This window comes from Staurois parvus, unplaced genomic scaffold, assembly GCF_062004578.1.
Source record: "Staurois parvus isolate SC_StPar_1 unplaced genomic scaffold, SC_StPar_1.0 ptg000469l, whole genome shotgun sequence".
NCBI classification, from domain to species: domain Eukaryota; kingdom Metazoa; phylum Chordata; class Amphibia; order Anura; family Ranidae; genus Staurois; species Staurois parvus.
The window spans coordinates 764138-899828 of NW_028318265.1; the positions used below are offsets into that span (position 1 = coordinate 764138).

Consider the following 135691-nt stretch of genomic DNA (forward strand, 5'->3'; position numbering starts at 1 on the left):
GACAGAAAAGAAATGTTCGGTCATAATAAGATTATATATTATATTATTATGATAATAAATTCACTGACCCTGAATTACCTGCCCATTACAACTAAGCAATGCCCGCTGAGCCATGCCCAGTTCTCACCACTAACCCCAACCCAGGAGGAATATTATTGGAGGGCCAATAATGATAATGGAAAAATCACATCTCACCTGGAGGACAGGTTTATCTGATGCTTTATTTTCTAACTCAAAAGAAAGCCAACAAATAGTGTAAAACCGCTTATGTGATTTAAATTGAATTTGTAATTATCAGTCAGTCAGTTTAGTTCCACAGTCTAATGCAATTCTTTGAAAAAGGTCTGAAAAATTTGAGGCCGCCGAATTTTGCATTATTTATACTGTTGCGTAAGAAAATATAGCATCCTTCCGAATTGTTTCTATATATGAATATTGAATCAAACCAAAATATATAGCAATCTTCAAAAAAAACTGCACAATTTTTCCAGTACACCCAGGCCAACAAATATACGAACTGAATGATGAATATAATGAGACAAATCCCAAAAATAAATTGGTTCAACATAACGTATATGACAAAATGAAATTCTTCAATGAACGAATGCATCCAAAATAGAACTTCACAAATACTTTCCGGCGTGCACATGTCTACTGAGCACCAGAGAATGCTGCATGCTGGGTGTAAGAGGCTGTTCATAGCACTGACAGTTCTTGCCGTGCGATAATCCTGCTTCTTCAATCTGGATGCATGGATGTCAGTTTACATTTGGAAAGGGATTTGATTGACTTTCTATAAGTGTACTGAGGGAGAAATGAAGGTGATCACCTATTAATTATTAATTTTTTATTAGAAATCTCTCAGGAGTTGTATGAGAGTCAGTTACTGTGCCAGGATGGTCATGTGACATAAAACAAAGGCTGCTTTTCCCTCCCAGCTCTGCATGTTGATCCAGAATCCTTATCTGAGTTGAGCACCAACCTGGAGACACCAAGGAGACGCAGAATAATTCCCAGTTGGAGCCTGGCCAGGACTCACCTACCTGAACGAGTGACACCACTAAAGCATTTAATGATGGTCACCCCGCACCATACTGATTTATAAAAGACACAGTATCTCACAGAAGTGAGTACACCCCTCACATTTTTGTAAATATTTTATCTTTTCATGTGACAACACTGAAGAAATGACACTTTGCTACAATGTAAAGTAGTGAGTGTACAGCTTGTATAACAGTGTAAATTTGCTGTCCCCTCAAAATAACTCAACACACAGCCATTAATGTCTAAACCGCTGGCAACAAAAGTTTGTATAATTACTGTTTAATTCTCCTGTGCTAGTAGGAAGACATCTGTATACAACATCTAGAAGGTAATATGTGCTTAAAACATACTACACTTACTGTATATGCTGTAGGGCATAATACTCTCACTGTACATAGGATATACTGTACCCAGCTCACTGTATATAGGATATACCCTGCTGACCATATATAGGATCTACTCACTTCACTGTACATGGGATACACCCTGCTCGCCACATATAGGATCTGCTCACTTCACTGCACATGGGATATACCCTGCTGACCATATATAGGATCTACTCACTTCACTGTACGTGGGATATACCCTGCTGCCATATATAGGATCTACTCACTTCACTGTACGTGGGATATACCCTGCTGCCATATATAGGATCTACTCACTGCACTGTACGTGGGATATACCCTGCTGCCATATATAGGATCTACTCACTTCACTGTATATAGGATATACCCTGCTGCCATATATAGGATCTACTCACTTCACTGTATATGGGATATACCCTGCTGCCATATATAGGATCTACTCACTTCACTGTATATGGGATACACCCTGCTCACTGTAAACAGTATACCCCACCCACTGTATATAAGATATACCCTGCTCACCATATATAGGATACCCTCTGCTTATATCCCACTCATCATATATATAACATGTTCCTCTGACTGTATAAAGGATATACTCTGTTCACTGTACATATAAGCTATACTCTGCTCACTGTATAGAGGATATTCTCTGCTCAATGAATATAAAATATACTCTGCTCACTATATACAGGACATACCTGTCTCACCACACAGAGAATATATACAGCTCAGTGCAGAAAGGTTTTCTCTGCTCACCATGTATACCCTGCTCTCTGTATAAAGGATATACCCTGCTCACTGTGTATCCTATACTTATTGTATACAGTGTTCTGACCTGGATATTGTATGACAACATTCATTAACAGGTGACATGAGTTATCAGAGAAGAACCCTGACATTTGTATCCTCCTCCCCCGATATGTGAAATAACCTCTTCAGGGGAAATATGAGATCTGATAATCAGTCATGTGCTGCTCCAGAAATAAAGTACAGACTGCCCATACAGACAGGCATGTGTGCTGGTGACTGAAAATCACTGATCTTTCCTCCCTTGGGCTGTACGTATGTATCCTGAACAGATCTGTATCCTGTACACATATGTAACCTGTACATTTACGTGTCCTCTACATGTATGTATTCTATACATGTATTAATCCTGTACACATAAGTATCCTGTACAGGTATGTATCCTGCTTATGAATGTTTCCTGTACACATGTATCCTGTACATGTATATTTCTTGTACATGTGTGTATCTTGTACACATAAGTATCCTGTACACGTATGTATTGTGTTCATGTGTGTTTCCTGTACACATATGTATCCTGTACATGTATAATTCTTGTACATGTGTGTATCTTGTACACATAAGTATCCTGTACATGTATGTATGGTGTTCATGTGTGTTTCCTGTACACGTATGTATCCTGTACATGTGTGTATCCTGCATACATAAGTATTCTGTACATGCATGTTTCCTGTTCAAGTATGTGTCCTGTACACATAATTATCATGTACACATATGTATCCTGTACACATATGTATCCTGTAAATGTATGCTTTCTGTAACTGTATGTATAACTGTACATATATGTATTATATGCATGTATGATTCCTGTACACATATGTTTCCTGTACAAGTATGTATACTGTACACATAAGTATTATGTGTATATATATGTATCCTGTTTATGTATGCGTCCTGTACATGTATGTATCCTGTACACATATGTATCCTAAACATGTATGATTTCTGTAAATGTATGTATCCTGTATGTATAAATGTACACATGTGTGTTATATGCATGTTTGATTCCTGTACACATATGTTTCCTGTACAGGTATGTATCCTATAGACATAAGTATCCTGTACATGTACAGTTTGTATCCTGTTTATGTATGTTTCCTGTACACATATGTATCCTGTACACGTATGTGTGCTGTTTATTTATGTTTCCTATATTATTATTATTATACAGGATTTATACAGCGCCAAGCGTTTGCTCAGCGCTTTACAATATAACGGGAGACAATACAGCAACAATACAGTTCAATACAAGAGGGATATAGAGCATGTATGTATGCATCTTGTAAATGTATGTATAACTGTACACATATGTATTATATGCATGTTTGATTCCTGTACACATGTTTCCTGTACAGATATGGATCATGTAGACATAAGTACCCTGTACATGTACAGTTTGTATCCTGTATGCATAAGAATCCTGTTTATGTATGTTTCTTGTTCGCGTATGTATGCTGTTTATGTATGTTTCCTGTACGTATGTATCTTGTAAATGTATGTATAACTGTACACATTTGTATCATATGCATGTTTGATTCCTGTACATGTATACTCAGAACTTTCACTTTCAAGCTGTGCATAAGGCGACTGAGGGACAATGTGAGCTCACATCAGACAGTACAGTGTTGTATGATGACAAGGGGCAGTGAGCAGTGTGACAGTGAGCTCTTTCTCTACTGATATTCACTATTGTGATTGCAGACATGGAGGAGGGCGGTGAGGGAGGGAGAATCGGGACATTATCACCATACAGAGAATTTCCTGTGTAATGTTCCGGGTGTGGAGCAGAGGGTGAGCTCCTCCGGTCAGAGTCCACCACAACCATCTGTCCCATCTCCAGAACACATGGACATATAGCAGACACTGGTATCCAGCTTGAAGTTGTATGAAGTTTGTACCCAGTGAGGAGTGGAGATGAGGAGAGGCTGCCAGCTGTGCTAACCAGGAAAATCATTAACTAGAGAAAGTGTGCCTCCACCCTGTACAGGCCAAGGCATGAGCCTGGAGTGGAGGGTGGAGGGGGAATCCTGCTCTCTGCGTCCCAATACCAGACAGCTTCCCTCACTGTGTGTTCTCTTCCTGTCAGAGAGCTGTGCGGGGTGAGGAGGAGGCGGACATGTCTCTGTGTGTATAAAGAGCCCTCATTAGGGATATCAGGAGGCAGAACTCCACCAGGATGACACACAACCAGTTCTGTCACAATCCAGAGACCCAGCCGGGAGAGGGTGACACCTGACACCGAGATCACTGCAAAGGTGACACCACACAGGTAACACTGATAATACCAGGGTGACACAACACATGCAACCCTGACACTGCTGGGGTGACACCACACACATAATGACAATACAGGGGTGACACCACACAGGTAACAATGACAATGACACTGCACTTTAACAATGATACTGTAATAATGGGATGAAACCACACAGGTGTTACCCTGGAAGTAACAATACCGGGGTACATCACAGATAACACTGATATTACCAGGGTGACACCACACAGGTAACACTGACAATACCAGGGTGACACCACACAGGTAACACTGACAATACCAGGGTGACACCACACAGGTAACACTGACAATACCAGGGTGACACCACACAGGTAACACTGACAATACCAGGGTGACACCACACAGGTAACACTGACAATACCAGGGTGACACCACACAGGTAACAATGACATTATCAGGGTGACACCACACAGGTAACACTGACAATACGAGGGTGACACCACACAGGTAACACTGACAATACCAGGGTGACACCACACAGGTAACACTGACAATACCAGGGTGACACCACACAGGTAACAATGACATTATCAGGGTGACATTGCACAAGTAAGACTTACACTACCAGGGTGACACCACACAGGTAACACTGACATTACTAGGGTGACACCACACAGGTAACACTGACAATACCAGGGTGACACCACACAGGTAACACTGACATTACTAGGGTGACACCACACAGGTAACACTGACAATACCAGGGTGACACCACACAGGTAACACTGACAATACCAGGGTGACACCACACAGGTAACAATGACATTATCAGGGTGACACCACACAGGTAACACTGACAATACCAGGGTGACACCACACAGGTAACACTGACAATACCAGGGTGACACCACACAGGTAACACTGACAATACCAGGGTGACACCACACAGGTAACAATGACATTATCAGGGTGACACCACACAGGTAACACTGACAATACGAGGGTGACACCACACAGGTAACACTGACAATACCAGGGTGACACCACACAGGTAACACTGACATTACCAGGGTGACACCACACAGGCAACTCTGATACTACCAGGGTGACACCACACAAGTAAAGCTGGCCATACACGTATAGATTTTTGTTTGAGAATTTCCATTTTAAGAATATCTGATCGTCTAATTTTTGGTGGGGTCAAATTGATGTTTGTTTTTGATAGCAGTGACGGGAAAATTTGAAAGGGCAGGAAGGAAAACTTTTCTCGATCAAGCAAATTTTGGGCTAGTGTATGTGGTTATCATTCAGAAATTACATTAATTTTAAAAATCGAATGTTAAAAGCAAAAGGCAATTTTCAAACGACATTCGTCCATTCATCAAATGTACAAAGAATTGTCATACAACTTTTATTACGAATATTCTCATCTGAAAATCTATACATTTATGGCCAGCTTAACCACTTGCCGTCCGCCTGCTGTTTATAAACGGCAGGACGGTGGCACTGCAGGGGCGGGTTGCCGTTCATAAACGGCACCCGCCATTTCTAGCTGTGCGCGCTCCCTGGGAGCGTGCAGCACCGCAATCCGGTGCCCGCTGTGTCCTCCAGACACAGTGAAACACCGATCGTCAGACGGGACCTCTGTACAAGGTCCCGATCATGTGATCACTGATTGGCCAATCAGTGATCACATGCAAAGTAGTAAGCAAGATGTCACTTGTGACATCATTGCTTACTACGTGTGAAATCTGTGAATGATCACAGAGGTCACATGGGACAAGGCTATTCACAACAGCCTTGTACCATGTGACAAGCTATGACCAATCACAGCTCACTCAGTATTTCTCAATGGCTGCAAGAATGCAGACAGAGAGAAAGAGAAATGATTGCTTTTACATCCTATATGGGTGCAAAAGCAATCACTGTAAAAAAAAAAAAATCTTAATCACCCCCCACAAGTAGTGCAGTGTCACCATGGTGACACTGTACTGCTAGGGTGACAGTATGTAAAAAATAAAAAAAAACCATAAAGAATAATATAAAAAAATAAAATAAAAATGTAAAAAGATGTTTAAAAATTATAATTTTTGGTTATAAACAAATTTGGATTATTTTTTTTTTACTAAAAATATAACGGAATACATTTTGGCCAAGATTTATGATGAAAGATTATTTATTTGCAAAATTTTATAAAAAAAACACTTTTTTCAAAATTTTTGGATATTTTCATTTACATAGCAAAAAAAAATAAAAATCCCAGAGGTGAATAAATACCACCAAAATAAAGCTTTATCTGTCTCAAAACACTGGTAAAAATTTAATATGGGTACAGTGTTGCATGACCGCACAATTGTCATTCAAAGTGTGATAGCGCTGAAAGCTGAAAATTGCCCTGGACAGGAAGGGGGTGAAAGTGTCCGGACAGAAAGTGGTTAAGACTACCAGGATGATACCACGCAGGTAACGCTGACATTACCAGGGTGACACCACACAGGCAACTCTGAAACTACCAGGGTGACACCACACAAGTAACACTGACACCACCAAGGTGACAATGCACAAGTAAAACTGGCCATACACGTATAGTTTTTTTGTTCAAGAATTTCCATTTCAAAAATATCTGTTTGATCGTCTAATCATTAGTGGGGTCAAATTGATGTTCGTTTTTGACAGCGGTGACGGGAAAATTCGAAAAGGCAGGAAGGAAAACTTTTCTCGATCAAACAAATTTCAGGAATTACATTCATTTTAAAAATCGAATGTTAAAAGCAAAAGGCAATTTTCAAATGACATTCTTCCATTCAAATGTACAAAGAGTTTTCATACAACTTTTCTTATGAATGGCAGGTTTAAGACTACCATGGTGACTCCGCACAGGTAACACTGACATTACCAGGGTGACACCACACAGGTAACTCTGGGTGACACCACACAGGTAACTCCGATACTACCAGGGTGACACCACACAATTACTACTTACACCACTTTGGTGACATTGCACAATTAACACTGACATTAGTGGGGTAACATCTCATAGGTATCACTGCACTGTCGGAGATGACGCCACACCATTATTACACCACTTGGGTGACACTGTACAGTTAACACTGACATTACTAGAGTGACACCAGACAGTTAACACTCACGCTGCTGAGGTTACATCACACAGGTAACAAAAACACTACTGGGGTGACACCACACAATTATTACTTACACCACTTTAGTGACATTGCACAATTAACACTGACATTAGTGGGGTAACATCTCATAGGTAACACTGCACTGTCGGGGATGACGCCACACCGTTATTACACCACTTGGGTGACACCGTACAGTTAACACTGACATTACTAGAGTGACACCAGTTAACACTTACGCTGCTGGGGTTACATCACACAGGTAACACAAACACTACTGGGGTGACACCACACAATTATTACTTACACCACTTTAGTGACATTGCACAGTTAACACTGACATTACTGAGGTGACATCTTAGAGGTAACATTGCACTGTGGGGATGGCACCACGCAGTTATTGCACCACTTGGGTGACACCGTAGAGTTAACACTGACATTACTGGGGTGACATCCTACAGGTAACACTGACATCACCACTCTAGGAAAAGCACATCAATATTGCTGACTCTGCACTACCCTAAGTAGCTGTCAGTGTATGGAGTGTGTACTGTCTGTGTGCTCAGTCTGTGTAGTATGTATTTGTGCAGTGTATGTATAGGGTGTATGATACTTTGTATCCATGTACCTATACAGTGTCTGTGTAACTGTGTACAGAGTATGTATGTGTGTACAGTGTGTGTCTGTGTACATTCACTGATATACAATATAGTGTCCTCAGCTCACAATAATAATCATTCTGACTCAGTGGGAGGCACTGTATTGGCATTCAGGGTATTTCCCATCTTATCAGTGCCGGGCCAGAACGCCCGCTGCCATTTACTGCTCCCTGACATTTAAGCTGGGCTTCCCTCGGAGATCCCTGGACTCCTTTCCCTGTTTGGTGTCACCGGGCCAGTAAAATAAGGAGGTGATAACAGAGTGAGATAAATTAGCAGATTGCAGCTTATTCCATCAAGTGAACCTAAAGCCAAAACTTTCTATTAATTCTAATATAGTTGGAACTGGTTAGACCTCCTCTGCCAGTTTTTGTCTGTATCTTATTGGGGAAATTTCCATTCACTTCCTGTTCCAGAAACACAACAGGAAGTGAGAGGAAAAATCTCCTTAGTACAGGAAACCCCTTTTAGAAATCTGTCACCACAACAGGTGACTCCGTTGGAAGATGCCCTTCTATTCCTGTTATAGTGAGAAAAGCTAACATTTTGGTTTTCCCATCACTTCCCGCTCTACTGACAATAGTCACCAGTACAGATGTGGAGGGCAATCTTCTCTGCAGGGACACAGACAGCAATAAAATCCTGACAGATGGCTTCACTATTTTACCTAAAACTAAAATAAAGTTTTGGCTATCAATACACTTTCAGAGAAATTCTTGCCAAGTCAGCCATTCACAGCCCAACCCCATCCCAGCGTTGTGTATACAGACTGTGTCCTCTCATCCACAGATCCTGGCTCATCCACCAAAATAAAGAACTTCAAATGAAGGATGGATCCTGGCCCCCATATTGGATTTTCAGACTATGTGACCAACTTCAGCCCCAATGGCCAAGGCTCACAATTTCCGTCTCCAGCTTACGAACAGAATTCTATGGTCCAGAACGCAGAGATGTATCCTGGTAGGCATGGACCTCCAGGCATTGGATTTGATCCTACCCTATCTCATCCTACTAGCTTACCAGCATCCTATCACATGACCAGCATTTCAGCACCACATCACATGCCCATCAGACTGAAATCCCATCACATGACTGGCGCAACTGCCGGCCATCATATGTTTGGCACACCAGCACCCCATTACTTGAACACCACTCCAGCACCCCATCAAATGGCCGACATGCCAGAACCCCATCACATGATTAGCACACCAGTGCCCCATCATATGAGTGGTACATCAGCACCCCATCTCATGACCAGTACAACGGAGCCCCATTATCACATGACCAGCACAGCGGCTCTTCCACCTGCCTATGGATTCATAACAAACAATTATATAGAAGAGCAAGAGTCGTGGTATCCAGAGGAATTGCCTCCCACCTTGGACAGCTGCGACCCCACCACAGAGCCAGAGCTACAAAATCCAGCAAGCCTTGGAGGATTCAAAATCGGTTTTGAAAATTTTGGGGATTACTCTCATGTTGATCCTGCCATCCATTATCACCAGATTGACTGTTCCAGTGGTGCCTTTCTCACACCACACATTGGCAGTCGAACGCTGGTGAGAAGTCAGACTCTGAGAGAGGATGCCTGGCAGGGTAATGAGGGTGGACGACAGATGAGAAGATCCTCTATGTATGACATCTTACCCAGAGCTCCTAATTATTACCACCAATCTCAGGTGAGATGATGAATTATTGATAGCATCTCCCATTTTTATTACATTGCTTAAATAAAAGCTACAGTGTCATCTCAGTAAATACACAATATGAGTTGCTGAGTTTCCTGGTCCCCCTATAATTCTGCACAGCCAAGCAACACACATCTTCTTCCTCTACACTTGCACACTGGAGACAATAACCAGTCCTTAGGCTTGTTTTTGTAGTTTTATTAAAGGATATTGAACTTGGATGGGGTTGAGGGATACATGGGATGCCCAAAGAACTACAAAATGCTAGGACAATCCCCTTAACAACTATGTAAGTCTATGGACAAGCAGGAAAAATCTGTCTCCTCTCTGAGAACATCCAAAAGCTCTCAGGTGTACCTGCTCAGACCCCAGATGAATCTTCCTCTTCACCCAACTGCCTGAGGGTATTCTCAGGGCAAGGGGGCCCAAAAGATGAAGATTTAGAACAGTCCCGGATGAAGACCAGTTGGGTATTGCACTTGACCGCCCTCTCCCCTTATCTGGCCCAGGGGGTGTAGGAGTGCTCACTCTGTCTTTCCGTTTGCTTGGTGGGTTTGTGGCTGCCTTCAGGCCTTATGCTGGGATGGCTCCTTCCCTGCTTCACAGGTCATCCTCCCAAGGAGATGTTGAGACAGAGGAGATCCTCCATTCCAGAATCTTGCCTGCAGGTGGGCTCTTCTCCCTGGGACCCCCTACCAGGCACCTCACTCCAGCCTTCCTCTCAGTCCATCTTCCACCTGACACTGCCCTGACTCCCCCAGGCTCTGTGATACTTAAGGGTTACCTTGGTCAACATGCCCAGCCTCCTGCTAGGGGATTGGCCAAGGTCCCTCAAGCACACAGTTCTGAGCCACCTCCCCTTCTCCAGAAAGCTCTCAGGTTTCTGGAGAGGTGGGAGGGCTCAAGAAGCTCTGACCTTGAGAACCTCTCTAGCTTGTCCTGAGGTGAACTCCTGCCTCACTCACAGGCTGACTCATCCCAGGCTGCTACTCAGCCTGTGCCTAAAAAGAAAACAAGCCAGCCTATCTGACTAACCTAAAAAACCCACTCATTTTGGATATGAGTTCGCATTTTACTTTAGTGCAACCAGCATCTTTGCTAAACAACTAGATCAATATACACTTCTCATAGAGGCTGAATTGTGTCTGTTGAATCCTTTTCAATTACAAATTTGCACTGAGAGAACAATAGGGAAATGCAGTCAGTGGGAATCAGAGCCTGAATAGATTTAGCAGCCCCATGTACATCATTACATGATATACTCAGAGACAAGCTGTGTGAACTGTTATCACACATACATTAGATCAGTGTTTCTCAACCTTTTTTCAGTCAAGACACCCTTTAAAATCAAGGACAATGTCAAGGCACCCTCTAAAATTATGAACAGTCCTGAGACACCCTTTAAAATTATGGACAGTCTTGACGCTCCCCATTCTAAAATATAAAAAAACTGTTCTAATCCTTTATATAACGCAGCAACATCCATACATAGGACACCCAACATTAGAGGTGATTTATGCTTCCAAAGCAAATACACTTTTGCACACTGGTACTGACCAGGGGAGGAATGACAACTCATGGGGCCCCTGGGCAATAGGGGATCATGGGGCCCCTGTGCCCACACTCAAAGCACACCCAAAAAAGCCTATAAAAGGTACCAGGGGCATTTCATGGGGCCCCCTACTAACCCCGGGCCCTCGGGCAGTGCCCAAGTGCTCGAATGGACAGTCCGCCCCTGGTACTGACTAGTATTCCAATGTTTCTCTTTTCCCTCAGTTTTTCTCCAGCACTGAGCTAATGTGACCCCAGCACTGATAGAGAGGGGCGGGGGAGTATCAAACAAGTATGCTGTGCAGTCAATGAGACAATGAAAACCTGTGGCATGGTGTAATCAAAAGATAGGCATGTTCCACCAGTTGGCCTGTATATAATTTCTGGGCAATTTTTAGACAATTGCCAAGGCATCCCTAAAGAAACCTCAAGGCACCCTGCTTGCATTAGACTGTTTACATTTACACAAGCCCCTAAAGTATACAGGAATTAAGTGGGGAAGGGTTAAGACACCTGCTTTGAGACCTTTTTGTTCCTCCATAAAACTTTCCCTTCACTTCCTGTCTCAGAGACACAACAAGAAGTTGAAGAAATTATTTTCAATGTGAAGGAAAGTTCCCTTTAAAGCAAACCATACATGGATTGAAATTTGGACGAATCACCAGGGATTCGAAATTTTGATCCATGAATGGGGACAGCGGATGTACAGAAGTTAATCTTCCGATCCACTTCTGTACAACCATTCTGTCTGATAAATGCCATTAGATCAGCCCCGCTGGCTATAGTCGGCAGCTCTGATCAGTGCATTCTGACAGTGGAGAAGTCTCCCCACCATCAGATCACTAGATTAGCAGGAGTGATTCCTCCATCCCCTTCGGATCAGTTTTTTTAGTTTAACCTGCTGGTGAATGAAAACAAAACTAAATCACTCAGGGGCTTCTTTAGTTGTTTCTGTAATAGGTGTCTCCAATGGAAGATTTAGCCCCCTATTTCTGTTCTAGTGAGAACTATAACATTTTGGATCTCACTTCCGATGACCGGTCTCAATAACCCCAGGACAAAAAGTGAGGATGAATCTCCACCCCCTTCACCACTCCATCCAAAATGAAAAAAAAAAGACCATGTGCTTTCAGGCATCAACAGGCATCGAAAGTGTACTGAGACTTGTAGGAAATTGTGATTGAACAGTTAGAAATGCTGATCCAATCACAGTTGATTTTCCTTGGTGAACCAGTACTGGTGGTGTCCACTGTACAATGTGTCAAGGTTGGCGATACACTGATCGAAATGCAGCTGGTTCAGCAGGGACTGGCTGAATTTCAGTCAGTGTGCAGTTGTCCCTGCATGGCAGAAGTCAGTCTTTTGAAAGATATCTGTTGAAGGGACACATTTACTTGGTATGTAGTTAAAAATGTTGCCAAAATTATTTGTGATATTTAGCCAATCGGCTGAACCCGTTGATTAGTGTATTCTGACGGCAGGTGCAGATGTCAGATTTGAATGATCCGGCAGGTTGAATTCTTCCATCCACTTTGTTTTTGTGGATGGAGAAAACTGTTAGTTCTATTTTGTTCAGCCCTGTGTATGGCCAGATTAAAACCTCAGTGGAAACCAATGTACCTACCTACAATGTACATTGTCCTACATGTCCAACTTCCTCCTAGTGTAGGTGAACACCTTAAACCAGGTGATGAATATTATCTTCTGACAACCTTAGGCCTCATTCACATGGGCATTGAAGCCTGTACAGCATGAATGATCTGATTTACTTACACGTCTGGAGCCTCCTGGATCTGCATGCAGGCAGCCTATGCTAGTGAATGAAGACTCAGAGTCTCTATAGACACAGCCAGACATCCAATTTAGACAGGTATGCGGGGCGCAAATATGCCCTTTGTCTGCTTGCGGCCACGCAGCCAGCCTTGTGTGCATATCAAACTTGCATGTGTGGTTGTGAAGTCACTGTGTCTTCGTTCACTAACATAGGCTGCCTGCACACAAATGCCTTATTTTATGCTGCACGAGCCTCAGCGCCTGTGTGAATAGAGCCTATACAAGTGAAACAATCTGAAATCATGCGTGATTAAATCTGTATTCCCCATCAGACTGCTGAGCGAATAATTTGTATCAGATTTATGTGATGACCATTATTGAGGGATTTACTGATCATTCAATTCATTTCACTTCAGATAACCGACTGGAAAATTCAAATCCTGGAAACGTCCTCCAATAGAAATACAGCATTCACTGCATTCTGTGAGACTGTAAAACTGTATGTAGATGAGAACTTCACCTATTTATATTATATTTTTTCCACAAAATCACTGTATTATCCCTCTGTGATAGTATTATTTAATTATCACTGTATGAATGTTCTATGTACAGCATTTTGGAATATGTCAGAGCTATATAAATGTATTATAATAGTGTGTGACTGTGGTGGGGCATTAGAGTATAAGCTCCTCCAGTGCATAAAATGTGACTGGCTCACTATTATTAGATATTAGATACTCTGATAATGCCATATTGTTGTTCCTTGCAGTATTGGGGACTCACACTTAGGTCACTTGTATTATTTTCCCTTTCTTAGCATAAGAAGCAAATTCAGTGCTGCAGACGCAGTTTCAAATTCTGGCAGATTGTGGAGTGTTGCCATTCCCTTCCCGGATGAGGTGGAAACTTCTGAGGTGGAAATTTCTGTCTATGTGGACAATCTCCAGATTCCCCTCCAGCTTCTTCAGAGAGGTCAGTAATCTGATGGGGATGATGTTTATAGATCATTACTAAAGAAGAAAAGATGGGCAATCCATCACATCATAAAACCTGGAAAACCTGGTCTTCAGTGATTCCCAGTGCAAGGCTCATTAACCTTCTTAGACTAGCCAAGGGCTGTGTGAGGGCTGAGGCCTCATCTTTCACAGGCTGGTGATAAGTGGAAAGGCTGTCATAGAGATCTGTGAAGGATCTGAGGATATCCTGGGCAGCTCTTTCCCTTAATTATCTATGGCTTGCTTCACATAAGGGCTCAGACCCCACACAGCTGTTCCCTGTATTCTGAAGTAATTAACCAGTGAGCTGTCAGTCATCAGAATTCTTCCCCCTTCACCAATGAATGATAGGACAATGGAATATTAATTGTGTGAATTTTCTCTTCCAGATACAGTTCGGGTAGAAGAACTCAGTTCTGATATTCTCCATACGTTGCACAAATCTGTCTCTTCTCTGTACCCGTCTCTACATGGGCCAGATTTCATTCCTCTGACTCATCATTACCTGGACCAGAATCCAGCATCTAATTTGCAACCCCCATCACAGAGCCTGTACCCATCCCTGGACTTCTCTCTGCTACAGACACAAGAGTCTCTGTCATACTCACTGGAATCCAAAATTAAAGTTGGTTTTCTTCGGATCTGCGGCCGGGATGAGTATCTGCAGAGGTAAGGTTCTGCCAATACTCACACCTTCCTCTATAAAGATACACTATATTGCCAAAAGTATTGGTACACCCCTCCAAATCATTGGATTCAGGTGTTCCAATCACTTCCATGGCCACAGGTGTATAAAATCAAGCACCTAGGCATGCAGCCTGCTTCTACAAACATTTATGAAAGAATGGGTCGCTCTCAGGAGCTCAGTGAATTCAAGTGTGGTACCGTGATAGGTTGCCACCTGTGCAATAAGTCCATCCGTGAAATTTCTTTCTACTAAATATTCCACTGTTAACTGTTAGTGGTATTATAACAAAGTGGAAGCAACTGGGAACAACATCAACTCAGCCACCAAGTGGTAGGCCACATAAAATGACAGAGTGGGGTCAGCACATGCTGAAGCTCACAGTGCACAGAAGTCACCAACTGTCTGCAGAGTCAGTAGCTAAAGACCTCCAAATTTTCATGTGGCCTTCAGAGTAGCACAACAACAGTGCATAGAGAGCTTCATGGAATGGGTTTCCATGGCTGAGCAGCTGCATCCAAGCCATACCTCACCAAGTGCAATGCAAAGCATCGGATGGAGTGGTGTAAAGCACGCTACCATTGGACTCTAGAGCAGTGGAGATGTGTTCTTTGGAGTGGCCAATCACGCTTCTCTGTCTGGCAATCCAATGTATGTGTCTAGATTTGACAGTTGCCAGGAGAACGGTACTTGCCATTGTGCCAAGTGTAAAGTTTGGTGGAGAGGGGATTATGGTGTGGGGTTGTTTTTCAGGAGTTGGGCTTGACCTTCTAGTTCCAGTAAAGGGAACTCTTAAAACATCAGCATACCAAGACATTTTGGACAATTTCATGCTCCCAACTTTGTGGGAACAGTTTGGGGATGGCCCCTTCCTGTTCCAACATGACTGCACACCAGTGCACAAAGCAAGGTCCATAAAGACATGGATGCGCGAGTTTGGGGTGGAGGAACTTGACTGGCCTGTACAAAGTCCTGACCTCTACCTGATAGAACACCTTTGGGATGAATTAAAGCGGAGACTGTGAGCCAGGCCTTCTCTTTCGACATCAGTGCCTGACCTCACAAATGCGCTTCTGGAAGAATGGTCAAACATTCCCATAGACACACTCCTAAACCTTGTGGACAGCCTTCCCAGAAGAGTTGAAGCTGTTATAGCTGCAAAGGGGGGGGGCAACTGAATATTGAACCCTACGGACTAAGACTGAGTTGCCATTAAAGTTCATGTGCGTGTAAAAGCAGGTGTCTCAATACTTTTGGCAATATAATGTAGTGTCAGCCACCAGGGTAAAGCAGATATTTTGCTTGTGTGGGTTGGATGGTTTCCCAAAGACAAAATTGTGAGCCTTTTTTCGTTCACTGGTTTGAAAGAGAAAAAAAAAACACACTGGGTTATTTACCAAGACTGGAGAATGGAAAATCTGGTTCAGCTCTGCATAGAAACCAATCAGCTTCCAGTTTTTAGTGTCAAAGCTTATTTGAACAAGCTGACATTAGAAGCTGATTGGCTACCATGCACAGCTGCACCAGATTCAGAGTGCACCAGTTTTAGTAAATCTCCTCCACAGATTCCTGCATTAACACAAGCGATGTGGATGCAGGAATCTCCCCCAGTGTGCTATTGTATTCTGACAGTAGGAACTCCCCCCCCCTGTCAAAATGCACTGATCTGCACTGCAGCCATTGGCTGCACCAGCTGATCGTATGCTGAATTTCCAAATTTCCAGCAGGACTATTTGACAGTAACCAGTCTAACAATCGGCTGAATGTGATTGTCAAGAACTGATAAAAAAAAATCAAAGAGATGTTTCTAGCACAGGCTCAGAAAGTATACTCCTAATGCCCCTATAAGGTGTTCTGTGCATCCTGGGATTAAGGCAGCCCACAGATAAGTCCGTTTTTTTCATTCATCCATCAACGGACGGGAGAATCCTCCCCGCTGAAGCGGGGAAACTTCCCTGTCGTCAGAATACACTGATCAGTGTTGCAGACTATAACATGCAGTGCCGATCAAGGGAAAATCTGACAGGGCAGTTGTACAGAAGTTGGTCGGTAGACTGCCTTCCCTTTTTGGTCAACCAGGCTGCTTGCCCAGATAAAGGCCTAGTGTGGATTTTGAGGGGGACCCCATGGCATTTTTTTGTTTCCTTATTTTTTTGGGTGTGCGCCCTCTCATAATCCGTACCAGACCTCTATTGCTAAACCATAATGGGCACATGCCCTGAAGAAAAAAAAAAAAAAACTACCAAACCCTTATCTTGATAAGGAGAAGGTGCTTTGGCCTTGCATTTAGAATCGCTCCTGGCTAATTCTCTGCTGTGTAGATAAACTTTGACCTGCTTTTTGTCGTGCTAGTGTTCAAATACCATCAAATGTAGGATAGACTGTAAAGCAGGCCATAGACGTGGGGAAAATCGGCAGTTTTGTTTTTTTCTTAAAAGTTGTAAATCGGTCATTCAAATGGCCAACGTTGCCACTAATTTAAAAAAAAAGTTGGCGGGTTTTAGTCCTGTCTACGGCCGTGAGTTAATGTAATAGCGGTGTCCCTGCATAGAGACCCGCTATTATATTTGACAGAAGAAATAGATTATGCAGAAGAAGAGAAACAACATTGTATCTATTTGCACTTGAATAGAAACATCTGTATCCGAAATGCATACAAATAGATACAATGTTGCAACTTTTTTTCTTCTCCGTCTTCTTCTGCAAAATCTATTTCATCTTCTCCTCTTTTCTTCTATTCTCTTCTTGATATTCTATTTCTTCTTCTCCTGCAAAATCTATTTCTTCTATTTCTTCTTTTTCTTCATAGTCAATTTATTGTCAAATCGGCCAGAAGAACGGCCGATTTGACTATAAATTACATCGAAAATCGGCCGATCTAACAAATCGTCCCAGGATTTTCCAGCTTGGACGATTTTCAAAATCTCTTAAAATTAAGAAAAACAGCCAACATTTTTCCCCACTAACGGTACGAATATCGGCCGATTTTTTAGTCGCCCGATAATTCGGCAAGAAAATCGGAAATCTATGGCCGCCTTAAACTTCTCAATGTCTTGGACAACTAAATTTACAAAGAATGCCAAGCTGGTGTTTATGGAAACTGGAGGAAATGATGCAGAGGAATATTTAAATTTTGTTTGTTGCATTGCAAGTGTACTTTGGACCTCCTCTATATCATCTGTGTTTCCTTCCTCCTAAAATACCATCCAATGTAAAAAACATTGGTATTCCTTCCTAGTCAGTTGACCCCCGTAATTAACTGCACCCTCTGAATGGGCATATTGTTTTTTGAAGTGTAACACTTATGTGCAAAAGGATGGATGGCTTTAGGGACTCAAATTTATCCATTTTTCCTTGAGGACAAAAGTACTGTGTTTTCATATTTGGATAGACGTTGTCAAGATAAATTATTTGATCCTGAATGTTAATTTGGTTTGTATAAAAATGATCTAGCTTTGTGTTTTTGGGTTGTGTTGAATTTCCAGTTAGGGGTGTAGGGGGAAGAGGTCCCTGGAGGGGGAAAGATACTTGCTGTCCACAAGGTTTTGGTGTCGATATTCAGTGCAAAGTTGTGCTATGTGATGTTTGTAAACCACAGGATGAGACCACCTCTCCTATTATATTAAGGTGGTATGCGACACCCTGTAACAGGCTAGATGTGCAAATATTATTATTATCTTTACTTGCCTTTGTTTAGGAGATTTCACGGCTTTAAACCTGAAATAAACAACCTTGCAAACGAGAGCTCCAATTTATATATTTATTAGTGAGAATACAGCTGTATGAGAGCACCTATGCCCTGCCTATCAGGTGCTCTGATTAAGTTGATTACAGTTCACATTTTTATAGGGTTTCCTTAGCACATGCTACACCCCTTAGGCTACGTTCACACTAGTGTTGTGTGCAGGCAGCAAAGAGGCATTTGGGAAGTGTTTTTACCGCTTCCCAAACGCCTCGGACAATTCTGCACATTGCAGCACATGGTGCTGTTCTAACGGGAGCGTTAGCGTAGCGTTGCGGCAAAACGGACGCCTCTGGTTGAGTCAGGAGGTGTTGAAGCCTCCTATTCTAGTCTATGGTGCCGCTCTGCCCGGCCGGTGTTTGCGGCGCGGTTGTGACGCGGTTGCGGGGCGTTTGCGGAGCGGTAACACCATTTAAACTTCATTATAGGCGTTTGTGGGGCGTTTTTAACTATAGGCGCTATAGGGGCATTTGGCAAGCGTTGGTAAAACAGTCAAGTGTGAACGAGCCCTTATTGCATATCAGTTCACAACACTCATGATGTATAGTGGACCATTCTGCAACACCCAATGGTGCACAGTGGACCAACACATGTCAAATGTAGCTGAATACACAAAAACAACTGAACACCATATATATTATATATGTTTTAGAATAAAAGTGCATATATCTATATACGCCTAGTACTAATAGCCATTTCTAATGCAATAGACCTTACTCTAAGGGCTCGTTCACACTTGACTGTTTTTCCAACCCTTGCCAAATGCCCCTATAGCGTTTGACAAGCCTTGGTCCGGCGTTTGCGGAGCGTTTTTAACGTGGCGATTGCTAGGCGTTTGGCAAGTGTTAAAAACACCCCACAAACGCCTATAAGCGGCACCATAGACTTGAATAGGAGGCTTCAACTCCTCCTGACGCTAACGCTCCCGCGTGAACAGCACCATGTGCTGAAATGTGCAGAATTTTCCCAGACGTTTGGGAAATGGTAAAAACGCTTCCCAAATGCCTGTCTGCTGCTTGCAAACAAGGCTAGTGTGAACGTAGCCTAAGACACTCATATATATATTAACATAATTGAACACTCTTATTACTGTTATTTCATTATAATGTATTGTTATGATGTAGGATATAGTAAGGATCACTTTTGTCCCTATACACCTTCACGTGCAATAAATCACTGTTAGTTTATGTTTTTCTGAATGTTGTGGTTAGTGCCTGTTCCAGAATGTGTCTGATGATGTTTACCACCACCACAGTTGTTTGTTTTTATTGTTTTCATTCCTCCTTCTGTTTTTGGGTAAATAGTGTCTTTGTGCACCAGTAAGGGGAAATTCCAGTTCTGATGTAACCAATAAGTTATCTGTACATTGTGAACTGTTACCTTGAACAAGGTGACTGATGATTCAAATCACAAAAATGTCCAAATGTATCTCCTCATCTGTATGCTCTTCTTTGCGAATATGCAACACAATTTTTATGAATCAGTTTCCTTTTTTCTTAACATTTTTAAAGTCCTAATTAACAGTTTCCGCATATGGATTGAACTCATTTACTAACTTAACAAAAATTTACATTTTTTTCTTATGTTTGGCTTCAATTTGCTGTGTTCTCTCATGAGGATATTCAGCTAGGAGAGATAATTTGTTTTGGTACATGCTTCCAAATTAGTCTCTCACTCTTATTTAAAAGTGTAAACTGTTAGAGAGATACGGTTAAATAGGGCTTTAAAGTGTTACTAAACCCACAACAGTAAAATCAGTCTGTATATGCAGTAAAGCATGCTTGTTATACTCACTGTGGAACCTAAGGGGTTAATCCACATTGTGTAAAAAGGCTGTTTGATCCTGTCTGCTCTGATCTTCCCCTTCTTCTACTGTCCCCAGTCCATCTGCTGATAGAACAGAACCTCGGGGGCAAGCTGGACATGCTCAGTTTGGTGTGTATTGCTTGAGAGTTTGACTTTTCTTGGGAGGGTGCATGTGATCAGCATAGGACCAATCAGCACTGTCCAGACAGAGGGTCAGGGATCCTTCAGACTCATAAGACAGTCAGAGGAGAATGAAAACTCCTACAAGCTTTAAGCAGTGCTCAGCCAAACACTGAAAGAAAGCACAAGACTGCTCTAACTGCTGATAATAAAAGGTATTTAGCAGTTTATATTTACTAAAATAATTGCATTTCCATGTTCTGTGTACTGTGGGAGATCAGATATAGTGAATGCAGGGTCCTGGGTTTAGCCATGCATGTATGGATTTCCCTTGATCAGCCCATGGGCTTGATGAGAGAAATCAATTTTTAATTTTATTAATTTAACTGTTGTGGTACTCCCATAGAAGCCACCAAATTTTGTATGTCCCTGGGTCTTTTCCCGTCTTCTGCCCCACAGCCAGGCACAGAATCACAGTCACTCTTTTGCTCAATAAACGGTCTGGGGAATGTTCTTTTTGCAGTTTTTTTTGGAGTAACTGGGATAGGGTTGAGGGAACTGAGTGGGATACACCAAAAAATAGGACTATGTACAGGTTGAGGACAGTAAACTCCTTTCTGAAAAACTGATGTCCTTGCAGTACCTGTGGACTTGACTTTGTAGTAGAAGCAGTTAAAAACAGATTTCTTTATTTACCCTAGGTTCACACCTAAGCGTTTTGCATTTTGCAGAAATGCACTACAGTCCATTTAACATGATTTCCTATTGGACATGTTCACACCCCCGCGTTTTCACCCGGTGCATTTTTTGGAAAGGGTTAGGGACTTTTTTACACACAAAAAGTTGCATTTTTGGTTTTATAGACTTCAATGAAAATACTGAAGAAAATCATGCAGTGCAGTTTTGCTGGTTTTTTCACGCGTTTTTGATGCATTCTGCATTTTAATCTGCCTAGCAACATGAAAATAAATAAATAAAACCACAAAATGCATCAAAAACGCGTCAAAAATGTATGTGCAAAAAAAACACAAAACGGACCACAAAAAGCACTGCAGAAACAAATCAAACGCAAACTGCATAGGTGTGAACCTAGCCTAAGAGCAACCAGAGTAGAGTTCCCTGACAAAGAAGTTGATAAACTAAGCTCTTCAAGACACCCGTCCTTTGATCAAACACACCGCTGACTCTCTAGAATAAGAGGGGTGGTGGCAGTCCAAAAATCTCTAAGATCTCTCAGCAGTATGTACTCACAAATGGGAAATTTGGTTGCCTTCTTCCAACAACCATGTGACACCTTTCTTCCTTGATACCAGAGAAGATCTTCAGATGACAGCCCCTCAGTCAGCTCTCTGTAGCTTCAGCATCCAGGCCCTCAGATTGCCCACCTGAGGCCTCGTGAACAGCAAGCATGTGGCAGCACTGCCCAGAGGGCAGCAAGCCCTCCAGGCTGGAATTCCCCTTAGCAAGCAAAGTCCCAGAAACCCTGTGTCTCAGAGGATTTATACAGACCCCCAGCAGCCTTCAAGGCCACCCTCCCTGGGATTCGGCAGGGCTGTATAAACATTCATACTGCTATTTGCATTGCTCCACACCAATGTTTCTGAGGATTCTACGAGTCTATGGAAAATAGAGGAAACAATTACACCAGCAGCAACTGTAACATTGACCAGACCAAACTAATCATATGCAGATGCACTGATTACAGTGAGGCAAGATACATTTACTTAGCAAACAAAAATAAAGCTCCAATCTACCTAATCTCCAAGCACCTATCTAGGAGGGTGCTACATATCTATTTTTTTATTACACGTATTTAGAGGTTCCTCAGTTATTCTAAACAGCATGGATGGATGCATCTGATTGGACAATTTTCAACCTGGCTCCTCCAACATACGCCAATTGAAAAAATTAAATTTTGTTGAGCCAGGTGGTGCCAATAGTGCCGCCTACAGCTTGAATTTTGGCCAATTCAGAAGCAACTGGCCAATATTAGAGTGGTGCATGGGTAGCTTTAATTCCAAATACAATGATTCATTACAATTTTTGGCACACATGTTGTGCATCCTTTTTAACAAAGGCACACGATGTTGTTTATGTAGCAAATGTGCACATCACAAATGCACTAAAAAAGACAGAACAACAATAGTTTATGGGGCCCAGCAATTGACTTAAATAGAGCCTTAAACCCAGGACCCTGCATTCACTATATCTTGTCTCCCACAGTACACAAAACATGGAAGTGCAATTATTTTAGTAAATATAAACTTCTAAATACCTTTTCTCATCAGATGTTAGAGTAGTATTGTGACTTCTATCAGTGCCCAGCTGAAAACTTGATAAAGCTTGTAGGAGGAATTTAGCTCTAGGAGGAACCCCTGACCTCTGTCTGGACAGTGCTGATTGGCCCTGTGCTGATCACATGCATTCTCCCAAGAAAAAAAATAACCTCTCTAGCAATACACACCAAAATGACCATGTGCAGAGTGACTCCACACAATATGTTTTATCAAGAGACAAGAGGGGGACACTGGAAGAAGGGAAGGATCAGAGAAGTCAGGTTCAATTGCACAATGCAGAGGATTAACCCCTTAGGTTCCACAGTGAGTATAACAAGCATGCTTTACTGCATATACAGACTGATTTTACTGTTGTGGGTTTAGTAACACTTTAACTCCTTCACGCTGGTGCCTCCCGGCCCTTTAAAGGGCTTCTGACGTTGGGAGATGGGGTGGGGTTTAGGGTCATGTGACTGTTGTGATTGGCTGTCCCATGATCGGAAAGGTCCCAATCGCAAGGAGAGATCAGGACCTTCACGTGGGACGCCGACACATGTGCTGGGAGTGCGCAGGGTGCGCTCTCTCAGCACGTTTGTTTACAAATGGTGCACAAATATGCGGCCGCTCAGCGTTAAGACCCATCTGCCAAGAGGCCGTATATTTGCATACGGTCAATGCGAAGAGGTTAAGCTAGGTTCCCAGGTGCTGTGTTGCAGTGCATTAGATCACACACTTATCTGCGTTAACATGCTTTGCGTTAGGCACTTGCACACACATCAGTGGCCCAGAAATCAGACCTTCACCTGTTTAACAGTGCACTCCACCAGAACACATGTTAGTGGGTTGTCACATGTTCAACTGTGGTTTAGAATGAATGGTACCACATCACACTATTGCAAGTAGCGCGCAGTTCTGCCAGTTGCAGTAACGTCTATGGTAATGTGCATTTTGCCGCTAAGCAATAATATGAACAGGGTCTTATGGATAGAACATCCCACATTGCACCTTTTTTATAGGTACTGAATAAGTGTATTCGGGAGAGATTCTTTCATGTAGGCTTAACAAATATGGCTGTGTGTCCTATACAAAACACTGAACAAAATGATCTTATGAGGTGCTGATACAAGATGTTTCATCTGCTTTGTGCTTCAAATAGAGCTCAATTTGTGGAACACTTTACACAGTGCAGTCTATACAATTGAAGGAAAGGATCTGTACATCTATGTGTCGACCTCCCTTTTTGCAGCCTGCAAAAAAGAACCTTTTTTTAGAACCTTTGTTAACTTAAAGTGCAGAAGGGACATATACAATACCCTTTGGGTTAAATTAACATGCACTTTATTTTGCTTGCAATGGTCCAGGAGTCTACATTTGTATATATATTTTTGCATGTTTACTTCCAGAATAGTTTTTAGATAAATAGCAATAAGGATTTTCTGGGGAATTCAGTAAAGCCTTAACAACACTTTTCTGGAAGTAGTTGCACCCAATTCAGGCAGGCATTTGCACCAGTTTTGGAAACATTGCAGTCGTGGACAAATTCAAGCAGTTCTTACTTCTGCCACTTTAAGAACCTACCTCTATGACTGCAACAGTTTTTAGAGAGTTACCAAAGTTTGCCAATTAGGAAACTGGCGGTAATTAAGGTCACCTTTGAGCTGGCATACAGAGAGAAGCCATGTTTGGAGAGGGGGCATGTTTGTGCTGGGAAATTCTCAAGAATGCGACAGTTTTCTGCACATGGCTATGAGGAGGTGCAATATGGGGAGGTGCTTCGGCAGTGATTACACAGTGTCTGTTTGCAGTAAACATAACTTGTATTGAAGGCAAAGTTCAATGATACAAACAGCCAGCAGGAAGGCACCCAACTGGGAACACTCACAGGTTTTAAAAGCAACATGTAATGGAGCAGATCTCAGATGTGCAGACAGTGTCTGTCTCAGAAGGCGGAATGTGAGCCTTTGGCAATCTGTGCCCAAATGGGAGGATTCCAGGAACGATGGCGTGTCCCTATCCCTTCTTTGCTCATATGGAACTTTAACCTACTGCTATTCACTTTCCCTGCAAGACGGGTGACCTGTCCCTATACTGTCCACTCAAAAAATGCATGGCAAGCTTGGGAGCTAGGGTCTTAAATAGGCTCTGCCTGATCCAAGATAGCTGCCAGGGTCACATGGGTTGGCAGCATTCAAATGGATTGCTTCCCCAGTGATCCAGGAAACAGACTTGACTTGACCTCTCCCTCTTCAATGCCCCTGTGGTTGAGCGCCACCAGCAAGTGGAGAAAATAGACTGCTCCTGCCTATTCATTTCTATCCTCAGCCCTATTCAACTGTTGGCCAGGATATACCCTATTCCAAAACTGAATGTAAACAAAGGGGTCAAGAATACCGGCGATGTCTTTGCCCAAATATGGCAATACCTCTATTTGAGAAATAACTGGAGCCACTGGTGGGCGCAGCCTGATGAGGAACTGAGAGGCTAGTTCCCCATCAGGTCCCAGTATGTTTAATTGACAGTGGATGGAAGTGGGCATATTTGAAAGCCACTGGTGGACTAAAGCCTCATTCACACCAGGAGATGCATCCATGCACTCTTTTTTTTTTTGCATGTTCCTGCATGTTACGTTTTAGGGCAGCGCATTAATTTTATTGCAAAATGAGTTTGCAGACATTCTTGCACTGAACCTGGTGTGCAGAAAGCCTGAAAAGTGGATCTGTCCATTTCTGCGTGCTGTCATTCAACAGCATTGCAGACCTGATGGTGAACTTGTCTCTGAGGCCCCATCCACCTCACATAAAAAATTATTTTGCCTGTCTGTGAGACACCCTTTATGAATACCCTCACTATATTTTAGGGCTTATTCACACCAGGGATGATGCCCAAAGCAGTCGCATTGCGAGAACTATTTGCCCTTTGTCCTATTATTTCAGTTCACACCAAAGTGCTGCAGTGCATATGAATTACATTAATTTGGGGTAAAAAAAGAAAGAAAAAGAAAAACAGGAGAGCAATTGCAGTACAGCATTGTACAGGTGAAACTCGAAAAAATTAAATATTGTGCAAAAGTTCATTTATTTCAGTAATGCAACTTAAAAGCTGAAACTAATATATGAGATAGACTCAATACATGCAAAGCAAGATAGTTCAAGCTGTGATTTGTCATAATTGTGATGATTATGGCTTACAGCTCATGAAAACCCCAAATCCACAATCTCAGAAAATTAGAATATTACATGCAATCAATAAAACAAGGATTGTACATAGAACAATATCGGACCTCTGAAAAGTATAAGCATGCATATGTACTCAGTACTTGGTTTGGGCCCCTTTTGCAGAAATTCCTGTCTCAATGCGGCGTGGCATGGAAGCTATCAGCCTGTGGCACTGCTGAGGTGTTATGGAAGACCAGGATGCTTCAATAGCGGCCTTCAGCTCTTCTGCATTGTTCGGTCTCATGTCTCTCATCTTTCTCTTGGCAATGCCCCATAGATTCTCTATGGGGTTCAGGTCAGGCGAGTTTTCTGGCCAATCAAGCACAGTAATCCCACGGTCATTGAACCAGGTTTTGGTGCTTTTGGCAATGTGGGCAGGTGCTAAGTCCTGCTGGAAAATGAAGTCATCATCCCCATAAAGCTCATCTGCGGAAGGAAGCATGAAGTGCTCCAAAATCTCCTGGTAGACGGCTGCGTTGACCCTGGACTTAATGAAGCACAGTGGACCAACACCAGCAGATGACATGGCTCCCCAAATCAACACAGACTGTGGAAACATCACACTGGACTTCAAGCATCTTGCAGTGTGTGCCTCTCCATTCTTCCTCCATACTCTGGGTCCTTGGTTTCCAAATGAGATGCAAAAGTTGCTCTCATGAGAAAAGAGGACTTTGGACCACTGAGCAACAGACCAGGTCTGTTTTTCTTTAGCCCAGATAAGACGCTTCTGATGTTGTTTGTTGTTCAGGAGCGGCTTGACAAGAGGAATACGACATTTGAAGCCCATGTCCAGGATCCTTCTGTGTGCGGTGGCTCTTGATGCACTGACTCCAGTGACTCCTCAGTCACTGGAGTCACCTCCTCAGTCACTGGAGTCAGTCACCTCAGTCACTGGAGGAGTCCAGTGACTCCTCAGTCCACTCCTTGTGAAAGTCCCCAACACTTTTGAATGGCCTTTTCCTGACAATCCTCTCCAGGCTGCGGTCATCCCTGCTGCTTGTGCACCTTTTTCTTCCACACATTTCCCTTGCACATAACTTTCTATTAATGTGCTTTGATACAGCACTTTAGGAACATCCAACTTCTTTTGCAATTACCTTTTGAGGCTTTCCCTCCTCATGGAGGGTGTCAATGATGGTTTTCTGCACAACTGTCAGGTCAGCAGTCTTTCCCATGATTGTGATTCCAACTGAACCAGACTGAGAGACCATTTAAAGGCTCAGGAACCCTTGGCAGGTGTTATGGCTTAATTAGCCGATTAGAGTGGGACACTTTGAGCCGAGAATATTGCACCTTTTCACAATATTCTCATTTTCTGAGATTGTGGATTTGGGGTTTTCATGAGCTGTAAGCCATAATCATCACAGTTATGACAAATCACAGCTTGAACTATCTTGCTTTGCATGTAATGAGTCTATCTCATATATTAGTTTCACCTTTTAAATTGCATTACTGAAATAAATGAACTTTTGCACGATATTCAAATTTTTTGAGTTTCACCTGTATGTGTTGATGTGAACAAACCCTTACTAACATTGTACTTGGGTATCTTAAAACCCTATTTAACTTTATCTGGTTTCATTTTATTTTGCAGGAGTTCTTAGTACAGGCTAGTTGATGTATAATTTACAGGGGTAATAGAAAAGGTGATTATTGCTATTGTACAGTTATATACAGCGTATATGAGTGCATTTACCACTGGCACCCAGCTCTTCTATCTCCTTCATTTAACATTCTGGGATTAGCCCAATGGAGGGGAAAGGTTCACTCCTCTGGGAGGAGAGGATTCAAAGCTATGCAGGGAAGGAATCACTACTCTGGATGGAGAGGAGCCACTGCTATGGAAGGGGATGTAAATCTCAGTAAGGGTTATTACTAAAACTGGAAAGTGCAAAATCAGGTGCATCTCTGCACAGAAACCAATCAGCTTCCAGGTTTTATTGCCAAAGCTTAATTGAGCAAGCTGAAGTTAGAAGCTGATTGGCTACCATGCACAGCTGCACCAGATTCTGAGTGCACTAGTTTTAGTAAATCTACCCCTATGTGTCCATGCACACATAGGGGTTGATTTACTAAAGGCAAATAGGCTGTGCATTGAAAGTGAAGATGCTCTAGATCTGAGGGGGACATGCAAGGAAAAAAAAAACCCAGCATTTTTGCATGCACATGATTGGATGAAAGAAATCAGCAGAGCTTTGCCGCATTTTAGAGCTTCCTCCCAGATATAAAGCAACTGCACCTGCAGGGCACTGCCTAGCTACCTTTAATAAATCCACCCCATCGGCTTTTAGAGGAAGTTAGATGCAGCAGCATTTAGAGGCAGTCAAATGTTCTCTCCTGAATGCAGAAGAATCGCATTCAGGAGAGGAAATTGTGGACCTAAAAAATGCCAAACGCGGCCAATTGCGTCTAAGCACTAGGCACATTTCGTGCTTGGGTATTTATTGATTTCAGTGGGCAGAATAAATTTAAATTCTGATCAGTGAAATAAATAAACACCCAAATGCGAAATGTGCCTCAATGCATCTAAACCCATTTGAAAAAAAACAGGTGTGTTAGGTGTGTTTTTAGCACTGATTTTCTCCTGTCAGAGCATTTACAATAAATCAGTTTGCATGGGGCCTTAATGGCTGTGTGTCATTTGTTAGTAACTTGGATGCACAGATTTCGTTATGCTCCATCACGCACCTCTAATGCCTGTCCCCCTAACACTTTGACAGAATATTTATTAGTAAATATTCCGACAGAAATGACAGACTGGATTACCTGTTCTGCCTAACATTCATTTCAGTTGAGGGATATCCAGAGAATATGTGCTATCCTGAAACGTGGCGCATCGACTGAGGGTGAAAATAATCACTATAAGAAACAGATCAATCAGGCAAGCTGGAAATTATTTATCGATTCCCCATTGTTCTGTTCTTATCGCACAGGTGTATGACAAATTATATTAAACCGATCCCCTGACAGCAGTATGGGACCTCTCCATTGGATGTCTGTATGGGTGAAATGAGATTTGATGAGCTGTATGAATCACAGACAAATTAATGTAATATCATTTGCTTGATGTGGTGAAGTGCATAACTGACATTCCCCAGCAGGTGGAGCTCCTGATCCACAAATCATTTTCTGTCTTGTGTGACTACTGAGAGTGTCAGCTCTTCCCCACCACCATCAATCAGCAATGAGATTTTCTACATCTGGATACCAGGACTGTCAAGCTGCTGCTGTAGAAATACCAGTCCCAGCATTCCCTTCACTCATGCAAACCCAGTCCTATAGGAAAAAAAGGCAGAGATACATTCTATACTACCCATGTTGTCTTCCTATAATAAACAACAAGTCCTATCATTGACTTCACCAATGAGTTTACCCCCTCCAAGGTTCTTCCTATAAAAGTCAAAGCATTCCTATCACCAGTGGTGACACCTGACCAGTCTTAGGCTTCATTAACACAGCCGTTATGTATGCATATGCACCTTTATACGTTTACATGCATCTATGCACAATATTTTATTGATCATTATGCAGGAACTCCTATAAAACAGGTGTGCAATAACATCAATAAAATATTTATAGCCATGTGAATTAAGCCATAGGAATTGGGAAAGAAATACATTTTATACCCCAAGACCACAAGTGTTAGCATTCCCTTTACTTATGGGTGACACCTGGGCAGTCTTTTAGGAAGAGGGGTAAAAAAAATATATTCTCTACCCACTTCTCTTTCTGGGTTTTTCCTATAAGAACTACAAATCTCAGCATTCCCTTCACCTTAAGTGACATCTGACCAGGAAGAGGTGCAGAAATACATTTCATTCTTCTCCTCCCCCGAGGTTCTTTTTATAGTTGGCACCCAGTACAAACAGATCTTAAAAGTGCTCATAACTGTGAATCCTCCCATGTGTTCAGACTGGGGACTTTCTGTGTGTCTTGGGGGAGGGAAGTCCCTACAGATGATGAACATTACACAACACTATAAGGATTCAACACAGGAGATGACATCGCTGTAATTTACATTTTTAGTGTTGGAATCGGTTCTGTTGTGGCAGATGTGAGTTTCATGGAAGTTTTTGGTATTTTGCAAATATAAATGTTTTTCCGTTTCAGGAAGAGTCTCTGAAGTCTTTTTTCTCCTCTTGCAGTGAATTCAGCTTGCGGAGTCATCCAAGCCTGTGGAGAATGTCCCGTATTGAGCTCCAGTTCCATTATGGGGTGCATGTCCCTTCGCCGCTCGCCCGATCTGTGAGTCCCATCATCCACAGTACAATATTGTTTGACCTATCAGAATTCACTTTACTGAAGTCAGAGCAGGGCAGAACAGATTTTGATTGGTTGTTCTGCACAGTGCTGGGAGTCATGGAATTCCTTCTTTCCCTTTCAGCTGCAGACGAATACAGATCATGAAATATTGCAGCATCTTTCAGTGGCCCATCCACTACTGAAATACAGTCTGATTGGTCAAATTGTAAAAATGGCAAAACTGAGAACATTTCTATCAAAAAGTGAAATAACCAATTACATTATTTAATGGAAAGCTCCTCCTTCAACTTCCCTCCACTGTAAACGGTGTCTGGTTTAGAGTGGAGTCAATGATCTGGAAAATGGTGATGAAATCGGTAGGTAATCTGTCGTACCCCCCCTCATTATCTTCTTATATCTTATAGATTGAGGATGATCAGAAACATCTGGAGCTCAGTGACCGACAGGATCATCACCAGTACTGGATGGATCTTAGGTGAGCAGCCAATCACAGCTGACTACGAAGCGTTGTATAAAATGTGACACTCCATTGACTCTGCCCCTCTCAGGAATTAGGCAGCCCATAGATGATTTGATTTTCTTTGTTCGATTTCCCCAGCTCTATTGTGTTCTGCCACCCTGGGGGTGGGAGAGGGGGGAGTGGGAGCAGGAAGCCTTTCTGGCCTGCAGAACAAAATTATTGCTGCTAACGACGATAGCCACAGGCAGTAATCGAATGGATTAACATGGGTTCAGTCAGCCTGCCCATACAGTTAGGTCCATATATATTTGAACAAAGGCACAATTGTAGTTTTTTCAGGTATTTACCAAAACATATTCAAGCTATAGTTATATAATGGATATGGGCTGAAATTGCACACTCTCAGGTTTAATTTCAGGGTATGTACATCCAAATTGGAGGAAGGGTTTAGGAATTATAGCTCTTAAGCATAGCCATCCCCCCTTTTTCAAGGGACCAAAAGTAATTGGACAATTGAGTCAAAATCTGTTTCATGGCCAGGTGTGGGCTACTCCTTTGTTATTTCTTCATCAATTAAGCAGGTAAAAGGTCTGGAGTTGATTCTAAGTGTGGTATTTGCATTTGGAATCTATTGCTGTGAACCTACATCATGCGTTCAAAGGAGCTGTCCATGCAAGTGAAACAGGCCATTGTAAGGCTTCAAAAACAAAACAAATCCATCAGAGAGATAGCAGCAACATTAAGAGTGGCCAAATCAACAGTTTGGTACATTCTGAGGAAAGAACGCACTGGTGAGCTCAGCAACATAAAAAGTCATGGATATCCATGGAAGACAACAGTGGTGGATGATAGCAGGATCCTCTCTATGGTAAAGTAAAACCCATTCACAACATCAAGACAAGTGGAGGACACTCTCCAGGAGGTGGGTGTATCATTGTCAAAGTCTACAATCAAGAGAAGACTTCACAAGAGCAAATAAAGGGGGTTCACCACAAGGTGCAAACCATTCATAAGCCTGAAGAATAAAAAATCCAGATTAGACTTTGACAAAAAACATCTAAAAAAGCCAGACCAGTTCTGGAAAAGCATTCTTTGGACAGATGAAACTAAGATTAATCTGTACCAGAATGACAGGAAGAAAAAAGTGTGGAGAAGGCTTGGAACAGCTCATGATCCAAAGCACACAATGTCATCTGTAAAACATGGTGGAGGCAGTGTGATGGCATGGGCATGCATGGCTTCCAGTGGCACTGCGTCATTGGTGTTTATTGATGATGTGACAGAAGACAGAAGCAGCCGGATGAATTCTGCAGTGTTTAGACATATAATGCCAGCACAGATTTAGCCAAATGCAGCAAAGGTGATTGGACAGTGCTTCACAGTACAGATGAACAATGATACAAAACACAATGCAAAAGCAACCCAGGAGCTTTTGAATGAAAAGAAGTGGAATATTCTGCAATGGCCGAGTCAATCACCTGATCTCAACCCAATTGAGCAGAACCACAAACAAAGAACAACTGAAGACAGCTGCAGTTAGAGCCTGGCAAAGCATCAGAAAGGAGGAAACCCAGTCTTTGGTAATGTCCATGGGTTCCAGACTTCAGGCAGTCATTGTCAGTAAAGGATTCTCAACAAAATATAAAAAATGAACATTTTATTTATGGTTATATCCAATTGTCCAATTACTTTTGGTCTCTTGAGAGCTGTAATTCTCTATGGTCTCTTAAAAGCTGTAATTTTTAAACCCTTACTCCAATTTGGATGTACATACCCTCAAATTAAACCTGAGAGTGTGCACTTACAGCCCATATCCATTATAGAACCATAGCTTGAATATGTTTTGGTAAATACCTGCAAAAATCTAAAATTGTGCCTGTGTCCAAATATACTGTATATGGACCTAACTGTACCTGAATCGAATCTCGGCCAGTCCCCTCTGAACCGGCCAATTTTCAATCCAGATATAGCTGGCATAAGAGTAATTATATAAATGTGACTATACACTTTGGTTTATTATAGTCTGGAGTGCAGAAAGGTTGGTCCACAGTTAATTCTATTGTCATCCTTGTCCTTATTGAACAGATTTCTGCTCACTTCTTGTTCCATTTGAGACCTCTCACCAGGTAAAAAACTCTCCCTAGCAAGCAAAAAATGGGTTGATCTCACCTTCTGTACTTCACCCAAAACAAAAACAAAGGATAGAATTTGGCTGTAACCTCCCTGGCGGTATTCCCGAGTGTAGCTCGGGGTAAAGTTTCAGTACCACAAGTGGTAACCCCAAGCCACACTCGGGAATACCATGCGGCGCTGCTCTGCGATCCCTCAATCACTTACCTTGTCCTGCGCTACCGCGATGTCTCTCCTGCAGTGTCCCTGGCAATGTAATCCGGTGGATGCTGGCATCTGTCATCTGGGTTCCGTCCCCTGCTAGCGTCAGGACGTACGTGGGGAATTTGAAAATGACAAAAAGTTACATTCACTAAAATCACTAAAATCACATAGTAAAACATTACTGTATCAAACCATTTCACATACATTTTGTCCCGAGTGCTTTGTCCTGTGCCCTGCCTGCATTTTTACTGTTCTTTCTGCCTGGAAACTGAGAAAAGTCCATGGCATCCAAAAAGCGTCCCTTTAGGTCAAAAGCGGTTTTAGACCAGCTAGAGAACAGCGATAGTAAATCAGAACCACTTGCAGAATTGAGTGATAATGATTCGTGGGGAAATTCGTCATCAGACACTGAAAACAATTTTGCAACTTTGCTCAGTGATGTGCGAACTTGGCGCTATATTTCAAATTTCAGTGTTTTTGGTTTGATTATATTATTGAATTAAATTTATTATTATTATATTATTATTTTTCATGATTATTTATTAAATTATAATTTATGATTTCGTGTTTCAAGTTTTAGCCTACCCGGGATATTTACTAGACTCTTGTTCGGACAGATTTCAGTGAGTTATTCCTAAAAATTACAGCCTACAATAAAAAAACAACATATTTCCATGCAAAATAATGGTACCGCTTTGAGTACAGAAATATGGACATAATCAGACCGCTAGGGAGGTTAATAGAAAATAAATTAGAGTGATGCTTTGTAAGAGAACCAAATGAGGATCCAGAATCCCCCTTCCACCATTCCCAAGGGAGGACTGACACACCAACAGGACATGGTTAAAGAGAACCCTGGTCTTTTCCATCGTTCTTAAGCACATATATGAATGTGATCAGCTTAATGTGAGTTCATATAAAGCTGTGTATGTATATTATGTGTACTGATATATGTGGATGGGACAGCCATATTTACATACACGGCTTTGCTTTCTGCTTAGTAGAGCTGTACAGCTGCAAGTTTACCAAACAGGGTCTGTCTGAATGAAAATAATGGAATCTCTAATGACCTGAAACAGCCACAATGCCTCTGATAGCTGGGAACTGCTTGGACTTTTCTCCAAATATTAATGTGATTTAGTGACAGTGAGCCATCATGATTTGTTGGGATTTATTAGAATAGTAATGACGAGTCCGCCTAAAAGTAAATGATACATAGCGTCCATAATTGTTTATAGTGCCCTCTGTTCTGAGTGACTCACTCTTCCCAGGTACCATTGTCAAGGTATCTAACCAAAGCAAATGTTGTTCATTGATAAGATCATATGAACGGGATGGTTGGTCGGATTTAGGATTTGTCCAAACTGGCAGCTGCCTGCGGTCTCCAAGTTCTGCTGCAACCTTTTCCCATACTGTCTCATTGAGGTTAAAGTATCTTCTTCCCTTCCAGAAAGAGACTCTGCAGTGCCATCTGCCAATATGAAGAGAGTGTGTTACAATTCCTCAATGACCAGGTGAGAACATCCCCACCAAATCCAACCCCACCCCCCAATCCCCACCAAATCACCTCCACAACCTCTCTACTACCCCACCTTCCCATCTATGATATGGTATTATTTCTGCTCATCCTTGACTGATGACCATTCTGCTCACATATTTTTCAGCATGCTGGCATTGAAGGTCTTCTGGGAGGCGTGAAAGAAATCTGTAGCCTTCTCCGCTCAGTGGAAACCAAAGAGATCAGTGACAGCGTTCAGAGTGTGCGCGCTGCCTGTTACCAGCCAAATCAGGTGTGTGCACTGTGGGGGCTGACCCAGGCATGTCAAGCAATGCAGTCCATGGATAAGAAACGTTTCCAAAGGCCTGTGCTTGTTCTCAGCATAAAGTGCCCAGCCAGGAAAAGGATAATACAATCTGATTTACCAAATCTAGTATGAGGGCCTATTTACACATGTGCATAGATACCAACTGTCCCAGATTTGCCAGGACAGTCCCACACCTTACACTGTAGTCCAGATGATGCTGTGTCCTGGGATCACGATATCACACTTATTTGAGTAACACACACAGTAAATCAATAAAGCACTCTTTACAGTGTTTAGGGTCATGAGTGGGTAGTCCCTTGATAATTAGAGAGGTACAGACACATTTGGCCATTAAGTATATCACCATAACATCTGATTCTCATTGCGATTTTCATTATGTATCCGTTCAGTCAGCATCCCTGACAAACAACTTCTAAGATAAAACCAATTACAAGATAAATCATGGATAGAGTCTATTATTTTATAAAAGTGCCACCACAGTGACTCAGTAGATATGTAGGATATACTTCTTACAGCTGCACGCTGATTGCACTTTAGTTCTCCTCTCCCACTATATCACTAATTAAAGAGGACCAGTCAGAAAAGAAATATGAGAGCTGCCATTGCCACCCTGTGTACACATGTCATCATGCACCACACACACTGTGTAAATGCATGTTTTATCACATGCATAGAATGCTCTGTGATTGGGTGATTTACATTCATCTGCCAACTAACACAGATGCTAGAAGCTGGGAGCACAGAGTGCCGTCTATGCGCTGTGAGAATGTGCTGGCTTCTATCTTCGATGCAGAATCCCAGGCATTGAATGTTGAATATTAATGGTTCCCCCGCAGGCAATTTTCCCGGGACCGGAGCCCAGGCTGAGCTGCGTTTCCCGTAGTTCATGGCCGGTTCAGACTGTTCTCCAGGCAGGGGACTCCACTGATTCTCAGCTTTTCTTGTGAAGTATTGGATCTGATCACATGATAAATTGTCTCTGGGGATCTCACATCAGACAGTACTGACAATGTGTTTTTTAGGTGGCAGATACAGCATGGGATTAGTGTGACAGTGTCCTCAGTGCCCCTGTCCTATATGACTTGGGGTCCTCCCTAATTATTCTTCATCACCAAGCGCATTACACACACTGTGACCGTATTGGTTGCACTGTAACAGTTACCCTGCTGTACAGTCCATGTGGGGATCATCTGCAATTGAAACACAATGCTAAGAGCATATTATACTGTTTGCAGCAATCTGGACTTACCAATCAGACTTCACCTTTTAACAGCACAAGATTAATGAGCTCTGAGCATCTAATTTACTAATGAGATGTCAAGGAAGTGCCTTTGAGATTATAGTGTGTACAGGGATTGACATTAAAGTGTACCTGTCAGTACCTTTAAAAGTCTGCAAGAATAAATCCCTGACACATTACAATACACAGCAACAGTATGATTTTTAGAAAATCTCCACTTTTTCTTACAAAAAAAGCCTGTCTACCTTGAGCTCCACTCATTAGTGTTTTTGTCTAGGCTACGATAATGCTATCAACCTACTGCAGTCAGACAGAAGCATTTCCTCAGTCTCCCACCAAAAATATGATGCAGTAGGAGCTAAACTGTGTCAGACATTTGTGAGCACAGCCAAAAACTGCACAGGCACCAGGATTTACATGATGGTATCATCTATGTCCAGGCAGTAGATGGTGACTCTGGATAATGGCTGAACAATGATGTCACCATCCTTCTACATAGAAACATGAAAAATATCACTAAATGTGTAGCTGTTTTGTACATGTTTTCTTTATTCCTAAAAAAAAAGTTTAGGAATATTTTTTAAGGAAGGTGATCATGAAATATTGCATGAGTATTTGTGTTTTCTCACCAATGCAGTAGGAGGTGCTCTTGGCTCCCCTTTGTGTTTTCTAGGCTCTTATTAGCTGTTCTGTTTATAATGTAGCACTCTCTAGTGTGCTACTAGAATAATGTAGGCACATCTATTGTGTATGACTCATGGTAACTGTGTGAGTCTGTGATTAAGGTCGGGTTACTGCAGGTCAAGCTGGATGGCTTAACAAGTTGGAATTCTATTGCCTCCACCAGGTCCTGGAGGACCACTGGAACCTTCCAGAAACCAGTAGGCGGTAGAGGTGGAGACGTAATTTGCATGTTTATGGGAGTCTAACCAATCCCGGTTTGGAGGCCCTGGTAGAGTGGTGGACCAGCCCATAAATATGGAATAGTCAGGCTGGCTGGGGAGTGGGGTGGAAGACAGAGTGCTGAGGAGACTGTCTGTGGCCTGGGAGGGGTCCCCTAGGTCTAGGGAAGGCTGGCCTCGGGCTGGCTCAGGAGGATCCATTCAGAAGTACAGCATGAACAGGATCAAGGCCTGGGAACAAGGAGGACAGAGTGAGTACATCAGCACCCCCAGGGATTCACAAGGGGAGAGACTGCCACATGTAGAAAGCTTTCACAGGACAGCGTAATCCTTTATCCTTGTCCTGGGAGATCTTCAGAGCAGCCAGGAGGGTTGGTAGTGTCTGCAGGCTGTGGAGCTGGGAGGAATTCTACAGGGGAGAGGAGACATCTCTGCATGTAGTTTACAAGTTCAGCGATTTTCACAGGAGGAGCTGCAAGTCACTCACCCATAAGGGGCTGTTGCTACTGATCCACAAAGACTGATGGCTTTCAAGGAAAAGAGTCCAGGATCTGTTTTTGTAAATAGGAAGGAAGTTGTCCCTGTGCATTGATTAAGTCAAGTTGGGCATCCCATAATCCCTATTACCCCATCCAAGTTATTTTCCCCTAATAAAATTACAAAAGCCAAGCTCATGGACTGTTCACTGACTGTGGATGAAAGTGTGGAAAATGTGTGTTGCCTGGCTGTGCAAAGCTTAGGGGTACCTAGAAACACAGCAGCCCTCACGAAGGTAGCGCTACTATAAAATAATGCAAAAAAAATTACACCCACAAGCTCACAATGTCCTTTCAATCAGAGCCAGGGGCCCTGAAGGTGCACACTGTTTGCTAGAGAATCTGCAGTTATCTGTGTATATAGTGTCATGGCCGCCCGTGTTGTGTTTAGATTTTATGAAAATAGAAAGGTATTGGTATAAAATAGCAGTTTAATATCTTATACACTGCAAACAAAAATGCAATGAGCAACCCCCCCCCCTGTCCCCAGGCTAGATCTAGTGATCAGCGATGTGAGGAGATCTTGGAATAATGACCTGAGCGCTGAACTGAAGAGCGGGATTGAAATGCCCCTGCAGGGTACAAACACCATAATGCTGTTAGTATCAGGTGTAATTATGAAATATGACAACACATCTGTCATAGATCTCTTATAAATCACAATGATTCTTTTCTCTCTGCAGATCTGGACTATGTCAACGCAGGTGAAGAGTAAGTGACAACAGTTCCTTTTACTGCCATTAGGACTATGTTTCCTCATCTGTGACATCTGACAGCCAAAACTGACCTATTGCTTGAACAAACGCAGAAAAGATGCTTTCATTTCACACTAGCCGCTGGCTGATGAGTGCAGCTAAGTAAATGTAAAGATTTAGGGACAGTTCACACCACAAAAACGCACTCCGGATGCATTCCAGATACGTTTTGTGCTTATAGTTCACACCACACTCTGTTTCGGTGCAGTTTTGAAGCAGTTTGCTATGTTCCAGCACAGTTCTGTGCAGAAAAAATGCAGCATGTTCTACTTTTTTTTCTGCAATGGGAACTGACTGCACTGGTGTGCAAATTGTGCATACATTTTTTATGCAGAAAAAAAGCGCACTGTGCTGCATCTAATGTGAACTAGACCTTACAGAACACAAAATTCCCTTTAAGATTACAGTGAACGATGTGTTCGAAGAGAGCAGCTGGCTGTTAATGGGAAATACTGTCATAAGGAGGCTGGCCATGCTGAGCTATCCCTTTTGCCTGGCTGTTTTGCTAGTCTGATGGATTCAATGCTTTCTGAGTCACTGACCAAAAAAAAAAAGTTGGGTGAACTTTCACTTGTTTCCAGTAGAAGCAAGGCAATCTGCATTTTCTGAAGGCCAGCAACAGCAACCCACATATTTCCTTCATGAAAGATACACTTTAGAATGATGTTTTGCACTTACGGACAGATAATGACTGTGTGGGGGAAAGAGGAGGGTAAAGCAATGCAATGCAATAAGAGAAATTGTAAAAATATAAGATTTATCAATAGAAAGAAGGGAGGAGCAGGAACTCAAACCAACCAGTCAGAATTAATCCTTAGCACCTGTTTCTAGTATAGTAAAATGTGATTGGTGCATAGCGCTAGAAAGGGATTCTCAGCCTCCAGTAACATCTCATTTGTATTATTATATTTTTTATTTATTTTATTATATTATCTCTGTTATTATATTTTCCTTCTCTGTTCTTACATTGTCTCCTACTGTAATATTCACTCTTGTTCTTTTTCCTTGGGCTGGAGAGGGGAGATCTCCTTTTATTCTGTATGTATTCCCAGATTACCCAGCTGTCATGTCTCTCCTCCAGCCCCAGCACAGGACGCAGTGACCGCAGTCTCCCTCGCCATCTCCCGTCTCATCAATATCTACAGCCGCAGTTTCTGGACAGATTTCCAGGCAGGATCCCCCGATGAGCTGAAGTGGACAGTGGGGACACAAGATCACCTGAAATTCCACCTGTATGCTGTGCACAACCTACCTGTTAACTGGGCAACCAGGTCAGAACTCCACCATTATCTGCCATCCCTCTGAGCACACTTACTGGTGGAGAGGGAATATACAGAGTCTGTGTGAATTTAATATGGTTAAGACATGGACAAAATAATCATATTTTTATTAGTTTAGTTTAGTAAATGTTAAATAACATTTTATACTGTGCATATCCAACATACAATATTGTATACTGTTTATAACAAACATACAACAACATTTATACACTGTGCATATCAAACATGCAACAACATTGTATACTGTTTATAACAAACATACAAAAACATTGTGAATATCAAACATACAACAATATGATATACTGTGGCTATCATGTGGATATACACCAATGTTGCATACTTTGCATATCAAAGATATTGCCTACTGTGCACTGTAAACTGTCCATAACAAACATAAAACAACATTGTACACTATCAAACATATAACAACACTGTGTAATGTGCATATCAAACATGCAACTTGTATACTATGTATATCAAATGTTTAACAACATTGTATGCTGTGCATGTCAAATATACATTTTATACTGTACATATCAAACAAACAAAAACATTATATAATGTGCATATCAAACATTCAACAACATTGAATACTGTGTATATTAAACATACAACACTGTGTATATCAAACATAAAAGATTATACAGCATGCATGTCAAACTTGCAACAACATTGTATACTGTGTATAAAAAATATACAACAGCATTGTATACTGTACATATCAAATATACAACATTGTATACTATGCGTATAAAATATACAACAGCATTTTATACTGTACATATCAAATATACAGTACAACAACATTGTATACTGTACCTACCAAACATACAACAACATTGTACACTGAGCATATCCAACATCCAACATTGTATATTGTGCATATCAAACATACAACAATGCTGTATACCATGCAAAATAAAATACAACACCGTACACTGTGCATATTAAACATACTGTATACATTGTATACTGTACATATCAAATATAAAGTACAACAACATTGTATACTGTACCTACCAAATATACAACAACATTGTACACTGAGCATATCCAACATCCAACATTGTATATTGTGCATATCAAACATACATCAATACCATATACCGTGCAAAAAAAAAAAAATACAACAATGTACACTGTGCACACCAAACATACTGTATACATAGTATACTGTACATATCAATGTTATTTTGTTTGATATGCACAGTATATAATGTTGTATGTTTGATATAAATATACAATGTTGTGGTATGTTTTGATATGCACAGTATACAATATTGTTTTTTGTTTGATATGCACAGTACACATTTTTTTTGTTTCATATGCACACTATACAGTATATTGTCATTAAGTTTGATATGTAAAGTATACAATGTTGTTTAGTTTGATATGCACAGTATACAATGTTGGTGTATGTTTGATGTGCATAGTGTAGTGTTGTTTCATTGAAACATAGTGGTATGAAATATTTCATAAAGTTTGCACTTGATTAATTTCATTGCTGGTTTTTTTGGCACTTGCATGATAGCAGCTGCTATTTAATACACTGTATATGGTAGTGCACATTTAATTTCATTTTGTTTTGTTAGTCAATTTATAATGAAATATTGCAGATAGATATAGTTATTATTTTCATCCAGCAGGTGTATCTTTTAAATCCATTTAACATTTACTGGGCTAATACTAACTGCTTTTCTGAAAAAAGGCTCTAGTTTACAGAACTGAATAGCTGCATAATCAGAGAGATGACTCTCCTCCCCCATCCTCCCTGAAAAAGGCCCATGGGGGACAGTCCAACAATCTCCACCTGTAAATGAAATTTAATTTCCTATAGAATTGGTGGGGTATGAGAGAGTGTGTAGATGGTGCATTGAGGTGTTACATGTAGTCACAGCGCTCCACCATTTATAATAATAATAATAATAATGCTGCAAGCTTTTCTTTTCTAGAAGTCACAATAGTCACAACATAATTTTCCAGGAAATTCCAGGAGTCTCCCATAAAACATATTAGAACTACCAGCCACGTCATCTAAATAAAGTCATTAAAAGGGTATGGAAAGTCTAGACCCTGCAGAGTGGCATAGACTGGCACAAGAAGCCACAAAATCATTTATAACTACTTCCTCCCTAATAGAGGCTAATTACAAAGTACTAATGAGACGTACATGGTCCTCTCTGGGGGTGCCCTAAGGTCTGCAGATTTTGGATCTGTACCAATAACTTTATCTATTCCCTTACAGGGACTAATTTGACTAAGTCCCTGCGACAGGCACTGCTTGAACACACTGTTGGGGAAGCCCCAAGACCCACCCAACGCCTAATAGCCTTAATTTTTACAGCAGCTTGAATAACAATTGAAAGATCCTGGAAGTCTCTTGCGATATTTTTTGACCTTTAAAGAATAAATTGTCCTGGATAATGTTAAACGAACACCTCTCTGCCATTCTGCAGCATAAGTTGCCCCGATTTGAAAAAACCTGGGACCCCTGGATCACCTACCTGACAGGAACTGCCTCGTCCAATTTAAGGCAAACCTCTTAGTGCCATGGGGAGAGTTGGTTGTTTCTTTTTCTTCTCTTCTTCCCTTATTTCTTACTTCTTTCCTCCTTTGTCCTCTTCTCTTCTTTCCATTTATTAAACCTTTTGATTGCTCAGGGAGAGAAGGGGGACCGCTGGTTGGCCGCCATGGGTCCCACTCCCCACCTGCGGGCTGTGTATGCAAACATAAAGAGCAGCTAATATGATCAACTAATGGCTGGGGAGACCCCTTGTCTTAGCTGAGAGCAATCACCGGTAATGTAGCTCCTCCTTGGAGGATACATTCTTTATTCTCAGCCACAGCCACAGCCTAAAATTACTCTATACCAGTACCTTGGTGATCAATACTGTATGTCATCAACGCCACCATCTACCGGTACTTTTCATTACTGTATTGAACGGTTTTACATTTGTATTGTTTATAACCTTAATAAAAATGATTGAAATGAAGAAAAGGGTATAAAAGCCAAACCTTTTTAGGTTTGGATTGGGAGCATTAGATCCAGATTTTTATTGCTGTCTTTGTCTGCATTGGAAATACTCACCCTCTATGACCATTATGGTGTCACCGAGAAAGAAAGTGAGGGGAAATCCAAAATCTATAATACAGTCGTCACCGGAAAAGGGAACAGCTGATCTGGTAACAGTTGTATAAGAGGGGAATTCCCATCATTTTTATAAGATTTATGCTTACTTCATGTTCTGTTGCTGGGACAGGAAAGGAAGGAAAATTTCTCTATTGGGGTGCAAAAAAAAAACTGGCAGAGGTTTTAACTCTTCACCACTCTATCCAGAATTAAAAAACAAAATACACTTTAAGGGGACCTGCAATCACCAGTAACAATGCCCCCCCTCCATACAAAATTACATTACGGATCTAATGTTCCCATTAAAGCGCTGTCAGTGCAGATTGTGCCCCAGTTCTGCCTCGGTACATCTTATATAACGGCCCCCTGGGGCCCCGTCTATGAGAACAACACTCAGAGAGCTCATTAACTATTTAAGAGAGAAATTACTAAGACAAACAGAACTCCTCCCAGAGACATGATTCGTCTCATGATGGAGATTCTTATGGAGATTTGTGTGGAGTAATAAAACCAGCACAATGTAGATATGAACCTGAACTGAATGACATTTAGTTTGCTCTGTGCATGGTGTGTTATAAACAATTGTCTTTTTATAAATATAAAGCCTTTGTTTTAACCCAGTTTCATTCTTTGTTAAATCTCAGTAAAGATGATCTCCTGCAGCTTCTTTGCAGCCACTACTTGTCTACATGCACTCCAGTGGTATATCTCAGGACGGGTTTAGTAATGTTTGATGAAAATGGCCACTTGTAGTCTTCATTGGAAGCCTGTGTGATAGGGTGGCAACACAGGAGAAAGAACATTTGGGAGACAGGGACATAGCATTGTCACCCTATAACAGGAAGTACCTGAATGAGGACCTTGATGGCAGGATTATTTTAAAGAAAGTTGTGAATTTAAAAAGGATTGAAAATGACTTGAAATTACGTTAACATGTTAAAGCTTGTGTGAGATTTTACTGATTGGATTCACGTATACTGGAACTTTGGCAAGTGTATATGAATTGCAGTGTATGTAGTTGTATGAAGTCACATAATGACATTATTGGTTGGTGTGTTGTGAGTTGCATGTTTGGAAGGAGTCACTCTTTATCATCTAACATTTGTCTTCTTTTTCCAGTCAGGATTCCATCTTCTATATCTCATGTTCAGTGACATATAGCGGGAGGAAAATCTGCCCTGAGATCAGATCTCGGAATGTGAAGGCCACACAATCACTCTTCTCTAGACTTCTATGGGATGAAGTGTAAGCTCTGTTGTCCAGTCCTTTCTTTTGCTTCACTTAGCTGCAGTATTTACTTACATTTGAATTTTGGCTGGTTTAGTAGGGACTGGCCAGATTTCGATCCATGTATGGTCACTGTGGTTGAACAGAAGTCGATCTACTGATGCCTTGTTGGAAAATTTCCAATCAATCAGCACTGCAGGCTATCTGTGTATTTTGATGGCAGGGGAGCCTCCCCACTGTCAGAATACAAAGACATAGCAGGCAGAATTCCCCCATCCACCTTGAATGTGTGGATGGGGGAATCAGGTCAGTTTTTTTGTTCAACTTCCTGGTTGAATGAAAAAAATACTGACTTATCTATGACCAGCCTTAAGCTGACCATAGTTACAATCTGATTGTACAATCTGCTTTATATCTTTGCTGTAGTGCAGGGGCCTGTCTGAACAGATGTAAGATTGATAGCTACAATTATTTTGTTTTTATAAATCTAATAGAGATTGCACAGTTGGATTGTAACATGTATGGCCAGCTTTAGGGAGCCAATCCACAATTGGAGCTGCTATACAGGAATAGATATATGGTGCCTCCCAGAAGATCTGTACAATAAATCATTACCACTCTTCTATAGTGCTATATAGGAGGATGTTGATATTTCTGTACATTGTGTGCCATTGCCCCACCTCTTCACATCACCTGCCCATCCTGAGCACCTTGCATTTTGAAATCACTTCCCTGTCCCATCTATTAATTAACAGAGCAACCATTGCCACTGAAAGCACAATGATGGATCTAGCCAATGGCAGCCGTCGGTGGTGACAGGTTGTGTTTGTGTTTTGTGTTCCAGGATGACGTTCCCGCTCCTGCTGGCAGCTCTGCCATATGAGACAATGTTGGTGCTGAGATTGTACGCGGTGACTGACGCTCGCAGCTCCTTCCTGGCCTGGTCCTGTCTGCCCCTCTACTCCACCAAGTGAGTTCTCTGTGTATACCTCTGTAAGAGTGGAGCTCTGCCTTAATCACAAACCTTGGACTTATCTGAACAGCTTCATCCCAGTGGACATCAGAGCAGCCGTTGCCGCTCGTCCATTACAGTCCATCGATCCACTTGTTTTCTCTATTTGTTTATAATTAGGATGTAAATTGGGGAGATCAATCACTCAGTGCTATCCCGTGATGTGTGTGAGCGTAGTTCCCTGACACACAGTGATTGGATGCCTGTAGGTAAGAAGACAGAGGTGACCCCGGACGGGGAGTTCTTCTGTTTAATTGGAAAGCGCTTACTGCCAGTCCAGAGATGGAGACTTAAAGAAGGACTCCACTCAGAGCACATAACATGAGTTCAGCTCCTCTTAGGCCATGAACAGTCAAGAACACAGAGAAAAATTAAAATGATTACAACTGTGTGGCAACTGCTCCCTCTTAGCATGCCATAGCTGAGCATCCCTGCTTATATGATGCACCTGGAGAGCCCCCTGTTCTGCACTGAGCAATGAAGGCTGTATTTATAATGATTGACAATTGACCAATTGGATTCATTTCAGGTGGCCAATTTTTACTCAGACTTGATCAGATTCCTGACACACATCAATCTTTGGTGATCATTTATTGATGGAGGCATTCAGTTAGTACAGTCAGTTATGTAAGATATAATTCTCTGCTGGAGTAAGGTGTGCTGTCTGTGCAGAGTGTTTGTCGGGGTGTCAGGCACTGGGCAAGATCTCAGAAAGGATACCAGAATGGATTTAGTTCTTTTAATGGTTTTTAACATTTAAAGAAGAGCTCCACTCTCATGGAAAATCTACATCCTTAGTCAGGGTGGGAGTTGGTGACCTGAGCCCAGGTATTGCTGTACATCTCTCCAGGGTGACCAGTGCTGGATGATGGCTCTCTGTTTTCCCCATCTGACCTCCATTTACTCCTCCAGACAAATGGCTCAGGGATCTCTGCTGATCAATATGATCTCTCACGCCGAACCGCCAGCCGCCATCACCCCAGGAGCCTTTGATGTCACCCTGCCCACACTTGTCACCATACAGGTCAGTAATCTGACCCACAGCGTATTATATTATATGGTATTATATTTTGTTATGTTACATTACATTACGCATATGAGGCTTGTCATTGGCTCCAGATCCCTCCTACAATGTCTGTGGGGGGAATTGGCTATTAAAATGTAAAATCAAAAGGACACAAAAAACTATCAAATACAAAGAATACTAAATAATATAAACTATTTAAATACACTCAGAAAAAAACATATCCTCACTCTGTAAATAAAGAGTTCTAAAAAATATATACATTTATTTACATTAAATTGATAATAAGATTACCATTTTTGGAGAAATCTGTAATTATGCAACAAAAACAGTTTAGCCAAAGTGACTCAACTCATCCTTAATAAGTATAGAAATTAGCAGCGAGTAGCTTTATAACTAGGTAGAGCTGTCGGAAATATTAAATTCCCGGGAAAGGAGTAGAATATCCATCTACTTTTACTCTATCAATTACCACATATGAGCCCTGCAATACACTCTATCCATCTACTATATATAAGCCATATATACATATATGTATGTATATATATATATATATATATATATATATACACCCCATAATTATCTATATCCATCTACTATACATGAGCCCCATAATATTCTCTGTCCTTCTACTAAGGACCTCATAATATTCTGAACCCATCCACTATATTTTGGTCTGTAATACTCTGTATCTATCTACCATATGGTTATCACACCCTATATTGTGTGTAATATTCCAGTACTCTGCCTCTAATATGAATAGAATATTGAAAGAAAATCTCTCTTCTGCCACTGCAGTTGAGGACTCCATAATGAGATATAATGAATTTTATCCTAGTACAGTCTCTATTATGTAATATGAACAGTATATTATAAAGACAGATAGTCTGATATATAATGTATTTTTATACCAGTACAGTCTCTGCTTTCAGTTCTTTATTATTTTTATAATAGTTCCAGTTTGTAGCACAATAACTGCAACGTATGATTTTTTGCAGGTTGATTTTCCGCAGACAGTCCACACATTTTGCAGACCCAACGCAGACAAGTCTTCCATTAGTGTCACATTTCAGGATCCAACCCATCAGATGAAATCCCTAGCACAGCGTGGTTCTGTGCTCTTGTAAGTTGCATCACTTTTGTTTAAAAAACAGCTGATATTTTGGTTTTGGGTGGAAAACCGCTAAAGGAATCACCCTATAGAGAAGTTTACAGTACCATAGCTTGTAGGTGTCATCTGTTCACAGTCAGACTCTCCAGTTATCATTATAGAGAATACATCAAGGGTGACATCATCACTTGGCTTTGCAGCCGTTGGGAGGTAGCCAGGGATATTTCTCGGAGGATCTCATGGTTGGAGAAATTGACTTGTTATGGAGTATAAGTGTAGCTAAAAAAACCTAGAAGAGTCAGGACAAGGGACATAACTTGCAGTCAGAAGGATCTGTCCCTTGTGCTGAGATCTCTTGGTAGAAAGTCCCCTCCGTCCATGCCCCCTTCCCCATCACTGCTCTATTCATAGAAGCCAGACTACGGTTTCTATGAATCAAACATGATCTTTGAATGGAGGACGGTGGATGATTGATAGGTCCGCCCTCACTATCACATTTCAGTCATAGGTGCTGTATTACGGTTTGCAGAGTTGCGGGGTTGGGTGAATGGATGGAGGAGGATTTCTACTAACAGAAGAGGAATCAAAACAAGGGACACATCCTACTGACTGTAAGTTATGTCTCTTGTGCTGATTTTTCATTTTTCTGTTTTTCATTTTAGCCACACTTAGTCTTTAAATAGCAGCCATGCAGAACTAAGATGTCAAAGTTGGGTAGTGTTGTCAATGTCTGAAGGAAATGGAAATAATGAACAGAATAGAACCTTTGTGGAAGGAAAGCCAATCAGGAAAAGTAAGGAAGAGCATCAAGTGGGAGGGGTTATCAGGAAGTGCAAAGTGCAGCCAATTCGATCCCACTGTTCTTTTATTTTAAAGTGGTGAAATTGATTGGTGAACTGATTTACAACTGGTCACATCAAATTGCTTTCCAAATGAACTTTCCGAATTCCTTTCCATCTTACTAAAGCTTGGCATAGACAAACTGAAATTCAGCCGGTCCAGCAGGAACAGGCTTCATAGTTACATAGTTAGTCTGGCTGAAAAAAGACAAAAGTCTATTCAGTTCAACCATCCTGTACCCACAATTGATCCAGAGGAAGGCAAAAGAACCCAGCACAGCATGATCCAATTTGCTCCTGCAGGGAAAAAATTCCTTCTTGATCCCTGAGAGACAGTCCGATATTCCCTGGATCAACCTTACCGATAAATGTTAGTATCCAGTTATATTCTGTGTATCTAGGAAATAATCCAGGCCTTTTTTTAAAGCAATCCACTGAGCTGGCCAGAACCAACTTTTCAGGGAGTCTATTGAAAATTTTCACAGCTCTCACTGTGAGGAAACCTTGAATTGGTTGAATTTAAATCTGTGTGTGGCCCTCCCAGTTCTAAAGAAGTCTATCGTTAGATCAAGTTCTGTTGAATGGATACGCTGGAAAACTTTTGACTATCAGCGGCTACAGCCAACCATTGATCAGTGTATTCTAAGAGCAATGGAAGCCACTACCAGAATACAGTGTCTCCGTGGGGGGGATCTCTTCATCCACTTTGCTGGTGTGGATGGAGGCATCCATTCTTTTTTTTTTTTGGCTCAGCCCGCTGGGTGAATGAAAATAAACTGTTTGTGCCCAGCTTAAGTTGCGATATTTGGCAGAGATCAGGAGGAGGTAAGGAGCACTTGGGATCCATTTTATTTACTGGTAGGGGTAATTTTCCCTCCATGTTATCCAATCATCATCATCATCAGTCTGTTGTTTTCTGTCATGTTTAGTCATCCCGAGCCTCCTTTTTCATCTCCCTCCTCTTCATTTCTTTCCTTTAGGCTCTCTGAGGCAGATAAACAATGTCTGTGGCATTACCGCCACTGTGTAAACCAGCTGCCAGGTACCCTACCTTTGCTGCTGGGCAGTGCGCCAGGTTGGGACCCCCCAACTATATCCACCGTATACCGGCTACTGCAAGACTGGAGCTTCTCCCACCCGCTGGAGGGCCTGAGCCTGTTGAGTCCCTGGTGAGAATTTCTTTCTGTGGGGTTTCTCTATTCTCACAAAAACAGTGTGTGTCAGGCAGAGTAATGGGTGCTTTAGGAAATATGTTATCTCTTATACATGTATAAAGAAGGAATCCCCTTTACATCACAATAAGTTTTTGAAGCAGTTCGCCATCAATGTCAATTTCAAATCATATCTAAAAACTTTTTTCTTTAGACAAGTTTTCATGTAATTGTCCCTTTTTTGCCCTTTAATTTATCCTGTGTCTTTCTTGTGTTTTCTTTTTAAAGAGCTTTGAGAAGCGACCTTTAAAGGCACTATATAAAATAAAGTTTATTATTATTATATAGTTCAATTTTTCATAAACAGCTTTTCAATTCCAGAGTAAGATGCAGATTCATATATAGAAACCCCCCAACCAGTATTTATCATACCCTTCACCCTGGATTTATCTCCCCTGGTATTTACTTCACCCCATTGGGATATTAGTTCCACCCCAGTATTTTTATCCTCCGAGAATTAATCACCTTCCCCATTTTATTAATATAACCCTTGGTATTTGTCTCCAACCCAATTATTTATCTATCCCTAGTATCCTATTTATCGATCCTTCCTTTCTCCATGTCATTCCTCTTAGTATTTATCCCCCTCTCAGCATTTATCTCCCCAGCTGTTTTCCCCATCTTGCAGTTTCTTTTACATTGTCTAATGGTTCCCAATTTCCTCTAGCTTCTCAGATGGAAACATTCGTGACGCGGCCTGTCGGCAGATCGGGAAGATGTCAGATGATGAATTGCTAGAATTCCTGCCACAGCTCGTTCAGGTCAAAATCCCTTTGTGCTGTGTACATTGAAAAATCATCTCAATAAACACCTCCGGCAATCTATATTCCAGCCAGAGGCATTGAAGGACTCACAGGGCCCACCTTTATGTTCTTCTGTCATCCTCCATATCATCATCCTCCTTTTCTCTGTATTAACATTGGTGTGCCCTCTGTTATCTTCCTTCTCTCCCGTGTCATCATCCACCTCTCGCCTGTATCATCAGCCATCTCTAATCTGTGTCTTCATCCTCCTCTCCACTGTGTCCTCATCCACCTTTCCACTATGTCCACATCCACCTCTCCCCTGTGTCATCATCCACCTCTCCCCTGTATCATCAGCCATCTCTAATCTGTGTCTTCATCCTCCTCTCCACTGTGTCCTCATCCACCACTCCACTGTGTCCACATCCACCTCTCCACTGTGTCGTCATCCACCTATCCACTGTGTCATCATCCTTCTTTTCCTGTGTATGGTCACCCTTTTTTCCTGTATGTCATCATTCTCCTGTCTTTTGTGTCATCAGTCTCTTTTCCTCTGCATCATCATCCTCCTCTCTTTTGTGTCATCATCCTTTTTTCCCAGTGTCATCATGCTTCTTTACTCCATGTCATAATCTTCCATTCCACTCTGTCACTATCCTAATTTCCTCCTTGTCATCATAATCCTTCCTCTTTGTCATCATCCTTCTTTCCTCCATGCCATCATCCTCTGTTCCTATGTGTCCTTAGCACCCTCTTTTCCTCCATAACATGATCCTTCTCCCCTTTGTTACTATTCTCCTTTCCTTCATGTTGTAATTCTCCTCTCCTCTGTTTCATCCTGCTCCTCTCTCCATTTTATCATCCTCACCTCTTTGTCATCATCCTTCTTTCCTCCATGCCATCATCCTCTGCTCCTCTGTGTTCTCAGCATCTTCCTTTCCTCCATAACATGATCCTTCTCCCCTGTGTCACTATTTTCCTTTCCTCCATGTCGTCATTCTCCTCTCCTCTGTGTCATCCTGCTCCTCTCCTCCATGTTATCATCCTCTCCTCTTTGTCATCATCTTTTTTTCATATTATCATCCTTCTCCCTTCTATGTCATCATCCTTCCCTCCTTCATGCCATTATCCTCCTCGCCTGTGTCATCATCCTTCTTTCCTCCATGTTGTCATCCTCCACTCCTCTGTGTCATCATCACACTCCTCTTCTCTGTATCCTTGGCCTCACCTCTACATCATCACTCTCCTTTCCTCTGTGTCATCATTGTACTTTCCCTGTGTTATCATCCTTCTTTCCTTAATGTCCACATCCTCCTCTATTCTGTGTCATCATCCTGTTCTCCATTTCATCATACTTCTTTTTCCTCTATGTCAACATTTTCTGCTCCTCTATGTCTCCTCTCCTCTGTGTCATCATGCTCCTTTCCTCCATGTCTCATCATACTATTCTCCTCTGTTTCATTATCCTTCTTTCCTTCATATCATCATTTTCCTATCTTTTGTCACCATCCTTCTCTTCTCTGTGTCATTGCATTCAGCATTGACTACCTCTTATACTGTATCTTGCCTTGATGACAGCAGAGAGATGATTGACGATCATTAGCAAAGTTTTAAATCCCACTTGTCTCTGAGAACAGGAAATACCCGATGAAGTACTTTCTGTGGGGTGCTGGACTCAATAGAGGTGCTGCTGTGTTTCTAGATGCTGGTCTAAGGGTCCTAGGCAGCAGGAGATGGTAGCTGAACACACAAGAAATGCTACAGGTGTCAAATCTGTGCTCTTAAACAGATCTTGCCACCAACTTAGAACTCTGCAGGCAAATCAAGATGTTTAAATGCTTATTGCAGTGATTTTTCGTTCCATAAAAAATGATGTAACTGTCAGGGGAGGAGAGAACGGTGATACTAATGAGCAGGGGTCTCCAAGTGTCTCACTTCGAGGGCCACATCGTATGTTTTCCACACATTCGTAGGGTGCAAAAAATCAGTTATTTATAAATTAATCCACATCAGTGGAATATAATAGAATTTGATAGACTTCTGGCAGCGGGGCTGGATGGCACACCTGTATCCTTTGTCCATGTCTAAATATCTGAGCCTCATGCACAGGGGCTGTGCATGGAGCCTCACATCTGTGTTTCCAGCTGATCCCCACTCAAATAAATGTGCACATAATGCAAAAAAACAATATATAAAAAACAGAAATATAAATATGATATACCAATCCTTATATTCATGAATTTTACTTCCCATGGCCTAGATATTTCAAATGACTAGTCCCATATAAAAAAAAATAGAAACCTTGCGCGAAAGGAATAAACAATAAATCAAAATAAATGCTGCTGTTCAAAAAATGACTGAACATCAAAATATACTCATAAAGTGACACAGCACAAATAATACAAATAATACAAAATGTGAAAAATTAAATATATATGTATTAAAGTCCAACAAGCAAAAGTCCCAAATTAAAGTCCAATGTCCCAAAAATTTGTGACGAAAAATATATAAAACTCTAACACAAACTTCATACATTTTCCAACATGCTCACATCCTCAGTGAAAAATCATTTGTTCCACACTCACCAAATACTGTGAATTCTCGAACTAATATAGCTTTAAGAGACAAAAAAAAAGCCTGCAGGTGGAGTGTGGTATCCTCAGATGTTGTTTCACTCTTAAACGATTTCTCACTGATTTTCCTTCCCAGATATTTCCACATAGGACGATATAAAATATAAAAGAAAAAATGCCAATAGTATAATATTATGAGTGTGGAACAAATTTTTTTTCACTGAGGATGTGAGCACGCTGGAAAATTTATGAAGTTTGTGTTTAGAGTTATATATATTTTTCATCACACATTTTTAGGACATTGGACTTTAATTTGGGACTTTTGCTTGTTGGACTTTAATATCTATATATATATTTAATTTTTCACATTTTTTATTATTATTTTAATTATTATTTTTATTTGGGACTAGTCCCATATGTTGTGTTCACACAAATGTGTATATATAAAAAAATGTGTTTTCCTTCACACCGTGCTTAGTTGGATTGCAAATCCACACTGACATTCAAGTGGTTCTCACCACCTTTCCTACTATGTGCTCACCTCAGAAATTGGACCTTCCTTCCCTGAGGAAGTCACTTGATGTGTGACATAACGCGTGGGAGGAGCTGGGTAATGCTGATGACGCAGGAGTGCAGGATCACTGCTGTACAGTGAGACATTTAAGGCATCTTTACTATTTTTGCTTGTAAATGCAATTCTTCTAATAAATAATTTATTCAATTTTACTACACTATGAGAGGTTGCTTTGTGTTTATTTGAAAATATTGGCATCAAAGGAGACAGAGACCTGAGGATCCTTAAAGGGGCACACACTGGATTATTCTTTAAAGGGGAAAAGATCAATTTGAGAGGAGTATCAGGAAGGTAAGTGGGTACCATACTTAACAACATACTCCCTTGGGGCGGAAAACGCTTATCTAGACCTAATAACGCATGTTTTAGGTCCAATTTCTGAGGTGAGCGCATATTAGGAAAGGTGGTGAGAACCACTTGCATGTCGGTGAGGATTTGCAATACAACTAAGCTTGGTGTGAAGGAAAACACATTTTTTGGATATACCCACATTTGTGTGAACACAACATATGGGACTTTATTCATTTGAAATACCTTGCACATTGGATGTAACATTCACGGACATAGAGATTGGTATATCATGTTTACTGTTTCTTATATATTGTTTTTTGCATTATGTGCACATTTATTTGACATATGGTTTGTAGATTAATTTAACATATATTGTGACAGGGGAGCGCCACATGACATAATATTGATATTTCACTAGTTGATGTAGGAACGCATATCGATATGAGCAGCACCCTGTGAGGGTTTTTCTTTTTTGTGCATTGCTTGCAAGGAGATTTATTTCACTATATATCACTGAATATTTATTTATGTTTAATTAGTTATTTTTTGTCTAATTAGTGTTGTAGAGTTTCACCAGTTTCACTATCTCCCTGTATGTAGTCTACATGGGTGTCCGTTTATGACACAGAGAATAGCTGCGATTCAGAGGATCGCAGCTATTCTCTGGTCATTCACAGTTTATGACACTCAGGAGATCAGCCCTTCACTGGAGATCTGTGTTCTCCCTCCAGATTCTCCAGCCCAGAGCTGGAGAATCAGAGGAACCGCAAACTAAGCAGCGATAATTTACCTCTGCTTAGTAAACTGATCTTTTACTGTAATCTCACGAGATTATGGTAAAATCAGCCATTTTCCAGCGTTTGTAGACCGTTCTCCAGCGTTTGTAGACCGTTCTTCCTTTATTAAGAGAACTGATCTACACCGCTTCATAAAAGGCATTCACAGTAGAACTGTGTTCTCCGAGAATGCCGGAGAACTGAGCAGCGATCATTTACCGCTGGTTCATAAACGGACACCATAGTCTCTGAAACAACTAGCACCCAACAACTGGCATTAGTGCAGATCTGCTACACCTCCCAACTCCTTCCCCGCTGTTACACTGTCACTCTGTGTAAAAAACACTGGTGTTAACAGCAGGGTGGGAATCGGCAGATGCAGCAGGTCTGTACTGAAGTACTTCATTGGTTGCTAGGACTCAGGTGGTCTTAGCAACCAGTAACGCAGTGCAGCACTGGGAGGGGTTGCAGAACTTGTGCTGCATACTGCCGGGTGCAGTATACAGTTGAGGTCCTGTTCCCCAAAGAAACTTGAGCAGAAGTTGTCCCTGATGTTAGTCTGTGGACTGAAGCTGCAGGCTGGAAAAATGTCCTAGCTGGCTGGAAGTGGCCCATGGGCCGTACTTTGGAGACCCCTGCTACAGTGTGAGACTTGAGCGACTGCTCTGAGCCTGCTGGGACAATCGTCATCGCTGTCAAGATGGTGACGCTGAGCAGCAGTTTCTGAACTTTTTGAATGTCTATACAAGGAGGGATTTTTTCAGGCAAATACACACATAATGTTATAGGAATATTGTTGATTAAATGAACGGTCTAGATGGGGTCTCTTTAATTGTTCCAAGCATCTTTCTGTTGACAGTTATTACTTTTGACAGGCAGTAAAGTCTGATTGGTGCCTAGACAGCAGTCTGGTGAGGCTCCTCCTCGAGCGATCACTGCGGTCTGTCCAGATCGCCCACAGATTGTTCTGGTGAGTTTTTCTTTCCTACAGAATGTGAAGTGAATTTACAAATAATGCGATCAATAAATGTATTTGTCTGCAAAGTTGAAAATAATAATTACCAGAGTGAACAATGTTTAATGCAGGTTGTGAATAATCTGTATAATTTAGATTACAGCCTGTAAGATATCTGACAGTATTTATATTTTATAATGTTATTATATTTATATATTCCTGAGTGTGTACTGAGTTAACTGATCCACTACTCCCACTAACACAGTATTTTCAGTTTACTGCCTATGTTTTATTGGGAAACACAGCGACTGTACTGAGACGGATGTATAGACAACTGAGGCTGTGTGATGTACTCCTGAGCCATAAATAGGAATGCATTATGAGGCATTGCACACCTCATGCCTCACACTCCTCTCAGCAGCTGCAGCTCTGACATTATTCAGTTTTTATTGCTCTCATGTTTAAGCAGAAACATTTTTTGTGAAACAAACATGAATTTTGTTCTCCTCCTGCAGGCTGTTAACAGATGCTACAAATGAATCTCATTATAGACACTTGTATCAGATGCTGCTGACTGCACTCCAATTCTGTATGGGGAGTGCCCTGAACGCTGAATTCTCCAGAGAGACCAAAATGATGGCAATCCTGCAGAAAATCGCTGAGAGGGTCAAGAATGCCCCGGAGGAGAAAAGACAGGTCTCTGCCCTATATATTAATATTATTATTATTTTAACATTATCTAATTAGGACTCTCAGTTAGCTAAAAGTAGAATAATCACTATATTGGTCTAATATTCCTTTTTGGACAATTGTCCTTGTCAACTTTTGATACATATAAGATAATCTTGTCTGTGGAGTGGAGGGGAGGAAATGTTAGAAAACATATTATACAGAGAATATTATATAGATGAACTTTGCCAAAAAAATAATAAGGCTTCCACCAACACTTCTGATTGATGTATCATGTTCAGTGGAAATTTTATGTTGATATATTTGGTCATTCCAGCAGCTGAAAGCTGGTTGTAAGTGGTAAAAATTGTCTTAAAATTGTGGTGTGTGTGGCCAGCATCTGGAGGCACTACCTTCTACTTGGCTTTTCTCTAAATAATTTCCTCCACTGTGTCCTCTTCGCCCCTCTGCTGTCATCCTCTATATTGTCCTCTCCTCTAGAGATGAGCGAATCGAACCAGGCGAAGTGGAATTCATTTCGAATTTCAGGAAAAATTTGATTCGCGTCAAATCCGAATATTTGCATAATTCGGGTGCGCGAATCGGATTTTTCCCGATCAGCCGGCAAAAGTGTCCCTGCAGAGAGCTCCGCTATTTCTGACAGTTCTCTGACAGTTCCTTCACATGTACAGCGGTTGAAACATTGTATCTATTTGTTTCCATTTAGGATACAGATGTTTTTATTCGGAAATAAATAGATACAATGTTTCAACCGCTGTCAACCGCTGGAACTGTCAGAGAACTGTCAGGAATAGCGGAGCTCTCTGCAGATACACTTTTTGCTGTACTGGAATACTTCTTCTTTTCATTCTTCTTTTCATTCTTCTCATTCTTCTTTTCATTCTTCTTTTCATTCTTCTTCTCATTCTTCTGTTCATTCTTCTTCTTCTTTTCATTCTTCTTTTCATTCTTCTCATTCTTCTTTTCTTCTTCATGAAAAGAAGAATGAGAAGAAGAATGAAAAGAAGAATGAGAAGAATGAAAAGAAGAATGAAAAGAAGAAGAAGAATGAAAAGAAGAATGAGAAGAAGAATGAAAAGAAGAATGAGAAGAAGAATGAGAAGAATGAAAAGAAGAATGAGAAGAATGAAAAGAAGAATGAGAAGAAGAAGAATGAAAAGAAGAGGAAGAATGAAAAGAAGAAGAAGAAGAATCTTTTCATTCTTCTCATTCTTCTTTTCATTCTTCTTTTCATTCTTCTTCTTCTTTTCATTCTTCTTCTTCTTTTCATTCTTCTTTTCATTCTTCTTCTTCTTCTTCTTTTCATTCTTCTTCTTCTTTTCATTCTTCTTTTCATTCTTCTTCTTCTTCTTTTCATTCTTCTCATTCTTCTTTTCATTCTTCTTCTTCTCATTCTTCTTCTTCTTTTCATTCTTCTTCTTCTTCTTTTCATTCTTCTAATTCTTCTTTTCATTCTTCTTTTCATTCTTCTTCTCATTCTTCTTTTCATTCTTTTTATTCTTCTCATTCTTCTTTTCTTCTTCATGAAAAGAAGAATGAGAAGAAGAATGAAAAGAAGAATGAAAAGAAGAATGAAAAGAAGAATGAGAAGAAGAATGAAAAGAAGAATGAGAAGAATGAAAAGAAGAATGAAAAGAAGAAGAAGAATGAAAAGAAGAATGAGAAGAAGAATGAAAAGAAGAATGAGAAGAAGAATGAGAAGAATGAAAAGAAGAATGAAAAGAAGAAGAAGAAGAATGAAAAGAAGAAGAAGAATGAAAAGAAGAATGAAAAGAAGAAGAAGAAGAATCTTTTCATTCTTCTCATTCTTCTTTTCATTCTTCTTTTCATTCTTCTTCTTCTTCTTTTCATTCTTCTTCTTCTTTTCATTCTTCTTTTCATTCTTCTTCTTTTCATTCTTCTTCTTCTTTTCATTCTTCTTTTCATTCTTCTTCTTTTCATTCTTCTTCTTCTTCTTTTCATTCTTCTTCTTTTCATTCTTCTTTTCATTCTTCTTCTTCTTCTTTTCATTCTTCTTCTTCTTTTCATTCTTCTTTTCATTCTTCTTCTTTTCATTCTTCTTCTTCTTTTCATTCTTCTTTTCATTCTTCTTCTTTTCATTCTTCTTCTTCTTCTTTTCATTCTTCTTCTTCTTTTCATTCTTCTTCTTCTTCTTTTCATTCTTCTTTTCATTCTTCTCATTCTTCTTTTCATTCTTCTTCTCATTCTTCTTTTCATTCTTCTTCTTCTTCTTTTCATTCTTCTTTTCATTCTTCTCATTCTTCTTTTCTTCTTTATGAAAAGAAGAATGAGAAGAAGAATGAAAAGAAGAATGAAAAGAAGAAGAAGAATGAGAAGAAGAATGAAAAGAAGAATGAGAAGAATGAAAAGAAGAATGAAAAGAAGAATGAGAAGAAGAATGAAAAGAAGAATGAGAAGAAGAATGAGAAGAATGAAAAGCAGAATGAGAAGAATGAAAAGAAGAATGAAAAGAAGAAGAAGAAGAATGAATGAAAAGAAGAATGAATGAAAAGAAGAATGAAAAGAAAAAGAATGAAAAGAAGAATGAGAAGAAGAATGAAAAGAAGAATGAAAAGAAGAATGAAAAGAGGAATGAAAAGAAGAAGAAGAATGAAAAGAAGAATGAGAAGAAGAATGAAAAGAAGAATGAGAAGAATGAAAAGAAGAATGAAAAGAAGAAGAATGAAAAGAAAAAGAAGAAGGAAAAGAAGAATGAAAAGAAGAAGAAGAATCTTTTCATTCTTCTCATTCTTCTTTTCATTCTTCTTCTTCTTTTCATTCTTCTTCTTCTTTTCATTCTTCTTTTCATCCTACTTCTTCTTCTTCTTCTTCATCCTCATCCTCTTCTTCTTCTTCTGAGGATGAGGATGAGGATGAAGAAGAAGAAGAAGAAGAAGTAGGATGAAAATAAGAAGAATTCCAAGCCGGCAAAAAGTGTATCTGCAGAGCTCCTCTATTCTGCAGATACACTTAGAGGAACTCTGCAGATACACTTTTTGCCGGTTTGGAATTCTTCTTATTTTCATCCTACTTCTTCTTCTTCTTCTTCTTCTTCATCCTTATCCTCATCCTCGGAAGAAGAAGAAGATGAGGATGAAGAAGAAGAAGTAGGATGAAAATAAGAAGAATTCCAAGCCGGCAAAAAGTGTATCTGCAGAGCTCCTCTATTTCTGACAGTTCTCTGACATAGAACTGTCAGAAATAGAGGAGCTCTGCAGATACACTTTTTGCCGGCTTGGAATTCTTCTTATTTTCATCCTACTTCTTCTTCTTCTTCATCCTCATCCTCATCCTCAGAAGAAGAAGAAGAGGATGAGGATGAAGAAGAAGAAGTAGGATGAAAATAAGAATTCCAAGCCGGCAAAAAGTGTATCTGCAGAGCTCCGCTAAGTGTATCTGCAGAGCTCCGCTATTTCTGACAGTTCTCTGACATTCACTCCATACAGCGGTTGAAACATTGTATCTATTTGTTTCCATTTATGGAAACAAATAGATACAATGTTTCAACCGCTGTATGGAGTGAATGTCAGAGAACTGTCAGAAATAGGCTATTTCTGACAGTTCTCTGACATTCAATACTCCATACAGCGGTTGAGGAGTGAATGTCAGAGAACTGTCAGAAATAGCCTATTTCTGACAGTTCTCTGACATTCACTCCATACAGCGGTTGAAACATTGTATCTATTTGTTTCCATTTATGGAAACAAATAGATACAATGTTTCAACCGCTGTATGGAGTGAATGTCAGAGAACTGTCAGAAATAGCGGAGCTCTGCAGATACACTTAGCGGAGCTCTGCAGATACACTTTTTGCCGGCTTGGAATTCTTCTTATTTTCATCCTATTTCTTCTTCTTCTTCATCCTCTTCTTCTTCTTCTGAGGATGAGGATGAAGAAGAAGAAGAAGAAGAAGTAGGATGAAAATAAGAAGAATTCCAAGCCGGCAAAAAGTGTATCTGCAGAGGTCCTCTAAGTGTATCTGCAGAATAGAGGAGCTCTGCAGATACACTTTTTGCCGGCTTGGAATTCTTCTTATTTTCATCCTACTTCTTCTTCTTCTTCCTCTTCATCCTCATCCTCTTCTTCTGAGGATGAGGATGAAGAAGAAAAAGTAGGATGAAAATAAGAAGAATTCCAAGCCGGCAAAAAGTGTATCTGCAGAGCTCCGCTAAGAGTATCTGCAGAGCTCCGCTAAGTGTATCTGCAGAGCTCAGCGGTTGAAACATTGTATCTATTTGTTTCCATTTATGGAAACAAATAGATACAATATTTCAACCGCTGTATGGAGTGAATGTCAGAGAACTGTCAGAAATAGGCTATTTCTGACAGTTCTCTGACATTCACTCCATACAGCGGTTGAGGAGTGAATGTCAGAGAACTGTCAGAAATAGCCTATTTCTGACAGTTCTCTGACATTCACTCCATACAGTGGTTGAAACATTGTATCTATTTGTTTCCATTTATGGAAACAAATAGATACAATGTTTCAACCGCTGTATGGAGTGAATGTCAGAGAACTGTCAGAAATAGCGGAGCTCTGCAGATACACTTAGCGGAGCTCTGCAGATACACTTTTTGCCGGCTTGGAATTCTTCTTATTTTCATCCTACTTCTTCTTCTTCTTCTTCTTCATCCTCATCCTCATCTTCTTCTTCTGAGGATGAGGATGAGGATGAAGAAGAAGAAGAAGAAGAAGTAGGATGAAAATAAGAAGAATTCCAAGCCGGCAAAAAGTGTATCTGCAGAGCTCCTCTAAGTGTATCTGCAGAATAGAGGAGCTCTGCAGATACACTTTTTGCCGGCTTGGAATTCTTCTTATTTTCATCCTACTTCTTCTTCTTCTTCTTCCTCTTCATCCTCATCCTCATCCTCTTCTTCTTCTTCTGAGGATGAGGATGAGGATGAAGAAGAAGAAGAAGAAGAAGTAGGATGAAAATAAGAAGAATTCCAAGCCGGCAAAAAGTGTATCTGCAGAGCTCCGCTAAGTGTATCTGCAGAGCTCCGCTAAGTGTATCTGCAGAGCTCCGCTAAGAAATAGCGGAGCTCTGCAGATACACTTTTTGCCGGCTTGGAATTCTCCTTCTTCTCATCCTTCTTCTTCTTCTCATCCTTCTTCTTCTTCTCATCCTTCTCCTTCTTTTCATCCTTCTTCTTCTTCTCATCCTTCTTCTTCTTCTCATCCTTCTCCTTCTTCTCATCCTTCTTCTTCTTCTCATCCTTCTCCTTCTTTTCATCCCTCTTCTTCTTCTCATCCTTCTTCTTCTTCTCATCCTTCTCCTTCTTCTCATCCTTCTTCTTCTTCTCATCCTTCTTCTTCTTCTCATCCTTCTTCTTCTTCTCATCCTTCTCCTTCTTCTCATCCTTCTTCTTCTTCTCATCCTTCTTCTTCTCATCCTTCTCCTTCTTCTCATCCTTCTTCTCATCCTTCTCCTTCTTCTCATCCTTCTTCTCATCCTTCTCCTTCTTCTCATCCTTCTCCTTCTTCTCATCCTTCTCCTTCTCCTTCTTCTCATCCTTCTCCTTCTTCTCATCCTTCTCCTTCTCCTTCTTCTCATCCTTCTCCTTCTTCTCATCCTTCTCCTTCTCCTTCTTCTCATCCTTCTCCTTCTCCTTCTCCTCCTTCTCATCCTTCTCCTTCTTCTCATCCTTCTCCTTCTTCTCATCCTTCTCCTTCTCCTTCTTCTCATCCTTCTCCTTCTCCTTCCTCATCTCCAAGGGCATTCAAATTAAAGGTACAGTGTTCTGCACTAATTTAAAGGCTCTCTGAAGCCTAGAAACCCTTTTTATAAGTTAAATTCGTAGCGAATAAATTCGCATCGAATCGAATTTCTGCCTCAAATTCGGCGAATCAGCCGAATCGAATTTTTGAATAATTCGCTCATCTCTACTCTCCTCCACTGTGTCCTCCTCTTTCCATCACTGTCATCCTCTGTATTGCCATCATGTCCACTGCGTCCTCTTCTCCCCTCCACTTTCATCCTCCCTATTGTCCTACCCTTCACTTCTCTTCCTTCTGTTTTCATCCTCTGTATTGTCCTCTCCTCTACTGTGACCTCTTCTCCCCTCTGTTGCCATCCTCCATATTGCCCCCCTTCTACCATGTCTTCTTTTCCTAAACACTCTAATCCTCTGTGTCCCCCCCCCCCCCCCACTGTGTCTTCTTCCTCCCTCTGCTGTCACCCTCTGTATTGTCCTCCACTCCACTGTGTCCTTATCTCCCTTCCACAATTATTCCTTGCATTGTTCTCCCCTTCACTGTGTCCTTCTCTCCTCTCCATAGTCATCCTCTGTATTGTCTTCCTCCACACTGTACTCTTTTCTCCCCTCAGCTGTCATCCTCTGTATTGTCTTCCCCTCCACTGTGTCCTCATCTCTCCTCCACTTTAATCCTCTGTATTGTCCTCCCCTCCACTGTGTCCTTCTCTCCCCTCCGCTGTCATCCTCTGTATTGTCCTCCCCTCCACTGTGTCCTTCTCTCCCCTCCGCTGTCATCCTCTGTATTGTCCTACCCTCCACTGTGACCTCTTCTCCCCTCCACTGTCACACTCTGTATTGCCTTCCCATGCACTGTGTCCTCTTCTCCCTTCTGTTGTCATCCTCCATATTGCCCCTCTTCTACGTTGTCCTCTTCTCCCAAGCACTCTCATCCTCCTCTGTAATTCCCTGCATTATCCTCCCCTCCACCATGTCCTTCTCTCCCCTCAGCTGTCATTCTCTGTATTGTCTTCCCTCCACTGTGTCCTCATCTCCCCTCCACTTTCATCCTCTGTATTGTCCTCCCCTCCACTGTGTCCTTCTCTCCCCTCCGCTGTCATCCTCTGTATTGTCCTACCCTCCACTGTGACCTCTTCTCCCCTCCACTGTCATTCTCTGTATTGTCTTCCCATGCACTGTGTCCTCTTCTCCCCTCTGTTGTCATCCTCCATATTGCCCCTCTTCTACTTTGTCCTCTTCTCTCTCGCCCCAAAGACACTCCAAAAATCAAAGTGAAAAAATTATGCAGCAGGCTAGTCCATTTTGCTGAAATTTCATTGCAGCAACTCAAAATGGTGATCAGTAGTTTGTATGGCCCCCACGTGCTTGTATGCATGCCTGACAACATCGGGGCATGCTCCTAATGAGACGACGGATGGTGTCCTGGGGTATTTCCTCCCAAATATGGACCAGGGCATCATTGAGCTCCTGAACAGTCTGAGGTGCAACCTGGCAGCATCGGATGGACCGAAAAATGTTATCCCAAAGGTGTTCTATTGGATTTAGGTCAGGCGAGCGTGGGGGCCATGTAGTGGTATCAATGTCTTCATCCTCCAGGGACTGCCTGCATACTCTCGCAATATGAGGCGGGGCATTAGCATGCACCAGGAGGAACCCAGGACCCACTGCTCCAGCATAGGGTCTGACAATGGGTCCAAGGGTTTCATCCCGATATCTAATGGCAGTCAGGGTGCCATTGTCTAGCCTGTAGAGGTCTGTGAGTCCCTCCATAGATATGCCTCCCCAGACCATCACTGACCCACCGCCAAAACAGTCATGCTGAACGATGTTCCAGCCAGCCTAACATTCTCCACAGCTTCTCCAAACCCTTTCATGTCTGTCACATGTGCTCAGGGTGAACCTGCACTCATCTTTGAAAAGCATAGGACGCTAGTGGCGGAGCTGCCGATTCTGGTGTTCAGTGGCAAATTCCAATCAAGCTCTATGGTACCAGGCAGTGAGCACAGGGCCAACTAGAGGACGTCGGAGCCCTCAGGCCACCCTCATGAAGTCTGTTTCTGATTGTTTTGTCAGAGACATTCACACCAGTGGCCTGCTGGAGGTAATTTTGTAGGGCTCTGGCAGTGATCTTCCTATTCCTCTTTGCACAAAGGAGCAGATACTGGTCCTGCTGATCGGTTAAGAACCTTCTACGGCCCTCTCCTAGAATAACTGCTGTCTCCTAGCATCGCCTCCATGCTCTTGAGACTGTGCTGGGAGACACAGCAAACTTTCTGGCAATGGCACGTATTGATGTGCCATCCTGGAGGAGGTGGACTGCCTGTGCAACCGCTGTTGGGTCCAGGTACTGCCTCATGCTACCAGCAGTAACACTGACCCTAGCCAAATGCAAAACTAGTGAAAAACAGCCAGAAAAGATAGCAGACAAAAAAAATGTCAGTGGCCTCCACCTGTAAAATTATTCCTGTTTTGGGGGTCATCTCATTGTTGCCCAGTTAGTGCACCTGTTGTTATTTCATTAACACCAAAGCAGCTGAAACTGATTAACAACTCCCTCTACTACTTTACTGACCAGATCAATATTCCAGGAGTTTAATTGACTTGATGCTATACTTTGATTAAAAAGTGTTCCTTTCATTTTTTTGAGCACTGTATATCCAACAACAAAACTCAAAACATTTTAATTTCTCCCTTATAGAAGTAAAGGTCTTAGTTTATTGTAAACCTTGAATTGTTATCTTGGATCTTACCCAATAAGGACACCTACTATGTGTGAATAGATTACACCTTTAATGTTTTGGGTTGACCAGTGAGGGGATCACTGAACATCAAACTTCCTGCATTCAGCAAAGGCTGAGATGGCCCACTTCCGCTGCTGGATTGAATCCTGTAAATTCCCCTCTAATCCTCCTTCAGTTTTGGCCAGTGCTTTATGCGCCCAAAGAGCTATCAATTATTTACAGATTGAATTCTCTCCACTCAGCTTGGCACTTTTATCTTAGCGAATTTTATATAAATATACAAAAAGTGCATTAACTTCATTATTTATAAGTAGTGACATCAGAGCTGCTGCTTCTTTGTGAATTCTCCAAACTTGACACCAACTGTTCTGACCTTCAGCAATAAGTGTGTTTAAACAATTTTCTTCAGTCCTAAAAGCTGTGTACACTCACTACCCGCTGCCAGTCTGCAGCAGCTGCAGGCATATTTAAAAAAATGAATAAAGAGGGTTATGTCAGGGGCATTCAGTCCTTAAGGGCCACATATGGCAAAGATGTAATCGTACTACCATATTGTCAAGAAATCACGCCCATGGCGACATGCTAACTGGAGCAAGATTCTTGTCCGGTGGAGAAGGAATGAGGAGGTATCTTCCTTTAGGGAGGTAAAATAGGGCTGTAAAACCATTATCATAGCCTGCAATACTGCTGGCCACAACTGGTGCTAGCAATATAACGCAACAATCTTTCTATTATTATGATTTCTTAGTTTAGTACACAGAAGGCCACTTATTAGTTTTGTATATACTGTATAATATTCCTAGCAGGATGTGCCCAGAGATATGTGCAAAAGTAAAAATTACAAAAATACAAAAAAAGGAAACGACATACAGAAATGTGGCTATTTGCTACTGAATAAAAATGTTTAACAAAAAAAGAAGTAAATGTTACTGCTTGAGCAATATTGTTTTATCCTGTTGGTAGAACACCCAAAATTCCTTAAATGCTGTATCTTTGAATCTCTCTGGAGGTGTTACCTGTGAGAATACCAGCCTCCTGAAGTTGCCATAGATTCTTTGGACCAGTCGGCTGGGTCAAGGTTAGGATTTCTGAACACCAGTGCATCATCCAGATCGCAGCAAGTCTAAACATAGCATGGCTTCTTTGAACCAGGTCCAGTTATCAATTTTGTCAGTCCCTAGAGTGTTCTCTAAGGCGTATAATATATACTATCAGAAAGAATCATTGCACTCACCCTATAACAAACCATTTTCTACTCTAGAAATAAGTGTGGATTATCAGTTTATAAAGACAATGTTGTGAAAGAGTGGGGTGATACATGCTGGGCTGCATGGTCACCACATGTACTTTTCAACCCACTTATGCCTGGAAATGGGAGTGGTTACTTTGAGCACACTGAGATACTCTGGGCACAGGGCTCTTCAGGGTAGTCAGTTTGTGGACCTCTAATGGGTCCTACAGCACCTGCACTGCTTAAAATTACATGTGGCACTTTTTTATCGCCATTTTGTTGCCAAAAAGAAGAAATACACTGGGGAACCTACCAGCCTTTACCTTACATTCTCTCCTTCCCTGCTGCTTTCACAGTTGCAAAGTCTGTAGAATTCTTTTGAGCTATTGTGAGTTAGTTTGATTACATCTATCCACAGCCCACAGGCTCTGTCAGAGACCCTTTGGCAGCTAGGTGTTAATTCAGGACTGCAGGCCTAAGCTGTGTTTTCAGATTAAAAATTGTCTAATCTATTCACCACCAAATTATGAAAAATGTCAGCAAATTAGCAAAATATCATCTCACTTCTGTATATTAATGTCACACCACTAAAGTAAACCTTCTCTGTGGCATTATTTTCTGGCCAGGACACTTCAAAGTCACTTTATGAGAAAAGGTCATGTGATCTCTCTTCAGCTGCCATCATCAACTGACACCGTATATTCAATATGTACTGTAACCCATGACAACCAATCACAGCTACTCTGAGGGTTTGACGTCTCTCAATGTTGTGGCACCTGAAACTATTAACAACAAAACTGAGCTCTAGATAAGATGAAAATTACTTTATTCAAAATGTGCTGGTAAAACAGATTAGCAACTGGCCACCAATCATATTTTACAGAATGCTCCCCATGTATACTATTGTTCTGGTTACCTGTCATTTGGCAGACACTTGGCTTTATCTAAACAGGTGTCACTTTAGAGAGAGAGAGAGAGAGAGAGAGATAAAGTCTCCTTAAGTCGGGCGGTGGCGTGAAGCTTTTGGTGTTATGATGGATTTTCTCCATTTCACCTTTTATCTCTGGCTCAGTCAGTCATGAAGCTTCTCTGACATCTCTGGGGCTCTATCATTTCTAACAGGACAGACAGAGGCATCTAGATCTAAATGACAGATAGATGCCCACGTATGTTTACCACAGAATTCCCAAAATAAGAAATCCAATTACAGCAGCATAAAGCTACCATTCCTCCTTACTTCATTTTAATATTATATTATATAATTAATAATACATTCAATATTTTCATATTAAACAGAAGACTTGACAATGTTAGAGCGGAACAATATAGTACACCCTCTTTTACCTCTCTTTTAAATTGAAAAAAGCATTATTATAAAATCCAAATATTTTGTATCATTGTCAAAGCAGTCTGGGAACAGTATTGGGGAAGGGGATGTGTGTGTGTGGGGGGGGCTACGACAATTTAGAGGAATAAGAAATTGACAGTGCAAGGCCCCATGGAAATGCATATAAGAATGACACAGGGTTCGCATTAATGCAGAATATGGGGCGCCGACATGTTTACTGTGAGCAGTGTTTTCAGTTTTCCCAGGGTTTTGTAATCCCAAATCGGGGATCTTGAAGGCTTCAAAAAGTTTTGGTTGAGATGAAGCCTTCAATCCTGTGTCTGAGTTTGGCTGGAGATCTGCAGGCCGTATGAGTACACAGGTGTGAATTTGTTATAAGCCAGGGCTGACCATAACTCAAAGCTCCAATTTAGAGACAGAGCCTTTGCGTGGAAATAGGTGTGTGCTCCAGCCAGGAGTGAGGAACCACTCTCGAGACAGTACCTGTGACAGACCCAACCAGGACAGGGTCTTTTTTAGTGGAGACTGCAGGCTAGCCTCTTACCTAATGACCATGGGCCCTGGCATCTGAGGGGGCTCTATTCTTTGGGAGGTGTGTGCCTGGGGGACCTTTTGGAATGGTTTTACTTCAAATTCAAGTCCTTGTCTCCTCAAAACATACAGACTCTGAGAAATGGAGGACCAGGATACAGATTTGGGGTCTCTGTGCCCAAACCAGCATTGACTGACTCATCCCCACTCCTAGACTCAGAGCAGATGTTAATATAATCAGCTCAAAACAACCTGATTCTGAAGTTGTTTCATGTACAGGAATGAAGACAACACAGGCTGCTGGTGTGAGGAATCATGTTGTACAACAGAACTGCATCCAGGTCAGCATAGAACAGGAAACAGGAAGTATAAGGCAATGCAATATTACCATATACAAGTAGGGTCACAGTATTGGCATAACTCTATAACAGAAGTCACTTGCTGTAATCTGTTTATTAAGGTGTGATGTTTACTGTTGTGTCTTTATCCCATTGCTAATTGAGTCATCTATTGTTTCTAAAATACTGTGAAAAAACCTTGTGCTAGTAAAGAAAATGGGCTGCTGCACTTATGAATCCTGGATAAATATATATATAAACTTGAGCTAATAAGAACCACAATAAATCATCAATAATCAAAAAATGAGTTGTGAAACATATAGCATGATACTAGGCAATAAGCAATAAGTACATAAGAGTGCAGCGCTTAAAAAAGTGACAAATAATCATCAAAAAACAGTGAAAAGTGTGTCAAAAAATAGTCAATCCAAAAATGAAAGAAAAGTCCCATAGGATGTGATGAAACAAAAGAAATCCAAGGACAGTTGTGTCACCAACCACTACTACAGAAGGCTTACCAGAAAGGCATGACTTCCTGTTAAGAGTGGTTAATCGCACTTTGTTAAACAATCCAGAAAGCCGAACACTCAAATCTTCCTCCAGATCTCCAAAAGAGCAGTTGAAGATCTTCCAAACAAAGGACCCTAATTAGGGTAGCTAAACTGCTCAGGATAGATAAGGCTTGGACTCTTAGTGGAAAACATGTAAAGAGAGAGCACTCCACATAGTGTAAAACCATAATCACAATATTTATTTAAAGTATGGTTGCACTCACATGTAAGAAAACATCATTAGGCATTGATTGGCAAAAAAAATCCAAATGTTGCCGTTTCCAAAATGGCCACCGGCCGATCGCACATGCGCAGTACCGTGTGTGCGTGGCTCTATCGATCAAGTTTTGGTACATTATCAGTGGTAAGGGATCATATTAAGAGGATAGGAGGTGAACCCACTGACATTTGCATGGATAAGGGATAATATTAGAGAATAGATGGTGAACCCAGTGACATTATTAGGGGTAGGGGTAACGAAATGGGGATAGGAGGTGAGTCCAGAAACATTATCAGGGTAAAGAATAATGTAAAGGGGATATGAAATGAGTTCATAGACATTATTAGGGGTAAGGGATAATATAAATAGGATAGAATGAGAGTCAGAACATTATCAGGGGCAAGGGATAACATAAAGGGGATTTGGAGCTTCCAGGGACATTATTAAGGGTATGGTATATTATAAAGCAGACAGAAGGTGAGTCCAGGCGCATTATTTTGAATCAGTACTTATCACCAGGACCCCTGTGGACTCCGCTTGTTGGGAGATACAGCGTGGTGCGTCGGTAGTAAATACACAGAGTCCATTTGCAGCAACAGAACTTGTATTAGCATCAGAGTTCAACTTTGCAAACAGCTTGGCAGGAAGGCACCTGACTTGAAACACTCACAGGATGCAAGGACAATATGGAATGGAGCAGGTCTTGGACGTGCCAACAGCGTTTGTTTCAGAGGCAGACTGCAGCCTGGCCGGTCTGTAGCCAAATGGGAGGATTCCAGGGATGGTGTGTCCCTATCCTGTCCCTATTTGTCTGTAAACTTTTCCTCCTGCTACTCACATTCTGCGAAAGACAGGTAACCTATCCCTACACTACCTACACGCAAAATACGAGCCAAAATCCTAAATAGACTCTGCCTGACCCAAGATGGCCACCAGGGTCACATGAGGCGGCAGCATCCGAATGGATAGCTTCCCCAGTGACCCAGGAGACCATAGAGGAGCATTCTTCCTCTTGACTTCCTCTCCCTCTGCCTTGCCACTGCAATTGAGCTCCATATGTAGTGGATAAAGTTGACTTCACTTTCCTACATGCTCTCTGCTCCCACCAGCCCCATCTGTATATTAATGAAATACATTTTGTCCTGCAGGAAACTTTGAAGTTGGGTCTGATTGATCTGGATCAGTTCTTTGAAGAGGTGAAATGTTGTCACCTTCCTCTAGATCCAGCCATTGTTGTGAAAGGAATCAACAGAGAGGTCAGTCTCTGCAATGTATGGAAGTATTTTTTCTCTGATGTGTATAATGGTGGATTAGATGTACTATCAGTCTTGTCAAAGTGGTGTAATAAAGTGGAGTGAAGAGATATGCAGATGACTAAGGCTGGCCATAAAGTGGGTTGATCGTAAAAAAATGACTTGATTCACACTTCTACACATTTCATGTGGATGGGGGAATCCCTCCCACTGAGCTATTGTATTCTGGCAGCTGAGATACTGCTGTCAGAATATACTAATCAGCACTATAGCCAGCAGTGCTGATCATGTGGAAATTTTCTGAAAGGCTGGTTGTACAGAAGTCAATTTGTAGATTGACTTCTGTACAACCAGCCTGCTCATACATTGGTTGAAGTTCAGCCGGTCCCTGCTGAACCGGCTGAATTTCAATCCATGTATGGCTGGCTTAATTGCTACAATTTGCACCATTCTGACATTGTATGAAGTATAGATAATATAATAATATGCAAGCCTTCCATCCTCCATTCCATACTCTTCCCCCACAAATAAAGCCAGTCAGACTTGATGATCGTACATTCTTCATATAATTTCCATTACATTAACCAAAAAATTATGTGGTGTGAAGGTTGACCTAAACCTTCCATTTTATTTTTTATCCAATCAGTTCGGTCCTTGCAGTACATACAGTGGGGATCGAAAGTTTGGGCACCCCAGCTAAAAATTTGTATTAATGTGCATAAAGAAGCCAAGGAAAGATGGAAAAATCTCCAAAAGGCATCAAATTACGGATTACACATTCTTATAATATGTCAACAAAAGTTAGATTTTATTACCATCATTTACACTTTCAAAATAACAGAAAACAAAAAAATGGCATCTGCAAAAGTTTAGGCACCCTGCAGAATTTATAGCATGTACTGCCCCCTTTGCAAAGCTGAGACCTGCCAGTGTCATGGATTGTTCTCAATCATCGTCTGGGAAGAGCAGGTGATGTCAATATCAAAGGTTTTAAATGCCCGGACTCATCTGACCTTGCCCCAACAATCAGCACCATGGGTTCTTCTAAGCAGTTGTCTAGAAAACTGAAACTGAAAATAGTTGACGCTCACAAAGCTGGAGAAGGCTATAAGAAGATAGCAAAGCGTTTTCAGATGTCAATATCCTCTGTTCGGAATGTAATTAAGAAATGACAGTCATCAGGAACAGTGGAAGTTAAAGCAAGATCTGGAAGACCAAGAAAAATATCAGACAGAACAGCTCGCAGGATTGTGAGAAAAACAATTCAAAACCCACGTTTGACTGCACAATCCCTCCAGAAAGATCTGGCAGACACTGGAGTTGTGGTACACTATTCCACTATAAAGAGATACTTGTACAAATATGGTCTTCACGGAAGAGTCATCAGAAGAAAACCTCTTCTACGTCCTCACCACAAAAATCATCGTTTGAACTTTGCAAATGAACATATACACAAGCCTGATGCATTTTGGAAACAAGTTCTGTGGACCAATGAGGTTAAAATTGAACTTTTTGGCCGGAATGAGCAAAGGTACGTTTGGAGAAGAAGGGGCACAGAATTTAATGAAAAGAACCTCTGTCCAACTGTTAAGCATGGGGTTGGATCAATCATGCTTTGGGGTTGTGTTGCAGCCAGTGGCACAGGGAACATCTCACGAGTAGAAGGAAAAATGGATTCAATAAAATTTCAGCAAATTTTGGATGGTAACTTGATGCCATCTGTGAAAAAGCTGAAGTTAAAGAGAGGATGGCTTCTACAAATGGATAATGATCCTAAACACACTTTGAAATCCACGGGGGATTACATCAAGAGGCGTAAACTGAAGGTTTTGCCATGGCCTTCACAATCTCCTGACCTCAACATAATTGAAAATCTATGGATAGACCTTAAAAGAGCAGTGCGTGACAGACAGCCCAGAAATCTCAAAGAACTGGAAGACTTTTGTAAGGAAGAATGGGCAAAGATACCTCAACAAGAATTGAAAGACTCTTGGCTGGCTACAAAAAGCGTTTACAAGCTGTGATACTTGCCAAAGGGGGCAGTACAAGATATTAACTCTGCAGGGTGCCCAAACTTTTGCAGACGCCATTTTTTTGTTTTCTGTTATTTTGAAAGTGTAAATGATGGAAATAAAATCTAACTTTTGTTGACATATTATAAGAATGTCTAATCTGTAATTTGATGCCTTTTGGAGATTTTTCCATCTTTCCTTGGCTTTTTTATGCACATTAATATAAATTTTTAGCTGGGGTGCCCAAACTTTCGATCCCCACTGTAGTTGTTGGTTTATCTAAAGGAGATTTTACAATCAGATCAGATACACAGGTGTGCATACATGAACAGGTGATGGTTGTAGGTTATTAGGAAAATCTCTGTAAATTTCACAATCTCCAGGATGGATTATCAATAATTGGGTGATTATAAATCATTGAGTTTCCTCCAGTAATTAATATTTCGGCTCCATCCTAGGCTGCCGCTAAATCACAACCAGAAGGAAGATTGTAAAATTTGGTTTTAATACTTTTTCTAACTTGTGTAACTCCATTCTAGCTGTGTTCTTACTTCAAATCCAATGCCAGACCACTGAAGATCACCTTCTTGAATGCCGATAGCCAAGGGCCGAATATCCACCTCATATACAAGGTAAAGGAGAGCATAATAAGAATTTCAGGGAAACCAACATTAGAGATTTCATGGTCAGTTTAGGGACTGAAATCCAGATTTTGTGTGAACAGTCCAGAAAGTGCCAGTTTGGCATATTGTCTCTGTTTATGGCCCAAAGCTCAGCGTACTAGATTAAAAGCAGCATTCCAAATTTTCTGGGTGTCCCACAATGGAACTGACATGAACACATTATGGGGTTAACTAACATGTTCAGGCAATTGTTAAACCGTTTCATGTTTTTTTACTTTTAGTACTCTGTGAGTCATGAAATATGATACAATGTATGTCCATTACCCACAATCTTTCCCTCATGGAAAAGGAGGTGCAGCAGCTATGTTTTACAGGCATTTTGTGGACACTTGGGAAAAGCTCAGTGGAGGCCTAGGAGGGGCAGGAAAAGTCAGGACTGTAGAAAACAAATTGCATATAATTCCAAATATCTCATATAATGACATATTATCCACCTAATGTTCCATAAAGAAGGGAAATATGTTCCAATTTATTCCAATTTATAAAGAAAAAACAGCCAAATTCACAGTGCTGAAGTAAGAGGACCATACAGAGAATTCTGACTGGCTGATGAGCTTAGCAACAAGTGCTTTTCTCTTGCAGCTGTTTATTGAATAAGCCATAACATTAAATAAGCATCAAAATAAGCCCTCACTGACCTCTGTAGCTGCAGGCACTGTACTATTCAAATCAAATCTCAGCACTCTGCTATTCTTGTTCCTGTGCACCTACTCAGCATTTGCATTAAGCTGCCCATATGCTATACATCAATCTGATTACAATCTCTTACAGTCTTCTGTAGCTTAACCAAAATGTAATAGGAGGACTACCCTGAACAATCCATTTAATTTCAAATCAGGCAAATCTTGGCACTACTACTCAGTTGCTGAGTCATTGCTGGGTGGGTAAAGGGGTCAGGGTGAAGGGTAACTGCTGCTGCACAACTGCTAAATATGAAAATGTAAGTAATTTTGCAGTAAATTTTGAGGTTTAATTACTCCACTGTACTTGCAGCTACAGAAGTCAGTGGTTGCTTTTAAAGTGTTTTTTTTTTTAAGAAAAAGTCCCCAGTGAGTTAATACTACTCTGTCCCACTACCAACACTGAGAGACTCTGAGAGAAAATCTTTTGCATTTGATAATTTCATGTGTGTTAGATGCTGGTGTCCCTCGTTGTGCTTGTCAGTTTCTTTCGCTAGTCCGTACATCAGCATACCTCCAAACTTTCTGAGATGGGAATGAGGAACACCTATCAGCAACAGTATGTAGCCATAGGATATGCCCCCTGCCACACACCCCTTAAAGGTGGATTACACACACAAAAATTGTTGGTTAAACCTACAAGTATTTTTTGATCACTACTATTCATTTATATTGGCTTTGGAAATATCCAAATGCAGCGTTTTCAAAACTGGATAAAAGGTTTATCATTGTGAAATACTCTTTGATAGATAAATAGTGCATTTTATATACAACTGTATAGATCAGACCAAAATGAGGGACAAATGAGGAGGAAAGAGGGACAGAGGGAATTTGTTCCAAATGAGGGACAGTCTCTCGAAATCAGGGACAGTTGTGAGCTATGCATCATTACTATACACTGTAGGAGTTTATCATTGTGGGCTGGGGGGTGGGAAAGTAAGAATTGCTTGCTTTATATGGTGGCTTTTTTTCAAATATTTAAAAAGTGTCAAAGTCACTTTAAAGCTGATTTAATACTTGTTACGAATATGGAAGTTTTGGAAAATCTATAGCATGGCCACAGTTTCATTTTAAAGCATGGTAAAATGACATACAATAACATTGGTTGACTGGTCATTTCTGCGTGCCTTAAACAGTCTTTAGCACAGTTTTTACGTGATGCAGTGCTGATGGGTGTCATATCAGATGTATATGTGTGCCATTCATAGTGAGTGACATTTGTGACTGTTCAGACAGGAGATGACATTCGGCAGGACATGCTCATCCTCCAGATCATCAATCTCATGGACAGAATCTGGCTTTATGAAGGTTTGGACCTACGGATGGTGACCTATCGGTGTTTATCCACTGGCAAAAAACAAGGTGAGTTGGTGGTGGGAGGAGAATTGTGTGCTGATATATTGGAGAATGCCACCTCTACTACCATTGTCTGATGTGGCTGCAATCATCTATTAATCAGAGTAAAAAAATATTTAAAAATGAACATCTTAAGCAAGCCATAGATTATGCAATTTTCTTTTTTTTCCACCATGGGTGGAAGGAAACTAAATCGCTTGATTCTTCCATCAACACAGTCAGTGCTGATGGAGCAATCCCTCCCACAGCACTACTGTGTTCTGCCAGCGGGCAGAACAAAATGATCACTGCTGGCTGCTATAGCCACTGGCAGTGATCGCACTCAAAAAGATCGACAGGCTGGTTGTACTGAAATTAATTAATGGATCAACTTCAGTACAACCAGCCTGCCCATAGATGGATTGATTCTCAGCCGGTCCCTGCTGAACCAGCCGGTCCCTGCTGAACCAGCCGAGATTCTATCCATCTATGGCTTTGCACTGTAGTGTGTGTGCAGCCTGACAATGATTGGTCATCTGCTTGTGAAATGGATGCAAGGTTGATGATTTCCAATAATCAGAATGACCACTGATTGCCATGAGAATTTTTATGTCAAGTACTACCAATTGTTTGTGTTCTCCAGACTCCTAGGTAGCAGCTCTGCTGTGATAATTAGAAAAAGACAATGATTTCCAGGCTTCTAGGAAGGGGCACTGCTGTGTGAAGTCTAGTACACACTATAAGAAAATCAGATGAACCATTGTCCGATTTTCTACAAAGATGCGTATCATGATGTAACTGAGAATGAAACTTGTATGAGAATTCTTGAATGACAAAGACAAAGGTAGCTATGTACTAATGTAGCATGATTATCGTCAAAGAAAAAAATATGCTACTGTTTACTGTTTGTAGCTCTTTATTGATCCAGAATATGAAAGTTCTTTCTTGTGTACGATTTTTATTTTCGTTGCCCTTTTCTTCCGGGTTGTTCTTTGTTTGCGAGCATGCACGGTATGTTCTATATGATTATTGTAGACATTGAATGAAAATCAGATGTTGTGTTAACGAACAAGAAAAAATGTTCCACCTTAATTTTTTTTTTTGTCTGAACAGCTGGAATTAGCTGTTGAAAGCACTATACTAACAAACAGATTATCAACCTATTGTTCCTCCAGTGGAAATTTACGTCTAACTTTCTTATGTGTATGGGGTAGGAGCACAGTTTTGATCATTTGAAACAGATAATGATTTTCAGAATTCCAGGTAGGAGCACAACTGTGAGAACTGTAAAAATGATGTTTTTTGGACTTTCAAGTAGGAATACAGCTGCTTTGAGTAAAAGTGGGATTAGTGGGATTTTGGAAAGCATATGACCTGCAATAGTGATTAGTACTTCCCAGTTCCTCTGTATTCTGTCATTATTGTCCTCTGTGTTCTCTCAGGTCTGATTCAGATGGTCCCAGATTCCACAACCCTTGCTAAGATTCAGAACACCAGTGGTCTTTTTGGTCCCTTAAAAGACACATCAATGAAGAAGTGGTTCGGAAGTAATAAGACGGTACGCACCACCCTTTCACCTCCTGACTATTAATACTATTCATACTGGCAGACATATAGGACTACTTTAAATTAAAATACCAGGTATTATATTTGATGACGGTCAGGCCAAAAATAATTTCCCCCCACCTGGGCTGCACATTATGGTAGAGTTCTGCTCTTTTGCCCCTCCCTATGAACTTTGGAACACCACTGGCTGAGGAGCCTGCAAGGAGAACCTGGGGAGGCGAACACTGATTTGAATCTTCTTCCTTGGTACAGTCCTATTCACTCTCTGCCCATGTGGCTTGTCCTCTGTCTTCAATCCTCTGTTTTAAAACCAGAAAGAAAATGTAATTACAGTGCAGATCTGAGTGTCCAGCAGAATTTTACAATTAAGTTTTCTATCCTTCCTGATAATTTCCTGACATTCCATTTCCAATCATCTGTGTTAGCATTGTACAATGTAAGTTATTTCGAGGACTGAGGACTGCAAATGAAAACTGAATGATAGTACAGCACGGAAGAAAACTAGAGGAATTACCTGAGACTTCCTTAGAACTTTATTCTGCTTTCTTATAATGGAAAATAAATGTTGAGCACACCTTTAATCACATCTCACTCCACCGTCCAATGCCCCCCACATATTGTCCGCTTGAATAAACAGCAACATTTCATTGTCTGGTCTGCACAAGCTGCCGTTTCATTATTCAGTGTTACATAGTGCAAGATGTGACTGAATAATTCTCAGCAATATATTCATCTCTCTGCCCAGATGGGGAATCCGCTGTGCCCTTTTCTCTCTCCGACTCCATTATAAAAATCCAATTCTCATTTATCAAGCCATTTGCTTTCCGATAGACTTTAATCAACCTTCAGCCTCCCTCCTACTCTGCTAATGTGATGGAAGGTGAGACACCGAGCCGGCTCTGTAATCATTGTAAGAAGACACTCGCTGACCGATACACATTGTCCTCCTCTTAATAGAACAGGAGGAGTTAGACAATTCCAATGAAGGAGATTGGGTCTAATGCATGCTTATGACTGCACTGTTAGGGTCCATGCACACTTGGCTCAAAAAAAAAGTCCATTCCCTTGGCAGAAAAAAACACTCATATAGAGAGTTTTTGTACATGCATTTAGGGGAATTTAGTGTTTCTGCCAGAAAAGTCCTCTCAAAAACACAATCCAAAAGAGGTACTTTTTCTGCCTCTAAATGCTGACCTTAAAATATGCCTCTGAACGTCCTAGTGTGCATTGACATATAGCATAACATTGAGCTGCTTTTGCAGGCAAAATGTAAAACTCCTGTAGAAGCAGCGTTTTTTTGCGCCCAGTACAGATCTACTGTATGCACAGAAACGTATATATATATATATATGAGAGAGAGACCCTACCATAAGCTGGAATGTCTACATTTAATGTTGAGCTTTCTTTATAATATCTAGGTTTGTTGGGTTTATCCCATTGTTTGCTTCTGTCTGCTAATGGGGAGGGTTCTCCAGTGGTTATAGTGAGAAGATATAATTTAATGGGTTATGAATATTTGTTCTGTCCTGAACAATCACTAAGGAATTTATTCAAGTGATGTGAGCTGGGGAAGAGGATAAATAATTGGACAGACCTTCTAGAAAGGTTTTCTGCTTGTTGCGGATTGTGTGAAGGGTTCACTCTTTGCCTCCCAGCTCAGTTGCCAGAGTGGGGAAGGTCTTTTCCTGAGGGCCTGAGTTTAGGCCTAAGAAGCTTAAGCCAGAATGGATTGGGGCTGAAAGATCAGGGGTGTCCTGGAGATCTTAGGAGGAGCTGCTTTCAGATGAACAGTGCATGGAGACCTTATTATTTAGCAATATCTGTGATTGCCTAAAGATCAGTTCCTGTTGGGAGGTTGCTACTGCAGAATCTAAGGCCACCAATAGTGCTAATCAAGTGATCTATTATCTTTGGGAGGCTGCTATTGAAGAATCTAGGGCCTCCAATTAGTCGCTCCCAAAGGATCCATTTGTAATTGGGAGGCTGGCACTGAAATATTAGAGTCACTATCAACTTCAAAGGTAGTGGATTTGCTGTGACTTGAAAGCCTAATTTACTGTTTCTGAATATCCTCTACCCCTAACCATTTCTTCTTAGACAATGAGCCAATACATTTTTCAAAAGAAGATTGGAATCCTTGACGTCTGTTTGATTTCCTCCAATGGAGAGTCAGTGAATGCCTCGGTGTAGCTACAGGGCAAGTCACTAGTGGGGGAAGCAAGAGGGCCTGCAAAGCTGGCCACAGATGCATCAAAATTCAGTCAGTTCAGCAGGGACAGGCCAAATTTTGATCAGTGTGTGGCTGTCCCTGCTCCACAGAAGTAAAAGGGACATGCTGGAAAACTTTTGTCAATCAGCGACTGCATCCACTGATCAGTGTATTCTGACAGTAGTGAGCCCCGCTGTCAGAATACAGTGTGTGGATGGAGGAATCTTTTTTTTTTTGTTGTTGTGGTTTAGCCCGCTAGCTACAAAAAGAAAAAAAACTATGGCCAGCTTTAATCCAGCAACTTCTTCAAGGGTTATTGCTTCATGCAGTATATATGATAATTTCTGGAGATACTCCACTGGCACTGTGTGCCTGTTTTTCTGTTTGCGTTGGTCTATCTGTCTTTTTTTTTTGTTGTTGTTGATTTCTTAAATCCTATTTTTTTTTTTAAGTCTCCCCAGTTTAATTTCCTTAATTTTTTGAAAATAGAATTGTACATCCCAAATTCTTCTGTTCTGTTGATAATACAAACACCTCTTCAAGAATAAATAAAATACACCAGCCTGCCCTAAGATTGATTTTACCCTGCCCCCTTTTCTTTTGGTACAGAGCTTCTCAGTCAAGGTGACAGAGCACCAACATCTTTGTTTTTCCAATGATTACTGGTCTTCCTGGCCCTGGCAGGAGGAGGAGATGTCTCTACAGAGTTCTACTATTAGCAGTGGTAATTTTTACATAGTTAGTCTGGCTGAAAAAAGACAAAAGTCCAACCAGTTCAACCATAAAAAAAAAAAAAAAAATGATAAAATCCCACACCCACAGTTGATTCAGAGGAAGGCTAAAACCCCAGCAAAGCATGATCCAATATTCTCCTTCATGAGGAAAAAAATTCCTTCCTGATCCCCCGAGAGGCAATCGGACATTCCCTGGATCAACTTTACCAATAAATGTTAGTAACGAGTTATATTCTGTGTATCTAGGGAAGAATCCAGGCCTTTTTTAATGCAATCCACTGAGCTGGCCAAAACCAACTCTTGAGGGAGTCTATTCCACATTTTCACAGCTCTTACTGTGAAGAAACCTTTCCGTATTTGAGGATTAAATTTCTTTTCCTCCAGAAGTAAAGAGTGCCTCCTTGTTCTCTGTGATGACCTCAGGGTGAATAACAAAACACCGAGTTCACTATATGAACCACTGATGTATTTATACATGTTGATCATATCCCCCCTCAATCCCCTCCTCTCAAAAGATAATAAATTCAGTTTCTCTAATCTTTCCTCATAGCTGAGCTCCTCCATGCCTCTTATCAGTTTGGTTGCCCTTCTCTGTACTTTCTCCAGTTCCCCAATGTTCTTTTTGTGAATTGGTGCCCAAAACTGAACTGCATATTCCAGATGAGGTCTTACTAATGATTTGTACCAGTTGAATATGATATCTCTCTCTCTGGAGTCTATACCTCTTTTAATACAAGAGAGGATTTTGCTCGTGTTAGAAACTGCAGCTTGGCATTGCATGCCATTATTAAGCTTGTGATCTACCAGAACTCCCAGATCCTTCTCCATCATTGATTCCCCCAGTTGTACCCCCCCTAGTATGTATGATGCATGCATATTCTTAGCCCCCAAGTGCATCACCTTACATTTATCAACATTAAACCTCATTTGCCACATAGTTGCCCAATTACACAGTGCATTGAGGTCAGCTTGTAAATTGAAGACATCCTGTAAGGACGTTATTCCACTGCACAGCTTGGTGTCATCTGCAAAGACTGAAATGGGATTTTTGGTAGCAGGAAATTTGGCTCATCTCTGGAACACACCAGAGGATTTAAATAAAGATAGTTGTTGATTTATTATTTCTTTTGGTTGATATTCTTTGAACATTTCAGTGCAAAAGGTACAAACAAACTAAACTCTGCGGTTTAATCCCAAACACTTCTATATTCCGGTCATCTGCATGCTCAGAAAGAGTCTGCTGAGGGGGTACAAGCAGACACCTATTCTGAGAGTCTACAGGAGCCTGAGATTGCACCCGTGAACTGCTGATAGTGTGTGCAATGCTATGCAGGCTCCTTATTCCAAATTGCAAATTGTTTTCCTTGCACAAAATGTGCTTTTATTTTTTTTTTAAAAGGTGAATTTATCCTTTAATTTCATTCAGAGTTGTGCTTGCTCTGCCATCAATAAAGCTCATGCTCCCTGCTGATTAGAAAGCTGTAGCTCTGGCTCAGCAAGCAGTGTGTCGGACCTCTGCAGACCATTGTATACAATTACAGAGCAAAGGTCCTCCTCTACAGAATGCTGGCAGGTGACAGACTTTTCTACTAAGGTTGTGGCTGCTTACTAATTAAAAACTGCAAGATGCAGCACACCTTTTTTTTTATGCACCTAGAACATATTTAGCTGATTTACAAAGATACATAGCTAGTCAGGTGAAAAAAAAGATGCAAGTCCATCCAGTTCAACAAATAGAAAACAAAAACAAATAGAAAACCACCATATACAGTACACAATCCTATACCCATAGTCAATCCAAAGGAAGGCAAAAAAAAAATAATAAAGCATAATTCAATTTACAACAGCAATGGAAAGAAATCCCTCCTGATCCCCCAGGAGGCATTTAAATATTCCCAGGATCAACTGCCCCTGGTGTTGTTACCGCAAAATGTTAATATTCAGTTATAGTTTGTGCATCTAGAAAAGCATCTATCTCTTTTTTAAAACAATCTACTGAGCTGACTGGAGCTGGTTCTTGAGGTAGTTTATTCCACATTTTCACAGCTCTTAATGCGAAGAAACCTTTGCATATGTGGAGGTTAAATTTCTTTTCCTCCAGACACGAGTGCCCACTTGTCCTCACTAATTACGTGAAAGTGATTAAAGCTGCCCATACTGGGTCATATTTTTTTTTCTTTTGACTAGCGCTATTTTATTCTAACAGCAGGGAGATTTCCCCACTGTCAGACTACACAGATCTGCACTTCAGTCTGTTGCCTGCGACACTGATCAAGCAGCATGACTGTGCAATTGTCAGTTAAAATAACGCAGCGTCGTAACACAATAAATGGCCTGGTCAGGAAGGGGGTTAAATCCTCAGGAGCGCAAGTGGTTAATATGTTCCCATCTATGATACCTAGAGCTCCTCCAGGCGAACAGGGAGCAACAAAGAATCATGCAGCCCCTGGAACACAGGTCAGACCTGATTAATTAAACTCCGCTCCACTGGGTACAGTGAGCTAAAAACTAAATATACTTACACTAACACTTAACTGTAAACCCAAAACAGAATTCCAGCCTCGCTGGATACAGTGTGTCACATTAAATTTGCCTAATAGAATAAATTAACTCCATTGACTACAATGGGCCCAACTAAATTTACTTATCTTATCACCTAACTAGGACGGTGCTATGCTAGTAGCAGTGCAGTTCCCCAGCCCCCCCTTACACTTACCTGAGTCTGATCTCAATCCAGCAATGTACACAACAGCAGAGGCTCTCCTGTCGGCTCCCACTGCTGTCAATCACAGCCAGCGAGGAGGGAGTGGGGGGCATCAATGGACACACGGAGCAGGGCTTGGAAGCAAGAACGCATGAGTAATAAAAGCGCTGCTGATAATGACCATCAATATAAGTTAGTCATTACCTAAAGATATAAATATATAAACATGCTCAATATATAAAACATGGTTTTGAGCACGCATGAGCGTCACCATAGCAAGCCTCTTGCTATGAGGGCACTCATCAGGGGGGAGGTGCCAGGAGTGCTGGCTGTGGAACCAGAGAAGAGGAGGATTGGGGCTGCTGTGTGCAAAACCATTCCATGTATGACATATTTGGGTTTTTTCATTATAATTCTGCTTTTAGTAGCTCTGTAATCACTACTTTTAGCCAATTTCTTATCCATTTACAAACTGAAGTTTCTACGCCCATAGACATTAACTTACACATTAGTCGTGTGTGGGAAACTGTCAAACGTTTTTCCAAAATCCAAGTATACTATATACACAGCCACTCCTTTGTCTAAATTTTTGCTCTCCTCCTCACAAAAAGAAAGTGCATATGACTTTATGAAAATACAACTAGTATGCTGGATGTTGCTAGCAGCAAGATCCTGGGTATAAAGTGCTCTGTACACATATAACATTTGAGCAGCTTCTACATGAATGCAAGTGTACAGCATTAATGCAGCCTTTTGGTTGCTAGGACACAGGTGGTTAGTGCTACCTCCGTTGCTAGTATGCATCCATTGCTAGAATGCAAGCAGCTATTGTTGCCAAGCATTCTCAGTTGCAAGGATGCAGGTGGCTTGCCACCTAGCACCCTCAGTTGCTAGGACGCAGGTGGCTTGCCACCTAGCACCCTCAGTTGCTAGGACGCAAGAAGCTCTTACCATCTAGCATCCTCTATTGGTAGAACGGAGGCAGCTTTGCCACCTAGAGCATCCTCAGTCCTCCGTTGCTTGGATGCCTATAACATTTCCCCCGTAGCATCCTTCATTGCTTGGACACAAGTCCAACAGATTATATTTGTGTTCTACAGCGTACATATGTAAATATTAGTGCAGGACCTCAGACACAGTTTTTTCTATTGTTTTATTTTTTTTTTTTCTTATGTACCTGAGTGCATCACGGGTGTACTGGTCGTTATGCAACTGTGTGCATGGGTCCATAGGAAACATTACACCTATGTTCAGAGACATAAAATTTACTGATGAAAATGTCACATTTTTTGCAGCCATGTGCATGAGCCCCTAGTCTAAAGGTCCAATTTCCTCATAGCAGATCTTCTCCTTGCCCCTTTTTATTTTAATGTCCTTTTTATGCACTTTCTCCAGTACTCTGATACCCTTTTTATGAACTAGTGCCAAAATCTGAACTAACGATCAATGGTACTAATGCTGGTACTACAACAAGGGTGGTTCATGTCTCTCTCTCTGAAGTGTACAACTCTTTTATAATACAAGAAGCTATCTTGCTCACTCTAATGGCCAGTTTGCACCAGAACGCGGTGTGGGAAAGGCTCACTCCATGCACATTTCCCACACCACAGGTAAATATGCTGCCTTGCGATCTGCATGCAGGTACTAATGTAATGTTAATGGCACCCCAAATGCAGACCACAGATGCATTGGGTTTGTGGGTACCATATTGCATGGTACTTCAGTATCGTGTGGTTTGGTGTAGTGCGTTATGAAAAAGCAGTGTTTGCGCTTCTTTTTCCATGGTCCAGGGCATTTTGCAGCCCATTCAAATGAAGGGGTTGTCTAAACAAAACACACGGTACTGGCACAGAAGCACGTGTTCCCATGCAATCCCACTGTGACCAGCCCTGAAAGCTACAGATTGGTGCTGAGTGAAGAGTGCTTAGTCTTTGCTCTACCAGAATACCCAAATTCTTCTCCATCATTTACTCTGCCAAGATGTATGATATCCAGGGGCGGACTGACAACTCATGGGGCCCCTGTGCAATAGGGGATCATGGGGCCCCTGTGCCCTTGCCCAAACTCAAAAAACCCTATGAAAAAGGTAACAGGGGCATCTCATGGGGCCCCCTACTGACCCCCGGCCCTCGGGCAATGCCCGAGTTTCCAAATGGTCAGTCTGCCCCGATCATATCTGTATATGATTAGCCTACAAATGTGCATATGTCATACAATCTATATACATCTCTAATATGTATAGTACACGACTCATCTACAAAGATATTGTGTGTGATGTGTCACTTTTTCTGGTGTGTTCCACAGGCCTCAGATAATTTCCTGTATTCATGTGCCGGCTGGTGTGTCGCCACCTTCATCTTGGGTGTCTGTGACCGCCACAATGACAACATAATGCTGACAAGCACAGGTCATATGTTCCACATCGATTTCGGGAAGATTTTGGGCAATGCGCAGATGTTTGGGAAGGTAAAAAGGTGAGTGGAGCTCCTGTATAATTTGTTAGGTGAGAGGAGTCCATGACTAGTCCATTCTAGAACTACAACTCAATGTGCTAGTGAGGAAGAGAATGCTCACAGCTGGCTGCTTTGTATAACAGAGACTTTATCTATAAACAGTGACTAAAAAAAAAAAAGTACACATAAACAGCGCTGTTTATGTGTACTTTTTCAGTCACTGTTTATAGATTTTTTTTTGTTATTTAAAACGGCAGCTTGGTTTAAATATTTAATTACTGGTTTAATCATTTTTATTTTATTTTCGTATACCAATATTTTCACCATTTCTTGAGAGCGGGGATATAGGCTGGTTCATCTTATATATTTATAACAGAGACTTTGTTGGTGTAGCTGCCTTCTGGCTGAACAGATGTACAACATACATAGCACACTGATGGAAGATACGCTGTGGTTCCCTTTAACAGAAAAAGTGCTTTTGTGATTAGGAGCTGTGTTTTCAGACATTGTGCTGCCACCTGACCTCTATGGCGACTCCCCATATACTGGATAATGTCCAGAATATTTTGCAGTTTTGTTCACCTTCCAGAAATTTCTCTGCTAGTTTTTGGATGACATGTTATTATCTTCACATCATAGGAAGATTGTCAGTGGTGGGGAGGACTTCCCATGGGACTGAGATGTGTTTTATTTTCCCATAAAAGGGGATAATGAACTGCTTGATGACACATTGTGCGGAGACGTCACACACACACATCCCAATCTGCCACAGACCTGCACACCACCCGCTGAGGAAGGGGATTTGTGGGGTCAGGAAGTGTAAACTTTCCCAGGATGCAAATCCAATTTCATGAACAGTATGTTGTCCTCTGTCATTCTTTTCTTGTGTGAGCAGCTGTCCCACAACTGACAATCATAAGGCCCAGCATCTACCGCTGGTTGAGGATGATTATTCTCACTTCAAGATCAGTTTACACTTTGCTTTTATTCCTCTTCACAAGCCAGTATGAATGTATGTCAGACACTCCATGTACAGTGACAATAAATCACTTCTAACCATGTTCAGTCCTGTAATTCAACAAGTTTTTCATAGTTCCTTCAGTTCAGTTCCAACACAGATCATGCTTCAGAGGACACTGCACATGTGAACAAGCCTTAATTTTGGATGAAGCAGAGAAGAATCTGTGTCAATGCTAGGAAGATTCCCCCTCTCTGTTTTGTCCTGGGAGCACCAGAATAAGAATGTAGCACCCTCTGGTGTGCTACTAGAATTGTGTAGGGAAAATTCTTGTGTATGCCTCATGGTAACTGTGTGAGTCTGTAAATAGGTTGGGTTACTGCAGGTCAGCCTGGATGGCCTAACAGATTGGGACTCGATGGCCTCCACCTGGTTCTGGAGGACCATGGAACCTTTCAGAAGCCAGTGGGTGGAAGGGGTAGAGTTTTTGGGAGTTTAACCAATCCCAGGTTTTGAAGCCATGGTAGAATGGTGAGACCAACCCATACGTATGGGGAGTCAGGCTGGCACGGCAGTTGGTGGAAGATAGAGTGATGATGAGACTGTCGGTAGCCTGGGAGGGGTCCCCTAGGTTTAGGGGAGACTGGCCTCTGGCTGGCTCAGGAGGGTCCATTCAGCATCACGGCATGAACAGGATTAAGGCCTGGGAGCAGTTTGAGCAAGGAGGACAGAGTGAGTACATTAGCACAACCAGGGATCTACAAGGGGAGAGGAGAGCCAGGAGAGTTGGTAGTGTCTGTAGGCTGTGGAGCTGGGAGCAGTTCTACAGAGGAGAGGAGACATCTCTGCATGAAGTTTGCAACAAGCTAAGCTAACGTCAGTTGGGCATGAGTACCTAGCCCGTAAGGGGCAGTTGCTACTGATCCATAATGACTGATCGCTGTTAAGGAAAAGAACAGTCCAGGATCTGTTTCTGTAAAAAGTAAGGAAATTGTTCCTGTGCATTGATTCAGTCAAGTTGAGCATCCCATAATCCCTATTACCCTATCCTAAATTACATTCCCTAATAAAATAACAAAAACCAAGCTCATGAACTGTTCATTGACTGTGGATTCGAGTGTGGAAAATGCATGTTGCCTGGCTGTGTGAAGCTTAGAGGAATCCAAAAACACAGCGGCCATCAAGAGGGTAGCACTACAGGAATAGACAAGAAATCTTCCTATGGGGACACCTGCTCTGGTGACTATAGGGTAAAGCTCCTTTCACTTCCATTTTTTTTATCTGGAACAGAAGATAAATGGAAATTTACCTGACAGGATACAGGAATTGAAAAAAACTATGCCAGTTGCCTTATCTGTTCTGCATTTTATCCAAAACTTAAAAAAAAAGTTGTGGCTGTACGCTAGCTGTAAATGTTGATTTTGTCCATTGAGGTAATTTCATCATAATATCCTGTTTCCACCTTCCAATTCTTGATCTCCTTCATATTGCAGCACTTTTATTGCCTCCCTTTCCTGGCAGATGGGCATGTTTTTTTCTGACCTCTCAGTGTGGTAGAGATGTCTGTGTCCCCGGGGTCGCCCAGGGTCCCGGCTTATTATGGTTGTTGTCACTTTTCATCAGCCGGTGAGGAAAATGTCTATTAGAGGTTTAATTGGTGGATGTCAGGTGTGATTAGTGTCAGGCAGGGGGACGGAGATAAAGACACGGGGGAGCCATTAGGCCTTGTTCCCAGAGCCATATGTAGGTCAGAGGAGAACAAGCTGCGCCTTCATCTCAGTGACCGGGATACGACTTTCATGATTCAAATGACAGGACACAGTGGTTTATAGTGGGGCTCTATCCTGGCATCATTCATATGGGATAACATGAAATGTTCAGACACACCACACAACTTCTAATGTAATCTGTGTGGTGATGGGGTTTTTTTTTGTTCAAACATTTTATTGGGTTATAAGGGTATAAGACATACAGCAGGAAGCAGCAATCATTTACAGTATATATAGCAGATGAGAACATATGGCCCAAGGCCTTAAAGCAACAACATTATTATTGCAAACTTAATAGAGCAACCAGCGTAAAGAGAGTGGGGGGGGGGGGAAGAGGAAAGAGAGAAAAAAAAGGGGGGAGGGGAGAAGGAGATAGGTAAGGTGTGTGACTTTCAGGGCAGGGAGGAGGATGCGGGGCTGGACAGTGCTCCAGAGCATCCTCCAAGGGAAGAGGTATTAGGGAAGAAGCAGCGATTCATCTAAACCTTAAGGGAGGAAGTGACCGACCCAGGGAGACCAGATTGACAAAACTTGACTGTGTTTGTGATGGTAGCTTCCACTTTGGCGTGTATCATAGCCTGTGTCACCTTATTCCAAACCGCCAATATGCTAAGAGAAGGGGTTTTCCAGGATTTTGCTATAATTTGCTTGGCGGAGGTTGTGACCTGCAAGAGGAGGTTAAACTGGAGTTTAGGAATCAAGGGGGGTCGTAAATTGAGTAAGGCGATGTCCAGAGTTGGCGCTAGCGGTTTCTTGAAAAGGGTAGACAGCATGTGGAAGATACCAACCCAGAAGGTGTGGGCTACTGGGCAGGACCACCAAGTGTGAAGGTATGTGCCCCTCATCGCACAGCCTCGAAAACAGTCTGGAGAATACCCTGGAGTATATTTAGCCACCATAGCCGGAACCAAATACCACCGGGAGCGGACCTTGTAATTCGTCTCAACCGCTACTAAATTCTGTGAGGAGGATTTTGTTGCTTGCCATATGTGGTCCCAATCCTCTGGGCTCAGCTGGGGTCCTAGATCCCTTTCCCACTTGGAGACATATGAGGGGCCAGGGGAGGACTCAGATGTCGAGAGTAGGGCGTAGAAGATAGAGATAAGGCCACGTCTGTGCGGATCGTTCTTGCAGGCGCTTTCAAAGGAGGTCAGAGACCTAATGGAGCATGAAGTAGCAGAGAGGGGGGAATAAAAGTGTTTTAGTTGAAGGTAACGGAAGATTTCTGAAGCGGGAAGGGAGTGGGATTCTCAAAGAGATGAGAAGGATTTGACACCGGAGTTAGTCAAGAAGTGATGGGCTCTAAGGAGGTTAGCTGAGGACCAAAGTGCGAAGGAACATGGAGAGAGCAAGGCAGGGGGGAAAGCCGGGTTGCGAAGGTGAGAGAGAAGGAGGTTGTGGGGGGATTGAAGGGGGTATCGGGATTTGAGTCTATCCCAAAGCACTACAAAGTGGGAGGTGACTGGGTTCTGGATTGTGCGACAGTCAGAAGGACGAAGCCAAAGTATGTTAGCTAAGGAGAGGGGGTCAATATCAACTGACTCTAAAATCACCCATTGCGGAATGGTGATGGGGATTTTTAATTATTAACATCATCACCCTCAGAGTTCTCAGCACTGACATGCCATCAGCAGAATCCAGTGTGGTAAATTCTTAAATACACAGATATGAATATTGTGACTTTGATCATTCTGAGTTTGGTGGTTTTATATTGATACAGAAGGTTAATTTAACAAACCATTATAAATGAAACTCCTCAGGACAGAAATATGGGACCTACCATTGCTCTAAACCTGTCAACCTCATCATTCCTCCACTAGTCAGTAAGTCTCGGGTCTAGAGCAAGTATGTACATATCACATGTCCAACATATCATCTGTGACCCCTCATAAAATGAGGATGAGCTCTGCATCATTGGCTTGAGCTCCTGTTCTGCCCCACAGAGCAAATTATTTTTATACTTTATTTCTTACTCTTTGACCTCATTCTAAGTACCACTGATTGGTATTGTTGCTTAGAAATGATGTAACATGAAGGTAGAAGGCCCTGGCTAGTATTGCTTGAACATGCCCATGTTCAAGTCATCGTCAGTTTGGCCATACAGGAAGAAAACTGGCAAGAAACCCAAACTCGAATCTGAACACCTTTGAAGTCAGTGGTAATGGAATTCAGGTGGGCTGTGCAAACCACACTCCCGCTGCTAAAATACAGATTCCTGGCCACAATAATATCACCAGAATTCCAAGGTGAGGTAATTGAAATTGACCAGATTTATTCAATGATGCTACCCAGATAAACTGGCGGTAAGTTTAATTTACTGCAGGTGGGAATCTGTAATTTTTCAGCAGGAGTACAATGTGCAAAGATCAGCTGGTGAAAGGTCATTGTGATGTGAATTATCTTGATGGATGCTGTGATTGCCATTGGATTTTTATCTAGGTACATTAATCTATTCCTGTGGCTGTACACAAATAAGTGGCAGCAGAACAGGTGGGCCTTCACACCCAGCCACCGCACATACACTATATTGTCAAAACTATTGGGACTGCCTTTACATGCACATGAACTTTAATGGCATCTCAGTCTTAGTCCGTAGGGTTCAATATTGAGTTGGCCCACCCTTTGCAGCTATAACAGCTTTAACTCTTCTGGGAAGGCTGTCCACAAGGTTTAGGAGTGTGTCTATGGGAATGTTTGACCATTCTTCCAGAAGCGCATTTGTAAGGTCAGGCACTGATGTCGGATGGGAAGGCCTGGCTCATAGTCTCTGCTCTAATTCATCCCAAATGTGTTCTGTCAGGTTGAGGTCAGTACTCTGTGCAGGCCAGTTAAGTTCCTGCACCCCAAACTCGCTCATCCATGTCTTTATGGACCTTGCTTTGTGCATTGGTGCGCAGTTATGTTGGAACAGGAAGGGGCCATCCCCAAACTGTTCTCACAAAGTTAGGAGCATGAAATTGTCCAAAATGTCTTGGAATGCTGATGCCTTAATAGTTCCCTACACTGGAACTAAGAGGCCAAGCCCAACCCCTGAAAAACAACCCCACACCATAATCCCACCTCCACCAAACTTTACACTTGGCACAATGCAGTCAGGCAAGTACTGTTCTCCTGGCAACCACCAAACCCAGACATGTCCATCGGATTGCCAGACAAAAAACATGATTCATTACTCCAGAGAACACTGCTCTAGAGTCCAGTGGTGGTGTGCTTTACACCACTGCATCCAATGCTTTGCATTGCACTTGGTGATGTAAGGCTTGAATGCAGCTGCTCAGCCATGGAAACCCATTCCATGAAGTTCTTTACACACTGTTGTTGTGCTAATCTGAAAGCCACATGAAGTTTGGAGGTCTTTAACTGTTGACTCTGCAGACAGTTGGCGACTTCTGTGCACTGTGTGCTTCAGTATGCGCTGACCCCGCTCTGTAATTTTACGTGGCCTACCACTTGGTGGCTGAGTTGCTGTTGTTCCCAGTTGCTTCCACTTTGTTATAATACCACTAACAGTTGACCTTGGAATATTTAGTAGCAAGGAAATTTCACAGATGGACTTATTGCTCAGAATTCACTGAGCTTTTGAGTGCGACCCATTCTTTCACAAATGTTTGTAGAAGCCGTTTGCATGCCTAGGTGCTTGATTTTATACAGCTGTGGCCATGGAGGTGATTGGAACACCTTTATCCAATGATTTGGAGGGGTGTCCCAATACTTTTGGTAATATAGTGTATGTGTCCATGGAGAACATCATTCTGTGCTGAGAATGCACTCACTGTGGGCTCCCAGAACAGTGACCAAGCTGTCACTGATGGCACTTTGACATTGTTTGTGATCTGGTGTTCCCAATCATCTGATCACTGATCATTGTGAAAGCCAATCACACTGGTCACGGGATTGGGAAAACCCTCTTAAAGGGCCACTTCACAGCACTGGCAAGGTTTTAAAAGTTAAGTTTGTGTTTGATTATAGGATTTTTAAAATCAGTGGATTTTTTAAATTTTAACTTTTTGTGTCAATAGGTAAGGGGTACTAATGACCCTTGTAAGCATTCCCTTGGGAGGCACCCTAATTATAATAATTCTGTTCAAATTTTACAATTACCCTACCTCTTTCTTGGGGCACATGGAGGTGAAGAAAAGGTTCTTGTCCCTCAATACTGGGATAAAATGCTGTACAAGCTACAAGGTATCCTCACCCCAGTGTTGAAAGGCATGTGTCCTAGTTTGGTACAGGAGGGGGGAGGGAGTCCACACTCACTGCCCTCTCATTAATGGCCATCCAGGCTGCATGCCTGGGTAAGGGTCTGGTTTGCATATTAAGGAGAACCCTACACCCCTCTCCCCCACACACACTTTTTTTAACTTTGTAGACTTCTATTTTTGTGTCATTTTGGTGACAACATATTACCAGATCATAAACCAGACCTGAACTGATTTATAATTTAGCAATGTAAATTAACCCCCTGCTGCAATACGTAGTTAAATGTGAATTACTGCTATTCACATTTGATTTTCCATGCTATGCAGCTTTCAGTGCATAATCTTCACCAAGTGCAGTGCATTCAAATCTTACAGATATTCAGTTCTAGCGTCTTCAATGTTTTGGACAAATGTAGTGTTTTTCTAAATAGCAACCCTAGTCCTAGCTGCATGGAGAGAGCAGTCATCACTAAAAGATCCTGGGGAGTAAGTACATAAATTTACACAGAGAAAACTAAGTGGGTAGCCATTGCCAACCTTCACCGGAAAATACTATTTGCCCTCTTGTGCCTGGATTTAATAATGACCTTCAACAAGCATGCTGGGGTGCTGGGGATGCTGTATAAGTCAGCAGCTCTGATATCGGGGTGTCCCCAGTGTTAGATCATCTGAGGTCACTGCACCTTGCAACTTCATAAAACCCAAAAGTGATATAAAAGTGTTCATAATATACAGCCCTCAGCTTGGAATTCTGGATACTTCCCTGCAGCGAGGTTGTGAGATTCATTCTGTGTGATGCAGTTTTTTCGGTTTATGCTTTGCAGAGATCGGGCGCCGTTCATCTTCACCAGTGAGATGGAAAACTTCATCACAGAGGGGGGGAAGAGCCCGCAGCGTGCTCAGGAATTTGTGGATCTCTGCTGTTGTGCATACAACATCATCCGTAGACACAGCGCCTTACTGATCACTGCCCTGGAGCTGGTGAGCCATCTGCACAAACTGCAATGTATTCCGCAATACGAACTGTCTGTAACACATCTCCTTCTGCCTATTTGGGCTTAGCCCACACTTGAAAGTATTCCTAGACTCCTTCGACTCTGACTCTATCTTGGGATAAGGTCAAGGTGTCCATATGCGCGGTCAGATGCTTGGACTCCAGTTAGCTCAGACATGGCTCGTCCTTCCCCAGCTACTTCTAGATATTGTAATTTGTGTTTACAGAGCTCAATAGACCACATTTAGATTACGTAGATAACTGGTTGAGTCAGAGGACAGATGTAACCCCACTACTTTCCTCCAACTGCTACTGTGGTCTTTCTATAGAAGACCAAGACTCCTCCAAGCAGAAAGTACTGCTAATGACTTCCTGTCCTTGTGTATCCCCCTAGATGCTGCAATCTGGCCTCCCTGAATTATCTGGCATTCATGATCTGAAGTACGTCCATGACAACTTGCGGCCATATGACTCTGATCTACAAGCATCAAGTTATTTCACAAGGTAAGGGCATCATGGATCTCCTTCTTCCATACATTCAAATTAAAGAGACCTCATTGGTGGCAAATACATTATAATCCAGCCATTTCTGTGAGTGCAAGGACACAGGATCTAGGTATGTGGTAGTGGGACCTGGAATCCAAGAATGTGGTGATGAGACCCAGGATCCAGGTATGTGGTAGTGGGACCTAAGATCCAAGAATGCGGTGATGGGGTCCAGAATCTAGGTATGTGGTGATGGACTTTGGGATCCAGGTATGTGGTCATGGAACCCAGGATCCAAGTATGTGGTAATGTAGTGATGAGTATGGGTATGTAGTTATGAGATCTGTGATCTGGGTATGTGGTGATGGGATCCAGGTATGTGGTGGTGATGGGATCTGGGATTCAGGTATGTAGTGAGGATACCAGGGATCCAGGCATGTAGTGATGAGACCAGGGATTCAGGTAAGTGGTGATGGGACCTGGGATCCAGGTATGTGGTGATGGGACCTGGGATCCAGTTATGTGGTAATGGGAATCCAGGTATGCGGTAGTGAGTTCCGGGATCCAAGCAATGTGGGGATGAAGCCTGGGATTCAGGTATGTGGTGATGAGTAATGAGGATTGGTATAGCCAATCGTCTTCTCTTTATGGCTATGACTAAGGCTTATTGTCGAAACACGTAAGCAATTTTAGATGCAAATTTTGCTCACTCAATAAAGTGAGCAAATATTATTCGGGAAGACGAGTGCTGGCAATACCAATCCTCATTATTCAATAGCATCTGTGCTGGGAAGACACACAGAGCCAGAGCACCGACATTCCACCTCCGTGGGGATTATTCTGGGCATAGCACCTACTTGTATGTTGTGATGGGACCTGGGATCCAAGGATGTGGTGATGAGACATAGGATCCATGTATGTAGTGATAGGAATGAGGTATGTGGTGATGGGACCTGGGATCCAGGTATATGGTGGAACCTGGGATACCAGTATGTGATGATGAGATCCAGGTACGTGGTGATGGAAACATGGGAACCAGGTATGTTGTGATGGAACCAGGGATCCAGGAATGTGGTGATGGTGTCTGAGATCCAGTATGTGTGGTGATGGCAGTTTGTGATTAGAGATGAGCGAATTATTCAAAAATTCGATTCGGCTGATTCGCCGAATTTCAGGAAGGAATTCGATTCGATGCGAATTAATTCGCTACGAAGTTAACTTATAAAAAGGGTTTCTAGGCTTCAGAGAGCCTTTAAATTAGTGCAGAACACTGTACCTTTAATTTAAATGCCCTTGGAGATGAGGAAGGAGAAGGAGAAGGAGAAGGATGAGAAGAAGGAGAAGGAGAAGGATGAGGAGAAGGAGAAGGATGAGAAGAAGGAGAAGGATGAGAAGAAGGAGAAGGAGAAGGATGAGAAGAAGGAGAAGGATGAGAAGAAGGAGAAGGATGAGAAGAAGGAGAAGGATGAGAAGAAGGAGAAGGAGAAGGAGAAGGATGAGAAGAAGGAGAAGGAGAAGGATGAGAAGATGGAGAAGGAGAAGGATGAGAAGAAGGAGAAGGATGAGAAGAAGGAGAAGGATGAGAAGAAGGAGAAGGATGAGAAGAAGGAGAAGGATGAGAAGAAGGATGAGAAGAAGGAGAAGGATGAGAAGAAGGATGAGAAGAAGGAGAAGGATGAGAAGAAGGAGAAGGAGAAGGATGAGAAGAAGGAGAAGGATGAGAAGAAGGATGAGAAGAAGGAGAAGGATGAGAAGAAGGAGAAGGAGAAGGATGAGAAGAAGGAGAAGGAGAAGGATGAGAAGAAGGAGAAGGATGAGAAGAAGGAGAAGGATGAGAAGAAGGAGAAGGAGAAGGATGAGAAGAAGGAGAAGGATGAGAAGAAGGAGAAGGATGAGAAGAAGGAGAAGGAGAAGGATGAGAAGAAGGATGAGAAGAAGGAGAAGGATGAGAAGAAGAAGGATGAGAAGAAGGAGAAGGATGAGAAGAAGGAGAAGGATGAGAAGGAGAAGGATGAGAAGAAGGAGAAGGATGAGAAGAAGGATGAGAAGGAGAAGGATGAGAAGAAGGACAGTTCTGTGACAGTTTCTGTCTATTTCTGACAGTTCTGTGACATTCACTCCATACAGCGGTTTCAACCGCTGTATGGAGTGAATGTCACAGAACTGTCAGAAATAGGCTATTTCTGACAGTTCTGGGACATTCACTCCATACAGCGGTTGAAACATTGTATCTATTTGTTTCCATAAATGGATCCATTTATGGAAACAAATAGATACAATGTTTCAACCGCTGTATGGAGTGAATGTCACAGAACTGTCAGAAATAAGCTATTTCTGACAGTTCTGTGACATTCACTCCATACAGCGGTTTCAACCGCTGTATGGAGTGAATGTCCCAGAACTGTCAGAAATAGGCTATTTCTGACAGTTCTGTGACATTCACTCCATACAGCGGTTTCAACCGCTGTATGGAGTGAATGTCACAGAACTGTCAGAAATAGCCTATTTCTGACAGTTCTGGGACATTCACTCCATACAGCGGTTGAAACATTGTATCTATTTGTTTCCATAAATGGATCCATTTATGGAAACAAATAGATACAATGTTTCAACCGCTGTATGGAGTGAATGTCCCAGAACTGTCAGAAATAGCCTATTTCTGACAGTTCTGGGACATTCACTCCATACAGCGGTTTCAACCGCTGTATGGAGGGAATGTCCCAGAACTGTCAGAAATAGTCTATTTCTGACAGTTCTGGGACATTCCCTCCATACAGCGGTTGAAACCGCTGTATGGAGTGAATGTCCCAGAACTGTCAGAAATAGACTATTTCTGACAGTTCTGGGACATTCACTCCATACAGCGGTTGAAACATTGTATCTATTTGTTTCCATAAATGGATCCATTTATGGAAACAAATAGATACAATGTTTCAACCGCTGTATGGAGTGAGTGTCCCAGAACTGTCAGAAATAGCCTATTTCTGACAGTTCTGGGACATTCACTCCATACAGCGGTTGAAACATTGTATCTATTTGTTTCCATAAATGGATCCATTTATGGAAACAAATAGATACAATGTTTCAACCGCTGTATGGAGTGAATGTCAAAGAACTGTCAGAAATAGCGGAGCTCTGCAGATACACTTAGAGGAGCTCTGCAGATACACTTTTTGCCGGCTTGGAATTATTCTTATTTTCATCCTACTTCTTCTTCATCATCATCCTCTTCTTCTGAGGATGAGGATGAAGAAGAAGAAGAAGAAGAAGAAGTAGGATGAAAATAAGATTAATTCCAAGCCGGCAAAAAGTGTATCCGCAGAGCTCCTCTAAGTGTATCTGCAGAGCTCCTCTAAGTGTATCTGCAGAATAGAGGAGCTCTGCAGATACACTTTTTGCCGGCTTGGAATTATTCTTATTTTCATCCTACTTCTTCTTCTTCTTCTTCATCCTCATCCTCTTCTTCTTCTTCTGAGGATGAGGATGAAGAAGAAGAAGAAGTAGGATGAAAATAAGATTAATTCCAAGCCGGCAAAAAGTGTATCTGCAGAGCTCCTCTAAGTGTATCTGCAGAGCTCCTCTAAGTGTATCTGCAGAATAGAGGAGCTCTGCAGATACACTTTTTGCCGGCTTGGAATTATTCTTATTTTCATCCTACTTCTTCTTCTTCTTCTTCTTCTTCATCCTCATCCTCTTCTTCTTCTTCTTCTGAGGATGAGGATGAGGATGAAGAAGAAGAAGAAGAAGTAGGATGAAAATAAGATTAATTCCAAGCCGGCAAAAAGTGTATCTGCAGAGCTCCTCTAAGTGTATCTGCAGAGCTCCTCTAAGTGTATCTGCAGAATAGAGGAGCTCTGCAGATACACTTGTTGCCGGCTTGGAATTATTCTTATTTTCATCCTACTTCTTCTTCTTCTTCTTCTTCATCCTCATCCTCTTCTTCTGAGGATGAGGATGAAGAAGAAGAAGTAGGATGAAAATAAGATTAATTCCAAGCCGGCAAAAAGTGTATCTGCAGAGCTCCTCTAAGTGTATCTGCAGAGCTCCTCTAAGTGTATCTGCAGAATAGAGGAGCTCTGCAGATACACTTTTTGCCGGCTTGGAATTATTCTTATTTTCATCCTACTTCTTCTTCTTCTTCTTCTTCTTCATCCTCATCCTCATCCTCTTCTTCTTCTGAGGATGAGGATGAGGATGAAGAAGAAGTAGGATGAAAATAAGATTAATTCCAAGCCGGCAAAAAGTGTATCTGCAGAGCTCCTCTAAGTGTATCTGCAGAGCTCCTCTAAGTGTATCTGCAGAATAGAGGAGCTCTGCAGATACACTTTTTGCCGGCTTGGAATTATTCTTATTTTCATCCTACTTCTTCTTCTTCTTCTTCTTCATCCTCATCCTCAGAAGAAGAAGAGGATGAGGATGAAGAGGAAGAAGAAGAAGAAGTAGGATGAAAATAAGAATAATTCCAAGCCGGCAAAAAGTGTATCTGCAGAGCTCCTCTATTCTGCAGATACACTTAGAGGAGCTCTGCAGATACACTTAGAGGAGCTCTGCAGATACACTTTTTGCCGGCTTGGAATTATTCTTATTTTCATCCTACTTCTTCTTCTTCTTCTTCTTCTTCTTCATCCTCATCCTCTTCTTCTTCTTCTGAGGATGAGGATGAGGATGAAGAAGAAGAAGTAGGATGAGAATAAGATTAATTCCAAGCCGGCAAAAAGTGTATCTGCAGAGCTCCTCTAAGTGTATCTGCAGAGCTCCTCTAAGTGTATCTGCAGAATAGAGGAGCTCTGCAGATACACTTTTTGCCGGCTTGGAATTCTTCTTATTTTCATCCTACTTCTTCTTCTTCTTCTTCTTCATCCTCATCCTCATCCTCTTCTTCTTCTTCTGAGGATGAGGATGAAGAAGAAGAAGAAGAAGAAGTAGGATGAAAATAAGAATTCCAAACCGTCAAAAAGTGTATGTGCAGAGTTCCTCTATTTCTGACAGTTCTCTGACAGCTTCTTCACATGTACAGTGGTTGAAACATCTGTATCCTAAATGGAAACTAATAGATACAATGTTTCAACCACTGTACATGTGAAGGAACTGTCAGAGAAATGTCAGAAATAGCGGAGCTCTCTGCAGGGACACTTTTGCCGGCTGATCGGGAAAAATCCGATTCGCGCACCCGAAGTAGGCAAATATTCAGATTCGACGCGAATCAAATTTTTCCTGAAATTCGTATCGAATTCCGGTTCGCCTGGTTCGATTCGCTCATCTCTATTTGTGATGATAGAACTGTGGGATCCAGGTATGTAGTGATGAGACTAGGGATCCAGGTATGTAGTGATGAGACCAAGGATCCAGGCATGTGGTGATGAGACCTGGGATCCAGGTATGTGGTGATGAGACCTGGGATCCAGATATGTAGTGATGGGATTGAGGTATGAGGTGGTGGGACCTGGGATCCAGGTATGTGGTCAGGGGGTTCAGGTATGTGGTGATGGGACCTGGGATACCAGTATGTGATGATGAGATCCAGGTATGTTGTGATGGGATCATTGGATCCAGGTATGTTCATGATGGAACCTGGGATCCAGGAATATGGTGATGGGCCCTGAGATCCAGGTATGTGATGATGGGACCCAGGATCCAGATATGTGGTGATGAGACCAGGGATTCAAGTATGTAGTGATGGGACCAGGGATCCAGGTATGCAGTGATGAGAATAGGGATCCAGGGATGTGGTGATGAGACCTGGGAGCCAGGTATATGTGGTGATGGGATCTGGAATTCAGGTATGTGGTTATGGGGCCTGGGACACCAGTATGTGATAATGGGATCATGGTATCCAGGTATGTAGTGATGGGATCATGGGATCTAGGTATGCAGTGATGAGACCAGGGATCCAGATATGTAAGGATGAGACCAGGGATCCAGATATGTAAGGATGAGACCAGGGATCCAGATATGTAATGATGAGACCAGGGATCCAGGCATGTGGTTGTGAGATCTGGGATCCAAGCAATGGGGTGATGAGATCTGGGATCCAGGTATGTGTTGATGGGTACCTGGTATCCAGGTATGTAGTGTTGGGATTGAGGTATGTAGTGATGGGACCTGGGATCCAGGTATGTGTTGATGGGACCTGGTATTCAGGTATGTAGTGTTGGGATTGAGGTGTGTGGTAATGGGACTTGGGATCCAGATATGTGATGATGAGATCCAGGTATATGGTGATGGGTTCACGGGACATGTTGTGATGGAACCTGGGATCAAGGATCTAGAATTTTGGCAATGAGACCTGGGATGCTGGTATGTAGCAATGAAACCTGTGAAACCTGTGATCCAGGTATGTGGTGATGGGGTTCAGGTGATGGGACCTGGGGATACCAGTATGTGATGACTGAATCCAGGTATGTAGTTATGAGACCTAGGATCTAGGTATGTGGTGATGGGATATGGGTGTGTGCTTATGGGATTCAGGTATGGAATAATGAGACTCAGGCTCCAGGTATGTGGCAATGGAATCCATGATATAGCTTATTGAATAATTCTAGATTTCTACTAACACATTTTCATGTTTACTAATAGTGTATGTCTTTAGGAATAAAACTCTTAATAGCTGATAGATTTCCCATTGTATGTGAAGCGTGATAAGCTTCCCTCAAGGTCCAACCATTGTGAAAAAAAATTACACATAGCACAGCTAAATCCAGAGCCAATTAAAAATCATCTTTTGTTAGCCTGCCAGTCCTTGATTGGTTTGCAGTAGTTGCAGCTGATAGCAGTAATCGCTGTTAATCTGCAGGCTGACAATGATACATAGCTGTAATTGAAAATGATGATTAAAGGATTTCTGGAATTGTGAAATATTTCCTCTGTTCCTCCAGCAAGATTACAGAGAGTCTGCAGTGTGTTTCTGTGAAGTTAAATTTCTTGATCCATGCTTTCGCCAACATGACCCCAGGGGACGCAGCAAAACTAGCTGGACCGACAAACCCATCTCTGTCGAAATTTGTTCGTAAAACGGCTGTGAAGAGCTTAAGGAAGATCTATAAAATGGTGAGAACCGCACAGCATACTCTCCCATGAGATCATATCAGGGGACCAAGGCTTACAAATTATTACCAAAGTTCTGACAGAGGCGCTGTCAGCATTGTGTTTCTATATTCTCTCTGTTTTTCTATGGTTTTCCCAGAATCTAAAAAAAATAGTGAAAGGTGACCTGACCCTATTGTGTGTATATCTACTCAATCCATGGCCACCCAATTTTGTTTGAAATGTATATCACTATATGTGGATGTGGACATTTAGCACACATTGTCCTTCTTGTAATAAGAATTGGTAATAGACATCCATACTGTGTCTGTTAGTAAATTGGTAATGCGTGAGGAGACTGCTGGGGTGAGGTAGAAAGATAAACTTGGGTGTTGTCAGGATAGAAATGGCATTGAAAGCCATGGGAGGCTATCAGCTGACCCACGGAGGAGGTGTAGATCGAGAATAAGAGAGGTCCAAGGACAGAACATTGGGGGATCCTGAAAGAAAAAGAAAGAGGAGAGGAGGAGGTAAAATTGTAAGTGAAAGTGAAGGTGAAGTGAGATAGGTAAGCTGACAAAAAATGAACCGTACAGTACAAGGGAATGGAGTTTTTTTGAGGGAGAAGGAGTGGTCAGCCATATCAAAGGCAACAGAGAAGTCCAGGAGTAAGAGTACAGAATAGTGACCACCATTGGTGGTAGCTCAGGCGGTTGTACACTAGGCTTTCAAGGAGTTTGGAGGTAAAAGGGATCAAGAAGATTGGGTCTTAGATGTTAAGATTGGTGTGGTCCAATGAGGACTTGTTAAGTAGGAGGTGACCAGTGCCTATTTTAGAGGGTTGGGGAAAACATCAGCAGAGAGGGAGAAATTGAGGATGTGAGTTTAGAGAGTGTAGGAGAGAGGGTAACCATAGTATTTATGAGGGAACAGGATTCAGGGGGCAGGTTGTTAGGTGCACATTAAAAAAAGTTTAGTGACCTCCTGTATAGTACTATTGAGTGTGCAGGTGGACATGGAATGTTAGGTGGAGGAACTATCTGTACAGTGGAGATCTCAACATGTACTGGATCAATCTTATTTTTTAAAAGATTTGCGATCTCCTGGGAACTGAGTTAGTGGGTAAAGGCAGTGAAAGACTTAGTAGAGTGTTAAAGGTGGAAAGAGTTGACGGTTACTGTGTGAGAGGGTGTTAATAACAGTGAAAAAAAATAGGTCTGTTTGGCAATGCGGAGGTAGAAATTGTAAGTTTGGAGCAGAGATTTATACTGAGTGAAGTCTTGCTGGGACTTAGTCTTACGTAACAGACACTCAAGAGTGTGGCTAAGTTTTTTTGAGGCTTCTGGTGTCATCTGTTTGCACCATTTTCTTTCTTTGGTAAATGAACACAATGTTTTATTTTCCTTTCTTTCTGTTCTCGGGTGTTTGCGATCCGTTTCTTGACAGCTGTAATTATTTTCAACTTATTTCACTTCTAGCGATCTCTAAGTAGCATTTCCCCTCTCTACCGGGATAAACACCGATAGAGATTCCTGAAAAACTGATAAATCATGTTTCTTGGTGTGATAAATTGTCAGCGGAGTTCTGTAGCCGGAAGCTGTTGTGCATCTGGTGTGGAATAAATGAGAGGCTGATGGGAATTCGGAGGCATTTCAGGTGGAGTTGTGTACAGCTCTTCGTTATACATCAGTAAATTTTCTACTGTCTCACATTTGTGGTTCCAGAAATAAACAATCGGATGATTAATTCAATGAGATCCTGAAGTGAAAGGCCCGAGGTGCCAGCGCTTATTTATTGGGGAATCTCAGTAGAACATCGATCACTTTGCTGATGCCTTCAAATATTTGTAAATAAGGCGGATGATTTATCTGTGCGCTTTTCTAGTGTGTACAGCAGCGGTTCTCAACCTGGGGGTCGCGACCCCTTTGGGGGTCGAACGACCATTTCCCAGGGGTCGCCTAAGACCATCGGAAAACACATATTTCCGATGGTCTTAGGAACCGAGACACCGCTCCACTGACTCAGTCGATGTGTGGGCGGGATGACACGCTGCCCTGTCACCTGGCCACACCTCCGGGATCCCTCAACAACTCCGCCTCCTCGCCGCTGATTGGCCACCGGAACTGTAGCTCAGGAGAGGCACACAGGCGGCCAATCACCGGCGAGGAGGTGGAGCTTGGAGAGGAGGAGCCGAGCAGCAGCGCGCGTAGATCTAAGAAGATCGAGGGAACTGCCGGAGTAAGTGAAGAGGAGAGCGGCCAGAGAAGGAAGACAGCTGACAGGTAAGTGAGAGAGCGAGCCCAGGCTGGAGCAGGGGTCAGCAAGGTAAGTATCATTGGTGTCAGTGGGAGGAATAGTGCCCCATCATTTGTGTGACTAATACCAACAATGGGGCACTATTTCTCCCACTGACACCAATGATGGGGCACTATTTCCTCCCCCCCCCGCACTGACACCAATGATGGGGCACTATTCCTCCCCCCCACTGACACCAACGATGGGGCACTATTCCTCCCCCCCACTGACACCAACGATGAGGCACTATTCCTCCCCCCCACTGACACCAACGATGGGGCACTATTCCCCCCCCTGACCCCAAAGATGGGGCACTATTTCATCCACTGACACCAATGATGGGGCACTATTCCCCCCACTGACACCAATGATGGGGCACTATTCCCCCCACTGACACCAATGATGGGGCACTATTCCCCCCCTGACCCCAAAGATGGGGCACTATTTCCCCCTCCACCACACTGACATCAATGATGGGGCACTATTCCTCCCACTGACACCAATGATGGGGCACTATTCCCCCCACTGACACCAATGATGGGGCACTATTCCCCCCACTGACACCAATGATGGGGCACTATTCCCCCCACTGACACCAATGATGGGGCACCATTCCCCCCACTGACACCCCACTGACACCAATGATGGGGCACTATTCCCCCCACTGACACCAATGATGGGGCACTATTCCCCCCACTGACACCAATGATGGGGCACTATTCCCCCCACTGACACCCCACTGACACCAATGATGGGGCACTATTCCCCCCACTGACACCAATGATGGGGCACTATTCCCCCCACTGACACCAATGATGGGGCACTATTCCCCCCACTGACACCAATGATGGGGCACTATTCCCCCCACTGACACCAATGATGGGGCACTATTCCCCCCACTGACACCAATGATGGGGCACTATTCCCCCCACTGACACCAATGATGGGGCACTATTCCCCCCACTGACACCAATGATGGGGCACTATTCCCCCCACTGACACCAATGATGGGGCTCTGTTCCCCCCACTGACACCAATGATGGGGCACTATTCCCCCCACTGACACCAATGATGGGGCTCTATTCCCCCCACTGACACCAATGATGGGGCACTATTCCCCCCACTGACACCAATGATGGGGCACTATTCCCCCCACTGACACCAATGATGGGGCACTATTCCTCCCACTGACACCAATGATGGGGCACTATTCCCCCCACTGACACCAATGATGGGGCACTATTCCTCCCACTGACACCAATGATGGGGCACTATTCCCCCCACTGACACCAATGATGGGGCACTATTCCTCCCACTGACACCAATGATGGGGCACTATTCCTCCCACTGACACCAATGATGGGGCACTATTCCTCCCACTGACACCAATGATGGGGCACTATTCCTCCCACTGACACCAATGATGGGGCACTATTCCTCCCACTGACACCAATGATGGGGCACTATTCCTCCCACTGACACCAATGATGGGGCACTATTCCTCCCACTGACACCAATGATGGGGCACTATTCCTCCCACTGACACCAATGATGGGGCACTATTCCTCCCACTGACACCAATGATGGGGCACTATTCCTCCCACTGACACCAATGATGGGGCACTATTCCCCCCACTGACACCAATGATGGGGCACTATTCCCCCACTGACACCAATGATGGGGCACTATTCCCCCGCTGACACCAATGTTGGGGCACTATTCCCCCCGCTGACACCAACGTTGGGGCTCTATTCCTCCCACTGACACCAACGATGGGGCTCTATTCCCCCCACTGACACCAACGATGGGGCACTATTCCCCCCACTGACACCAACGATGGGGCACTATTCCCCCCAATGACACCAACGATGGGGCACTATTCCTCCCAATGACACCAACGATGGGGCACTATTCCCCCCACTGACACCAACGATGGGGCACTATTCCCCCCACTGACACCAACGATGGGGCACTATTCCCCCCACTGACACCAACGATGGGGCACTATTCCCCCCACTAACACCAACGATGGGGCACTATTCCCCCCACTGACACCAACGATGGGGCACTATTCCTCCCACTGACATCAGTGATGGGGCACTACTCCTTCCACTGACACCAATGATGTGGCACTAGTCCTCCCACTGCAAAATTACAGTTATGAAGTAGCAACGAAAATAATTTTATGGTTGGGGGTCACCACAACATGAGGAACTGTATTAAGGGGTCGCGGCATTAGAAAGGTTGAGAACCACTGGTGTACAGGATAAACTGTTCCACCTCTCCAGACCTGTTGCACTATAAACACTGAACATTAGTGGGCCATAGAGGAGTCCTCTGCCTGTTGTCAAGCTCAGATGGAATATCTGTGTGATATATGATGTGCAACCTTTCCCACTTTCTGAATACCTACCACTTAACATGGTACCTCAAATGTGTACCTAAAGCTGAACAATCTTCCCTTCAGTCTTGCACAGTTCTTCAAGCTCGACTCCTGTGCTGAAATTGCTTATTCTGATTTTACTGCACACTGTGAGCTTCTCATTATCTGCAGTAGAAGCTGCAAAAAGTCAGGCAGAGCTCACCTCTTTTACTGGCTCAAGGATGTCTGGCATTGTGTAGGTCTTTCCTTCTCATCCTGGCTGTCCCTGGCTCATCCCTTTTCGTTCACTGGTTTCAGTTCCTTCAATCATGGAAGTTCATCATCGCAATTTACCTACAGTGATCTGCATGAGAATGCAGCCAGTATAGGAATGCCAATTCCTCCAGACTGTCATCTAACATCAAGGCATTCTGATATTTGCCTCAGGGCTGAGAGCTCTTGAGATAAGTATTGTGATAGGGTGCTGTGATGTTTTCCAGGAAGCCATGTACAGCACCCTGCCAACCCCTTCCATCAGCCATTATCAACTGCATTTGTTGCATACAGAGGCACAGAGACCCAGTTATGATGCTACTGAGTCAAAAAAAGATATATAGGTGTTACTTAAAAAAATACCATAAGTATGTTGATGGGGTGGGAAGCTAAGCCAACCAGTGAAAGCTAAATATAAGTAGATTCTGTTTAAAAAAAAAGGTATACAGGTTTTCTTTTTTAAAAAAAATGAAAAGGGTCATGGCTTCAGCATGGTGGAGTGAGGACGTGTTCCTGCAGAGCTCCCGGTCAGCAGCTCCCTTGCAGCATTACCCCGCCACATTACTTCACATTACCGGTTTCAGCTGGGTCCCCGGATGCCCAGGAAGCCGGTGCAATGCTCTGCTGCTGCCTGTTGTGCCATGGACTGCTACCTGAAGCCACAACACCATGCAGCCTCCACCCCAGCACCTTCCAAAATTGCGCCGGCCCACCATGCGGTTCTGCACATGGAGGAGACCGCGGACACTCACAGACCATCCCAACGGCCCTCGGACGATTACACCATGCCACCATTCTCTCCTGTCAGTGACCTCTCTCCCTGCCTCCCATGATCCCTGGCAGTCTCTACCAATGCTGAGGAGGACTTGCTGGGCCTGATGCGTTCAGCCTCTTCCCCTACTCTAGGGGGCCATGGAGGAGATTTCAACAGCACTGCCCTGGCTGTGGATGGAAGGAGGATGGAACTCCCCTACCAGGATTTAGTGAGTAACCCATCTCCTCAATCACCAGAGCCTTACCTGAGGGGCAAAGCAGAACACAAGCTCTGGGCATTCTTACAACAGCTGCCCACAAGATCTGATTTTGAGTCCCTAGCTGCTAGAATGGAAGCTGCCATGAGGGGAGAGATTCAGGGCCTTAGACAGGAGATGGCCTCCTTGTATGCTAGGGTTGCGGGGTTGGAGCAGGGATAGGGTTCTGTGTCCCACACTGTACAACTCTGCAATCCTCCAACATTGAGCTCACAGACCAAGTCATACAGCTGCAGCTTTTATTAGATGACCTGGAAAACTACAGCCGCAGACAGAACATTAGACTGCGGGGGATCCCCGAATCCATCCCACAGTCAGAACTACGCCCAACAGTTACCGCCATTTTCAACCGTTACCTTGACCACCAGCTCAACACTGGCATTGTCATTAACCGGGTCCACCGCACCTTGGGCCCACAGTCCTCTTCCACTGATAGACCCAGGGATGTTTTATGCTGTCTCCATTCATTTACCCTTAAGGAAATTTTACAACGGGCCTGGCAAGTAGGCGTTCTGGAGTTTAAATGCGCAGCTATACACCTTTTGCCGGACATTTCCAGGAAAACTCTGATGATGCACAGGACACTTAAACCACTTCCAGATGGTCATGGGGAACACGGACCTACCTACAAATGGGGCCATCCATTCCACCTTGTGGTCCAGAAGGGAACACATACCTTTCCCTTATGCCATTCATCGGATCTATCAGATTTGTTTATCTTTTCAGAGATTAACCTGATCCATGTACCCAGCTGGTTACTGATGTCCGTACCCAGAATCCGCAATATCGAAACTCCCCCCCCGGCAGACCTCAGCGTACCTGAAAAAAATGCCAGCCTGGCAGGAACCCACTGTAGGCCCACACGGAATCGGCCCCACAGCACCCAGTGAGTGCTACAGAGGGCGCTGCTTGAACTCTCCTGCATCATCTATGAAACTGTTCTACTGTTTTATACCTGGCTGCCATTTGTTGCCTATTATGGGCCATCAGGTCCCCATCACACACCTATCTGGGTTGTGTGGGGGGAACCTGAAACTGGCCCAGGGTCTTGATCACATTTGAAGGGGGGGATCTTTCCTCCTACATGCCTTTGTTCACGTGCTTGTACCGTGGCCAGCCGAGGTTCTTCCATACAGGGCTGTACACTGTCTTCTCTGAAGGAGCAATGCCTTGCCCGGATGTCCGTCCTCTGACTGGAGGCTTGGAAATTCCGGGACCGCAACTATATTATCCCACCTGCTAGAAGAGGAATCAGTTCTCTCCTCCACCGTCACTTGGCCATCCTTTGCCCCGTGGGATAGGCGTGTGGACACTGGGCCCCCCTGGGGATGGAGAGGCTTTTCCTCTCTGCCCAGTAAATACTATCTTTATTAAGCATTGATGCTGGTATCCATGCTTGCCTAAGATATATGTTTGTCAAAGTGGGCCTGTTTCTGCCCATTTGATTGGATGGCCATATGAGTGCTTGGTCATGTTTGAGTGTACATCTGCGAGTGCGTACGATTATTAGTGTACCTATAGGCAGTGGTGTATTTTGGTTTTGTGCTGCCTTAGGCAATACTAAAATCGGGCACCCCCCTATCTAAATTTGTCACACCCCTCTCTGTTTAAGATCCACCTCTTCATCTGTAAACCCCACTCTTCCTCTTTAGGCTCCACCTCTTCCTATTAGCGCTCCATCTCTTATTTTTATTCCATTATAGGTGTCATTTGGAGGAATAGTGCCCCATCATTGGTGTCAGTGGAAGAATAGTGCCCCATCACTGGTGTCAGTGGGAGGAATAGTGCCCCATCATTGGTGTCAGTGGGAGGAATAGTGTCCCATCCATCATTGGTGTCAGTGGGAGGAATAGTGCCCCATCATTGGTGTCAGTGGGAGGAATAATGCCCCATCATTGGTATCAGTGGGAGGAATAGTGCCCCATCATTGGTGTCAGTGGGAGGAATAGTGCCCCATCATAGGTGTCAGTGGCACCAATGATGGGGCACTATTCCTCCCACACTGAAACTAATGATGGGGCACTATTCCTCCCACTGACACCAATGATGCTTACATTGCTGACCCCTGCTCCAGCCCGGACTCCCTCCATCTCCCATCCAAAGCCTGCATACCTGGCTGCATCAACACCATCTGCTCTGCCCAGATCAGACAGACACTTACCTTACCGATCAGTTGTGTTCCTTCTCCGGTCAGCTTCATTAATCTTCGTGCTGCCACTCGGCTCCTCCTCTCCAAGCTCCGCCTCCTCGACGGTGATTGGCCACCTGTGTGCTTTCCCTAAGCTACAGATCCGGCGGAGGTGGAGCTTGGAGAGAGAGGGACAGGCTGCCATAGGCTGGTTAGTGATCCTGGGGGTGTGGCCAGATGAGAGGCGCAGCATGTCATCCTGCCCACATCGCGATCCAAGATCCAGGGGGATGAAGACACCAGACCGGACAACCTCTCTACCCTCCTCCAGCAGCACCTTGAGGACCGGATCGAAGTGGGACACGGAGTCGCGAAGACAGGTAAGACACAGCAGCCCCTGTCCTAAGTGTCCCTTTGGTGGGAAGGGGGGGGCACCACTGCTCCACCCCCCTGAAAAGTGCCACCCTAGGCAAACGCCTTGTTTGCCTCTCGGTAAATACGTCCCTGCCTGTAGGTATACATGTACTCAATTACATTGTTGTTTCTTTTTTCCCCCCTTTGTCTTATTTTTTGTTTTTCTCTCTTTTCTTCCCCCTCTCTTTTTTTTGGGGGGGAGAGGGGAAAGGGGGGACAGAAAGCAAACAACATAAAAGAAGAAAGGGGGAAAAAAAAGGAAAAACAAAGGGTTCCCAAAAGTTAACTTAGTCTTTCATGTAATGTTATTTATTATGCTCAGGAGGGCCCGATCCATGGTACCCTTTCCCCTTGCTATAAAACTCTGTTGGACCTCCATGCAACTACCAATTCCCCTTTCTTAGCAAAATGGGAAAGGGATCTGCAGATGAGTTTTACCAAACCCCAGAAAGAACGCAACCTCTTCTTTGCGCAGAAATCTTCCCTGTGCAGCAAATATCAAGAGTCCTCTTATAAAATTATTTCCTGCTGGTACAGGACCCCTTCGGTCCTGGCCAAACTCTTCCCCAACCAACTGGACCGTTGCTGGAGATGTGAACAACCCCTCGGCACTATCCTCCATATCTTCTAGGAATGCCCTAAACTCCAGACCTTCTGGCAGCCAGTGCTCTAACTCATACACAAATTTACAGACATATCTCTGCATAATCACCCAGCAGCAGTCCTTCTTACCCTCACTCCTATGTCTAAGAAACACTATCATATATCTCTCCTTAAGCACCTTCTAAACGCAGCACGTGCATGCATCTCATGTTAATGGAACAACAGACAGCCCCTACTGTAACTCAGTGGTTCGCCAGGGTGATTGACATTGAACAGATGGAGAATCTGACTTCTCATATCCGAGACAAATCAGAGGAACATAAGACCAGGTGGTTTTACTGGGACCTCTTTTGCTTCTCAGACGAATACCTCCAATATACCTAATACTTGCTCTTCACGCATGAACCAAAGGCCATATAAGATGGCTGGATGGCACTGTTCCCTGCTCTCCGATGACCTAGCCTTCCATTGAACCCTCTCCCCCCTTTTTCTTTCTTCTTTCTCTTTCTTTAACCTTTTTTTTCTCTTTCTTTTCTTTACTATAATGTAAGAAGAAAAATCTGGAATGCTCAGACCCCAAGAGTTAGTTTTGCAGTGCACTTCCCTCCTTCCTGACCACTTAGTTTTGACTTTGCAGACACTATGTGGGGGGGGGGGCATGTAAGTTGTTCTCTCTATGTACAGATAGCTCAGTATTTACTTTTTGGATGTACCACTGTTGTTCTGTTTATCTTATTTGGTTAGTGAAGCCACATTTTCATGTCATTGTTACTGTCGCATACTATTAAAAAATGAAAAATACCATTATTATGATTGCCTAGGTGATCACAGCAAACGTGGGATTGGGTACCTGTCAAATTTGGGTAACCCCCCGCTCCCCAAAGGTGCCAATCCTTAACAGGGAGCGGGGGAAAAAGCCTTAAAGCAGAACTTCCCCTTTTGGGTGGAGCTCTGCTTTAATGATGTTGGAGACATCTTTCCAGTGTAATTCCTCCAACTTCATTAATCTGGGAATAAAGCATGAAATATAAATGGTAAAACGCTGAAAAAGCATCCCTAAGCCTTTATGTGCCAATTAACTCTTTCATTACTGCCCGACTTTGAAATCGTGCGACTTACAGTGAAGTCGCATGATTTCAAAGTTGATGGATATGCCGATTTCATGTGCAATTTGCAAGACATCTAACGCAGATGTCTATGCAAATCGCACCAAAAATAGTGCATGTACTGCTTTAGAAATCATTGCAGCTCTGACCAAGTCAGAACCGCTGTGACCGCTGTAATTGTGGACAATAGGGTGCGACTTGGCATATGATTTGCAATTTGCATGGCATGGAAATTGCATGACAAGTCGCACCCAGTGTGACTGGGGTGTTATGGCAAAGTACAATCACCTACAGCAACCAACCAGAACCTGCGTTTCATTATTCTGACACCTCCTAATGGACAATCTCATCATTTTCTCCTCTACATGACCATTGGAAGGTGTGTCACAGGTGAAATATTTAGGGTTATACATCTGTGAAATGTACGACAGGAAATGTAAGAAGACCAGATAGATTGGAAATTGCCAGGGGCAGCTGATTCTTCTAATTATCCAGATATTGTAACATGAACCCCTAAAATGAACCTTCATCCTTACTTAGAGTGGATCTGGAGTCTGAACCCTTGAGCCAAACAGCTCATTGTATAGTTTAGCACTGACAGTAGCCATCATGCAATTGCTCTTCTGCACAATCCTGGTTTGTCATCTATTCCACAACACCATGTAGCTATCAGAAGGCTGCCATATTGCTGGAGGTAAAATATACCACTGGGCAACACTTTCTGTTCTTAGACCCCACTCCTTGGTGATACCTTCTGAAATCAGATGCAGGAGTGGATGGAGTATGGAGTTGTAAAGCCCCTAATAGTTTCCTAGAAGAGCAGAGGTTGCGTCTTACTGTGTGGGAGAGTTCTGCTGCTTGGTTTATTTTATTCTCATTGCTTATCCACATTAAATTGTGTAATACTGTAAATTTCTGGTAGTCTCAGCCTCCACTTCTCACACTGTAACATTGTAACTACAAAGACACCAGGATTTACATGATTTTTCTACGTGCTGGCACCTCAGTCCAGGAAACAGGTGGACACTCTGGATGATGCCTGAACAAAGCTGGTGCCATCCTTTTCAAGAGAAAAAGCAGATGAAGACATTGTCAGGGGGAGTACAGTGATCTCTGAGAGAATAAATACCTTGAAATATTACACTGTCATACCTCCCAACTTTTGAACTTCAGAATGAGGGACACTTGAGGGAGGAAGTGACCTGTGGTGTGTGTAGTGCGCTGTGACAAAAATGGGTGTGACCAAATGCTTAACGGTGGGAGGGTCCTAAGTGGTGTGGTTAAACAAAACTCGGGCTTCCTTGTACCTATAAAATATGCTTTGATTGCTGTGCCACAAGCAAGAGTCTCACGGACACAAACCCCAGCACAATCATTTAAAAAAAGAATACAGAAGCCGAGGCAAGAATGCAGGCATCAGATGGATAGCAAATGAGTGCAACCAAGCAGGACCTGCAGCAGTGTGAATGTCTAGCACAGTCAGGAATTGGTGAACAAGCTGTCAGGGCTGCGGCTGCAATGAAAGAGAGTGCAGCTGTCAAGTCCAGCCTGTGATGGGCGGGGCTGATATGTGTTTCAAGACGTTATCCGTTTGCCTCTCCACCTCAGCCAATCAGAGGAAGCCTTGTATTTGTTGATAACAACACAAGGCTTCCTGTGATTTGCTGTGCTCAGCTTGACTTAATTTTGGCAGCAGATGGAAAGCCTCCATACTGTTGCTGGAAAACTCTGCTGTAGAGTAATGCTACATACAACTAGGAAATAGTTCCTTGGCTCAAATTTACTATTTTAAGTGAAAGTAAACCTAGAAACATTACACACAGTTACTATTTAATTCTGGCTCTTACACATAATATTGAGGGCCCATTAACAATTTTTGTGATGCATTAATGCATGTGCAATATTGTGCATTATGACGCACATTAACATACACTGAGTTAATGCACTGAATTGAAATTTATAGGTTGCCAATGCAGCGAAACATCCTGAAAATTAGACCTGACACAAATTGTTTAGCACAACACACCACAACATACTAACATACTATGGTGCATTGCCATGCCTTGCCACACACCACAAGTCATCTGCATTGCCTTAGATCGTTGTGGTAATGCATGGATTATTGAACACATTACTGCAGCGCAACAGTCTAAAAAGTCTAAAAGGTGATATACTTAAAATACAGGATGCAGATTGCAGAGGCAGATATAGATTTTCATTTAGAGCGGAGTTGTTGTCTATTCTGGGGGGGGGGGGCTGATATTACAAGATCAATCCTTGACAGATTAAGTTTGGGGACGTGGTGTGGCATCCACACTGATATGTCGATCAGTAATAAATGTGTGAGGAAATGTGGGTGTCTTCAGCATAGAAATGGTATTGGAAGCCATGGGAGGTTATGAAGCTGGCCTGGGGAATAGAGGTGGAGAGAGAAAAGAAGGGGTTTGCAGGCAGAACCTTGGATAAAACCAACAAAATAAGAAAGAGGAAAAAGAGCCAAAAGTGACACTGATAGTGCCCTGAGATAAGTAGGAGGAAAACCAGGAAAGAGCAGAGTCATGGAGGCCAATGGAGTGGAGTAGGTTCGAGAGGCAGCTGTAGGTAATGATGGGCAAACTGGCCAAATATGGGCAGTTTTTCATCCGCTTGCCAAACTGCGAACATGAGTTAGACACAAACGCATACCTCAGCCCTGTTCCCCACTTTAAACCATCTCTCCATTCTGAATGCATTCATTGCTAGCTGAAGTTGAAATGTGTGTCATGTTGGAGGGGTGGCCTGAAATGCGCTTGCTAAGCTACAGTGTCAGCTCAGCTGTTTCTGTGAAGCTCTTAATAGCCATTTCTAAAACTTATAGGGACACTCTATTAAAAAAAAAGGTTTTCTAATGCAGTAATTCATCATTCTCTTCCCACAGAGTGAGCGAATTCTGACAGATTTTGTGGCGCCCATAGACACTGAGCCAACTGGTACAGTAGGTAAGTGTCCCTCATGTGATGACAAAAGTGGCATATTTCACTTATTCTCTTTACTGTGAGGGGTGCAGACGTTCTGAACGAATAAAATGAAACGTCATATTTTGCAGACAGTTTTCTTTTCTGATTGAACAGGTGGTGCACGTGGGATTCAGATTCACTTCTCCTTCTCTCCTCCCATATTCTCCATCCTCCTCAAACATCTCCGAAATATTGTAAGTTCCTCCCTGAATATTAATCATCACCATCCAGTTGTCTGAATCAGCTCATAACAGGGAACACTAGATGTGGTCTGGCAGTTTTTAGAGTGCACACACATGAGGGCAGTGTGCTCAGTATTGTACATTGCATAGACACAGAAAATGCTGATGATTAGTCACAGCATGCCTGAACCTAGGGGCAGCAGAGGTATAGAGGATGGCTTCTCCCTGTATCGTTATAGGTTAAATGTATAGTTTTCATGACTGGTAGAAGTACTGTTTTATGTAATTGGATGGTTTGGCCACTCCTGGAATTTTTGTTTTGATAAATCTATGCGTCTCCTACCTTTCCCTCTGTATTTCCAGTATTTATCAGATGGCTCTACCCCCACTGCCAGCGTCACTATCTCCCTCTTTTATCAGAACATGGAGATAGCCAGAGAGGAGGTTAAATCTCCAGCCAGATCTCCAGCACCGATCTTCAATAAGCTGGTAAGTAAAAAGATGGTGACACCATGGTGTGAGGGAATAAAAGTCATCTGACAACCAGTCCCTGCCCAGTGTCAGCATGTTGTGTATTACCAGCCTGATCCGCGACCATCTTGGCATCTTGAAGTGCTTAGATCCTGCCTTCAATACCCATGAAGGACATTGCCCAATTTCCTGCCATGACCCAACAACATGCTGGTTGAATAATTGGGCTTCACCCAAAAACATCCCAACTGAGTTTTCCTCTCACTGAAATAAATGGATGATGATAATAAATAGGATGATAATGAAGATGTGGAAAACATTAATGTAGTATGGAGATGATTCTACCTGTCACAGTGTTATTAATGATGATGCTGATTATGTAAAAACAAGGACTGAAAGGAACAGGACCTGAAGGAATGGATCCTGTATTGTATATGCACAGCTGTTCTGTAAACTCTTTCTCCTCCATTGAGGGACATAGGAAGTTATCTGGCTGCCTGCTGGAGAATTGGACACTGGCAAACAAAAAAAAACTGTAGGTCAGCCCTGGATAACTTCCCCCACTACACAGTGTGCCTGAGTTGTATACTAGTGTTCTGTGTGGATGGATGTTTTTTCTTCTGCTCTACTGGGAAAATCCTAACCTATTTGTTGCTAACATTTTTGTATTCATTTTTTTTAATCAAGTCTCCTCTCTACATTGCTGCTAGAGCTAATCTGTGCAATTTCAGCTATCCAGTGTGGCCATCCTCACTCTGGCTTTTGGAGTACTACATCTAGACCCTGCTGTTCTGGATGTTGTGGTATAGCCTTAGAATGATGATTAGATTAATCACTGGGTGCTACCTCGTTATGTTATTGTGAGTTTCTGTTGCAGAAAGGGTTATTGCTGAGGGACTGAGGGACTTTACTGCTGCTCAGTGTTGAAAAATTGTCCTGATGCTGCTCTTGCTTTGCAAAGGGCCATGTAAAATTCTGAGCTCTAGTCCAAATCCTACTTCCCGCCTACAGTCACCTCTGGCCATCCAACAAGCACCAGTTGTGAGTACTTAAGGCCTTATCTCATACCCCGAGCATAGTTGCTTTTCCACAAAATGGTCGCAACATGCATCACAAAATGGTCGCAACATGCCTGTATCCAGACAAAAATGGTCCCGCTTCAAGGAGTGATCTCAATTTACACTCCCCTAAGAGTTCCAATGATGTTTGTTTTGTGACTTCTGAAGATTCTGATATCCTATCTTGATCGAGTGTGAGGAGCAAATATCTGGGTCCTTACAGTTCAGCTGCTATGTTCCACTGTAAGCATCTGAACTTGTCTCCTATATGCACAGAACACTCTGGTTTAAGTGCTGGATTGCATACACTGCATCCATGGAGAGCGTGTCCCTGCTTGGTCTTTGAGGGAAAACATTTCTATAGAAAATCCTTTGACATCAAGAATATAATTGGAGGCCAAAATCTACTCCCTCACCTTCTTCTACTCCTGGAGTATGGAGTAGGCATGCCTAGGTCTTTTGAGCCTGGTCTTCCAGCCTCCTGCAAAATCTCAAATGGGAAGCCTGCTAAATTTTTAGGAAAGCCCCCATCAGCCTGAAAGTACACCCTTGGGGGAATGTTTGTTAATCCTTGCAGACTCTTGGATAATTTGCCCTTCAGATAATAAGGTGCAGGGTGCCCTTTCAGGATTACAGACTGAACTCTCACCAAAAGCACTGTCTTCAGCATCTCACCATCACTACACAGATTAGCAGACCAACCTCTGCCACCTTACGGTCTCTGATCTCTCTCCCAGAAGAAAAGTTTGTCTTTTTTTGGGTCATGTAAGCCTAACAATGTTGCACAGTATCCATAAAAACTACCATCCCTTTCTTTCCCCAGAGGGAGCATCCATATCAAAATACCTGGACAGGTATTTTGATATGGATACCAATGGACAACATCATGGTGCTGGCTTGCCTTTACCATAGCCAAGGTACAAGAGTTCTTGCTGTGACAAGGGTAATTTGGGTCCAGAATTGGATGAAACCTTTTGTCTAGTCCTGTCCGGTCTGCTTATTTCAAGTGCGGTCTTTTAGAGGCCAGTTTTTTCCAACTGGTTCCCTCTGGACAAGGGGGAGCTGTCCACCATGGTGTGCTCCAGATCCTGTGTTGCAGGTGGAAGACGTCAGAAGGGGGGCCCAGTGGGAGGGCAGGTAGGACGAAGATGGGGTAGGGAGTAGAAAATTGTGTTTTTTGTTTCCTTCTTATGTTTTGTGTATTAGAAGTTTTCTTTCCTTGTTTGTATTGAAAAAATTTAATAAAAGATATAATACAAAAAAAAAAAAAAAGAAGGGGGGCCCTCGATGTCCTGTACCATCTGAATGCTGAACATCCTAGTTCCTTGATGCAGGAACCCTCTGGTAGTAGCTGGGAATGCTCTAATGACTCAGTGGGATTTGTACATATGGGTTTACAGCAGGTCTTTCCTCCTTGTTTGCTTTGCACACTAAGAAGGTAGGCCTTTTTGGCAGTCTTCCTTGCTTTGAATTCACCCAAACGAATGTTCCACACTGTCCTGATAAGATTGCTTAGTGTTGCTTTAAGGATTCTGATGCAACATTGGATCTGGGGAGTTAGGACTATCTCTACTCCTGCAACTCTTTGTGGCTCCAAATAGACAGGGTATTTCAGCAGGTTCTCCCTTAGGGCTTTGCCCCAGGGTTATTCTTTTCTTTTCAGTGGAAGCCGAGCTTGGTCTTCAGCTCTATCGAGTCTGCATTCCTCCATGTTACCTTCAATACCCTGCCTAATTCATACTTCTTGAGATCAAACCTTGGTTCTCTAGAGAGGTTCAGAAACCATCCTCAGAGTGAAAGTCATCACCTTGGCAAGGTGAATGTCTGCTCTGTCATTCATTCCAGAAATGATTTTTTTCTCTGGAATCCTATCGGATTACGTGAGTTGAGGCTCAGGGTCTTCTACAATTGTATAGCAGCTCTGGTGTTTCTTCTAACAGGACATCATTCTCATTTTCCTGTGTCTGATCCCAGTTCTTAGAAAGGAGGCCTTGCACCTTGTGCTATCGTGGTTCAGGCTGTGAGTCCTTTCCCAGTGGAGAAACTGTTTCTTGTTCCACTTTTCTAGTTTGATCAGGTAGACCTGTTCCACAATTATGGTCTATGGTTCAGAGTTTTCCCTCTTGTGGAATTATTCCTCACTAGTTATGTAATTGTTTGATTTTCTGCCACCAGGCATAGTTCCCCATGCTAGCTTACCACCTAGCCTGATTTTTCTCATGTTTTCCTTACTAGGTGGGGTTTACCCTTATCCAGTGCCATCTTTGGGCATTGGTTCTTTAGGCAGCTCTTGAGCTGCAGGCAGTCCCCAGTTTCCCTTGTTAATGTTTGTCCTATTAGCATTTTTTAGCTGTTGCCCACCTCTCAGCTAGGCTGTTTTTGGGTATCCTGAAGGTGAAAGACTTCCTGTGTCCCTTAATGGGTGAGAAGGAAAATAGAATTTTTGTAGTCACTGTGAAATCCTTTTCTTGGAATCCATTGAGGGACACAGATTTCACCCCTCTGTGTTAATGATCATGTTCTTGGTGCTGCCTGCTACATAACTAAGGCATTCTGGAAGTGGGAGGGGTTATCCTGGGTTGACCTATGTTTCTTTGTTTGCCAGTGTCTGATCCTTCAGTAGTATGACCCAAAAGGTGAAAGACATCCTGTGCCACTCAATGAAAAGGATTTTACTGTGAGTATAAAAATCATATTACTCTTGATATACAGATTGATCATGTCTCTGTTGCTGTGTGTATGTACGGCTCCTCTGTATAATCCTAATCTGGATATACAGACTGATTGTGTCTCTGTTGTTGCATGTATGTATGGCTCCCCTATATGGGATTATTCTGGGCATACAGATTAATCATATCTCTGTTTCTGTGGCAGGTGCATTTCTCAGTGGGTCATTTGAATGGTCATGTGGTGAAGTTCCAAGTGAAGAGTAAAGGAGCTTCTCTGGGGGAGCTGAGTGTATCACTGAGCACCGTCCCACTAAACAAGGACATCTGGTTTCCCCTTGGAGGATGACCCAACACATCTGCAGCTTCAGGAATAGGAGGATGGATCTGATGTTATTTATATGGATAGAGGCTGACACCTAATTGGGCTGCTTCCATCTCCATGGAGTGATGGCTATCAGATGTTGCCATTCTTGTCATTTGGCAATTGTGGAAAATATTTATTATCATGGACACACCTGATTATTATGGAGTTACTCCACTCACAAATGATATTTCAGTGTTTGCCCAAATATGATGATTAAGTCAAAGTATCTGTCCCCTTTAAGAATGGGACCATTTCAAGTCTGGCCAGGAGGATTTTGGGGCAGCTTCCCTCATCAAGAGAATTTCAGGGCTGGTGAGTAGGTGGATTTAGAGGGGAGTAAGGTGACGGACCTTAGCGAGTTATAGGACAATCAAATCCGATGTGTCAGCTCCAATATCCACCACCACTCCAGCTACAGCATGCAGCTCAGAACTTTAATATCATGTACTGACTACAAAATACTTTTATAAGTGGAGACAATTCTGGGTGTAATCTATCACTGAAGAAATAAATTATTTTGACCTTTACTGGTGATTGGTGGAGATCTGTGTAACGTGAGGGACCACGGTAGACAGAAAATACACGTCACACAATAACTGACACTCACACATCAAGCAGAAATCCACTGAAATCGCTGCATTTACAAAAATCCCTTCCCCACTACCCCCCATTTAAAAAACAAACATAAAAGGTCCTAAATCAATACTCTCCCTCTTTACGTTCCAGCATTGCATTCCTCGTCCTTCTCCTGTCCTGGTCGCTGCTACACTTCTAGGTTTAACGATACAGTCCAACATTACTCTACCCACTTTCTGTAAGTGCAGTGTGTCAAGAACCAGGAGCAGGCTTATAGGAGAATGTTGCAGAGAATCACACACATGTGACCTGGTGAGCGCAATCTCTGCATCATTGAAGACTGCCCACTGCTACCACAGAAACAGAAGGACCCAGGAATGTCACATGACCAGACTGATGACAGCTCCAAAAAAGGTAAGTATGCATTTTTTTTTAAAGGGTTTCCTGTTTCCATCTGCTTTGTAGCAGGATGTTCCCAGCCAACACTTTGGGACCCTGTCTGTGCTGAGAGAGCTGCTCTGCATTGAGTGGGTGAGCAGATTGAACTCCATGATGGTCTCACACAGTGCCGGAGTCAGGATTTCTAGTGAAGGTCAAACACCCTATTGGTGTTTATCAGGGACTGCTGGGAAAATTAGTTACATTTTTATTGGGTTTTAAAACTTTTAACATACAAAAAATAAACATTCCCCAAACCCCCTCCTCTCCCAAGTCCAAGTACAAAAAAGTTCAAGAAAACAGTAATAAAATTGTGACATACACTTGAAGCATGTAAAACCAGAAATAACATACTTTGTCTCTGGACATTGCAATCAATCAGCGAAATCATCACTAATTATGAGGATAAACATGATTTTTTTATACTGTTAACACCCTCCAGGTTAACTAAATATAATGTTTGTTTTTTTTTCTTCTTTAGATAGTGCCTGAGTAGCAGCCTGGGGATGAGTCAGCCAGGGAGTGAGGTAGTGAGATCACCTCAGGACAGGCTGGGATGCTCTAACAGGTCAAGGCTTTTGGAGCCCTCCCACCTCTCCAGAAACCTGAGATCTTTCTGGAGCAGGGGAGGAGGCCCAGATCAGCATGTTTGAGGGTCAATCCCCTGGCAGGAGGCTGGGCATGGTGACCAAGGCAACCCTCAAATATCAGAGAGCCTGGGGAATAGTGTGCAGTGTCAGGTGGAAGATGGATTGAGGAAGACTGGAGCGAGGACCCTGTGAGGGGGCCGCAGGGAGGGGAGTCTACCTACAGGCAGGTCACTGGAGAAGAGGATCTCCACTACCTCAATATGTCCTGGAGAGGACAACCTGTGTAGCAGGGAAGGAGCCAGCCCAGTGTAAGGCCTGAAGGCAGCCACCAATCCTCTACGCTAACAGGAGGGTTCAGTGTGAGTACTCTTACAACCCCTGGGCCAGGTAAGTGAAGAGGGTGGGCAGGCGCAAGACCCAACTAGCGTCTCATCCGGGAATATTTAATTGACAGCTTCAGGGCACTCTTGCCCAGGGAATACCCTCACTGCAGCTGGGTGAAGAGGAGAAATTATACAGGGTCGAAAGAGGTACACCAAAGGGGTTCAATGCTCCTTAAACAGAGACTGTTGCTAATCCGCATTTTTGTACATAGTTGCTAAGGAGTTGTCCTCAAGTTGCACAGTTCTCTGGGCATCCCATATACTCCTAGACCCTATCCAAGTTTAACCTCTTAATAAAATCACAAAGCCAAGCTTGAGGACTCTTTACTGACTCCAGTGTTCACAATGTGGGAAATGCGTGTTGCCTGGCCGTGCAGAGCATAGAGGGACCCATTCAAATCCAGCGGTCCCTAAGGGGGTAGTGTTACACTACTATTAGAGTTACAGTATGATATCTAAAGAGGTATATATAGAGTTCCATATAAAGGGTCAATATGTCTGTAATGGTACTAGATTCAACATATAGAAACCATGAGGATCTTACTACAATGTTGCTATTTCAGCTTTATGAAAAATGTTGAATTCATTGGGGAAGGTGAAATGTAGTTTTTAAGAGCTCAGTGGGCTTTAACCAGTTGCCGCTTGGCCTATAGCCAGATGGCGGCCGGTCGAAAAGCTTGTCCCTCCGGGTGGACGCCATATGGCATCCTTTCAGGCAAGCGCAGTGCGCCTGCCCGCAGGGCTGCTCTGCAGCGTGATCTGTCACCGGCCGTGTACCTCAGACACGGCCAATCACAGATCTGTGTACCGACCCCGTTGCCAGTACCATGTGACCAATCACAGTAGGTCACATGACAGTTGCATACAATGGATGGCTTCCTTTCATGCCATCAATTGTATACAAGTGTGTCTAGCTGTGAATGGTCACAGCGATCACATGCACAAGCTGGGCCAATCACAGCCCATTTGTGTCATGTGATTAGCCATGGCCAAATCACAGCTAAGCACAAAAAAAAACCAAAAAAAAAACAACCTGAATGAATCGATGTCATTCAGGTAAATGCTTGCTTATAGCAAAGTAATTCTTTCCTATAAGCAAATTGTGTAAAAAAAAAAAAAAAAAATACTGATCACTTCCCCAAAGTAGTACAATGTTACTATGGTAACGTTATACTACTTTGGTCATAGTGAAATATAAAAAAAAAAGAGAAAAAAAAAGTAATAAAATATTAAAACTAATAAAAAAATTAAAACATTTTTTTTAAATCATCAATTTATGTTTTTTGTACTGTCACCAGTCGGTGTCCCTGATTACCGCCATGCCAGTTATAAGATGACACTGTCACCAGTGCATTACAGCATGTAAAAAAAAAAAAAAAATAGTGAAAATAATTTTTTTAATTTTTTCATTTTCTGAAAAATTATGACAAAAAAATTGCAACTTCAAAAATCTCGCCATGCCTCTTATGAAATACATCGGACTGTCTACTTTGCAAAAAGTGGTAATTTGGGGGATATCTGTACTGTTCTGACATTCTTGGATCTCAAGAAATTAGATTGACCGTCAGTACTTCAGGATTGATCAATATTCAGATATATACCATAGTTTGTGAAGTCTTTAACTTTCCTACAAACTAAATAATACATCCTAATTTGGGTTATTTTCACCAAAGACATGTAGTAGAATACATTTTGGCCTAAATTTATGAAGAACAATTATTTATTTGCAAACTTTTATAACAGAAACAAAGAAAAACGTGTTTTTTTTGCAAAATTTTGGGTCTTTTTTTGTTAATTTAGCAAAAATAAAAACCCCAATGTTGATTAAATACCACCAAAAGAAAGCACTAGTTGTGTGAAGAAAATGATAAAATTTTAGTTTGGGTACAGTGTTGTATGACCGTGCAATTGTCATTCAAAGTGTGAGAGTGCTGAAACCTGAAAAATTGCCTGGGCAGGAAGGGGGTAAATGTGCTCTGTATGGAAGCGGTTAAGGTTCTTCTGAGGGCTACAGAAACTCCTTTTATCTGTCCTGAATCTGTACTCTTTTTTTCTTCATTATTTTATGGGGGTTTTTTTGTTTTCTTTTACAGGAACACAAAAAACGATGGCAAAAGTACAATAACATGTAAAAGAAGTACACAATAATCAAAAATATTAAATACAAAGAAATAAACTAAACTACCCTAAATACGACCCATTTGCAGCTCTTTTATATGTATTTCTGTGCTGTGATTGGAGATTTTTACACAGACATGTATCCCCTGCAGAAGAAAAAACATGAACTGTATCCAGGGGTGGACTGACCATTTGGAAACTTGGGCACTGCCCGAGGGCCAGGGTCAGTAGGGGGCCCCATGAGATGCCCCTGGTACCTTTTTCATAGGCTTTTTTTTAGTTTGGGCAAGGACACAGGGGCCCCATGATCCCCTATTGCCCGGGGGCCCCATGAGTTGTCAGTCCATCCCTGAATGTATCTTGTTGATGTGTGATGACAGTGTTCGCTATAAACCTGTTTTCAGTGATTTTTAAGATGTGTCTGTTCTGCTGATAATGTGTTTGACTCTATCAAGAGCAATTTGTAGTTTGCAAGTTTACTGAGTTAAACTGGCCATAGACAGGGAGTTTTGTCTTTGTTTAGCCAGAAAGAAACATTAACAGATTCCTCAATGCATACAACCAAGGTGGAAGGAAGTTCCCTCCCTCAAGTGGGACATTATATTCTGACAGCTGGACCCGCCACTGTCAGAATATACAGATTAGCTGCAGCTTCTGATTGCCAAAGGTTTCTCAGCATGTCCCTTCGACAGTAAACAAACAATCAACTTCTGTTGAACAGGGAAGGCCACACACTCATTGAAATTCAGCCAGTTCTTGCTATAGCCTCCAACAGTGATCATTGTTTTCTGCTGGTGGGAAAGGCTCCTCGCACTCCTCACCAGCAGAACATAATAGCGCATCGGGAGGGATTCCCCCATCAACACCTATTGTGTTGATGGGGGAATCAAGCACTTTTTTCTCCTTTGAACTGTGGTTGAAAGAATGACTTTCCAAACTCACTGGCAGGGTTGTGGATCTGCTATGCCAGGGAGAGATTTGTCTAACTGGATAGGATGGTCTACAGAATTTGTTTGTTTGTTTGTTCCATGCCATGAGTTGAAGAGTCCTGGAGTGAAAATGGGCTAAATGTACTGCCTCGAAGAAGGCCACAATTAGATCCAGAACCATCATGCAAAAGCAAATTGAGTGGTGTCTCTTGGATCTGAGGGTCTGTGTGTGGGACCTTTAGGGGGCAATCTTGTCTACAGCAAAGAATATTCTGACTTAGGCTGTGTTTTGGTGTCTTCGAAGACCAACAACTCTGTCTATGTGTTTCTGTTTTAAGGAATGTTTTTGTGTATTTGAAGTTGAAGTGTTAATAAAAGGCAGTGTTGGCCATTTTACTCTAATTGGTGTTATGTGTTCTTTAATGATAGTTTATAAGGGGTGGTATGTGAAGAGTGAAATGGTTGTGTAGTGGGTCTTGATTAGCCTATCTCTTGTGCTCTAGTCAAGTCATCGCACCATCTGGAGTACCCACTACACCACCATTTCACTCTTCACATACCACCCCTTATAAACTATCATTAACTTCTTGCCAACCGCAGATAGCCGAATGACGGCTATACTGCGGCCGGATAGTTCTGGGAGGGCGTCATATGACGTCCAATGACACGCTGACCACCAGGAAATGCAATTGCCAGTTCTCGGCTGCACTTTCCTCACGCTGTCAGAGTGTGAGGAAAGTACTGCCGAGAACCGGCAGTTGTCAGAGCAGGGATCGGCACCGATCATCAGGGCATTGATGATCAGTGCCCTGATGATCGGTGCCCAGCAGTGCCACCCACCAGTTCCACCCACCAGTGCCCAGCAGGGCCGCCCACCAGTGCACCCACCTGTGCCCAGCAGTGCCACCTACCTGTGCCCAGCAGTGCTACCCACCTGTGCCCACCAGTGCCACCCACCTGTGCTCATCAATGCAGTGCTGCCAGTCAGTGCCACCAGTCAGTGCCCAGCGGTTGTGCCAGTCAGTGCTCATCCACCTGCGGAAACCATATCACACTAGGCCTCCAGTCGCAACACACCGGCTCAAAGACAACCATACCATCCGCAGTGCAGAACCACCACCCTCCAGTTAAACCTCGGTTAACTGGAATGCCCCCGGGCACACCATACCACCAATGGGTCCCAAACAATTATTTTTACTTTCCAAAATAAGTACCGCCTCCAAAGACCAACAACCGCCACAGCACACTGGGTGAGCCCTTACCCATGCGTGCCATGCCATACCCGAACGGCCCGCTGTACTCAATCCTGTAGACCGAGGGACCATAAATCCATCCCTACTGCATTCAAGTGTACCCCATCGCTCCAAAGATACCGCCACGTATCCGCCTCCAACTCCAAATGCTGGACCACTAGCCCCCCATTGCGGATAAAGAACCGCCCCACCTCCTTACTGACTTTTATACGGGCCTTGTTAAGCCTTGTTAAGTGTGGGCGACCATGTCAGACCACGCAACCACCATGTCCAGAAATTTCCTACGCAACCGAAGAAAGTCCAACTTGACATCCCGCACCACCTCCCGCATGGACCTAACGCCCAAATCGTTGCCACCCGCATGGAGCAAAAGTACATCCGGTGGCCTGTCCAAGCAAGCAAAACGTTGCACCTCAGGGAGCACACAACCCCACAACATTCCCGGCACTCCAATCCAACGGACACAGGCCGACTGCCTAGACAACCCCAGCTGCCTGCCATTAGGCCTCACGTCAGCCCACCTGGCCCCCCAAAACACATAGGAATGACCAAGGATCCACACCAGGCACACCGCACAACCTGAAAAAAAAAAGGACAACAAATACAACCAGAACAACACACCGGAGCGACAAACAAAAACTCCAACCCAGCCCAAGATAAACAAGGGACCCCCCACCTAGTCCCCCAACAAATGCGAACGAATGTAAAGGTGAAATCTATGCGAATCCCACCTACCAATGCATTTCACCACATCATCCGACAAACCCCACCGGGCAGCCTCCGTAGCAGCCCCTATACGAATGCGAGGCATACAATGACGCATCTAAGCCAGCTGCCGCTAAACACTTTCTAAAAACTGACACAAACTGAAAGCGAGACAAGGGGGACCCATCAGCATGCACGAAAAAAGGACCCTTTCCCCGCTGGACGGCAGGAGAAAAAAACCTCTAACCGCACGTACCAGGCACACAGGTGAAGCAGGAATAGCAAATAACCGAACCTGTGGACCACAACCCAACTGGTCTGTCTTAGACCGACGGACAAGCACCTCCACCCACTCTCCAGTACACTCAACCTCGTCCACAAATAACCCCCCCAAGAACCGATTTACACGGACTAACAAGCTTGCCTATCTGCAAAGCCCAAAAAAAGGCCACCGCAAAGGCCGCCCGAAACAAGCCCACCTCATAGTTTGAAGAACACAACGACCTCAGTTGCTCGAACAAAGTCCCCAATAACTCAAAAGACACCGGCCGGCACGAATCCCTGCGCCGATGAGCCCTACAGTAACCCCAAAGATCCTGTTGAACTCAGAAATCCTTTGTGAAATCCTGACACCCCTGTAACTTAAAGAAAAAGGCCAAACCCGGCCAACCGGTGATCCACCGCCACCACCGACACACCTCGCCAAAAAGTATAGCACAGCAAGGCCCACCTCAGGCCACCACAGATCAATGCCAACCCATTGTAGCAGTTCCATCCACTCTCGCCAGACCTTGGAGTACGCAGATCATGTCGTCTCACTCACTGACCTCCGGATCCAGCCTGCGACGACCCCAAGGCAATCTCCCACAGCCAGTCAGGACCATGAATCCCGTGTTGCTCCACTGTCGGCGCCAACTCTCGGAATTTGTCCCACTGAAAACGAGACAAAGCGTCAGCCAAAGCGTTATCGACACCAGGGAGATGCACAGCATAGAGAAAAATATTCAACTGAAGGCAACGCAACACTAAATGGCGAAGCATGCCAATCACTGGCCGCGAAGAAGCAGAGACCCGATTGATGACCTGAACCACCCCCAAATTATCACAGTGAAAACGAACCTTCAAATTCCGAAAACATTCCCCCCCAAACTTCCACCGCCAACACAACCAGAAAGAGTTCGAACAGCACCAGATTGCAAAGAAAACCCGCCTCACGCCAGGAAGCGGGCGATGGAGCCGCACTCCACCGACCCCGGAAAAAAGCCCCATAGCGCGCGGAACCCGCTGCATCCGTGAACAACTCCAGATCAAAATTGCTCACCGGGCCAGACATCCACAGAGACCACCCGTTAAAGGAATCCAAAAAACTGTGCCATATCCGCAAGTCCTCCCGATGTTCCAGAGTCAAGCGAATAAAATGCAAAGGGGAAGCAACCCCGGCCATTGCCACCGACAACCGGCGGCAGAACACCCAACCCATCGATACGACAAGCAAAGTTAAGCTTGCCAAACGACTGCAAGGCCCGCAGCTGAATCTTATGCTTGCCCAAGACCCCACAATTTTCAACGTGGAGGGCCAACAGCTTATCTTCCGGCAGATGGCACTCCATCACACCCGAATACAAAACAATGCCCAGGAAAGTCATCACCAAAGCCGAGCCCTCCGTCTTCTCCGAAGCCAGAGGAATCCTGAAATGCTCTGCAATGTGTTGCAAAGTGGCCAGCAGAACCGCACACACGTTGGAAGCTGGTGGACCCACACAGAGAAAATCATCCAAATAATGGATGACGGAATCCACCCCCGAGACATCCCGCATTATCCACTCCACAAACGAACTGAACATATCGAATAACGCGCAGGAGATAGAACACCCCATGGGAAGGCACCGATCAACATAAAACAAGCCCTGCCAATGACAACCCAGGAAACGAAAGCTGTCAGGATGTACTGGTAGCAGCCGAAACACTGATTCGATATCCAATTTGGCCATGAGAGCCCCGCGCCCATACTGGCGAACCCAGAAAACCGCTGCATCAAAAGACGTATAAGACACAGTACACGACTCCGGATCGATATTGTCGTTCACCAACCCCCCTTTGGGGAAGGAAAGATGATGAATCAACCGAAAAGCATTGGGCTCCTTCTTGGGCACAACCCCCAAGAGAGAAACAATCAGGTCCAAAAACAGGGCACAAGAAAACGGACCGCCCATGCGTCCCAACCCCACTTCCTTACACAACTTAGCCGAAACCACCTCTGAATGCTGCAAGGCAGACCGTAAGTTCCACGCTAAGGGAAGAATCAAAGCCAAATTACAAGGGATGTGCAAAACCCTCAGAAAAACCCTGCCGCCAGCAGCGAGGCAGCCACCCGATCCGGGTATCTATTTAGGAAAGGCCACATCCTTCCACCCTCACCGGCGTCGTCCCTCTTACCCTCATGCTCTCCGGAAGGGCCTCTACCTCGCTTGAAACAGCGCGACAAGGAACGGGAGCCACCGCAACCGGAACATTCGTGTTTAAACCGGCAGGACCCGCCAAACCGACAGGCTCCCTCGTTGAACTGCCAGCAGAAACCCCTATGCTTTGCGACCAATTGCTCCAGGGAGAACGAACCACTGGCCCCGCCCTGAAAAACTGGACCAGGGGCCCGCGCTGGAGTCATAAGTCGCATCCAAAGACCAATGTCCTTGTGGTCCCAACGCAAAGACGGGCGGATGGCCGTACGCTGCCGAAACTATTCATCATACCGAAGCCAAGCGGTACCCCCGTAAACCCTGTGAGCCTGTCACGGTCTGGGTCAGGTATAGAGACCAGTTGCTATAGCAGTGTTAAGGCTTACCTGAAACCAGCAGGATAGGTACACAGGCAGGTCACCCTGGGAAAGGACACAGGCTCCCCTGAGGTGCAGGGTCTAAGCACCAATCGGTTTTCACCTGAGCTCCTAATGGTGGAGATGGATTTGGTTGCGTATTGATACCAGGTGGCAGATCTCAGGATCACCACACCAGGGAATGAGCAAGCCGGAAACCAGTAGAAGATCGAACAAGTAAAGGATCAAGCAGAAACGGAGTCAGTTAGCAAGCCAAGGGTCGGTCACAAACGGTAGTAGATGAGGATGAGGCGAAATCGTAGTCCAGGAACAAGCCAAAGGTCAGTAACGAAGGTATAGAGGGCAGCAGGAGATACAAGCGGGATATTGGCTGGTGAAGGCACAATAATCTGGCAAAGAGGAAATGCAGAGGCATGGCTTTTATCAGGAAGTTCATTGGAGGAGCAAGGGGTTCAAGGTTCAAGACAAACAGGGCCAAAACAGGATCATCCAAAGAATTGTCAAGGGAGCTGTCCAGCATTCCAGGTGGCTCAGCAAGAAGAAATCTTGCCTCTCACCGCAGAAGGCCCAAGTTCGAACCCAGGCTCTGACAGAGCCTTGCTAATAGTGTCGAGATAACAGAAGAGCATCGAGGAATGCTCTGGAGCCTTCTCCCCAATGACGCTGGCAATAATCACGAAAGCCTGCAACCAGTTAGCAAAGGTACGTGGGATAAACCGAAAATGCCGCTTCTCTGCCTCCTCCCGCTTACCCTCTTCAACCCATGACCCATTGAAAGGAAAACGCTCTGAAGGCAAGAACGTGAAGATCTTGACATACTCACCTTTCCAAATCTTTTCCCGGACATCCAGCTGCAAGTGCACACCTAATGGGCTCTGGAAGCAAACATACACCTCACAGCAGAGTCCACCAATCAGACAGGCTCCAAAGTCCCACCACCTTCACCCAAAAGCGTGGATGGGCCCGCAGGGCCGAGTGCACAGGCCTCCGCCGTAACCACCTCCAGCCCAGAACCCGTAGGAGAAGAAACCGCCAGGCTCCGCAAGGTCCCGCCTCTGGATCCCGAGCACATCCCCACCATCTTGTGGGAGCCATGCAGAAGCAGGCCCAGAGCCCACGCTACCACCCCGCTCAAGGCGCTGCAGCAAGTCCCTCAAGCCAGAAAGCAAATCGCCCAGACCTGCATCAAAACCCAATGGAGAGGCTGTGCCGCCAACCGAAGACACCACTAAAGGGGTGGCCCGACCACCCAACAGATCCTGCAGAGCAGAATAAAAGGAGACAAAATAACCAAAAACATTTAACTCACTAGGCTGCCCAGGAGAGGTCTCATCAGCCGCATGTCCAGACTCCACCGCTGCCTCCTGGCCGGCCGCCGCACCCGCATTGGATCCCGACAGCTCACCTTCGGAATGGTCCTCTTCTCCTCGCCGGTCGGATGGCCTCCCAGTCCCAGGAGCCATGGGTCCCGCAGGTCTGTGCCGCTCCCGACTCCGCCTCCTGGCACCAGACACACCCACTGTCGTCCCGGAGCTCCGTCCTGCAGCGCTCCCAGCAGCTCTCCGCTCAGCGCTGCTCTTCTGCTTGTACTTCTTCGGAGCAGCCGCTCCAGGCCCCCCAGAGGGACTGCCAGCTGCAGTAGGGGACAAGCCGGCGGCCGCAGCAGTATGCCTCCCACACTGGGCCCCCTCCCTGACTGGCGCCTCATCAGAGGAGGAGCCATTGTCCTGACGACCTCTCTGCCATGCGGGTGGAGGGACTGCCTCCACGTGGGACCCCGCCCGCCGAGCTCTGCCGTGAAAGGGGATTCCTCCTCCGCGAGCAGAGGCAGGGGAATGCCCTGCCAGCAGACCGGAGGGTCCTGATCGGGGCTCCCTAGTCGATGCCGAGCTCTGGGGGAGGAGCCCAGGCTAAAGCGCTCCGGAGGCCGAGACCTCCGAGCGCATGGGCACTCCCGCCAACCTGCTGCTGGCGACGAGCTCGGGTCCCCCAGCACAGCAGAGACCCGGCTCTGCAGCCAATCCACACCACGGGAAGCAGCAGCCTTCCACAGCTGGGCCAGCAATCCTGCCATAATGTTAGCCACCGGCCTACTCACGGTGTCCAGGGGAAGGCAGCCGGACACAGGTCACGCTGCAGCTCTGCAAGCTCTCTCTCTCACGTCTCCAGGCTCAATGAATGACGACCCTCCGATCCCCACCCCAAGGTGTAGAAGACCCCACCTACACCTCCCAGCTACCAATCAGGAAATATCCATCACCCGTACAACCCCACCTTGTACTATCTTTAACCCTTTCTTGTCTTTCTTTAACCACTCTTGGCCTCGTCATGTCTGCCCTGCGCGATTTTCTTTTCCTTCTTTTCACTACCGGCATCTCTGGACAGCAGACTCTGGGACATTGGTAAATAAGGATATGTAAATAGGCACCCTGTATGTCTACTGATGCAATGAATTTCCCTTGTTTGAAAGAAGCTATAGCGGATCTTGCTGATTTCATGCAGAATTTTGGCACATGTAGAAATCTGTTTAGAGATTTTAAGTCTAGAATGAGGCAGATGCCCCGTTTGGTTTGAGGACTGTGAAGGTTTGAGTAAAAATCATTGAACCTTTCCCCTAAAAGAACCAGTACAACCATTCCTAGCGAATGAAGTTGGTGTAGGGCTGCCTGCTTTTGAACTGATGCTTGCAGATTGGAGGACAAAAAATTTAAATGGGGCAAAGATAGAAATTCTATATTGTACTCCTTGGAAATGACAGATTGGATCCTGAAGTCCGGGATGTCACAGATCCAGACCGGCATAAATGCCAATAGGCATCCCTTTCATTGTGAGGAAGGATTTTCGGGTGGCTTGGTGGACTTAGGGTTCCAAAAGGAAGTACAAAGCCTTGGTTTGGAAGTTAATGCCTGAGGAGAGAGAAAAGGTGTATTATGCTGACAAGAGGTGGTAGCTGTAAGAGCAGCAGAAGTAGACTTTTTCTTATGGGGCAGGTGTACTGTTCCCCCAGTGGCTTCCTTGATGAATTTAGCAAGGGATTGCCCAAAAAGAAATTCACCATCAAAGGGCATGCGAAAGAGATGTCTCTTACAGCAGATCAAACTTTTAGCCCCACAATCCTATGCATGTGCACAGAAATAAGGGACATTCTGCAGATTTGGCAAATCAAAATCACATATGCACAAAACAATAAAGTTGAAGGCATCAGCTGCAATTGATCATGTTCAGGTTTATATTCTCTATTCATTTGTTTTGCCCAGTTGGCAATAGTCTGGCAAAAACACATAGCAACAATTGCAGGCTGCAGAGCTGGGCCTGCAAGTGCAATAAGAGGGCTTCCAAAAGCCTATCATAGAATACTTGAAGGACAGAACATCTTCAAAAGAACAATAAGGTGTTTACTGAAGACTTAAAAGGAAGGGTCTACTACTGTAACAGTCCATTTTTTCTTAAATTCCAACTCTATACAAATTTCTGCAAATTGCTTTAGAGGAGTGGATATATTTTTCAGGATTGAAATAAAGTGCTCATTTGATTTGTGCATGGATAAAGAAAAGTATTTTATGACGTAGCAAGCATCTTAGTACCTACAGAAGCTTGATTTGGCTGAGGAGAATAAGGTGCTGCTAGGCAAAGACTGGTCTGCACTGCATCAATCAGTGTGTGGACAGTGGAAAGCAGTTCCTGAAAAGCCATAATAGGTGGCTCATAGAATGCTATGGTTGTAAAATCTTCTGCAGTGTGAGTGTTCCCATTGCTTTCCTCAATTTCATCCTTTCATCAGGGAGAAGATAAGTGTAGCCTTTTTGGCCTCTGGAAGTCAAAGGTTTTAGGAAGGTCAAAAGTGTTCTGAAGAATTGAGATATAATAGCAGAAAAATCTGCTTTTGTTAGACCGGCTGGGTGTTGGACGCTTGAGATGGAGATGGAAGCGGTGTCATAATAGAGTATTACTTCAAGATAAGAGAACAGCTATTACCCTAAATGGTGTTCTATTTTTTGAAGGCCATCGATAGAGTGCATGGTATTGGGCCCTTTTATCCTATCTCCCATGCAGTTATGGTCTGCTATTGCTGTGTGGGGTACTCATGGAATGAATGCAGAAGGTATGGGGTTTTGCTTGTTCAGATTCAGGAGCCACTATAACCCAAGTGCTGGCTGCTTCCTTGGCTGTGTCTCTGTAGCAGAAGGTGGCAGAAGGTGTAGAAAACATATTACGCACATTTTCTGCAGATATGGCAGGTGGAAGAGCATCACCATCCTGAAACAAAATATCCCTAATTTTAAGTTGTAATAAAATATCTATGGTGCCAAAAGTGTTAGAGATAGATACAAAGGGGATTAGCACAATAAAGTAAATAAGCACTGCAGTTTAAGTATAGTTAGAAACGTCTACAGTACAGAGAACTCCTGTCTTCCGTTATGCATGTTGCTGTATCTGCTAAGGATCCAGGCTTTGCCTGTCACAGTGGGTTAAGAATCCATAGGGGTGGACAATGGCTTGGACCTGTGTAGAATCCTGCAGCCAAACTACACTCTCTGCAACAACCAGCCAAGGTGAGCGACTAACACAGATTCAAGTATCAAAAGAAGTAAACATTACAGTGGGGTCCCAGTATGGTCCCCAAGGTAGACACTGAGGGTTACTGATCTAAAAACTGCTAGGTAGTGTGGCAGTGCAGTATCCTGCCACGGTGAAAATCACAGGGATATCCCAGAATTCTCAACCATACAGGTTGAGGGGCTCCAGGCAGTTCTCTTAATGCAGAGGAAACTGGTTTATCAGTTTTCTGTTTGGTTTGTAAAGCCCGTTTTGGGACCTGTGGCCTGGAGATTTCTAAGTGATTTGGGAGGGATGATATCTACAATCCTGGGACCATGTTTTGAAAGCAGCCAGCACACTGATTGCACAGGTGTGTGCAGGCCTTTTTGTAGAGGCCTAACCAGGGTTCTGGGCTCCAACCCGGCAGACAAGAGGTCATTGCCAGGAGTCAGGAGGGCTCCACCTAGGAGAGGTTGGAGCCAGAGCAGCAAGGGGCTGCAAGCTCTGTGCAAGTGACTGATAGCTGTGTACAAAATGCCATATTTTGGAAAGAGGCTGTGTGCATACAAAGAGTCCAACGCTGTGTGCTGGGACTAGCCAGTGATCTGGGAGACCCATTTAAATAGAGGTACTGCTAACCAGCAGGGCTGATAAAGAGAGCCAGGAGGCTGAATTTTATTTTGTTTGTTTTGATGGTGAACACCCCTGCGTGGGAAGCATGTTGTGGAACTTTCTTTTAAATAAAATTGGGCTAAAAGGCCTTTAAAAAAGAATAAAGCGAGTGGCTGTGTGCTGGAAAAACTCTACCATTTGATGCTAGTTCTCACAGTAGCCATAGGCAGTAAGCAGTCAGATCTTGACAGAAGTGTCCGAAGTTAAAAAAAGGAAAAGGCTTCTTCAGAGGAGAAGAGGTCTATCACCTAAAGACACTAGCAGAAATTAAGTGGCCCAGCAAAGTTTTTAACAGTGTCCAATCACCTGCAGATAGCCTACATATAACCCATGCATACCTTCCAACTTTCTGAGATAGGAAAGAGCACCCTTTTGTACATAGTGTGTAGGCAAAGAACACACTTTCTGCCTTGTCCCTAGTTATGTGGCCCACGAAGAATTAATAAGCAGAAAATGCTAGGATAAAACAAAAACTGATTTTTTTCATCACTATGTTTGATTGATACTTGTTTTGAAACAACAATGTGATAATAAAAAGGTTTAGTATAGTGTAACACTTTTGGTAGTTAAAGTGATTCTAAATCTTTGGATTTTTTTTTTTTAAGAATAAATTTGTCATACTTACCTGCTTTGTGCAATGGTCTTACACAAAGCAGCCAAGATCCTCCTTTTATGGGATTTCCCACTGGTGCTACTGACTCCTCCTCTTCAGCGAGTGCCCCCCCATAGGAAGCTGCTTCCTATGGGGGCACTTTTGCAGGCTTAATCTCGAGCTGCACTGCCTGCATCCATAGTCACAGACAGTGTGGCTTGGCCCTGCCCATTGCTGCCTCATCACAGGATTTAATTGACAGCAGCAGAAGCCAATTGCTCTCGCTGCTGTGTGATTGCACAGCTCCTGCACACTCTGCTAAATGAATAATTTATGCAAGCTGAAGGTAAGGTACAGAACCATCAATCAGCAGAGGAAGACACTGGCTGTATATTCAGTGAGAATGGTGCTCACTGATATTGACTACATGTAACTGCAGAGGTGGGCGGGGGCAATCTCCTGGAGGGGAAAGGCAGGTGTAGAGTATGTGTCTATGAGGTCAGCTGGTGAAGTACTTCCTTCTAGCGGTTTCCAGGTCCCAAAGGATGAATACCAGGAAGTAATGGAGGCGTTCTCTATAGAACAAACTGGAAGCTGAGGTCATGCCTGCGCTGGAATATAGAGAAAGCAACAGAGGTACATTAATGTTTATTGGCACATAGGGAAGCTGGAATTTAGAAAAAAAAGGGAAGTTATACTTTAAGTCTTTGGAACCACTTTAGATATTACATTTATTAGAGAGGTCCTCACATCTGTCCAAAATAAGGGACAATTGAGAAAGAAAGATGGACAGAATGATCTGGTTCCAAATAAGGGACAGTCCCTCCAAATGTGGGATATTTGGGAGGTATGCCCATTGTCTAGAAATTCAAGTCTACCTGAAGGTAGCCTGCATATAACCCATGGTCTATTAATATAAGCACTGTGTCCAAGACCGAAAGTTTGTTATGTGCAAAGACTACATTTCTTTGGTAATCGAGTACCAGAAGTTTATCAGCATTAATGACAATAAATTTCTGCTCCTGGGGGAATGATTTTCAGGTGCACGTCTAATCTGTGCACACCAGTAATCTGTCAGCCTCTGATGAGCCTCCAATAACTCACAATGGCTGATTACAGAGATATTAGACTGCAGATACAATTTAAATACAATGTGAATCTCCCAGTCTTCCATACTCTGTCTTCGGCCTGGATTCCAATTTAGCAGTTGGGTTCTGCCTGTTTGTTTCATGTGATGGTTCATGTTTACAGAACACAACAGACTGTCACCCTCCATTGCGGAATTCTGGAACGCTCAGCTGTGAGGAATTATTGTGGCATATAAACTAATTAGCACTAATTAAAGACGATTCCTCTGCTTGTCATGAGCCAGTGTGCTGGCAGAGCGGACGGCAGATATATTGTATAGCCGCTGACCTGATTTAAACGTCTCGTTGGAGTGAAAGTGCCGTCTCAGCCATCGGCAGCCAGAACTGCACCACTGAGGATAGTTCCAAACTGCTGAAGAAAATTCCAAGCAATTGAATAATTCTAATCGCTGATGATGATTCCGAACAACCAAGGACAATCCTGGGCTTCAAGGACAATTCCAAGCCATCAAGGATGATTCTGAGCCACTGAGGAGTATTCCAAACCTTTGAGGATGATTCTGAGACATTGGGGATGATTCCAGCCATCAAGGATGATTCTGAGCAGCTAAAGAAAGGTTGCAAAACACAGAGGACAACTCTGGGCAATTGAGAATGATTCTGAGCCACTGCAGATGATTCTGAGCCACAGAAGAAAGTTTACAAGCCACAAAGGATAATTTCAAGATGCTAAGCATGATTCTGTGCTGCCAAGGACACTTACAAAAACCAGATGATGAGCACGATTCCGAGCAACTGAGGACACTTTTTTATACCACGATTTTAAACTAAGGACGATCCTAAACAACTAAGGATGATTTCTAAATGAAGGACAATTCTGAGCCTCCAAGGACAATTTGAAGCCACTAAGGATGATTCCACAGACAAATGTCCAAGCTACAGCAGAAAACTCTGAAGAGAAGAATGGCATGACTGGTAATCTCAGGTCATATAACACAAAACTACATTTCTAACACTGTACTGCAACCCCTGACACTCAACTGCCATAGCACTGCACTACTACGATGGTTACCAAAAACCACTGCATCATATAATGATGCCATCTTTCCTCTCTGTCGTATTTTTAAGGTCAGACTCCTAAATACCTGAGTGGCATACATATATGATTACTTTTTTTCCCGCCTGAAACCCCTGTGATACCGAACATTGCTACACAGATTGATGCCTCTGCCCATTCCTGGGTCAGATCCCTGCTAACTGGATAAAAGGTGATGATAGTATTCCACTGTCCAATAAGGAGACTGGAGAGGTGGAAGAAAAATCTGCTTAATCAGGAACTTGATGTTTTATCTGTCTGGCTGGGCAATGGGGACCAAATCTGGCTTTACACCTGTAGAATTTTGTTAGAAAATTGTTGTTTTCAGAATGTTCA

General features: G+C 43.0%; 1 protein-coding gene across 6 annotated transcripts; it reads left to right on the forward strand.

Annotated features, from left to right (window-relative positions):
• The first annotated feature begins 2389 nt into the window (after window positions 1–2389).
• PIK3C2G (phosphatidylinositol-4-phosphate 3-kinase catalytic subunit type 2 gamma) lies at window positions 2390–118070 on the forward strand. 6 transcript variants are annotated; one of them, XM_089689093.1, is made up of 31 exons: window positions 2390–2470; window positions 9044–9933; window positions 13683–13765; window positions 14084–14238; window positions 14651–14930; window positions 30251–30350; window positions 30773–30843; window positions 34613–34676; window positions 34827–34952; window positions 38350–38377; window positions 39503–39692; window positions 43951–44076; window positions 44903–45028; window positions 45983–46094; window positions 47093–47217; window positions 49025–49213; window positions 49923–50016; window positions 55088–55182; window positions 55683–55863; window positions 69681–69788; window positions 72337–72429; window positions 74393–74522; window positions 75938–76053; window positions 84013–84182; window positions 91912–92068; window positions 92476–92585; window positions 99443–99614; window positions 112721–112781; window positions 112914–112993; window positions 113345–113470; window positions 117385–118070. In XM_089689093.1, exons 2-31 carry the CDS (start codon window positions 9085–9087, stop codon window positions 117523–117525), a joined length of 4458 nt encoding a protein of 1485 aa, XP_089545219.1. In that variant the 5' UTR covers window positions 2390–2470; window positions 9044–9084; the 3' UTR covers window positions 117526–118070. The 6 variants fall into 6 exon arrangements, with proteins under 6 accessions (XP_089545219.1, XP_089545224.1, XP_089545223.1 ...); XM_089689097.1 differs by having other exon boundaries at window positions 2421–2474; XM_089689094.1 differs by having other exon boundaries at window positions 2468–2593.
• Window positions 118071–135691: the final 17621 nt, after the last annotated feature.

Coding starts and splice junctions, on each gene's coding strand:
- PIK3C2G (XM_089689093.1), top strand. CDS start 9,085: ATGGATCCTGGCCCCCATATTGGATTTTCAGACTATGTGACCAACTTC. Junction 99,615..112,720: donor TAAGGAAGATCTATAAAATG/GTGAGAACCGCA, acceptor CTCTTCCCACAG/AGTGAGCGAATTCTGACAGA. Junction 112,782..112,913: donor TGAGCCAACTGGTACAGTAG/GTAAGTGTCCCT, acceptor CTGATTGAACAG/GTGGTGCACGTGGGATTCAG.